Consider the following 121,896-nt stretch of genomic DNA (forward strand, 5'->3'; position numbering starts at 1 on the left):
ATAACGATCGGAGCATTGGAACAGAAGCTGTAGCTATTTATAGCGCACTATCTGCATATAAAACTTGAACAAACTTGAAACTTTAAACGCGATTATCTCAGAATCTTTTTTTTGGGAAATTGCTTTTGCGGTGGACACGATTACTAAAAAACTACTAATCCGATCAACACCAAATTTTGACCACTTATTTATTATGATATTAGCTAGTCCGTGAACGAGGGATTTTCAATTTTTTTGAAAACTCCTTTTTTAAAGCACAAAAAACGAAAATCTTATACGTTGAAAAAGTACATTTTTTGTTAAAAACGTCGCCATTTTTTTTTTTAATCAAAATTTTTAAAAATCCCTCGTTCATGGACTAGACAATACAATATACTAACTAAACTTTTTTGAATTTTGGATTTCGGATGAACCGTTTTCGAGAAATCATGTCCACCGCAAGACACCATCGAAAACAGATGATTCGGGAATTCGGCTATAACATTTTTGTTATGTAATATTTTATTATGAAAAAATTTAATTAAGTACCCAGAAACATGTACTAAACAACGTGGGTAAAACATTTTTCATAAATATTTTCTATGGTGTCAAAAAAAAATCGATAAAAATCCATATTTTTGCGCGGTACAACTGTATATAACCCCTTAATGAAATAGTACTGAAAATAATAATTTTCATGTGTGCAAATTTTTACACTAAAAAATGTTTGAACACTTGAGTTTCCGCGCTAGAAAAAGCACAATAATGCAACAGCTTTTTCAAGAGTTGTTTTTTCGCCTAACAAACTTTGAAAGTTTTTTCTTTCGGCTTCTTGTTTTTAACCAACAGATGGCGCTACATAAAATATAAAATGTTGGAAATTTGTCTGTATTGAAAATCAAATACATACCAAACCACAGGATATAAAAAAATTTGTTGTGTGTGAAATCTTTTTTTTATTTTTTTTAAATACTTTACTGGAATACTATAATAAACTATCAAATCAATCAAAACAATCAAACTATGCATCACACATTTTGAAAATATGTAACTTTTGGGAATGGGTTGCCATAGAAAGTGAGAATCCTGATATAATAAAAAATAAGCGCAAACTCTTAGCTCAGATAAAATAAAAACTCGCGCAGAGACGAGAAGCAGGGGCTACACGTAGACTACTCTCAGTCCGGGGATTGGCTTGACTTCTGAAACTTAGCTCCGCCCAGCTACTATTTCTGCCTTACTTACTCGTGCGTTTTTCTTGCGGCACACGATTTTTTTATTACTCTGCCTCAGCTTCTTAACGGCTTCCTTTTTTGTTATCTTTTCTGCCTTTCTAAGGCTTTTTTCTCTCAAAGGGAAAGGTACAGTCGCCGAAATGAATGCATTAAAAATGTAACAGAACCTGAAATCCAATAGTCTACTTTTGGGATGAAAAATATTTTCTTGGTCTGCCCCATCTTTGAAGCCCAATTATTTACTATTATTACTCTTTTCGTTGCCTCATGGTGGGAATTTTTTGTTTACGTCTAACGTGCTTACTCGGTCTGTATATAACAACTTTACGATTATCGCTTCTATTTCATGTTTTCTTGAAAATTCGGTCTGACGATACATTTATCTATTTTCACAGTGATGCGCCATCTCGTGATTAAATTTTCTTAAAGCGATCAAGCTAACTAAAAACTATGTAGATGGCGCTCACTCTCTTTGAGAAAACAATGTCTAATATGTTTTTGGATATGTAATAATAATCACTGTGCGGCAGTGCACAAGGTGGCGAACCGCATACCTTAGCGTACGCGTGAAAGCACTATATATAGCTGCAGACTTCAACATTTTCTGTGTGCGTTTTAATAATATATGTATATAATAATTCACTAAAAGTTAATTGATAAAAAGATAATTGATAAAATAATATAAAAGAAAGATTTTTTTAGTTCTTATTAAAATTATTAGGGCATTACCAAGTTTTTATTTTAGAATTATGGAAAATTCCAAAAACATTTTATTGAATTTGTTATAATTACATATTTAAGCTTTTTTGTTTAATTAATTAGGAGCTTTGAATATAAATTTGGAAAAAGTCATGGCCGTCTACAGTAATTTGAATGAATTATTGAACCAAGATTTCAAAGAGATTTTTTTTTTAACATTGAAATTGTCCAAATTTGAAATCCGGAGAATCATTGTCTTAAAGCTGATTTTGTGATTTTTAGAATAAAACTCATAATGATTTCGGTATTTTTTTGTTGTTATTTAGTCTCGTACTGAGTTGCACCCTTTCTTCTGTTTTCAACACATTTTGATAGGGTATGCTGCCGCTGTAGAAACAACCGCATTTTCTCATTCTTCCATTTATCAACCACCTTCTTTCCTCGTCATCCAGGCATTGAAGCCCTTTTCCACCATTAGATATTTTGCTCGCTTTCCTTTCGGTATTCTGGAACTTAAGCCGCAACTCGAGTGGGTTGAGTTTCATTAAAAAACAGAGCGCACACGTACTTGTTCTTATTATTGTAGTCGTACTTATTGGTGTTAGGGTACAGAAAGTGTATACATATACACACATACATACATATATGTTTATGTATACTACCTAGAATAAAAAGATGGCACAGACGAAAATCATCGTTGGTGGAGAAAATGAAGAAGTTGGTTAAAAAACGTTTGAGAAAAAATGTAATGATTAAATATTCCAAAAAACGAAGAAGCCATTTCATGTATGTATGTATGAATGTATTTATTTCTGTACATACGAATGTGTTTTTATGAATATGCGCAGATGCCTGTAAGTAAAACTTCATGCAAGATTATCTTACTGCTTTTTTCTACGTAACTGCGGTTGATGTAATTTTATACATAGGTATAAAACAGTCTTAGTAAATAATGAAAAACATTGTACAAATAGTTAAAATTAACTTTGTAGAAAAGTCTGTATATTCATTCATTATTGTAACAACTATCATCATTGCAAGACCATAGGTTAAACAATTATATAATATGTCAAATACTAATTGAACCATTCCATTTACATGATTGGTTCAATTAGTATTTGACATATAATTGTTGACATGTTGTGATTATAGAAATAGCAGTGCATCAGCATAGAAAACATATGATGGTTTGTGTAAATTATTTAAAATTTCACCAGATTCTTCTTCTAGAAAAATGAAAACTGATTCGATTCATTGAAATAGCAGTTCCCTTTCTTAAAAAAAAAAAATCCAACATTTTTTTCATAATTTTCCAAAAGTGAGTTTAATTAAGTTAGTTTTTGTAATTTATATGAAAATATAATATGAAATTGAATTGAACAAATTAAATATTTTATTTAATTAGACATGGGTGAAAGGGAAAATATCGTTTAGCTTAGAAAGCTGGACTAAATATACAAAAGAGTTTAAATTCTCTTCAATTCAAATGGTTTCGAATGTCATTCATTCGATAAATTGCACCCCCGGAAAACGAGGTGCAAATTATATATTTCATAAACTCATTTTTTGAGGTCGGAGTCATAGTGCGCTTAGGCAAAGCTTTATCCTTTTGAATTCTCTAGGCATATAAAAGTGGAGCTGAGACAGGGGATAAGTTCTGGTTTTATTCTCCGGAGACAAATAGATTAAAATTTGAATGCACAAAGTCCATTAATTGGCAAAAGGCATATCAAAACTCACTACCCAAATGGCGTAATGTTCTTTGACATATGAGCCCAAACTGGAGTTATTGGGTGTAACAGGTTCAAAACAATATGTCAGTTGACCCCCAAACATCGAGACCATCCAAACTACAAGCTCAAGACAGTTAAGTTAGTTTCTTACACAACGGTTCTATAAATAAACAAGAAAGGAAAGCTAACTTCAGGCGGAGCCGAAGTTGATATACCCTTGCAGTTAAAAACGGATATATATCGCAAACATCGGATATAGTTGGCCGATCCTTATGAGAATATGATAATATAACCCAATTTAATATAATACAAAATTTAAAAAAAGTCCCAAGCTTCTATCTTCAAAAATACGAAAGTTGCTATTTCTACCAAAAACCATTTCCGATCGTTCAGTTATATGGCAGCTATAGGATATAGTCGGCCGATTCCGGCTGTTCCGACCTATATACTGCGTGCAAAGGAAAGAAGGGTGTGTGCAAAGTTTCAAGTCGATAGCTTTAAAACTGAGAGACTAGTTCGCGTAGAAACAGACAGACAGGCATGCTCATATCAACTCAGGAGGTGATCCTGATCAAGAATATATATACTTTATAGGGTCGGAGATGTCTCCTTCACTGCGCTGCACACTTTCGAAAAAAATTATAATACCCTCTGCAAGGGTATAAAAAACTTAATTGGATGGGGTTTCTTTTGTATTTTCAATCTATATATTCTATTTTACCAGACCAACATTAAACAACAAGTTTTCAAAAATTAACAAAAAAACGGTAATTTTTTTTCGATTCTGTTTCACTGCAATTTTTATAAACACAGCTGTGAATATATGGGTAAATCTCCAGAAAGGTCAACCAACCCCAACCAGAAAATGTAAAATTAATAAGTTTAGTTTCATTTAAATGTTTTTGTTTTTTAAAAAATCATCAAATAATATCAAATACTAATGAAATCACACATTTTGAAATATTTCGATGCAAAGTAGAAAAAGGGCGAAACTTCTGTCCTTAACTTTTTCAATGCTTAGTTTTTTACAAATTTTTCGTAAAGAGAGTCACTATGATATAAGATATTTCAAATAAATATTTTATATAGGTAAATAAAAGGAATGGAGATTAAAAGTTTCCAAAACCCGGCAAACTTATAATAAGAATTTTCCACTCTATCGCTATCGCGGGCGACATTGAAAAAAAAGAAAGGAAAGCTAACTTCGGGCGGAGCCGAAGTTGATATACCCTTGCAGTTAAAACCGGATATACAGTGGCGAGCAAAATTGAGTGTATATTCACGACTCAGACTTTCGTCACCCATAAATTCATAATCACACAACCAAATACAAAAATTTTTTTGTTTTCTTTTAATTATTTAATTCTTAATATTCTATTTAATTGTTAGCAAAAACAATGATGATACAGATGAATTCGAGGAGACATAAGTTAAAAACGAAAAAACCCACAAAAACTCAATTTTGCACATTTCAAAGAGTTTTAATTTCCAAAATAATATTAATATTTTGTCCAAAGAAATTTATTAGAGATGACTTCCTGTACGCGGCCAGGCATGTTCTCTACCAATATTTCTATTATATCTTTAGGAAAACGTATCCATTCAGCTACAACACGCTCCCAAAGGTTGCCCCTGTTTGATGGACCTATTTCGTACTGCCCGAGCCGTCTTTTCATGATTGACCAAAGATTTTCAATCGGATTGAGGTCGGAACTTTTGCTGGGCATTCCATTAATTTCTAAGGTTGCCTTCCAAACCATACCTTAACAGTTTTCGAAGTGTGCTTCGGATCCCCATCTTGTTGAAAAACCATTTCTTTTTCGGAATGAGCACGGTTTATGGAGTTTGCTCTGCGAATTTCCTATAGAATTGAATCAAAGAAATGGCACGTCAGAGGCCTTAATGTAGGTACACCAAAACAAAATGGAAGCGGTAACAGCAATGACGGAAATACCGCAAGACGCGCATTCTCAAATAGTAATATATATTCGGCCATCTTGGATTTGGATTATAATCTCATCTATAGAATATTATTGAGAATATATCTGAGAATATTATTGACTCCGAAAAATTCAAATCTTTGTGTAACAAAACTTTTAATTTATATATGAAACTGTATTCTTGGTACCCAATGTCCCCAACTGTACAAAAAAAATTTTGGTACATGGATACCAAATTATGAACCAGTTTGTGGTGTGTCCTTGGTGTCCTTGGAGACAATTGGTGTCCTTGGAGAAAACGCATCTGAAGCGAGAAACAAATTGTATAAGAACGATCGAAAATCTCATGCCAGAAAATGCAGCCGATTAGCAAATATTGAAGACGTCTTTCATCGAGCACTGGACTCTTCCGACCCATTTCTTTCTACAATTTCTTTAAAAGAAAGGGAGAAAAAAAGTCCTGATCCAGAACTATATACGATCAGAAAGCCGGATGGAGAAACAGACGAAGAGGATTGTTTTTTGCTTAGATAATATTATTTTCGATACAGAAATTGAAAATGAAAATTAGTTTATTATTATAATGATAAAAATATATTTTAAAAAAGTATAATGTTTTTTATTTGTTTTGATTTATAAGACGACTTTGTTAAACTTGTTTGTTAAACTTTGTCCTCATAAAAAAGGAAAATTACACTTAAAAAAAAGGGTTGCGCCGAGAAGCCAGAAATCAAGCTTCAGGAAATCTAAAATTTGTTTATAATAATAACATTTTGAGTAAATATTTAAAAATACATATGATTAATTTTGTTGGCAATTGTATGGGGGCGGGGGGAAGGCGTCGTCAAATTAACACCCAATTTTTTTCTAAATTCTATTTTATCCTCCCTGATATTTGTGCAAATTTTCAGAATCTTAGGTTCATTTTTAGAGTTTATCCCAAAAATTTGGTCTTTTGGACCATAGTGCAACCTACCAAATTTCATAAGGATCGGCCGACTATATCCTATAATTGCCATGTAACTGAACGATCGGAACGGTAGAAATACCAACTTTGGTATTTTTGAAGATAGAAGCTTGGGACTTTTTATACCCTTGCAGAGGGTATTATAATTTTGTCCAAAAGTGTGCAACGCAGTGAAGGAGACATCTCCGACCCTATAAAGTATATATATTCTTGATCAGGATCACCTCCTGAGTTGATATGAGCATGTCCGTCTGTCCGTCTGTCCGTCTGTCTGTCCGTTTCTACGCGAACTAGTCTCTCAGTTTTGATGCTATCGTCTTGAAACGTTGCACACACCCTTCTTTCCTTTGCACGCAGTATATAAGTCGGAACGGCCAGGATCGGCCGACTATATCCTATAGCTGCCATATAACTGATTGATCGGAAATGGTATAACTTTGGTGTTTTTAGAGTTAAAGAGTTTAAATTTGACACTAGAGCTATTTTTGGCAAATTATTACGACATGCCAAATTTCATAAGGATCGGCCGACTATATCTTATAGGTGCCATATAACTGAACGATCGGAAATGACCTAACTTTCGTGTTTTTGAAGATAGAAAGCTGAAACTTAATACAGATTCTATTATTGGCCAGTTGATCCGACCTACCAAAGTTCATTAGGATCGGTCGACTATATCCTATAGCTGCCATATAACTGAACGATCGGAAATGGTACTTGGTAGAAATATCAACTTTCGTATTTTTGAAGATAGAAGCTTGGAACTTTTTTTTAGATTTTTTATTGTAATTAATTGGTTTTATTATGATGTAATCATAATGATCGGCCAACTATATCCGATGTTTGCGATATATATCCGGTTTTAACTGCAAGGGTATATAAACTTCGGCTCCGCCCGAAGTTAGCTTTCCTTTCTTGTTTTTAGATATTTTATTGTAATTAATTGGTTTTATTATGATATTCTCATAAGGACCGGCCAACTATATCCGATGTTTGCGATATATATCCGGTTTTAACTGCAAGGGTATATCAACTTCGGCTCCACCCGAAGTAAGCTTTCCTTTCTTGTTTTGCTTATTCGTAGAGTACAAGGGAATATTGTAGTCGTCGTAATAGAAAAGGAACATCTCCGTCATCATAAAGTATATACATATATATGTATATTTTTAATCAGCATCGACAGCTGAGTCGAAATAGCCATGTCCGTCTGTCCGTATGAACGCGTAAATCTAAGAGATTTAGAGATTTCTAAGAGATATCTAAGAGGTTTAAGAGATAAGAGATTTTTAAAACTATTTTTATACCCTTGCAGAGGGTATTATAATTTTGTCCAAAAGTGTGCAACGCAGTGAAGGAGACATCTCCTACCCTATAAAGTATATATATTCTTGATCAGGATCACCTCCTGAGTTGATATGAGCATGTCCGTCTGTCCGTCTGTCCGTCTGTCTGTCAGTTTCTACGCGAACTAATCTCTCAGTTTTGAAGCTATCGTCTTGAAACTTTGCACACACCCTTCTTTCCTTTGCACGCAGTATATAAGTCGGAACGGCCCAGATCGGCCGACTATATCCTATAGCTGTCATATAACTGATTGATCGGAATAGGTATAACTTTGGTGTTTTTAGAGTTAGAGAGTTCAAGTTTAACACGAGAGCTATTTTTGGCAACCATTACGACATGCCAAATTTTATAAGGATCGGCCGACTATATCTTACAGCTGCCATATAACTGAACGATCGGAAATGACCCAACTTTCGTGTTTTTGAAGATAGAAAGCTGAAACTTAATATAGATTCTATTTTTGGCCAGTTGATCCAACCTACCAAATTTCATTAGGATCGGTCGACTATATCCTATAGCTGCCATATAACTGAACGATCGGAAATGGTACTTGGTAGAAGTATATTTTTGAAGATAGAAGTTTGGGACTTTTTTTAGATTTTTTATTTTAGTTTATTAGTTTTATTATGATGTAATCATAAGGATCGGCCAACTACATCCGATGTTTGCGATATATATTTTTTAGAGATATATTGTTAGAGATATACCCACACTGTATGTATACCATATCGTTTATTGTAATCTTTAAAAAAAAAATCTTTTGGATTTGGCAAATCTAATTCAGCCGAATTGGACAATTTTTAGAGGAGTTATTGACTATTTATTCTGCTTCGCTAAAAAAACCGGTAGTATGGATGTGCAAAAGTATAAGTTTCAATGAAAGTTTAAGTGTGGATGGGATAGAGTAACGGGTATAACATAAAATATAACATAGTATAACTCGACTACTATAGTCGTCTTTTTTGTTTTATTTGTTTTAATACAAATACTTCTATTTAATAACTATGTTTTTTATACCCGGGTATATTGTAGTCTTGTGAATGTATGTATTATAGGGAACGTATAATCTATGGCAGTATAATATATACATATATATATAAATGTATATATATTCTTGATTAGTATCAACAGCCAAGTCGAAATATCCATGGATTTGTCACTCCTACAATGCACACACAGTTGAAGTATGTTTTAAATTTTTTCCACGCCCCCTTCAACCCCTATAAATCGCAAATTTATCTGTAGCGCCAGAACAGGAAAGTTTTTCGAAAAACTTTTGATGCCAAACTTTTTCCTAATTAATTTATATATGTATAACAAATTTCATCCGAATCGGACGATTTTTAAATAAAATTTACACATATTTACATATACCACTTCACATACAAAAGCGTTAAAATTTTGAATGCATGGATCTCGAAGACTATGATAACGGTTCCCAATCACGCCCCAAAACGGCGCCAGTTTATTTATGTTTTAGGTAATGTTTTAATGCCAAACTTTTCAATGGCTACACCTAGAAATCAAAATTCAAGAGTGTTAGAGGAGTTATAAGAGACTTCTTATTTTGCTTCCCTTTTGAATCGGTTTTTGTGACGTTGGATGTTTTTTTTTCAACAAAGATTTTTTGCTGAGAATCGCATGGATTTAGTTAAAGTTTAAATGTTAGTTAAAATGTGGTTGGAAGAGATGAGTACAGGGTATAATATTTTCGGGAAACTCATCTATAGCCTTCTCCTTTCGTTTTTATACCTACCTGTCTGAAGATTTATCAAGCTAGATGAAAAAGCTCTAGAGCACTGTTCGGCACAATATCACAATTAGCATTATTAACGAATATCAGTAAGTAGGTTGCGAACATGGCAGAGAAATTTCCTATGTCCTGGAATAGGGCCCTGCCGCGACCACTGATTAAAGCGGATTAGATAGACACAGATTAGACAGTTACTTTAGAATATTTAATCATGCTGCAAATGCCGCCATTTTAATTTTTTTTTTATCTTTTAGAAATACATACACAGACATATTAATATACATCGCTACATCGATACATGTAGCTAAAAAACGATAAGATGGATTTTTACTGGATTATAAAGATATTACCAAGCATTCTGTAAAAACTCTATAGTACACTAAAGTAAATAAAATATTAGAGTGGTCTGCCCTATTGTCAAAAGCCACAAGAACGGGGGTGGTTTCTGTAGTCTGTTGAAAAAATGGCGTTCTGTACGACGTACGAATGTGTGTACGTACAAAATGTACAATATATATATTATATAAGAGAGGACAACTATTCTCGAATTCCCGTTACGCAAAAAGTCCATAACTACTCTAAAACTCTACTTTTTTTTTAAAACTTTTTTGAGCTGCCGCTACATTAAGACTTCAGTTTTGGAGGTGGGAGTGGGATAGTTTTATTTCTTATAGTCTTCAAAATCCACGCGTCCTCTAAAAATCTGTCGATTTGGCAGAATTTTGTTTTCTAGATATGTATTAAATGAGGAATAGAAAGGACTTGTACCGACATAGGAAATATGCCATTTGTGAAAGCGGGAGTGGACAAGGCAAAAATTTAAACCAATCTTTTAACACCTGCGCTCTTATTATAGGAGTCCCATACCAAACTCTTCGTTTAATATTAATGCACATTACAAAGAACAACTGACAAAATTGTCCATGCACATTTTTTCCTCCTCCCCCAATGAATTGAAAAAAAGGGCGGCTATAGTCGAGTTTCCCGACTATATTATACCAGGTACTAATCTCTTCCACCTACAATATAACTAACCTTTAAAGTTGAATCTTTAGCGTTATGGATTCTCAGCAAAAAATTTTCTGATACAACAAACCTACGGCCAAACCACCGATTCAGTAGGAAAGCAGAATAAAAGTCAATAAAACCCTCTAAAAACTATCCGATTTGGATGCTTTATGATTTGTTTGACATTTTCAAATGTTGGCATCTAATCAATGGCGCTAAAGTCAGATTTCGTTTAATTGCGAAATTGTATAAATATGGTTATATCTCCTTTAAATATCGGCCGATTTGGATGCTATCAAAATCAGTACTTGCGCTACAATTTGTTTGGGAAATTTCGCAAGTTGTGCGGGCTAAAAGGGGTCGTGGCAAAACTAAAAAAAAAAAAATTAAACTCCTCAAAAATCTTAAAAAATACCAAAGTTGGGTAATTTTCCGAATTGAGAGATTAGTTAGTGTAGAAACTTAGAGACAGACTGACACACGGTAATGCTTATAGTGACTTAGGAGCTAATCCTGATCAAAATTATATGGAGGGTCGGAGATGGGGAATACTTTATGGGGTCAGAGATGATTCCTTTACTGCGTTGCACACTTTTGATCAAAATTATAAGCCCTCTGCAAGTGTATATCAAAATCACTTTCGGTGAAATTAAAAAATTAGTTACATATGTTTTTGCTATTGTCTATTTAGTACATCATGTTTTTGACGGACTATATTTATCAGTTTATATAATTTATCCGTTCTAAAGAAATACGAAAGGATCGGATTACTATATTTTATAGCTGACATTTATAGCTCAGTATAGTTCAATATAGTTTTATAGCTATTATAGTTCAATCGGAAAAGTCAATTTTTTGATTTTTTCCAAGATAGAAGTTGCAATTTTTTTTTATCGGTTTTATCATTAAATTGTGATATAAAATTAAGGGCATTGTTCAGCTAACATTATCCGAAAATGAAAAAAAAAATCAATTAATCATTCAATCCGAAATTCAAAAATATCCCAAATTAATCTAAAGTATTTTATAGTTATTGGATTGTTATAGCGATTATATATATGCATGTATCTTTCATCTTTTAGCTACAGTTATGTTTTTTTAGTGTTAATCTATTTAAGGTAGGATGGGATTTAATTTTGAGGGTAAACAGATGTTGTCCAGATATACGTATGTATGAATGGGTCAAGTTTCGTCCAGTTTCGTGATACGCTTTTTCAAAAAATTATGCAAATAAGTTATTTGTGTAAAATGGGGCGAAAACATACAAAACTTTAACTTAAAATTAAAAGGGTTGAAATTTAAAAAAAAGGGAAAAATGTTGTTTGACCGCGAGTAAAGCCGGCTGTGATTTTAATGCTGCCCTGAAAGAATAGAGGTTTTATTCAGTATTTCGAAGAGTCCAGCTGTCAGTGTCCAAAAACGGGTTTCTTTTCCCAGGAGCAAGTAAAAACCAGTTAGAAGTGCCCAAGGTACAAATTCTTAATGGTTTTAATTTTTCTTGTTACTTTAATAAGCCCTACTTAAATAGTCATCTTATCCATATTAGCTATTCATATTAAACTAACTATTAATTATTAACAGAATTATTTTGTTAATTAGGCGGAAGTGACCCAACTTTTTTGTTTTTGAAGATAGAAAGCTGGAACTTGGTACAGATTCTATTTTTGGTCAGTTGATCCAACCTTCCAAATTTCAATATTCTGTCAGAGATGCCAGCCGTATAAAATTATTTATCTTAGTCTGGTCAGACTTTCACAAAAAGTAAACAAACCAAGCAACGCGATGGATAAACTTCATTAACAATCGGCAAGTAAGAACTTGAAAATTAATTTTCAAAGTCGCTGAATGGAGGCAGCTTGTTTTTTGTTTACAGAAAATAGGCGTTTGTTTCACAAATTACCTGTTCATTTGACTGAAATTTCTCACCCCCAAGCCATTTTTTTCAGTTTGGAAATAAATAATAGTCACAGGGTGCTAAATCTGGAGAATAGGGTGGATGAGGTAGATTTTCGTAGTGCAATTCATACAATTTTGACATGGCGACAACACTCTTGGTAGCGGAAGAATTGTCCTGGTGAAACAAAACTTTTTTCTTGTGCGGCCTTTTTTTCTTCAGCTACGAATCAAATCGTAGCTGAATAGTGAATTTGATAGCTGACGAATCAAATAAAAAAAAAAAAACAAAAGAGAAACCATAGTATTAAACTTTAAGGAACAGAAAACTCTGATATTGCTATCCTTTATTTTATATTGATTAAATTGTTTCGCCAGCAGTACGTTATACGATTATTGCGGGTCAGATAAATTTTCTTTTATTCCTTCAGTTGAGTTAAAAAAAAATCTGTGCTTTCGCTCGGTAAAAACGAATAGGGGATACACGTGTTAAAAAAGGCAATGCCTAAAAGTAATGTGTAAAAAATTTATCCCACCGGTCTTCTGCCGGAATATAAAAAAAAACGGGAACAACTTGTTGAATTTAACAGGCTGAAAGATTATTTAAAACCGTAGACATAATATGTTTACATACATACATATAAAATAAGCATGTCACATTCTTTTTTTAGCTTGAACATTTGAGGTGCCTAATTTGTATACCCTTGCAGAGTGTATTATAATTTTGGTCAAAAGTGTGCAACGCAGTGAAGGAGACATCTCCGACCCTATAAATTATATACATATATTCTTGATCCGGATCACCTCCTGAGTTGATATAAGCATGTCCGTCTGTCTTTTTCTACGTAAACTAGTCTCTCAGTTTTAAAGCTATTGACTCTCAACTTTGCACACGCCCTTCTTTCCTTTGCACGCAGTATATAGGTCGGAACGGCCGAGATCGGCCGACTATACTCTATATATAACTGAACAATCGGAAGTGACGCAACTTTCGTGTTTTTGAAGATAAAAAGTTGGGACTTTGTACAGATTCTATTTTTGGTTAGTTGATCCGACCCACAATCGGCCGACTATATCTTATAGCTGCCATATAACTAAACGATTGGAAGTGGTTATTGGTATTTTGTAAATATACCAACTTTTCTTTTTTTTTTTTCAAGATAGAAGTTTGGGCCTTTTTTTATACCCTTGCAGAGGGTATTATAATTTTGTCCAAAAGTGTGCAACGCAGTGAAGGAGACATCTCCTACCCTATAAAGTATATATATTCTTGATCAGGATCACCTCCTGAGTTGATATGAGCATGTCCGTCTGTCTGTCTGTTTCTACGCGAACTAGTCTCTCAGTTTTAAAGCTATCGTCTTGAAACTTTGCACACACCCTTCTTTCCTTTGCACGCAGTATATAAGTCGGAAGGGCCGGGATCGGCCGACCATATCCTATAGCTGCCATATAACTGATTGATCGGAAATGGTATAACTTTAGTGTTTTTAAAGTTAGAGAGTTCAAATTTGACATGAGAGCTACTTTTGGCAAAATAATACGACATCCCATTTCATAAGGATCGGCCGACTATATCCCATAGCTGCCATATAACTGAACGATCGGAAATAACCCAACTTTCGTGTTTTTCGTGTCAGATAATCAGACCTACCAAATTTCATAAGGATCGGCCGACTATATCCTATAGCTGCCATACAACTGACCGATCGGAATTGACCCAACTTTTTTTGAATATAGAAAGCTGGAACTTGGTACAGATTATATTTTTGGTCAGTTAATCCGACCTACCAAGTTTTATAACGACCGGCTGATCGTATAGCTGCCATATAACTGAACGATCGGAAATGGTTTTTGGTAGAAATACCAACTCTGGTATTTTTGAAGATAGAAATTTGGGATTTTTTTTAGATTCTGTATAATAATAACTTGAGTTATATTATCATATTCGCATAAGGATCGGCCAACTATATACGATGTTTGCGATATATATCCGGTTTTAACTGCAAGGGTATATCAACTTCGGTTCCGCCCGAAGTTAGCTTTCCTTTTTTGTTTAGATTTTTTATTGTAATAAATTGGTTTTATTATGATATTGTCATAATGATCCGACCTACAATCGGCAGACTATATCTTATAGCTGCCATATAACTAAACGATTGGAAGTGGTTATTGGTATTTTGTAAATATAGCAACTTTTATTTTTTTTCAAGATAAAAGTTTGGGATTTTTTTTAGATTTTTTATTGTAATAAATTGGTTTTATTATGATATAATGATCGGCCAACTATATCCGATGTTTGCGATATATATACGGTTTTACCTGCAAGGGTATATTAACTTCCTTTCTTGTTAACATTAACATCAGAAACAAGAAAGGAAAGCTAACTTCGGGCGGAGCCGAAGTTTATATACCCTTGCAGCTAAAACCGGATATAGTCTGGACAGGATATAGGAAAAGTCTCTCAGTTTTAAAGCTATCGACTTAAAACTTTGCGCACACGCTTCTTTCCTTTGCACCCAGCATATAAGTCGGAATGACCGGGATCGGCCGACTACATATGTATATCCTATAGCTGCCATATAACTGATTGATCGGAAATGGTAAAACTTTGACATTTTTTGAGTTAGAGAGTGCGGATTTGGCATGTGTGCTATTTTTAACAAAATAATACAACCAACCAAATTAAAGATCGGTCGTCTATATCCTATACCTTCCATATAACTGAACGATCGGAAATGGTATTTGGTGTTTAGTAAAATAACCAACTATAATTTTTTTGAAGATAGAAGTTTGGGCCTTTTTTTAATTTTTGTATTGTAATAATTTGATTATTTTATGGTATTCTCATAATGATCGACCAACTATATCCGATTTTTGCGATATATATCCGGATTTTTACTGCAAGGGTATATCAACATCGGCTTCATTAGCGGCCCGAAATTAGCTTCTTGTTAATATATAAAAGTTAAATTGAAACCTAAAAATAATTATATTTTGGAATGAGGAATATATAGACTTAATAGAGTCAGAGGTGTCTCCTTAACTGCGTTACACACTTTTGACCAAAAATTATAATATCCTCTTCAAGAGTATAACTATACTTAAAAAAAAGTACATGTGTATATGTACTGTAATGTTCCAATTCCGCCAATTGCCGTATAAAAAATGCTTTAGTCGTAAAAAAATGTATGTTTTTTCGCACTTTACTGTAATGTTCCAATTCCCCCAATTGTCGTATAAAAAATGCTTTAGCCATAAAAAAATGTATGTTTTTCGCACTTTTTTACACTTGCTTTAGAATGATTGCTGAAGCAACAGGAGACACCTATACACTTCGGTATTGTGCGTTTTTTCCTTTTTTTTGGTGATGCCCGGGTAAGGCCCATGACCCATCCCGATACATTTTTTTATTACCCCTGGTTTTTGCATTGGCCTAATGTTAATTAACAAGAGTCTTTTGCCACTGGACAAGCCTGCGGTCGTGGGCAGTGGTCCGGACAACATTTGTCCAACATAATGTGCTTGTTTAAATACCGAGTGAATGGTTTATTCGGTTAGTCCCATGTAATGGACTGACCAATTGGTGAGTAAAAAAATGTAAGAAACAATATTTAAAAGCAAAAAAATCGCGGCAATTATGTTTTTTGATACCTATCAAATTTGTATGCAAATTTTAAGCTTCGCTTGTACTTGGTTGCTTTCTTACTTCATACATCATTTTATATTTTCTAAATTTTCTTTATTATTTCTTTATTTATTATCTTTATTTTCTTATATTTTCTTTTATGCTAAAAGCATAAAAAAGTACATTGTTTCATTATGGAATAACCTTTTCAAGATTGTTTAATCATATTTTAATATTTGATATTTTTGCATTGTTCCATAGAAAAGAGTCAAGTTTTCATTAGTGTAAACTATTTTTAAAATTTTGGCATTAATTTCTTTATTTATAAATATTTTATTTTTTTAATTTCTGAATTTTATAAACACCGACAATCTTGCTAATATTTTTTGTGAAATCAGTAATGAATCTTCACTTTTATGTGCAAAGCTCAATTAATTTATAAGGAAGATTTCGTAAAAACACTAGTCTTTTCTAGCAAATAGGCCAAATAATTTAAGTTTTGAAGGTGATTTTGATGAGTTATATATAAAAATAAAAACTTTCATATTAAAAATAAAAAATCGTAACAAAAGTTTTTACATAAATACTCTTTAAGAATTAAAAAAATAAAAGACGTGATCATATTTAAGAACATATACATATATGTATATGTACATATACTTTATAGGGTCGGAGATGTCTCCTTCAGAAAGGTTATGTGTATACTTTTTATTAATTTGATCAAAGCCATCTTTGGTCCTTCTTTCTCTATGTTCTTAAAGGTAGCTGGATCTGTCCGATGTGGCACTCAGACACCTCGAATTTTGCCAAGACCCCTCCCGTCCCCACAAACAAAATTGTGTAACGCCAGTTCAAAGAAGTTTTTTAAAATAGTTTTAATGCCAACCTGTTCCAATGCCAGACTCAGAGACTAAGAAAGATAGAGCTGGATTTGGCATGGAGATTTCTATTATGGTCACCAAGTCTCTCAAACCCGCCTCTCATAAAACTTAAATTTTTGAAGCGCCAGTACAGGATTTGTGAAAAACTTTTGATGCCAAACTAATTCTATAGTTAATTTTAACTGAAAAACAATTTTTCGGATATAGGATATATAAATATATATATGCCAATTCCAATACAAACGTGTTAAAATTTTGAACGCGTCGAAGACTATAAGAGACGGAACTATCCGATTTGGTACTTGGACTCTATTATACAAGTTAATAAACATTAAATATGGGAGAAGTATGGAATATTTTTAAGGTAGACTCTTTTCAGCCTTTTGGGTACCCTGATGCCTTAAATTCTGCGCTCTCTTAGTACGTGCACTAGTATGTACATACATGACAAGTACATTTGAGTGGTTTTAGCCTGATCTTTTAAAACATCCCTTACTTTGTGGTATCAGGTCACCATCAGGTCCAAACTCGGGCAACTCGACTTTAGCCGACCTGGTTTTATTTTCATATAATATTTTAAATAAAAAATCATATAATATTTAATAAAGTCATATTTAATAATAAAGTTTCATAAATAAATTTAAAAACATTTTAATTTTTTGGTTTTGTTTTTAGTTGATTGCGATGGTTTTTCCAAAAAATCTAAATTACGCTTTGAGATTTTATGCTGTTAGATGTGATATTTTTAAAGTCGAATGAGCGTGTAGGAACTTGTTGTTAATACCAAGGATATTAAATTTTTTGTTGTTGTTAAATGTTTAAGTTTTGAAAAATTTTCAACAGAACAAAAAAAAACAACATAAAAAAAGCTTTAAAATATTTTAATTAAAATAGAAGCATGAAAGTATGCAACAAAAGTATGCTCCATTCGCTTTCAACCTACCATCCGTTAGGTGGCTCCCGACTATTTGAAGTAAGAGAGTCTAAATTGGACAGAGAAACAATTTTTTTTTTTTAAATACATTTTGGTTCTCTTTCACTGTTAACTTTCAAGTGAATACTGTTGTTAAACAGTGAATACTGTTAATAAACAGTAATACTGTTAATGCTGTTAATATATTTTTGTAATGAAAAATTTAAGCGTGCTTTATCGCTTTCCTTAAATAAGACTAAAATACCTTGAAATATTATTATTTTTCATAATTAGTAAAACCAATTTTAAAAAAAGTAAAAAAAAAATTTTCTTTGAAAAAGACACAATTATGTATATAATAAATTTAAAAACAAGAAAGGAAAGCTAACTTCGGGCGGAGCCGAAGTTGATATACCCTTGCAGTTAAAACCGGAATAGAGAATAGAATCTGTACCAAGTTCCAGCTTTCTATCTTCTAAAACACGAAAGTCCGATCGTTCAGATATATGGCAGCTATAGGATATAGTCGGCCGATCCTTATGAAATTTGGTAGGTTGGATCAACTGACCAAAAATAGAATCTGTATTTAATTCCAGCTTTCTATCTTCAAAAACACGAAAGTTGGGTCATTTCCAATCGTTCAGTTATATGGCAGCTATAGGATATAGTCAGCCGATCCTTATAAAATTTAGCATGTCGTAATGTTTTGCCAAAAATAGCACTCATGTCAAATTTGAACTCTCTAACTCTTAAAACACCAAAGTTATACGATTTCCGATCAATCAGTTATATGGCAGCTATAGGATATAGTCGGCCGATACCGGTCGTTCCGACTTATATACTGCGTGCAAAGGAAAGAAGGGTGTGTGCAAAGTTTCAAGTCGATAGCTTTAAAACTGAGAGACTAGTTCGCGTAGAAACAGACAGACAGACGGACAGACGGACATGCTCATATCAACTCAGGAGGTGATCCTGATCAAGAATATATATACTTTATAGGGGCGGAGATGTCTCCTTCACTGCGTTGCACACTTTTGGACAAAATTATAATACCCTCTGCAAGGGTATAAAAATATATAGAGGGAAAAATATTAAAATAGCCTTAAAATGTTAAGTCATTTCTGTACTATATATTACAAAAGTTTATTGTTTTCAACAAAGAAATTTTGAACAAAGAAATTGTTTTGACAAAGGAATAAATATTTCTTTGCTTTGGCCCTCATGCTTATATCAACTGAGAAAATAATCCTAAATATGATCACATACATACAATATATACTATATATTTAAATTTGTTTTTTTTTTAGTATTTTATAAAACCATAGTCTTCTTTTGGTAAAGTAGGTGTGGTATTTTTATACCCTTGCAGAGGGTATTATAATTTTGGTCAAAAGTGTGCAACGCAGTGAAGGAGACATCTCCGACCCTATAAAGTATATATATTCTTGATCAGGATCACCTCCTGAGTTGATATGAGCATGTCCGTCTGTCCGTCTGTCCGTCTGTCCGTCTGTCTGTCTGTCTGTTTCTACGCGAACTAGTCTCTCAGTTTTAAAGCTATCGACTTGAAACTTTGCACACACCCTTCTTTCCTTTGCACGCAGTATATAAGTCGGAAGGGCCGGGATCGGCCGACTATATCCTATAGCTGCCATATAACTGATTGATCGGAAATGGTATAACTTCGGTGTTTTTAGAGTTAGAGAGTTCAAATTTTACACGAGCGCTATTTTTGGCAAAATAATACGACATGCCAAATTTCGTAAGGATCGGCCGACTATATCCTATAGCTGTCATATAACTGAACGATCGGAAATGACCCAACTTTCGTGTTTTTAAAGATAGAAAGCTGGAACTTGGTACAGATTATATTCTTGGTCAGTTAATCCGATCTACCAAATTTCATAACGATCGGCCGACTATATCTTATAGCTGCCATATAACTGAACGATCGGAAATGGTTTTTGGTAGAAATACCAACTTTGGTATTTTTGAAGATAGAGACTTTTTTTAGATTTTGTATTGTAATAAATTGGATTATATATTCATATTCCCATAAGGATCGGCCAACTATATCCGATGTTTGCGATATATATCCGGTTTAAACTGCAAGGGTATATAAACTTCGGCTCCGCCCGAAGTTAGCTTTCCTTTCTTGTTTTTTTTTTAATTAAAAAAATATTTTAATGTTTTCAATTTAAATTTTGCCCTAGTCTCACAGCTCACAGATTAAAGGTTTTGAGGGTGCCTCCTTAAAATATGATTTCTTCAAAAGCGCACTTTCTTATTTCACTCATATAAAAGAAATTAAACAACGTACAACATAGAATAAGTTTCATTGATGGACTCGGCTGGACTTAGTTCAAATTTTTTTTTTAAATCAGATTTAATTATAAAAACACGTTTGCAAGACTACCTACATTTTCTCTCTATAGTTATATATATAGGCAACACATGTTTTTTGGACATTTCACATACACAAACACAATAAAAACCACACTGAAATTTACTCATTTTAAAAAGTTTGATTTTATTAATTAATTTTTTACTTTTTGCGTTTTTGAGTGCTATTTTAAAAACGGATATCAATTTACCAAAAGAAGACTATGGCTTATTAAAACACTAAAAAAAAACAAAATTAAAATACATATATGGCATTGTTTTTGAGTTAGCATGTAATTTTTAAATAGAGCGCGGTGCCACTCCCACAGTTTGTTCAAATCTGAGTTCTTTTGACCATATAAACTAAAATCAAAAATCGGAATCTAAATATATTGCTTAAGGTGGTTCCACGCCCATAATTTTTTTTATACCCTTGCAGAGGGTATTATAATTTTGGTCAAAAGTGTGCAACGCAGTGAAGGAGACATCTCCGACCCTATAAAGTATATATATTCTTGATCAGGATCACCTCCTGAGTTGATATGAGCATGTCCGTCTGTCCGTCTGTCCGTCTGTCCGTCTGTCTGTCCGTCTGTCTGTCTGTTTCTACGCGAACTAGTCTCTCAGTTTTAAAGCTATCGTCTTGAAACTTTGCACACACCCTTCTTTCCTTTGCACGCAGTATATAAGTCGGAACGGCCCGGATCGGCCGACTATATCCTATAGCTGCCATATAACTGATTGATCGGAAATGGTATAACTTTGGTGTTTTTAGAGTTAGAGAGTTCAAATTTGACAAGAGAGCTACTTTTGGCAAAACATTACGTCATGCCAAATTTCATAAGGATCGGCCGACTATATCCTATAGCTGCCATATAACTGAACGATCGGAAATGACCCAACTTTCGTGTTTTTGAAGATAGAAAGCTGGAATTTAATACAGATTCTATTTTTGGTCAGTTGATCCAACCTATAAAATTTCATTAGGATCGGCCGACTATATCCCATAGCTGCCATATAACTGAACGATCGGAAATGGTTGTTGGTAGAAATATCAACTTTCGTATTTTTGAAGATAGAAGTTTGGGACTTTTTTTAGATTTTGTATTGTAATAAATTCGATTATATATTCCTATTCCCATAAGGATCGGCCAACTATATCCGATGTTTGCGATATATATCCGGTTTTAACTGCAAGGGTATATAAACTTCGGCTCCGCCCGAAGTTAGCTTTCCTTTCTTGTTTAAATCTTAAATCGATTGGCCATGTGAACTCCAAACAAAAATCTGAACTAAAATATATTTTTTCGATCTTGAGATATTATTTTGGCCAGAAAAAGTGGTTAAATTTCCCATAGTAAAAAAGTAGTAAAAAAAAGTAATAACTTTAAAAGTTAGTAAAAGTGTGAGTGGAAGAGTGAGTACCGGGAATCTCGACTATAGCCGTCCTTTCTTGTTACATTTGGAAAATGCTGTAAAAATCGTATTTATTGAATAACTTTTGAACGAAATATCGGATTGGTATAGTTGAGGTGTTAATCGACAAAATCGACATACTGAAAATTATAATTTAAAAAATCATATATTAAACGAAATTATTTTGTCTGTTGACCCCAATGTCCACAATTTATCGAGTGTCCACAATTTTTCCCAAACTTTTGGCAATTTTCGGCAAACGTTTTAAAACGATAAAAATAATTTAATTAAAACAATAACTATTCCTCATGCCTCATACGGATAGGACTCACAAAAAAAAATCGGCTATTCTAAAATCCACATCGTGGTCTGCCATCCACATTGATTATCAATAATAAATGTCATTGCACTGGCGCTACTAGGAGATTTCCGATTGAGGGGGGGGAGTGGGCGAGGCAAAATTTTGACACAAACTTGATCTGCGCGAATACCATCGAGTCCAATTTCCGACTCCGATAATTCTATCTCTTATAGCCTTTGAGCTCCACGAGTTAAACACTTTAGCCCGTTTGTATAAGATAAGGTATACGATATGGGATGGTATGGGATTAGGATAAGGTATAGGCGATATGGGTATGTCGCCTCTAAAAATAGCAGATTTGGAGGAAATTGGTATTTCAGATATAAATTTACTATCGAAAATCCTTTTTTCCGTGTTAAAATTTTTAATCGATCTCAAAGATATGTAGAGATAAAACTATTAATGAGAGCGTGAGCTAGAACTATTAATGCCCATTAATGAGCACTAGAATATCTGTCTATGTGTGCGTGAGCATGTGCGTATAAACGCATGAATTTCAAATACTATACGAGGTAAAGCTAAAAGAAACGCATTAATACAGATAACGGATGGATAGCCGGCAACGGCGCGGCTTTTAATGTAGAGATATATAGATAGAAAATAGATTTTTAGCTGTTGACCTGTAACTTTTGATAAACAATAGGAATAAATAGGAATCATTTTTCTGTTTTCTTAGATTTTCACAATGTTTACATTTTTAATAGCTTGTTATTGATGAGGTGGTTTATATACAATAAACCTTTTCTCTGTGTCCTTTTTTCACAACTTAAAGTTAAGAAACTGTCATAAAAGGCAACCAACCACGATCACGACTTGCGGTGACTGGCAGATGGTCCCCAAGTAATCCACGGAGAAGTAAAGTTGAAGGTTTACAGTGAAATATAATTTTGCCAGAGCGCAGATGGGTAGAGACACATGCGACTTGTATATTACTATAGGTGTATCTTTAATTGCACATTTGCTTTCGCTAAGTCGTTTTAATACAAAATTTTAAAAATTAAAAAAAAGGACACCAGATTTAAAAAAAATAAAAATATAAAGCTTGAGGAAACTACAGTTCTTTGTAGATATTTTTTTTATTATTTTATTTTTTTTTTATTAGTACTCTCCGCAATTCGGGTGTTTAGAAGACAAATTCATTTGTGTCCTGCACTTGCCCTAGCCAAAAAAACGGCAGATGCATGCCAACGGCCACTGCCGATAATAGCCTAGCGATACGATTTCGCTTGTGGCACATGGCACGCTCACTAAAAACTGGCTCAATTGTAGAGGGTCACAGTCACAAACGCAGGCAACTGGCTGCAGCAGCAACCCTAAATCGAAGGGTTAAGTCAGCCCCAATCCGGCCCAGTCCCCTCCGATCCATTATTGCGTACAAAGGATGAACGGCCGGTTTAAATTTCACGAGGGACCAGATGGCACCTGGACCGATACGAATGCAGGTCCAGTGGGTAACGGTAAGAGTACCACCGATCAGCGTTCTAGGGTCGCGGCCTTTCTGTAATTTATTCAAAAAGCGGACGGCTAGTGAAAAAAGACACCATAAGATCTGACGAGGACAAACAAAAAGTAATCACTTCGACAAATGTAGGTAGTTGGGTCAGACATGCCAAATAACTGAATGTGTTAAAGGGTGGATATTCGGACACTGATTTGCTCAACCATTTGCATCCCCTGGACTTTGCTCATTTACATATTTATACAATTGCTAAAACAAAATTTTCTTTTGCAGCTGAAAATATATTTGAACAAATCATTTGGTAATCTTAATACAAAGTTAATTTAAAAATACAAACAAAATTTTTTAGCTTATAGCTTATATTCATAAAATAAATTTTTAGACGTATTTAAATGAGTAAACTAGTTTTTTTACTTTCCAAATATTGAATGTATAATACATTTTGTTGGCATAGCATTGGTTGAAAGTAGTTTAATAATAATAGTTTAATTAAGATCAAGGTCAAATTTGTTTCAATTTTTTCACACACCTCTCCCGCACCCGAAAACTACACATTTCCGAACACCCATTTACACCAATGCCAAATTATTGAAAAATCGATTTAGATTTAGTCATGTCGGGCAATTTTTTAGGACATATATAAGTGATTGTTGTGCTTCCCTTTTGCCTTGTTTCATTAGCATATTTTTGAACTCCCAAAACTATGCAACAAAATCGCATTTTTAGAATCTAGAAAACTGGATCTTTCAGTGTGAGGCTATTGTACTATTTTCGATAAAATCGGATATCTAATTTAAACAAAATAATAAACAGAAAAAAGATATATTTAAAAATTTCCATTTTGAATATGTATTGTTACGGAAGTATGAAGTAGGTCCATTTTCCCCACCCATTAAGCCCTCGAACAATCTTTATACACACCACCTTCCAGCAGTCAAGAACTACGTTGCCACCCTCTTACCAAACTCTCAGGAATGGACCAAAGTCTTTTTTGGTTGTAGTTGCTCTTTTTCTGTTATTTTTTTTTTTTTACTTTTGAATAGATGCTGGAATGGTGCTTCCTTCCGTAAAAGCAAGGACACAAGGCAAGCGCTGCCTAGGCGTCCTTGATGGATGAATATGGCAATGCCATGGAAACGAAATAGTAATGCTCCCAGTAGCGTCATAAGAGAGGGGAAAAGCGAAAGGGTAGGTAAGTTCTCGCAAATAAAATGTAATTGTGGGGAGAACCAAGCCAAAGACGATGGTGGAACTGACAAAACATGGAATGGCCGTTGTGGCTACTGGGTTGGCGTTCTTTTTTTTTTTTAATGTGGGTGTAGCAGCGCTGCGATTGCATGATACCGAACGCCTCGAAGTTCTTGACCAGGTAAAAATAACTTGAAATTTAATTTTTTAAAATAACAGAAAAATCAACAAAAATGTTGAAACGGAATAAATGAAACTTTAGGGAGCGGATACTCAAAATGCCCACTTTTTAAATATACATTCACTTTCTGACTACCAATGACGAAATCCATTTCTGTTTTTTTCTTGTTTCTTATATTTACAATGGAATTTTGAGCGGTGTACTAGAACGAGAATTTAATTATGTCACCGCAAATATCTAATGAAAATAAATAAATATTCCTAGCATGCGTTTCCTTATTTAAGTTCCTTATTTTAGGAAGTTAACAATTTATTTTGTACATATTGCACGAACTTGTATGCAACTGCTTACGCACTTTCCACACGGAAATTAACGAGTTCCATAACGATTTTTTCTTTTAAGCAGATTAATTAATGTAGCGTGAAAACAATGAACAAATTTTCAATGTGCAGCGTATCGCCTTTTATAAGTAGTAGAAGTTTAGGTAATTTAAAGATTAAATTTTAAGCTCACTGTTCTTTGGATCATAACTGAGGTTTTAATATCATGGCAGCTTTACTGCCCTAAAAAGAGCAGAAAATACTGCAGGACGATAAATTCTTAATTATTTCCATTTTATTTCTGTGTCTGTAAAATTAAGCGTTTAGGAATAAGGAATTTTTAAGCGGAAAAAAGTTCCGAAAACGGTTTTTTGTAAATAAATAAAGATTGGGAGGGTATTCCAAATATTTCAAACACCGTTTTGTGCTATATGGCGGTTTTAACCTGATTAACAATTTCTATTATGTCACTTCAAAACTTCCTCCACTTTTCTTAGTCGCACTTTGAAATTTTTGTTTTGTGGTCGGGGAACACAAGTGAAGCAATTCAGTAGGGAAACAGAATAAAAAGTCTATAACTACTCTAAAAATGGTCCGATTGAGCTTAATTATACCCTTGCAGAGGGTATTATAATTTTGTCCAAAAGTGTGCAACGCAGTGTAGGAGACATCTCCGACCCAACAAAGTATATATATTCATGATCAGGATCACCTCCTGAGTTGATATGAGCATGTCCGTCTGTCCGTCTGTCCGTCGGTCCGTCTGTCTGTCTGTCTGTCTGTCTGTCTGTCCGTTTCTACGCGAACTAGTCTCTCAGTTTTAAAGCTATCGTCTTGAAACTTTGCACACACCCTTCTTTCTATGCACGCAGTATATAAGTCGGAACGGCCCGGATCGGCCGACTATATCCTATAGCTGCCGTATAACTGATTGATCGGAAATGGAATAACTTCGGTGTTTTTAGAGTTAGAGAGTTTGACATGAGAGCTATTTTTGGCAAAACATTATGACATGCCAAATTTCATAAGGATCGGCCGACTACATCCTATAGCTGCCATATAACTGAACGATCGGAAATTACCCAACTTTCGTGTTTTTGAAGATAGAAAGCTCTAACTTAGTACTGATTATATTTTTGGTCAGATAATCCGACCTACTTAATTTCATAAGGATCGGCCAACTATAGCTGCCATATAACTGAACGATCGAAAATGTTTTTTCGTAGAAATACCAACTTTGGTATTTTTGAAGATAGAAGTTTGGGACTTTTTTTTAGATTTTATATTATAATAAATTGGGTTATATTATTTTATTCTCATAAGGATCGGCCAACTATATCCGATGTTTGCGATATATATCCGGTTTTAACTGCAAGGGTATATCAACTTCGGCTCCGCCCGAAGTTAGCTTTCCTTTCTTGTTTTGATTTACACGTCAAAACGAGATTTTTACCTACAATGATTTCGGGAAATATTTTGACATAAACTTGATCTGACTGAACACCAAAGAAGTCCTAATGTTATAGTTTCAAATCAGATAGTTTTACCTCTTATAGTCTCCGAGATCCACGCGTAAAAAATTGTAACAATATAGTACAGTGCACTGTGGTCCAGACGACCTCTTTTGTTGGCGAAACTAATAACTCACGAATGAAACAAGATTTTTCGATTTAATTGTTTTTATTGGACTAATAAGGACCATAAACAGTGAAAATTAAACAAAAAAAAATGGGTGTGGCACCGTTCTTTTTTTTTCTATTGTAAAAAAAAACGAGTAGGCAAAAACAATTGTAAATTTATTAAATAAATGAAGTGTTCGGCATAAAGAAATCCACTTTATTGAAGGAATCTGAAGCAAATTAGGTTTAGGTTTGTTTTTTGCTTATTATGTTTGGGGTTTTGTTATTAACCGATGTGGTCGGTTCACTGTGGTCAAACCACTTCAAACCAAACCACATTAAGATAAAAAGAACTATTCGATTTTTACTTTTTAACATCACAAGCTTTTGAGTATGACCAACTGAGTTTAGGTTTGAATTTCGCGAATGTAGCCAAATCAATAAAAGTTTTTGATATGCAACATTAATGGTCAGTCTTTTCTTATTAGTGCGATCAAAATCACTTCGATATCTTAACTTTGAAAAATTGAATTTTGGCCTACAAAAGGGGTTGTCCATAGTTCACCATTGCGCCATAGTGCAATGCATTAGAACCAAATAGGCTACAAGCATGGAATAGCATAGAATGCCCTGCCCACCATTGATTTAGACTATTATGATAGAAGCGCAGATCAACTTTGTTTCAAATTTCTCCCCCTACCACTTCAAAAGTCGCATATTTCTGGAGCGCATGTAAAGTTATGATGCCAAACTATTTCTGAGGCTAATTTATACCTGGGAAACAAAGTTTAGCTGATTCTCATACAGGTTTGTTACAATCTTAAGCGCGTGGATTTCGGAGCCTATAAAAGATATGGCATCCACGCAGATCAAGTTTATGTCAAATTATTTCCACGCCCACTTTCGCCCCAAAAACAAAAATCTAGTGTAGTCCTTGGGTTGTCCTTTTAATAGAGTGAAAATGTAAGTAGTCTTGCAAACGAATTTTTTAAGTTTCATGTCAAATTATTTCCACGCCCACTTTCGCCCCAAAAACAAAAATCTAGTGTAGTCCTTGGGTTGTCCTTTTAATAGAGTGAAAATGTAAGTAGTCTTGCATACGCATTTTTAGAATTAAATCTCATTTTTAAAAAGAGATTTAAACTTAGTCCAGCCGATTTTTTTTTAAATATCTTCATTTCGTTGTTATTAACATAATTTAAAAATCGAATTTAAAAATATTGGTTTGTTTATAAGTTATTAATTATTGCCACAAAAACAGGCAAATTTTCAGTGTGCACTAATCTAAATCAGTAAACTGATTTAAATTCCCATTTAAAAAAACTCATAATAAATCTTGCTCTGCTGGGGAAGGAAACTACGTCTTTAGGATTATTGGCAGATATCTTGACCAAAGAGCCATCACTATAAAATAATTTATAGAAAACATCGTATATTAAAATTCAGCAGCAAAAGATAACTTGCACACTACTTTTGTTATTTTTATACCCTTGCAGAGGGTATTATAATTTTGTCCAAAAGTGTGCAACGCAGTGAAGGAGACATCTCCGACCCTATAAAGTATATATATTCTTGATCAGGATCACCTCCTGAGTTGATATGAGCATGTCCGTCTGTCCGTCTGTCCGTCTGTCTGTCCGTCTGTCTGTCCGTCTGTCTGTCCGTCTGTCTGTCTGTTTCTACGCGAACTAGTCTCTCAGTTTTAAAGCTATCGTCTTGAAACTTTGCACACACCCTTCTTTCCTTTGCACGCAGTATATAAGTCGGAACGGCCCGGATCGGCCGACTATATCCTATAGCTGCCATATAACTGATTGATCGGAAATGGTATAACTTTGGTGTTTTTAGAGTTAGATAGTTCAAATTTGACATGTGAGCTATTTTTGGCAAAAAATTACGTCATGCCAAATTTCATAAGGATCGGCCGACTATATCCTATAGCTGCCATATAACTGAACGATCGGAAATGACCCAACTTTCGTGTTTTTGAAGATAGAAAGCTAAAACTAAATACAGATTATATTTTTGGCCAGTTGATCCAACCTACCAAATTTCATTAGGATCGGCCGACTATATCCCATAGCTGCCATATAACTGAACGATCGGAAATGGTATTTGGTAGAAATATCAACTTTCGTATTTTTGAAGATAGAAGTTTGGGTCTTTTTTTAGATTTTGTATTGAAATAAATAGGATTATATATTCCTATTCCCATAAGGATCGGCCAACTATATCCGATGTTTGCGATATATATCCGGTTTTAACTGCAAGGGTATATAAACTTCGGCTCCGCCCGAAGTTAGCTTTCCTTTCTTGTTTTGGATTAATTTAGATTTCATATTTTAGGTATACAAATTACCCCCCTTTTGACAGCCTATGTATTAACACAGTTAACAAGGCAGCAAATCAGCAAAACATCCTTAATAAATAAATATATAAATAATAATAAATACATAATACATTTCTATTTGTTAAAGTAAAAAAATTAAACAATTTTTTCCGTGTGGTGTATTTGTATTTCTGTCTTAAAGTGTTTCAAAGTAAAGTGTCTTAAACATTGTAGAACAAAAGATGTTTGAGGAGGAAACAAACAGTCAAACCCCCAAATGGATGGAAAAACTAGCCAAAAATGTTTCAGCTGAGAAAAAGAAGAAAAAAAATTCTTAAATAGCTTTTGAACGGATGTCGGATCGGGCTGGTTGAAAGTTATTCGACGCGTATTAAAAATTAGAATTTTGTTGAAGAAAAATATTTTGTCTGCGTTTTTTGTCCCATTACGTTTACGCAAATTTCTTTTAAGCTGATAGACTTTTGGCAAATGTTATAGCAAAATTAATTATTTATTTAAAGCAGTATCTTTTGCTTTGGTATATCATTAATTACAATTAAACGAAAATATAAAATTTTTAGTTTTTGGGCTAAATATAGTTAGGGCAAGCTAAGGCGTTCCTTCTTCGTCTCCCGTGGACTGGCGTCCACAGTGTTATATAAAGAGACATGTGCATAAATACATAATTCAACATACTGAAAAATTAATAAATAGCCCATAATCTTGCAATGGGTTTTAATAGTAATGTGTTTTTGTTTTTAATTTTTTTTTAACAAAATATTTTTATTTACGATCAAAATAATAGATAAATATATAAAAATGAAAATCAATACATAAGAAATATTTTTATATTTTTTAAATAAAGCGCTAATATGATGGCGGTCCCTGGTATATAGACATATTTGCGTACTGTTTCCACTTGGTTGTAAGCCCGGACAATTTAATACTTATAAATTAATATACGCATTGTGCACGTACCTAGCCTTTGGTTATGTACTTGGACCTATGTGTCTGCTAGCATTTATGTGCATTTGATTATTGCACATAGAACATGCATATGTATGCCTTCATTTGTGAAGTGCTCATTATGCCGACGCAGCATATACAGCAGACCAGAATTATTGAGTTACCCCGACTATGACACATTCTCTACCTAGTGCTTAGTACCCTTTGAACCTTAATAACAGAAAGCAATATTATGTTGGCATAAAATGGTATGATATTTACCCTTTTGCTGTAGATACATATGCAAGTGCAACGGAGATGTATAAGTATGTATGTAAATAAATACATGTACGGGAAACTGGCGATTGTTCGCGAGCATAAACGTGGAAAAGCATTTAAAATTGTACCAAAATACAATAAGTAATTCTTTTATTCAACAAATATAAGTAAATATATTTATATTCATACATATTATATACACATATTTATTGTGCGTAAGCATAATATATAACAATAATATGTACATAATATATACATATGTATCATATAAGTATGAAAATATAATGAGAGGGATACGCCAATATTCTGATAATTTTTTTAATCTTTTTTGTATAGAAATTCAGATAGATATTTCATAATATAATTAAATTAAGAAAAAAAACATAAATAGAAAAAGATTGATAAAAGATTTCTTTGTTCAATTATTAAAATTACAGAGTTAGTCGATACAGAGTTAGAGCTTAGCAACCCCTGAACTACATAATTGGTTTCATTTGAGAAGAGAAAGAAAACAATTTTTTTTATTAATTTCTGTAGAAATTACTTTTTCCCTAGCTTCTGTTTACGCGTTTTGGTGCATTTATAAGATAAGTTATTCTTCAGCATTTTTTTTAATCTTTTTTGTATAGAAATTCAGATAGATATTTCATAATATAATTAAATTAAGAAAAAAAACATAAATAGAAAAAGATTGATAAAAGATTTCTTTGTTCAATTATTAAAATTACAGAGTTAGTCGATACAGAGTTAGAGCTTAGCAACCCCTGAACTACATAATTGGTTTCATTTGAGAAGAGAAAGAAAACAATTTTTTTTATTAATTTCTGTAGAAATTACTTTTTCCCTAGCTTCTGTTTACGCGTTTTGGTGCATTTATAAGATAAGTTATTCTTCAGCAGCCAATCCGAGAACACGCAGCTTGTATACAGTCCACAAAAATAAACTATTTTGGAAAGAAACAAAGTCGCGTTTCATTTCTCAACATAGAATCGTTTGGTCCTTCGAGCCGGATTGACTAAAAGGATAATTCAACAGGTATTGGCTCAAATGGAGGAATACAAACTTCTGGTTTCGGACAGCCGAAGACTGAAGGGTACGATCACGAGGATCGTATCCTTAACTGAGCGTTTACCTGCAACCCATTCAAAGGATGGAATCAAAGTTTTGCTAGAATACAGCAAGTATACGCAGAATACAAATAAAGGTACCTGTGGGCAACGGACTTACTTGTCTTAGCAAAGCGCTTCCTGCAGCCACAAACATCATCAACAACTGAATGCAATGAATCAATGGGCCATGTAGACGTACTTCTCCAGTTACTACAACAACAGATTCTGCAACGTATAGCTGTTTCCGACGCAGCTAGTAACCTATTTCATTTGATGGCGTAATGGTCGTAAAACCAATGCACAACGATCGAGTCCTCCTCGACAATGCACGTTTTGCTGGAGTCTACAAGGAGTTCCAAGCATTTCGACACATATATGACAGTACCATTCATAAGAAGCGAAGTCTATTAAATACGCAGAAGTTTCACTATTTAAAGTCACTGTTGACCGATGAGGCGGCAAACCTTATTGCGTATTTACCAATCACAGAAGGCGCATCTAAAACAGCAGTTTTGCGTTTAAATGAGAGATACGGCAGACCACGACACATTGTTTATTTCCTATTACAGAAATTCACGAAGCTACCGGAGAACGCAACGATTGATCTATCAGTGCTACGTAAAGTAACTAATGGAGCAAACAAGATAGTTCGAGCGTTGGACGCGATCTGGGAAAATACACGAGATTTCTGAATTATCTTTTTGATTTTGCAAAAAAAGAATGCCGAAACACACCGTAAATGGACCGCGATCTGAAGTCATAAACAACCAACGTTTTGCTCAAGTTTCTGGATACTCGCTGAGGAAATTGAACTCCGTCTACGGCAAAGAAGTTGGGATGGAAAACATAAGCAGCAGGGAAAAGCAAACAGATCTATGCATGCAATGTTGCCTGTTGCGGGCAGTATGAACGAGCACCACTTAGCAGGTTTCCGGATTTCCTGGCGCTGAGTGGCGAGCAACGGCGTTCAATGCCAAATGATAATTCAGTATGTTTCAACTGTTTGAGACTGGGACATTGTACAAGGCAGTGTAGAATATGCCACGGACGATACCATATACTACTGAATGTACAACCACCTGCATCCGAGCAAGGATTTGCAGCAGTTACGAGCACTTCGCAGGGTACGGTACAGGACGTACCATCTGGGCGGGAGGATCAGCGTCTAATGAGGACGCTCTTCAAACTGCATCAGTGACAGTGAGTCACAAGGCACAATCGGCTGCATACGCACAAGGCCTTGAAGAAGTTACACAAAATCATTTTCCGAACGCAAATGAAACATATACAAGCTGCCGGCTACTATTGGACTGTGGCTCTGAGTTGTCATACATTTTGGAACGTTGCATACTGAATACTGACGGATACTCACGGATACTGCTATCGGGAATTTCTTTCTTCAAGGCGTAGGCAACCTCAGCTGCATCAGCTGCATCTCAAATCACGACTCACTATCACAGACAGCTCGCTGAAGGTTACTGGATACATTCTCAGTAAAATCACATTGTCTTTGCAGAGAAATAACATCAATCCATCATCGCTCAAGGTGTTCGATGGACTTCTGATGGCGCATACCGACTTAAAATCAGAGGTATTATGAATGATATCGGCAATAGACATTCTATTTGGGAGCGACTACTTTTGGATCTCGCTAACGGACAAAAAGATGCATGACATTATTGCCATATCCTGGAAATTTGGTTGGGTCATCATATCAGTTGGAGTACATCAGTCTCCAACAAATCCAAAATGCAATATGGACAGTAAATTACAACGATTTTGGGAGATAGAAGAAGTCAGCAGTTACGCTCAAAAGAATACACAAAAAACAACGGTCGAGAAACATTTTCTCGAGTCGCACAAAAGGGACGACGATGGAAAGTATATCGTCGAGCTACCATTCAATAACCAAAGCTTGCAGACACACTCCAGGGATCACAATCTCGATTCATTACTGTAGAAAGACGAATACAGCGCAATCCGGATCTACGAGAGAAGTACATCAAATGCATGCAGGAATACATCAGTCTTGTGCATTTGAACAAAGTCAAGATATTAAGCAACGATTCAAGTAACCGCTTTTATTTGCTGGATGAAAACTTGAGGTCGTATTCGACGGGTCATTCATGGATGCCAATGGAGTGGCTTTGAATGAAACACTGCACGTTGGGCCTAGAACTCAGGGAAATCTTTTTTGCCGTTTGCTACCGCTTCAGAACGAATAGATACGAATTCTTCACAGACATTATCAAGATGTTTCGCCTTGGGTGGCGAAAGTTGGGATGAGCACCGATCACCAAAACTACCAAAGAATCATATGCAAAACAGGCTTGATATCAAATCCGAACTGCACTAAAAGGAAAATCCTTTCAGATGTTGCACGTATCTTTGGCTCACTTGGCCTACTATCGTCAGTTGTGATACAATAAAAAATCATGATTTTTATGACTATTGGAGATGGATTGGGACTCGGAGCTTTCACAAAACATTGCCGAATCCTGGCTCAAAAGCAAAGCAGACTTCGACTCGCTACGAATGTTATAAATACCACGATTTGTCCTCAGCAAGGAGGACTCGATTGAACTACACGCCTTCTCCGATGCATCGACCAAGGCATATATGGAGCTTTCACAAAACATTGCCGAATCCTGGCTCAAAAGCAAAGCAGACCTCGACTCGCTACGAATGTTATAAATACCACGATTTGTCCTCAGCAAGGAGGACTCGATTGAACTACACGCCTTCTCCGATGCATCGACCAAGGCATATGCTGCTTCTGTTTACTGCAGGTTTGAAAAAAAAACGGAACATATTTGGTTTTATTAATGACTGCAGAAAATAGGGCAGCACCACTGAAACAACAATCATTACCTCGACTGTGGAGCGCTGCTTCTAAGTTGCCAGGTACGATCACTCAAAAAAGAACTACGACACAAGGAAATTCAGGTTCGATGCACAGGTTCGATTAAAAAAATTTTTTTTTTTTCATTAGAAGGCAGAAAGAGATGAGTATATGTACAGGATTCATAAAACTAATTTTAATTGCATTCAATAAACATTCAATGTATAAAATTGCAAAAGTGCCAGCACTTTTGTGCGGGACTGTCACTTCAGAACAGTACGATGCACGGTAGAGCAGTGTACGGTGGCTATTTATTCTTCGAGTCCATATCAAGTCTTATATTGTATTTGTGCACATATATACATGTTAAATATATTGAATTAATATACCTGATTCCAATTTAGGGTTTTTAGAAAATTAGACAAAGGTTCACAAAATCCACGATTTATCTCGGAACCGTTTCTTTATTGCATCGATCGGAATTATCGTAATATTATAGCTACAGAATATTTTCGAAGACATTTCGACTTTGCCAAACTTGATTTGTTTGCTGTTGTTTTTTAATGTACTTAAGCTTAAATTTCAAGATCATAAAATAAATCAATTTGATTTGATGGAAAGCTAACATAAAATCAATAAATCGCTATATCTTCAATTGAGTTCTCATTAGGCAAGTATTATATACATCTCGATATACATAAAAATATGTATATACCCATAAGTTTGTCGGATCCACTAGTACCAGTGCAAATACAAGTACTAATTTATTTCCACACACATTTGAAATTTTATATAAGTATTTAAATGCACATACCGTGACAACGACCGGAAATGCATCCACAGCGAACAACATGAGCTAGACAGAAAGAGTCTGCCAATGTATAATTTCGTTTAAAAGCCAAACGAGGAAGAAAGACGGAAAACTGCCCGGCAGTAGGGACAGGAGATTTCAGTGAGGCCTTGAAGTAGACATTAAATCATGCACAAATTTCTATACCACCGGACAAGATCTGGAATGAGTTTATTGGGGTGGTTGCAATGGTCAATGCCGACGCTGTCATATAAGGGTTGTTACTGCGGAAAGTGCATCCGCACCCGACGTCCAGCGTCGAATGCAACGAAAGTTGCATTGCACTGTTTAAGTGTCTATGTAAGAGTAATTCCTAATGGTAGGAGGTGCAAGGGATGGTGCAGCGGAAACGCATCAGATTCGTGGCACGAGCCAGACAAATTTTGTACACACAACTTCGTCCATATATGTACATACATGCATACATATATACAATGCATGAATCGTGTTTGGGCATTAATGGCGACAACGACTACAACTGCAATTACACGGGGAAATAATTATAAAACTCATGTTAGAGCTATACCTTTTTTTTTCCAAGTCCAATTTAATTGAAAACCAATCTCAATTTTTTTTGGATCGTCTTTCGACCATATTATTGGCTCAACATGGATCCACATTAGCAACTGTGATTTAAGTAAAAATCGTTGAAATTTTAACGGTACGAAAGATTTTGTTCAGCTTTTTCGTGAAAAAAAACGTTTTAATCTTGAAATGTTTTGAAATGATTTAGTGATTTTTTTTCAGTGTACTGACATAAATGCATTGCCAACAGAAACTGCAGTAGCAAAGAGCGCCGGCGCTAGACGCCAGTGCGAGTGCAAGAACCTGAGTCCTCACTGCCACATTTTGTTTAACGCACACAATTTTTATCTTATAGTAGGCACACCGTTGACCCATACCCCATGCTATCAACACCCTACAACTTTCCAAACTGGACGGGGATTTTTATTCTCAATTATTTTGGATGCGGCTTTTACAAACGAAATATTCCATGAAGTAGAACAGCCGATTGCGGATCGTTCAGACATCGCGGAGGATTTTTATTTACCAAATGTGCTTATAGAATTTTATGTTATGGTGAAATGTGTTATAAAAGATATAGAAATTAAAAATAAATTAAAACAAAATCAACTTAGTTTGAGAATGATAAGTGATATGATATATATATGTTCCACCAAGTGTAAAACTAATGTTTTTCTTTATTTCAGATCATCATTATTTAAAAAAACAATAGACCATAAAGTTTTAAAAAGCAATCATTTTTAACAAAAATAACAAAATAAACTATGCCATCATTTATTTTAAAAATCAATAGAACGGATACAACTTAATCTCTCATTTCTAAAACAATTCTAAAATTTTAATAACACCAACTGTAAACCTCAAAAAACATCTACGATAATTAATTTTATTAAAATATCTAAATGACCAACGATAAAACACCATTGGATTTATAAAAATTACTTTGAAAAATAATATGATAAACAACTATATACATATATTAAAATTGAAATCAAAAGTACAAAACAATATTTAAAATTGCGTCATCACGAGAAAAACAATCACCTTTATTTTAAAACAACATAAATCTAATTGCTGACATTAAAAATATAATTACTTTAAATTTATTGTATGATTAGGAGGATTTTATTTACAAAAAGTCTATTTAAATAGACTACTTCTAAAAAATATAGTATATTGTAAAAAGGTACATTTAGATACAAAATTTAGAAGTAGAAAAAAATACATAAATTACCCTATAGGACATTTTTACATAGCAACAAAATAAATTCTTTGAATACTTACATAAAAGACACTGACACCGGAACAAACAGTTTTGAATACCACATACCTTACAGCTAGCATCCATCAATATATTTGTTTGACCTTTTATTGTCGGTTTATCATTATCTACCCTTCATAAACTTAAAAAAAAATTTTTTTATATGTAGAAACAACCTATAAAACTTTTAAATGACTTTAGAAAAATACTCTTTTTGGAATAAAATAAATATATCAAATATAATAAATAGATTTTGTACCGAGAATTATTTAAGAAATATACATAATAATAAGGGGTCCCCAGTGAAAAGAAATTTATTTCTGTACATGTAACAAACAATTTAGAATACTGGAAGTAAACTAAAAACATGTGAATATTCAATAAAAATTATACTTTTTATAAATTGTAAATTTTACAAACAAAATTGAAAGCCAAGGCTGTATATATAAAATCAGCCAAAATAAAAAGGCAATAGTAGGGTGATACATTTTTTCGAAAACATAAATATTTATTTCGGGTAACTAAATGTGATCTAAAATGTACGATTGACTAAAAAAATGTAAAGAATAAAATCAAAATCTAAATTATCATTCAAATTGACAAGTCTGACACTTTGCAAGTAAAAAAAATAGGCTAAAAATGAAAATATGTCGCGAGACCGAAACGTGTGCCTTATTCTGGCCTTATGTTTAGATGACTCTCAAAACCATTTGAACTATATTGTGTAATTATAAGATATTGTGTAAATTCAAAGAAACCCCTTACTATATATTCAAAAGGCTGCCAATTTTCATACTGAAGCCTCCAAACGAACCGCATTCTATTTATTTGCTTAACTGGTAAGTTATTTTACCTTTTTGTGTACTATAAAATATATTTAGCTTGCTTAAGGAGTGTTACAAACAGTTGTAATAAATAAATTCTTATAGGAACCCTACTAAATGATCATGTGTTTCTTAATGGTCAGCTGATTTTGCTGATAGTCCATATGAGCCATGTTATCTAAGAGTAAGTTTATGTTGAAAGAGCAAAAACAGAAGCATAGATGTAGCTGTTGGTGGCACGAAGACCTGACGAAGACCTTTTGCCGAAGTTCTTAGCGGTGAGGTCAGAAACGAAGACGTTTGGCTTACTTTGCGTCGTCAACGAGGACGATGTCTCGAGCTCACGCCGACTTCACTTTTGTATACAAGTTCTATTTCTAAGCGAGACGTGCCTGAACTCTGTTCATATTTATACTTGGGAGAAGCGTTAGCACAATTAGTTTTTCAATGACTCGCGTTCCGCTAGGTTATCTGTAATAGTAGACTGCGTGCCACTAAAATTTTTAACCGGTCTCGTATCTATTTTTGTGGCCTTAGGCAGAATCCGCGGCCGCATAGAAAATTATTGACATCCACCTTAATCTGCTTCAAGAGTCTTTGAATGTTAAAAATTGATGGTCATGACAACAGGAAAATTTTTGTTCAAATCTTTTTATTTAGTATGTGAAGAGTCCTATAAAATAAGAGTAATGTAACAAATAATAAATGATCAAATATAACTATTCAAATACTTATAAATTCCTTTATAAAAGTGGATCTAAATAATTAAAAAAAGGAAAAACAGGATTAATTAACAAATAAATTCCATATCTAAATTCTAAGATTGGATATGTATGTACATATGTGCATATGTTTCTAGGTAGAATAAAATAACAAAATAAAATAAAACATATAATAAAATTAATGGACGAAAAATCATTAAGAATATTAAAGTTTCATTTTGGCGGATACGAAGTCCTACATAACATAGAACAATAAATAAATGACATTATTTTGCACGTAATAATTATACCCTTGCAGAGGGTATTATAATTTTGTCCAAAAGTGTGCAACGCAGTGAAGGAGAAAGTATATATAGTATAAAGTATATATATTATTGATCAGGATCACCTCCTGAGTTGATATGAGCATGCCAGTCTGTCCGTCTGTCTGTTTCTACGCAAACTAGTCTCTCAGTTTTAAAGCTATCGACTTGAAGCTTTGCACACACCCTTCTTTTATTTTCCACCCAGTATATAAGTCGGAACAGACGAGATCGGCCGACTATATCCTATAGCTTCCATATAACTGAACGATCGGAAATGGTATTTGGTGTTTAGTGAAAATACCAACTTTGGTTTTTTTGAACATAGAAGTTTGGGACTTTTTAATTTTTGTAGTGTTATAAGTTGGTTATTTTATGATATTCTCATAATGATCGGCCAACTATATCCGATTTTTGCGATATATAACCGGTTTTTGTACTGCATGATATCTATCAATTCTTCCGCTCCCGAGTAAAAGTGTGTAAAAGAAAGGAATGAGCGAAATGGAAGGGCACACTATTACTCCGGAACGCTAGTAAAATTGCTCTGACTTGTTTTGGGAAAAGCGTTATAACTTCAACAATTTTTATAATTTCTTTATGAAATTGGTCTCGTTTTATTCAAAATTACCGAGACAACATTGATATGTGTACAACATTGAATACCATTTCTTGGAAGTTGTACCAAAAAAATGGAGTCAAAGTCCGAAAAACACGACTAAAATTCAAAAACGTCAGTTTCTTGCGTAAAAATGTTATCCTTTTTGTGGTAATAAATTAATGATCTATTTTTTTCAAAAGCTACAACATTCAACTATTAAAAAACGTTAACAATTTTAAAATCGGTTTAAAATTACGCGCTTAGGAATTTTTAAGAGCAAAAAAGTCCCGAAAAACGGTTTTTTCTAAATAAATCAAGATTTTGAGGGTGTTAGAAAAATTTCAAATACTGGTTTATACTATATTCGACCTAATAAACAATTTCTACTAGGTCTCTTCAAAAGTTCCTCCAAAAATTTTTTTTTTGTCGCACTGTGTTATTTGTGTCACATAAGTTCTATATATGAGTGTTCTAATATAAGAATAACCAAGTTATAAAAATATATATTCAACGAAAAACTTCCTTATAATTTTAATAAATTTTATCTTAATATTGAGTGGGATTACCTTTCTGCTTAAGAACAGCGGAGCAACGCTTTGACACTGAACCCACAAGACGTGCGAACTGTTGAGGTGTGATTTTCTTCCACTCTTCTTGCAAAATTTGCTACAAATCGTTTTTATTTGCTGGTTTTTTTGGCCAACGACTTGTTTAAGGATTCCCCACAAGTTCTCTATAGGGTTCAAGTCGGGGCTCTGCGGTAGCCATTGCAAAACATTGATTGTCTCTTGGCTAAGCCACGACTTGACTATCTTGCTGGTGTGTTTCGGGTCGTTGTCCTGTTAAAATATCCAGGCAAGTGGCAAATTATCGTCATATTCTTCAGATAAATTGTTAATCTCTGTCCCTGTTTTTTTTTAGCCATAGCGATCAAATTGTTTTGGGAAACGTATTTAGTATTCAATATTTTAGTTTAGAAAATAACTAGCACAACTTTCCCGGAAAAATCACAAGTTTGACGATTAAAGCTTAAGGTGGCTTAAGTACATGAGCAGATCGCAATGCTCCTTTTTGAAATTTTGTCAATTTTTTTGGATCCCCCGAATTCCTACTTGTAATTTTTTACTGTGATCCGCAAAATGTAAAAAATTTCACGTCGAAATAAATATTTTCAAAAAATTTGTTAAGAAAACAGTCTGGCTTAAGCACCACTGTACACATTACGTATACAACAACAAAAAACATGTTTATATCGTCAATTTTAAATTCTAAAAAGTTAAAAAAAAATATTCATTTTGTAAACATTGTATAAATATTATTTTAGAAATTAGGTAACATTTCAAAAATTAATTTTTTTTTTTTCTGAAAAAAATATCTGTTCGTTAACAAAGGGGTTTTCTTTTAATAATGTTATTTTTGATAGTGAAAATTCTTCTCTGCGATACAAAATCATGCACGTTTGACGAACATATTGAAAGTTTGTTTCTTGACCTTGAAAAAATCAGTAAAAACATTTCTGCTCCTAGGTGTTTTTACTTTAAGACCTTTTTGGAATTTTATTAATTTTTATTAATTATTAATAATTATGAAAAAATCCGTAGCTTCCTTCTACTAAAACACAAAAGTTGAGTCATTTCCATATTAAAATATAATCCCCTGTTACGGTCGGAAATCCCTCTGCAGGTTAAATAATATATGTTGTAAAAATGAAAGATATTTCTTCTTAGCTGAGATTATGTGCCTTATACACATACATACATGTACATTATGTGTTAAGACTTTTGACTTAGAGTCTATATAAGCTCCGCCACTTGCTAGACCTTATGCTTCTATAAAAATAAATTCAATAAAAGTAACAAAAATATTTTTTTATTTTAACGACAAAATCTTTTTTTACAGGCAGTGTTACATGATGAAACAGATGCTTTTTTCATACAATAAATTACTTCAAAGGGAAACTCAAAACTGGGTGAAAGACTAAAATCATAAGGTTTTATGAAAAATCTGTGGAAAGGCATATCAGTTTAAAGATAGATATATAAGGTTTCCCAATCAGACTAGCTAAGATTAATAAAATGGATGCAGCGGACTTCTGGCAACAAGCTCGCGCACCATTCGGAATTCAAACTGCGCTTCAACAATATAATATACCATCGAATCAGCCGCACATCCTTCAAAAACTATCGGATGTACATGTAGGAGACAAGGAAGTGCCGAGTGCATCTTCTGTTGGCAGTACCATCGCAACCAATCCGCCACCACTTCCAGTATCGGCTGGGAATCAGGAATCTAACTGCAGTTCAGGGCTGCAAGTGGGTTCACAGATATTGAACAATGAATCTTTAAGAGGATCGCAACAACCGACCCAACATCCATCGGCGCAGCTAAGCAATCATCAACTACTGCTTAATGCTGCGGCAGCTGCTGCTGCTGCGGCACACCTTAAATCTACAACCTTTCAAAAAAACATTACCACACTTGGAGACCAAACGATACCTATACTACCCAGCACAACAAGAAACACCTTAGGAGTGATCAAGTCTAAGCAGGATTTGGATTTTAAACCTTCTATCCATCATTCACTTGACAGTAGTCACCAGCAAAATACTCAGAGTCAGCTGCAGCAGGCATATGGGGCAGAATTTTTTAACGTTGGTTGTGAAGCAGCCTCCGATGCAACGGAAGATGTTCCCATTACCATGGGTTCCGCCACCACCAAGTCACAATCACATCCTCGAGCTCAGTTAGAATCTATTGGAGGCATGCAGCCGCCACATGGGCAGCCTTTAAGTCCGGTACATGGAAGAGTCTTGGAACTGGGAACACATTCCGGGACAGGAGTTGGGGGGCTTAACAAAACACTGTCACAAGGCCACCAATCGCCCCAGCATTCAGTTTCGACGTCTGGCGGCAGCTCAACGCCCGAGATTAAGTACAATAACGAAAAAATGGCCAACGAAATTCAGGTATTAAAGTTTATTTTTGATAAATATATTTTTTAAACAAACATTTTTTTTTTTTGTTTTTTAAATGTAGCAGATTTTTAAGAAAATAAAGCTTAATAATAAATGATTTTTTTTTTTTAATCAAAATATACCTTATCTGTCTCTAATAGGTCCCTTATAAGTATACTTAAATAAAAGGAATACAAAGCATAAGGATTGTATATAAATACATACCCAACTATGAAATATATTTCTTTCTTTCTTGGGATGTAATAATAATATTCTATGTAGGAAAAATATAAGTATTTATATACCCTAATTTTGTTTAAAAGTGACAGTAGAACAGAACAGCAAAGTGAATAATAGAATGCCTTTGTATCTATTTCCAATTTTGATTTAATATGCATATAATACATCTCTTATGTCCTTGAAAATTTTCACCTCACCATTTCTAAACGATACTTTTAAAGCGATATGTATGGATATCGGGTTTTTTGTCAGTACACTGTTCCTATTTTATTGCTATAACTCACTGAAAGAGAGTCAACTTCTGTTGTGTTGTTCTAAAACTTCGTCTTTGTTTTTTTTTAAGAGTATTTCAACCCCTCCCAATTAGGGAAATTTCCAACCCCTGCCAATAAAGGAAATTATCAACCCCAGGCATATAAGGGAAATTTGCCAGATGCTTGTGAGCGAGCGGGCGCTAATCACCTAAAAGTTGGTCTCAATATCGCACGACTATTCTCTCCTTAGTACTTCTTTTGAACTATACCAAAAATGAACAACAGTGCTAAAACAAGCCAGGGGAAATCTGTGTGATACTTGGAGAGAGTGAAAGAAACATCTAATAAGATAGACAGAGAAAAAATATCCAGATAATGTGATAGATAATAAATGAGAGATAAAAGAAAGGGATAGCAATAAAGCAAGGAGTTGAATCTTCTGCTTAGCTTTTTTACTATGGTTTTTCTTTAAGTATCCCTTATATTTTCTTCTTATTAATATTTTTGAACTCTTCTTTTAAACATGTTTGTGTGTTGAATTTCTGGCTCATATACAAAAGGCAATGGAATGGGATGGAGCGGGGTTTGTGGGTTCCATTTAGAACTTACACAGACATAAGACGCAAGACAGACCGAGGATTTTACTCTAGACATTTCTCTACCAGCGGCTGCCGTTGCTTCAGCTTGCCTTGAAAGGCCTCCCTCATTTTCATGCATTCGAAAAGGAGAGACAAGAGCGAAAGATACCATTATTTGGGAGCTTTTTCTTTCTATCTATCTTTTTATAACTCCATTCGGGCTTATTTTCTTTAAGAAAACAATAATAGCATATAGAAACACGTAAAGCTCAACTGCGAAAGAGGCAGTGGAAGAAGCAACGATGACGAAATAACCGGATAGTGTAAGAAGGAACCCCCAGCCCGGACGCAGTGTCCCGTTTGTGGACGATAGCGCACAAGTCCAACGACGACAGAAGTTCAAAGGACAGCAGCCCGTAAGGTTGTGCGCTCCGATTTCCTCCGCGTTTTTAAAGACTTCAATAAATTTAAATGAAACTAAAATAAAAAAAAGCTAACATATATGTTTAAATATAGTTGTGTGCATATATTTTTATGTAACCCTGACCGCAAAATTCGCGATAGCATGATTCATTTTAAATGTTGACATTTTCCTCAGTCGGCCTATTTACATTTGTTAAAAGGTGTCATCTATTTCCGTTTCAGTTTGAACTCCTTGGATAAAGCAAGAAAACGATACATTAAATTTACAATTTTTATGTTGGCCGCAAATGTTCGCGAAACTATGATTCGGATACGTGTAAAAATAAACTTTAAAAACAAGTTGACCGCCAGTTAAAAGAATTAAATAAATAACTGAATTGTGTTGTATTCGTCCAGTTCCAATTTGTTGTTTTGATATCGGCTATATCGTTTTTCTTTACAATGACACTAGACTGTGAAGAGGAGCACGATGTAATTTGTTAATTGTATTTTCTAAAATTTGAGTAATTTTAGTGCTTACAAAATTTTTGCACATTAATGTTAAGAACTTATAATAGCTTTACGCTTTTTTGAATTACTTTGAAATATATTTAATTATGTATATTTACATTGATATCAGATGTAAAAATTTTTTGTTATTAATATATTTATTTCTTAAATGCTTATTTATAATATAAATATAATTTTAATAAGAATTTTTTCATGATCATAACAGTCTGTCTGTTTAGAAGAACTCTATGTTCTATAATCTATAATAAACAACCTTTATTTTTTTGTTCCACACTCTGCTTAAAATTTAGCTGCAGTCCGCGATCGCATTATGTCCTTTAGTCAGTAGAAACGTTTTTTTTCAATTAATTCGATCAAGAAAATTGAAGAATGATAGGGTAATATACTAGCTTTTTTAAAACTAAGAGCCAATATACATATATAAGTATCGGCTCCGCCGAACAAAAGCGTTCTTTTTTTGTTTACAATGTAACATTTTTTTCAGCTTCAACTATCACGGTCAAGCAGCGCAGCCGCGATCAGCGAACGCACCCTTGAAGAATGTTGGTCAACCCTGCAACGAGTGAGTTGGCATCTGTTCCGTTGTGTATAGTACTCTTCCTCGTCAAAGACTCATACATATATACAGCAACACTACACCGAACACTGCACTCCACATGTAATACGTATATATTATTTGTATATATGATATATTTTATATATACATAAATAAAATACAAACATATGATTGTATGCATATATTACTACCGTTACGAAAAGCTTAACAATATATTTTTAGTTATATAGTATTACTTATATTTTAGTTTTTTTTTACATATAAGTTCGCATATTTTTTCCCTTCAATATATTTAGTTTTTGTTTCTAATATTGTAAAATATTAATCAATTAAATATATTTTTTGCTTTTATATATATATTCATTTGTTTGTTTTATTAAAGAACTTGTTAATTTTAAATCTAATAATAGAAGATATGCAATAATAGATTGAGAAAATATTTATTAAAATCTGTACGGTATAAAAAAAAACAATCAGTAAATATTTCGCTTACGGTTAAATGGTACAAAAACCAAAATGTTGAATATTTTTGCTCTTAACATGTACCATTGTAAGTACAATAAGACTTTTTAGTCTTAAAACAAACTCGAAGTTATTTTTGTCAGTTTTGGTTTGAACTATTAACAATTATTTAAACTATTTAACTTTTATTCAGTTTCACTTAAACTTTTTTTGTATAAATATACTTTTATATATTTTTATAAAAACTTTTTTTAGAACTTAAAAAATTTGTGCCTTTAAAAATATATATATATTTATATATATATCTGTTTTAAGTTTTCATGTAAAAAGATAACTGGTGGAAATTATCATGTAAAAACGAAAATTTATTTCGTTTTATTGTATTGGTAAACTGAAACTAAAGCACGTTTTTTTCTGCCATTTTTTTTCTCTTCCACACGTTGGTTGCCGCCTCCAGTTACCCCTAACTTGTATACATGTATGACCCTGAACCCAAGTCCATCCCTCTTTTTATATTGGTTATGTTCGTCCCAGAAGAAAAAAAATTTATTCACGGACAAATACATGTTGAAACCTATTGAATCATATAAATCATAAAAAAGGGGGAGAAAATCAAAAGAAAAAATATTAACAATTCTTAAGGAGACCTTAATTTTTCTTATTTTTTCCACCGTAGTAGAGCCAAACCTCAGTCGCTATCTCATTCCTAATATATTTTAAGCCTTCCCTTAAAAACCCGTCTAATTTTTTCTCTAAGAATGACATAGTCCAAGCGTCCAGATAAATTTTATAATTTTTAAAAAAGACGTAAAATGGGAAACAAATTTTTAATCACTAAATTCGTTAAGAATTTTCTTGTAGTATTCTTCACGGAACTTGTATTGTATTTGTGTGAATATAGAGAAGGAATAATCTCCCACCCTATATAGTTAATATAGTCGTGATCAGCATTAACGGCATAGTCGATATAGACGTGTCCGTAATAGTCTATAAAAGATGGAGCTATAGGATTTGGCATGGAGACTCCTATAATACCCTTGCAGTTCGAGTTAGTTTTAAATTTTGCCCAAGCCCATGCCCTCACAAATTGCATTTTTTTGTAGCGCCAGTACAAAAATTTATTTTGAAAAACTCTTGATGCCAAAAAAGTATGCCTCAGATGCCACAGTTAATTTATATCTGAAAATTTAGTCAAATCGGCTGCCAACAAGAAGGGAAAGCGGAATTCGGGTGGAGCGGAAGTTGATATACCCTTTCATTTGGGATCGGATATATATCGCAAATAGCGGACAAACTTGGTTGATCCTTAAGATCATTTCATGAGAAACACCATTTTTTAAAATACACAATTAAAAAAAGTCCCAAGCTTCTTTCTTCCAAAATATTAAACTTGGCACATTTTGGATCGTTATATTACATATGGCACAGTTATATGACAGCTATGGGATATAGTGTTGTTATAGAGTTGGAGATGTCTCCTTTACTTCGATGCACACTTTTGAGCCAAATTATATAGTATAACTGGAGTCTGAAAAAATTGATTACACAGGACAACAGCTAAAAGCCTTTGGACGGATTTACTTGTTTTCGCACGGCTGTTGATTCCAATCCAAGATTGTAAAACAGGTCAAAACGAAATTTTATCTTCTAGAAGTTTTATACTATATGCATGTTAAAAAGGCATTGTTGTATTTATTTCGTCAAAAACATGACGAGGTTACAATAAAAAAAACATAACGAAGCCACGCCTTTAACTTCCTGTATACCAAATCAAAAATCCATTATAAATATTGTGTAATATACATAATATTGTAATTATTATAATATTTTTGTGCTTTGCAAATAACAACTGCAAAAATATAGCAGAAAGAAATGCAGAATAAAAACACAATTACACCACTAAAAGTGTTGATTTGGCTAAATTTTGATTTGTAGGTATAGATTACGTATTAGAATAGTTTGGAATTTTTTTTTTCACAATTTTTCAAAAACTTAATTAATTTATATATGCGTGAATGGACGTGGAAAATTTTTGACACAAATTAAATTTGAGTGGATACCATAGGTATCAAGTTTCAAAAATGATACATATATAACGCAATAAGGCACCTTGGTATCTGCTGATAGCTTTTAATACGTACATAACTTAACATAACTTTGTAAATATATATTTCTTTAAACATTTTTTCCATACTTTTCCTGTTATTAAAGTAAACAAAAAAATCCCACTTGCTGTTTAAGACTTCCTTATTATTGTTGATATTTCTATTGATTTTGATTCGCAAGTGCTGTTGGCCATTTCTGGGCACAGCTGCCAGTAATGCTTGTGCGCCTTTGTACTTTACAAGGATTGAAAGGGGAAAATACGTAAACAGTGGTAGATATCGCCCCTACAGCCCATATACTAACAAAAATGGGCTTTGTGGACTAAAAGCTACAAGTGAATAAAAAGTGCACTCTACCTCGGCCAGAAACCGAGTGTCAGTCGCAAAACGATTTGAGGCATTGCTTTGGTGGAAGTCGAATATTTCTGACTGACCAACCAACGTAAGGGTAATAATATGCGGCAACTGTTTTCCTATCGTAGACTATGTACATACATACATGCGTATGTAAGTACATACACAGCTCTACGCCAAACAGAAAAGTTTAAGTTTATAGGGTTCTAAAATACCTTTAAGAATAATTCGGATGTTCACATAGTAATAGAAGATAATAAATAAATTAAAAATAAATAAATACAATCATAAATACAACAATCCATTGATTGATTCATTGAAATCAGGGCAGGTTTGCACCAAAACAACTCAAGCCGTTTGTTAAAATCAACAATTTTTATACCCTTGCATAGGGATTATAATTTTGGTCAAAAGTGTACAACGCAGTGAAGGAGACACCTCCGACCCTATAAAGTATATTTACATATATATTCTTGATCAGGATCACCTCCTGAGTTGATATGAGTCTACGCAAACTGGTCTCTCAGGTTTAAAGCTATCGCCTTGAAACTTTGCACACACCCTTCTTTCTTTGCACGCAGTATATATGTCGGAACGGCCGGTATCGGCCGACTATATCCTATAGCTTCCATATAACTAATTGATCGAAAATGCTTTAACTTTATGAAATTCGGTAGGCCGAATCAATTGTATAAAAATAGAATTCTTTGGAATTCCAACCTTCTATTCTCAAAAACATAGTTGGGTCATTGGTAATTTCTGATCGTTGGGTAATTTTTGGTAATTTCTGATCGTTTGCACGATATACTTATACACTTACACTTACACTTATATACTTATATTTTTGAAGAAATTCATATATTACGAGGCAATCTCGATTAAAAGCTAATGTGAATCTGTTACCTGTAAGACTGTTGGAAATCTTTGTCCTATATCGATTCTTTATGGCTTTTAAAGTAAACTAACCCATTTTAAAGACAACTCGTATTTTTCTGCTTAATTGAACAAAAAAAATTTTTAATTTTCACTGTTATATGGACTTTGTAAGAATTCGATAAAAATAATAATATACAAGACACAAATAAGATCGTTTTTTTAAATTTTGGCTAATATAAAATAACTAAAGTATATATGCACATAATTTTAAACTCTTCATTTATATGTAAAATTTTTTTAATTTTTTTTTATTTTTTTGGTTGTTTTTAAGAGTTGTTTAGCTAAGACAAAATAGCTTGGGGTATAAGTTTTATTAAAACTAATGGATTAATCACTCTGATATTATTAAGCCTACAGTATAAAAGACAAGTCATTTCCTTAGTGCTTTAAAAAAATCTCAATTTTACCAATTAAGAAAGTATTTTATTTTTAAATGCAGTTTAGTAAGAAATTCAACACTTCTTATGGATCAATCGAACTTTTCACAGAAAAGTGAAGTTTCATTACTTCACTTGGAACACACTGGCAAGATTGTTGGCATTTTTAGGTCACCCAAAACAAGCGTGTGTGGTGAAAGTGAAAATAAAAAAGTAAAATAAAAGCGACATTTAATTAGAATAAGGCTGTAAGGCTTTAAAAAAAATTATAACAAAAACCGAACTGAAATATTTTGCTTTGTTTCTAAAAGTTTGAATTTGGCCAGAAAAAGTGGTCTTATTTTCTATAGTATAAATATAAATACATATTTATATTATAGTTTAGTGTACTACAGTTTTCTATAGTTCATAAAATATTTGTGTGCTTTACAATTACCTAAGGAAGAATAGTCTTGTCGATATATCCTGCGCTATATATAAAAGCCTTGCCTATTATCTGTCAAGTCAGTCTATTATTGTATAAGCTATTGATATAATTTTTTTATTTAATTCTATAAACATTGAATTATTTATGTATGATTATCATTATTTTTAAGTATATTTCTGACGCTGCCTATTTTTTGCCCTTAATAAAACTTATTAATAATCAGCAAAAAAAAGTATTACCTCGAAATTTATCATTAAAAAAACATTGAAAGCATTTAAAATGCCTCAAAGAATTTTTTTTAATAAAAATATTTGATTCTTTATTTTTTTATTTTTATAAAAAGTTTTAATTTTGCTGACATGTTTTGCGCTTGTAGAACATGCAAAGGTACACACTTTTCAATTAAACTTAAAAAAGCTTTACAAAAACTATACTGGGAAAGTAACAGGTAAAGATCTAAAAATCTATAAATACATCCAGCAAATATACCAGCTACGCCAGTGTGTCATTAAAAAATAAATGGGTTTTTGAGACTGGAAAGTAAAAAGGAAACAGCAAAAATAAAATCGCATATATTTTTAACGTATTTTTTAAAATTACAGCTTTTTATGCACAAAAGCGCCATGCAGCAAATTCAGCAGCAGATTCCCCGGGTTGGCCTAGGGACCCAAAGCGTTACTGTAGCGTCTAACTTAGTTGGTGGTAATGTCACGCCATGCACAGACACTAAGCCACACCAGTGTCAGCAATGCATGAAGAGTTTTTCAAGTAATCACCAGCTCGTCCAACACATTCGGGTACATACTGGCGAGAAACCATATAAATGCTCCTATTGTGATCGTAGATTTAAGCAACTGTCACATGTTCAACAGCACACGCGCTTGCACACGGGTAAGTAAATTTGATATTCGATATTCAGTTCAAATTCACAATTTAGTTATTGGTAAATAGTGGTTATCGAAGAGATTTAAATCAAATGAAATAAATCCCACCTGAGAAAATAAAATAGGTTCAAAATGTTTTGAAACAATCTAAGTTAACAAAATGTAACTCTAAACCAGATACTTCTGCTGCCAATCGAATCCATGACCTTTTAATAAAGAGGTAGACAACTTAATTATTGACCCATACGGTGAAAGTTTTGGGCACAACAACGATAAAAAATTATTTTAATGAAATTTTCTAATCGGATATAGGATTGAGGTTTATAGGTTTATATATAAACTTCTGCTCTTGTTTTTTATACAATTTTACTTTTTTATACGTTTCCAAGTTGTTGCCACAAAGAGTTTCAAGACCACACCTAGCTTAATATCTTCAAAAAGGGTTCCAAGCCTTTGAAATATCACACATTGCTCTTGATTTTTATATTACAACGTTTTTATATTTGGTCCTCGTAGAGTGCAAAAGTCTTCAAAATAATCTTCACCGCGAAAAATATACATATGTGGTTAGTTATCTTCTTGTAGCGAATAATTATATTTCTGGTTACCCTTAGATCTGGATCTGGGAAAAATTCGGCGTTTGAATAGGTCACTAAAAATCAATAACTTTTTATGATTCCTGTGTGGTTTCACTTTAAGTGATACCTCGAAACCAACTAAACGAAACACCCAAAAAAGTTACCTAAGAGTTTCCTAAGTTACCTAAGTTACCATAAGGTAACCAAACGTCTCGGGTGCGTCAAGTTTGATTTATTCTTTGTATAGGTTCTCATTGTATTGGGGTCATAGAGTTTCTCACGGAAACATAGTAATTCGGTAATAGACACCGAAAGATTTGAACCCAATATAGGCAAAAAATTAAAATTTTGAAATTAAAATATAAGACTCATTTTAAATTTCAGATTTGCGCATATTTTTCGAATTTCTTGTATCACTGTGGACAACAGTCCATTGTCACCCGTGTCACCGCAAGTCTTAGCATACGCTAAAACACACTATGCATACCGCAGAATAAGCAATTTTCAGTGCGCGTCTGATTTGAATGAGTCATGTGTCAAATCACGCGTGTATAGGGTCGGAAATTCTGCCGCAGCGCTTTCGGTCCACGGTAAACTTTTTTTAGAAACTCCCAGTTTGCCTCATTTGCCGGCCAAAACTTAAAAAAAAGTGTTTCCTGTAAGAAAATTTTTTTTTCAAGAAATTGGGTTGGAACGAGTTTTTTCTATAGGCAAATATATTTGTTTAAGAACTGTTGATAGAAAATTTTTCTTTAAAATAAAATACACTATTTTCGCAACGAATGGGCATTATACCTACTTTTGAATAAACGAAAAATTAAATAAACACTACGTTTTTTCGCTCAGTGAATGCTCTGCTCTCATTGTTTTTTGGAGCTAAACTCAAGTTTTAAACATGTGTGCGTTTTGCCCCCACTGCTCTAAATATATAATTTTTATCAAAACATTTTCCAAAAGTCTATCAGTTTTGGACAATTTTTGGTAAATGTGAAATGATTTAATTCACTTAATTTGAGCTACTAATCACTAATTCACTAATCACTACACTGGAGTCTCCAAAATATTTTTATACACTTGATATAATCATGTCGGTCCGTCCGTCCGTCTGTCTGTCCGTATGTCTCTTTCTATGCGAACTAGGCTCTCAGTTTTAAAGCTATCGACTTTAAAGCTACCACACCCTTCTTTCCTTTGCACGCAGTATTTAAGTCGGAATGGCCGAGATCCGCGGACTATATCCATATATAGCTATCCGTATAGCTGCCATATGTATATCTGATTGATCGAAAATGCCATAACGTTTATGTTTTTAGAGTTGAACGGGTTATATGCACTAGTATTATATTTTTGTCAAGATAATGCGACGTACCAAATTTCATAAGGATCGGCCAATAAAAGCATTCATAAGCAAGAGAGGAAAGCTAACTTCGGGCGGAGTCGAAGTTGATATTCCCTTGCAGCTAAAACCGGATATGACAAAAATCTGATGTAGTTGGCCGAAGATTATAAGAATATCATAATATAACCAATCTATTACGATACAAAATCTAAAAAAAAGACCAAGCTTCTATCTTCGAAAATACAAAAGTTGGTATTTTTACCAAATAACATTTCCGATCGTTAAGTTATATGGCAGCTATAGGATATAGTCGGCCGATCCTTACGAAATTTAGTATGTCGTATTATTTTGCCAAAATTAGCTCTCATGTTTGAGAGCTGAGTTAGAGAGTTCATATTTTGCACTATAGGAAATATGATCACTTTTTCTGGCCAAAAATAATATCTCAAGAACGAAACAAGATATTTAAGTTATAATTTTTGATTTGAGTTCACATGGTCAAAAGATTTAAGATTTAAAAAAAATGTGGGCGTGTCACCGCCAACTTTTTAAGAAACACATTCTAACTCAAAAACTAAGCAAGATATTTAGTTTTTGATTTTTGATTTAAGTTTATATGGTCAAAAGAACTCAGATTTGAAAAAATTGTGGGTGCCCTATTTAAAAATAACATGCTAACTGTAGAACTAAGCAAGATATTTCAATTTGGTTCTTTTTTAGTGTTTTATAAAGCCACTTTTCTTTTGGAAAAGTAGGTGTAGTTTTTTTAATTCAATATCTTTTATTTTTGTAATTTTAAATCGGTTTTCCACTAGTCTCACAGCTAACAGATTCACATTCATGGTTTTGAGGTTGCCTCCTTAAATTATGTATTTCTTCGAAAGCGCATAGAAGCGCATGTTCATATTTCACTCGTATGAAGAAAATTAAACAATCTACAACATGGACTAAATTACAATGTTTGACACGATTTGACTTAGTTTAAATCTCTTTTTAAAAATGTGATTTATTTCTAAAAATTTCTTTTGCTAGGCTACTTACATTTTCACTTTATTAAAAAAACAACACCAGTTTTTTGGACACTTTACATACACAAAAACATAATACAAACCACATTAAAAAGTATTCATTTCAAACCTTTTGATTTTGTCCATAACATTTTCAGTATTCGCGTTTTTAAAATCACACCAAAAAATCGCAAATTCTTAGCTCATTTAAATTTTAACATCAACAGCTGTTTTTTACAGCTGATTTCTTCGCAGTGGCGCCATCTATGAAAATTTCTGGTATGCAACATCAAAAATGTATCTATTGTGAATGATATGCAATTAAAATTATTTAAATCCTTTAACTTTCAAAAAATGGTTTTTGGCCAGAAAAAGTGGTCAAATTTCCTATAGTGAAGTGGGGGGCAAAACGCACACATTTTTAAAATTTTAGTGTATACGTAGCAGAGAAAAATAATGAGAGCAGAGAATTCACTGAGCGAAAAAAACGAAGATTTTTATTTCATTTTTCGTTAATTCAGAAGTTGGAATGGGCACTTCTTTTAAAGAAAGATTTTCTAGAAACAGTTCTTAAACAAATGAAAAACTACGCTTCTCCATCTATATTTTCTATGGAGAAAACTATGTTCAACCCAATTTCTGAGAAAATTTTTTTCAGTGGAAACATTTTGATTATTAAGTTTTACCTGTCAAATGAGTCAAATGAGAGCAAATGAGAGAGCTTTTAAAAAATTTTGAGAGTTCACCGGCAGCGCTGCGGCAGAATTTTACACCCTATACACGCGTGCTATGTAAAATGAGAGTTTTCCCGCCACTGCACTATGGGGAATTTGCCCGATTTCATGCTGCAAATTCGGAACCTAAGAGTTATATTCATTTTCTTGTCTTGTCAACTGCCGATTGATTTGGAGAAATTTGAACAATTTTGTTTTAAAACTGGGGAACAAACTGTGGATTTTTATCCATGGTTGCCAATGACGGCATTTTATCAAAGTTTAAATATTTGTTTTTTTTTTTATGTAAACATATTAAAAACATATGGCTCCATATGACTCCATACCAAAAATATTAATAAACAGTGCGCTTTTAAAGCTTTGCACTGTTAAAGTCAGCTGTTGCAGCCCAAAGGCACGTGTTTGAGAAGGGGCAGTTTTTGGTTAGCTACTTTGAAAGTGCGATACTTAAAATTTAAACAAGTTATTAATTCAATTTATGATGGAAAACAATCATACTGGCTTGTATTAAATGTTGTGTGTACTAATATTTTGCTATGTGCCTTAATAATATTTAGTCAATTTTAAAACAGGTCTAAAAGGTAATTTTTTGAAAAAAAAAAATTAATTAGACTTACAAAAAGAACATATCGTTGCAACAGTGTAAGTTTAATGTCGTAGAAATTTGTCTCAATGTGCAAAATTGCGCACAATCTGCGTAATTTCGTTTTTTGTCAGGTGTCTTCGAGTTTTCGAACGCGGAGCTTTTTGAAGTATGGCGTACGAAGACGGAGAACTCAAACCAAGAAAGATCAATTCTTGATTTTATTTCGAGCAAAATAAGTAGAAATATTGATGTTGTAAAACACAAAAACTATTTGAAAAAGAATAGCAGTTTATTTTGCCTAAATATAAATGGTAAATGGAAGATATGCAAGAGAAAAAAAAAATATTTTGAGAAGAAGTTTGCAAATTGGCTGCAAATTCGGAACCTAAGAGTTATATTCATTTTCTTGTCTTGTCAACTGCCGATTGATTTGGAGAAATTTGAACAATTTTGTTTTAAAACTGGGGAACAAACTGTGGATTTTTATCCATGGTTGCCAATGACGGCAACTGCTCACAAAATTATTGTCCACTCAAGGCAAATTATGGAAAATACAATACTTCCCGTTGGCTGTTTCGGAGAAGAAGAGTTGGAAGCACGCAAAAAAATGTATAAAGCAGATAGACTGCATAACGCACGGAAGCATAGTCGTGTTAATAATTTCATGGATGTTTTCAACAGAGCCTTAGATACTTCTGATCCTGTTATTTCTTCAACAAACCCTATGAAGCGTATTCGGAAGCATAAAAGTATGGAACTTCCTTCAGATGTTTTAAGCCTTTTATTGTGCAATTTTAACGGCCAGGATCAAATGGAGAAAATTGGAGATTAAATTGACGATTTTTATTTTATGTCTGACGAAGACCTTGAGAATGAAAATATTTTATAAACTTATTAGTGTATTATTTGGTTTTCACTTTATCAATTTTTCTATATGAAATAAAAAAAATTGTTTCTATAAAAAAATAAAAAAAAACCGTTTTAAAAAATCTTATTTGTTTAAAAAGTTATTGATTAATTGATCCAAATGGGAGGGCGGAACCACGCCCATTTTACAAAAAAATATTTCCAACGATCTTCATAAGCCTAATAAAAAAAAACCGTTTCGAAAAATCTTTTTTAGTTTAATAGTTAATAAATAATATTTCGTCAGGGAAGGGGCGGAGCCACGCCCATTTTTCTAAAAACATTCCTATCGGTGTCTATAACAATAATAAAAAAACCGTTTCGAAAAATCTTACTTAGTTTAAAAGTTACTAATTAATACCATGAAATCGGCCAAATTCCCCATAGTGCACTGCTCTAAAAACACCGAAGTTATACCATTTCCGATCAATCCGTTATATGACAGCTATAGGATATAGTCGGCCGATCCCGGTCGTTCCAACTTATAAATTGCGTGCAAAGGTAAGAAGGGTGTGTGCAAAGTTTCAAGTCGATAGCTTTAAAACTGAGAGACTAGTTCGCGTAGAAACAGACAGTCGGACAGACGGACATTCACATATCAACTCAGGAGGTGATCCTGCTCAATAACACAGTGCGACAAAAAAAGAAAAATTGGAGGAACTTTTGAAGAGACCTAGTAGGAATTGTTCATTAGGTCAAGTATAGTATAAAACCATGTTTGAAATTTTTCAAACACCATCAAAATCTTGATTTATTTGTAAAAAACGGTTTTTCGGGACTTTTTTGCTCTTAAAAATTCCTAAACGCGTAATTTTAAACTGATTTTAAAATTTTTTTCGCTTTTCAATAGTTAAATGTTGGAGCTTTTGAAAAAAAAAATAGATCTTTAATTTATTTCAACAAAAAAGATACAATTTTTACGCAGGAAACTGACATTTTTGAATATTTGTCGTGTTTTTCGGACTTTGACGCCATTTTTTCGGTACAAATTCCAAGAAATGGTATCATTTTCGACACATATCAATATTGTCTTGTTAATTCTGAATAAAACGAGGCCAACTTCATTAGGAAATTATTGGTGAAATTATAACGATTTTCCCAAAATCGGTTTAAAATTACGCGTTTAGGAATTTTTAAGAGCAAAAAAGTCCCGAAAAAACGTTTTTTCGAAATAAATCAAGATTTTGAGGGTGTTTGAAAAATTTTAAACATGGTTTTATACTATACTCGACCTAATGAACAATTCCTACTAGGTCTCTTCAAAAGTTCCTCCAATTTTTCTTTTTTTGTCGCACTTGAGCAGGATCACCTCCTGAGTTGATATGTGAAAGTTCCAAATCACTGTCGCACTGTGTAATATACTTACTTTATAGGGTCGTAGATGTCTCCCTCACTGCGTTGCACACTTTTGGACAAAATTATAATACCTTCGCAAGGGTATAACAAGAAAGGACTGTTATAGTCGAGTTTCCCGACTTATTTTATCCGGTACTAATGTCTTCCACCTACATTTTAACTAATCTTTAAAGTTTAAACTTTAAGGGTATGGATTCTCAGAAAAAAAATTTCTTTTGCATACTTTTGCGCTTTGGCAATATAACAGCAACAAGTCTATGGCGATCGTACCGATTCAGTAGGGAAGTAGTTTAAATAGTCTACGACTCCTCTTAAAATGATCCGATTTGGCTGCTTGTTGTTCAAAAGTGTAGAAAAGCCATTGAAACAGTTTGGTATCAAAAAAGTTTTCAAAAACAATAACGAACTGGCGCTAACACTAGATTTTTTAGTTTGGGGGCTGAAGTGGCTGTGGCAAAAATTTAAAACAAACTTAAACTGCGTGGGTATTGTGGGTATCCATATCCATTCCAAATCCATAGCCCTTATTTCTTAGTCTCTGAGATCCACGCGTTCGCGTATATTACCTTGGACGAATAAAATTGGCCGATTTCAATTTGATTTTTAATTTAAGTATGTTAACTATAGAAATAGTTTGGCATAAAATGTTTTCAAAAAACCGTCAAATCCTATACTATCAAGAATATATATACTTTATGGAGTTGGAGAAGATTCCTTCTCTATGTTACATACATTTACACTACTACAATATACCTTTCTACTCCAAGAGTACCGGATATAAAAAAAATTAACATATATGTCCTTAATAGGGTCGGAAATGTCTTCACTGCTTTGTACACTTCTGACTAAAATTATAATAATTTTGCAAGGGTTGCAAGGGTACAAAAAAGTTGAACATTGTAAAAAAAAGTATGGGGGAAATTAATTTCAACGTCATTAGCTGCATTCATTGACATTTAATATCTGGTTTTAGATGTGTTCCCGATCTCATCTTGTTTATTATTAACACCTGATCGAAACTCAACAATAGATTTTTTCGTTTCTTTGCTCCATTTTTTTTTTCCTTTTTTTCCAGTGGGAACTTCGTGTAAATTTTTTAAATACGTTTTAATTGAAAACCAGTTTACTAATGACAAGGTAATGGCGGAAGGATATCCAAGTAAAAAACACATTTAAATTACATTTAAAGCGGCTTGCTTTCCTGAAATGCTGAGTTGGGTAATTAGACAATGAAGCCCCCAAGCCTGACTTATATCTCAAACCAAAGCTTAAAATAACTAAAAACGACTTCAACTCGTTGGTTAATAGATAGCTACGCCATTAAGAGCACCGAAATAGCTGGTAAATTTATTACTCAGCAATCATGGCTGAAAACTTCAAGCCAGTGAAAATTATATTGAAATAAATGATCATATAGTAAATAGGAAGCAAAAACGGAAATGCTTGTAACAATACATTTATTAAAAACATAAATATTTTGCAAGCAAAATTTAAATTTAGAAACCTAAAAATTGAATTAGATAAGTTCCAGTAGTCATTTTGAGATTCACATTAATGAAACATGCATTTTCATTTTGTATTTCATTAGACTTTTTTATATCCTGTACTCGTAGAGTCCTGTGAATGTATGTAACATAGAGAAAGTATGAAAGTACCTATAAAGTATGTACATATGTACTTGATAAGCATCAACAGCCGAGTCGATATAGCCATGTCCGTCTGTCCGTATGAACGCGCGGATCTGAGACTACAAGAGATAGAGCTACAAGCTTCTACACCCCACAAACTTCTCCCCCACGAAATTCTGTAGGGCCAGCACAGGAAGGTTTTTTGAAAAACTTTTGATGCCAAAATATTTCTATAGTTAATATTTATCTAAAAAACAAATATCATCCCAATCCACAGTGGGCGATTTGGTCTCGCTAGCGGCATTTAATTAACATCTAAACTAAAATAGATTTCTTTATGCGGGTTTTTTTTCACTGATCAATAAAATTATAGAATTTTTTAGGTTTAACAAATTTGTTTTAAAATTTTTTTTTTGCTTTTTTTTGTTAAAAAAAATTTTTTTTTATATATAAAATTTTGTTTTACTTTTTTTTTTTAACATCAATTAACATATTTCATAAATTAACTTTATCTACAAAAGATTCGGATTCATCGGTGTCAGAAAGAGGGATATCTAGTTGCATTATTTGAAGCAAACTGGTAACATCATCGTCCATTATATTTGTTTTTGTAGAAGAAATTTCAGACCCATTTGACAAAGAAGTTATCAAAGAGTCGAAAGAAACTAATAAGGAATTTAACACATCTTCCATGTTATGTTTCCTGCAATTTTTTATTGTATTTCTCTCGTGAAACTGGAGATCAATCCTAAAGCCACTAACTAATGTTGGTAAAATATTTGAAATTTGGCTTTTAATATTTTCACTTTCTCTGCGAGTTAAGTCGGCCGGTTCTTTCTCGCAAAGTAGCTTAATGGGTCGACAATATCGAGTAGAAGAAGGTTGTTTGGTCATTGATATTTTGTGGGGAAGACATAGGCGTTTACCATTGAAACCAACTGTGAAAAACTGCGTTTTTCAGCTTTATTCAACCTTCAACTTGCAGCTACTAACAATGCATCTGAAGGGTCATCCACAGTTAGGTCTGACATTTTTTTTACTTTCGATTTTTTGCAACCATTTTAGCCATTCCTGGTTTTTTGTTTCGAAAAAATCCTTATTTCTTCCACAGTCTTTCCACTTTACTATAAACGTACTAGTAAAATTTCGAAACTTTTTGCCAATCTCCCACTGCTCTTCGAGAGTATATTTAAGATTTTTCAAAACAGTACCAAATAAAAAGTTTTCCATGACAACAAACTTCTTGGTTGGGATCACTTTTGAGTCCCATACTAAAAATAGATCCCTTTTTGCTACTGACATTGTGCCTAAAAAGTACCATAGCTTAAAGGCTAGTAGGCATAGCTTGCAAATAACTGTTAACCGTTTTTTTCCTTACGCTCTGTTCGCGAGAACAACCAAAAAAAGTATGCCCTTTCGGTTTCTCTCTGAGCAGCAGACTTTGTTTCTTTTTGTTTCGATTTTCTGTTGAACGCATTACGATGAGCCGATCATGAAACTCTCGTTTACCGAACATCGCTCAATGAGAGATTCGAGTGACCCTCGCGCAGAGAGACTCATTAAAAGACCGATTGACTGAAAAAGTCAGCGAAAAAAGTCTTTTCAATAATTTTTCTTCGTTTCGTTGCACAGTGGTACGTTGTGTCCTATTTTAACATGCCATTTTCACGAATAAACTTCTTAAAATTTTAAACGTGCCTTTTTCAAATTTTAAACTAATATAGTATTGATTATTTTAATTAAAAAATAAATAGTTTTCTTTTTAATTCATTTATTTTGAGTTAAGCTTAACAACTAATAAAGAATTTACGTTTTTTGAACCTAGTGAACTACGTCGTTCGCTTAAAATAAAATGTAATATAAAATGTAATATAAAAAATTGATGCACTTTTTTATTAATTTTTCTTCCCATTTTTAATAAATTTGAAAGGTCAATGTTTATACGCGAGATTCACAAAGCCAATTGACGCGTTGAACCCACGAAACTTCACATACACATATACATACACAAAAGACTTTTTGAATCGTCGATCGCAAGCAAACGGTCCGAGAATGAGCAGAGCAAACGAAAACAGAAAAAACTGTTCTTCGGCTGATCCCGAGCAAAACTTGTATACGAGCAATTCAATCGGTTGCTCTCAGACTTTTTGCTCAAAGTCCCAGTAACGAACACTTATTTTGAGACCGCACGAATCGGTTAACAATTATTTGCAAGCTATGCTAGCAGGTAATAGTTCATATTACACATTTTGGACGCCACTGATTTACACTTTCGGCTAAGAAAAGAGTTAGACTGAATCCACTTGAATCTGGTAAGTTCGACTCCACGAAAGACAGGTGTACGCTAATCCGGGCTCTTTGTTAATATACTGAATTAACACTACGTTTTATGAGCTATACATTCATAGACCGGTCACAAACATTGATTTTTTTTGTAATACATACATACCTTGACGATAATAAAACGCCAAACTTTTAATAAATCAAAAAAAGAATTGTAATATTCCGAGGAACTCGAAATCAAAGCGCGAAAAACGAAAGAATTTTGTAAAGCTCGTTGCAAAATCATATTGTGCGTTTTCCGTTCACAGCTGATGATTAGCTGATCGTAGATCGTAGAGCTTTTTTAGCTTTTAAAAAGCTTTGATAAATCTAATCAAAGCAGGCTTGTGTCAAAATTTTCCAGCCCCCAAAACAAAAATCTGGTTGTAGCGCCACAAGGTTAGTTAAATTGTGGGTGGAGGAGATGAGTACAGGGTATAATATAGTCGGGAAACTCGTCGTTTCTTGTTTTTTTGTTTTTTTAATTTTGTGTTTTAAGAATTTGGTTTCATACTGAAATTCTTATAAGGATCGCCCAACCTTAATCCGATGTTTGCGATAGTATATCCGATCTTAAGTGATCTTAATTTTGGTTTTCTTTCTTGTTAACTATTTTATAGAGGTTTGGTCATTATTAAGTGGAATAGATTCTTACTGTCCAAAATGACTGTCCAACGAAGTTAAGCATGTTTAGATACCTTTACTGGTTATAAAGCAATCATTTTTATAATACAATTTTTTTTACCATTTTTTTGCGTAAACTTGAAGTAATTTAAAAATTTGCGGTACAAAAGTTTCTTACTCTTTAGTAAAAAACATTCACAGTTTTTTTTTTTTTTTTTTTTTTTGATTGAAGGAAACAAGAAATAATGAAATCAAAAAACCGATTGACAAACTCGCCAAACTATTGATCCGATTATGAACGTGCCAAAATGTTGCCACTATTCTAATGGCTAATCTACACCCACAATTGAGCTGAATCGGACATTTTTTAGAGGAGTTATAAACATTCAGTAAAAACATTTTTGCTTCCCTACTGAATTGATTTAGTTTTCCCAAAAACTAGAGCTTGAAAACTTCAAATTGGTAATAAATATTTATAAAAGAAACTGTTTTATGCGGGCCCAAAGTTAATAGTTGTAAGCATGTACTCAGACTTGCACGCCACTGCACGGCATTAATTAATAACTTAGAAACAATCCCACATTTAAGGATTCGGTTTTCTAAATTAAGAGAAAAACAAAAAAATTAAAATATTTGCAAAATGGGCGTGGTTCCGCTTTTTTAATCGAATTTTTATATTTTTTTATGGTAAAAATTAAAAAATAAAAAATGTTTTTTTCTTTTTATGACAATAATGGTAGCTTCAATGAGCGTGGTCGTACTTTTTATTTTCGGGAAATCGTAGGAAATTTTCTCTGTTTTTGTGGCACTAACTAATAACTAGCAAACGAGGCAAGATATTTGTACGGATTTTTATACCCTTGCAGAGGGTATTATAATTTTGTCCAAAAGTGTGCAACGCAGTGAAGGAGACATCTCCGACCCTATAAAGTATATATATTCTTGATCAGGATCACCTCCTGAGTTGATATGAGCATGTCCGTCTGTCCGTCTGTCCGTCTGTCTGTTTCTACGCAAACTAGTCTCTCAGTTTTAAAGCTATCGTCTTGAAACTTTGCACACACCCTTCTTTCCTTTGCACGCAGTATATAAGTCGGAACGGCCCGGATCGGCCGACTATATCCTATAGCTGCCATATAACTGATTGATCGGAAATGGTATAACTTTGGTGTTTTTAGAGTTAGAGAGTTCAAATTTGACATGAGAGCTATTTTTGGCAAAATAATACGACATGCCAAATTTCATAAGGATCGGCCGACTATATCCTATAGCTGCCATATAACTCAACGATCGGAAATGACCCAACTTTCGTGTTTTTGAATATAGAAAGCTGGAATTTAGTACAGACTCTATTTTTGGTTAGTTGATCCAACCTACCAAATTTCATTAGGATCGGCCGACTATATCCTATAGCTGCCATATAACTGAACGATCGGAAATGACCCAACTTTTGTGTTTTTGAAGATAGAAAGCTGGAACTTGGTACAGATTATATTTTGATCCATCCTACCAAATTTCATAAGGATCGGCCAACTATATCCGATGTTTGCGATATATATCCGGTTTTAGCTGCAAGGGTATATAAACTTCGGCTCCGCCCGAAGTTAGCTTTCCTTTCTTGTTTTTTTCTAGTGTTAAACATGCAAAGTAGGCGTGTCCCACCCCCAGCAAAAATTTTGTTTGGCCCCTAACTTTGAGCAGCACCGCATTGCTGATTGTTGGAATGGAATTTTTAAAAAAAAATGGAAAAAAAAAAAAATGGAATTTTGCAAAAAGGCGCAATTAAGCCTAGATGTTCTGGATTAAGAATTTAAGGGTCTACAACATGGATATTGCCCTTGTCGGGTCGTGCAGCAGCACAGCGGTTAAATGCCGCTCAACTCTTTCGGTCGCTGAACTCAACGGGCTTGTCGTTAGAGAGTTTTAGCAATGACTAGTCGGGCCGCCCTCTCTGTACATAACATTGAGTCTCTGCATGCACCATAAGCTGGTCTATCTGTTGATCATCCGGCTTAATCTGCATGCAGAAATAAACATTTATAACGTTTCAAATTTACATAAATTCATCTTTGTATTTTGGTGCGGATTACGGCATTGAAAACCCTCAATAACCAAACAACCCTCATTGAACAAATCTAAGCACTTTTTTAAAACTCTTCCCAAAGTTAGCTTTTATTACCAAAGCTTTGTAAGCTTAACTTTATTATTTTTAACTTAACTTTTGACGTGGAGATTTTAATGAAAGTTTTTGTTCTGTATGTGAAAGTTGCACCTATCTACAATTGCCATACACACATTAAAAATGACCAGTTGCAATTTTTATGCTTTGTCTTTCTCAATGCCTAAATCTGTGGTCGGTAGGACCCTATTCCAGGGGCATAGGAAAATTCTCTGCAAGAGCTCTGCCGCTATCACACAGAGAATAAAAGTATGAATCATCATGCTCTCAGCTTAGTTATTGCTATTCGTTAAAAATCCAATGCATTAAAATGATCCAATTTTTATACCCTTGCAGAGGGTATTATAATTTTGTCCAAAAGTGTGCAACACAGTGAAGGAGACATCTCCGACCCTATAAAGTATATATATTCTTGATCAGGATCACCTCCTGAGTTGATATGAGCATGTCCGTCTGTCTGTTTCTACGCGAACTAGTCTCTCAGTTTTAAAGCTATCGTCTTGAAACTTTGGACACATCCTTCTTTCCTTTGCACGCAGTATATCAGTCGGAACGACCGGGATCGGCCGACTATATCCTATAGCTGCCATATAACTGATGGATCGGAAATGGTATAACTTTGGTGTTTTTAGAGTTAGAGAGTTCAAATTTGACATGAGTGCTATTTTTGGCAACATTACGACATGCCAAATTTCATAAGGATCGGCCGACTATATCCTATAGCTGCCATATAACTGAACGATCGGAAATGACCCAACTTTCGTGTTTTTGAAGATAGAAAGCTGAAACTTGGTACAGATTCTATTCTATATTCCGGTTTTAACTGCAAGGGTATATCAACTTCGGCTCCGCCCGAAGTTAGCTTTCCTTTCTTGTTTATTTATTGTTATTATTATTATTTATTGGAATCTACTGAATCTTAAAGTACGATATTTTAAGAATTTTGTGTAATTTATTGTAATAAGAAATATGGACAAAAACCGAACGGCTGAATTTTTTTGCGACGGCGACGGATCATCAGAAATGAAACAAGAAAAGATAGCTTTCTTTAGGCGGAGCTGAAATTGACATATCCTGGAAGTTTCGATCGGATATAATTCACAAATATCGGATAAAATTGTCCGATCGTTATATATAATTGTAAAATAAAACAATTGTAATATAATACAAAATTTTAGGGACCCAACCCAAGCTTCTTTCTTTTAAAAATAACAAAGTTGGTATTTTTATCAATTACCAATTCCGTCGTTCAGCTATGTGGCAGGTACAGGATATAGTCGAATTCATTATGGAATTTGGTAGGTCGGATCAATTGACAAAAAATATAATCTGTAGAAAGTATCAATTTACTATCTTCAAAAACACAAAAGTTTGGTCATTACCGATCTTTCAGTTATATGGAAGCTATAGGATATAGTCGGCCGACCCTATCAAATTTATTTTCGCGTTCTTTCAGAATTTTGGAAATGGCTTGTGCGTAAATTAGTGCATCGGCTAGCATTTCTGTATTCATCATAAAGCTTAGAGTCCCAATAGTCCCCAATAGTAGATTTTAAATTTGAAGGGCAGGAAAAAGATGTTATAGAGTAGAGACCATTTTTTTATTTTTTAAACGTTGCTTTTATTTCTTAAATCTTCTCTTTGCAAGACTAACAAGAGGTGTATCAAATCTTATATTTTTAACTTAACTAACAGTTGATTGATTGCTGGGTTGGGAGGTCGCTGTGTCGCAAGCGGGATCCGCTAGAAAACCCAGTCAATCCCCGAGCGAGGAAATTTGGGTGCGAAGGCAGTTTTTCGAGGACTCTTTTTGCTTTTGGATTTCGTCTTTCACTGCGAGGATACCCAGATCCCGGTGGATGTTTTCGTTGCGAACATACCAAGGTGCCCCTGTGATAGTTCTCAAGATTTTTGATTGTGCGTGCTGTATGATGTCTATGTTACTGGTGCTCGTTTATTTTGTTTTTTGTTCGTTTATTTTAATGCCCCAGTCGGACAGCTACTATTAGACTATTATTTCCACTACTATTAGATGATTGTTGGTTTGTTGCTTGCGTTGGCCATCTGGAGCGACTAAGGATAAAGGTATGATCGGCGAACGTTGACGTTTTTAGTTGTGCGTTCGAAGAAATATCTTCAGTAAACAAAACATATAGACAAGGGCTGAGTGCGCTTGCTTTTGGAACACCAGCTATGATGATGTAAGTAGTCGCTCGAAGTAGCTGCGTTGCATCTCACTGAGAACACACTACTGTAATGGTATGATTACAGTAGCGTGTGGGTGTATGTTGGCAAATATGTTTTAATTTTGTGCATGAGTCCATTAAGCCAAAGTCGGTCAAAAACTTGAGATACGTCAAGAAAAATAGCGCTACAGTATTCTCGCTGTTCGAAGGCTGAGCGTATTTCGGATGTAAATATATTTTCACTTTCTCGATGGTTCCGTGATTTCTTCGGAAGCCAATATTGCAAGCTTCCAGATGTGGTATTATGAAAATTAACAAGCATTTTTTAAACAATTTAGACAAACAAGATAGAAGGCTTATTGGTCTGTACGATGACGGTATTTTTTGTTTTCCAGGCTTCAGGATCATTATAATGAATACGGTATGTTCCTTAAGGCGTTGCTTTGATCTGCTGATGAACTGCACTTTTGAACAGTAAACAGTGATCTGCTGTTTTGGCTATCACGACGCATGCGCCTATTTTCTCGCACGATTGGCTGATTGGATTTGTAGTATTTGTTTCGGTCTACTTCCTTCACTTGAGGAGTAGAGGGCCAGGGCGCTCGTAGTGTAGTCGATATCCGATTCCATGTTAAGCTCCGGCGCGAGTTCTAAGCGGGCACAGTTCTATGCGCGAGTTCTATCGTTTTTGGCGACGTTAGGCTAGAGGGGTGTTCGGTTATTTCTGGGCTTTGAAGAAGTGTTTAAGGCGAGTGGTTTGATGATAAGTCCAAGATCTTTTTGGCATATATTAGATTGCGAGGTATGATTTTTGTCACCGCAAAAACTGGGGTCTGGGTTGTATTGCCTCTTATTTGAAAGTTGTATTTGCTTGTAAGATGCGTTTCCACCAGTAGCATAACGTCAATATGGTTTTCGGTCAAGAATTGTGACAATTTTAGTTTATGCCGTGAGACACCATTGGCGTTCCACATTGATATTCGTAGAGCCTGCATAGATTAATTAGACTGTTGTGCTACGAGCAGCTTTATTACCCTGTTCTGGTTGTTTGGTCATTGAGCGTTTTCAATGCAGTAAATAAAAAGACGAATTTGTCAATTTTGAACGTTATAAAAAATGTTTATTCCTGCATGCAGATGAAGCCGGATGTTCCGCAGATAGACCAGCTTATGGTGCATGCAGGGACTCAAGTAATATACGCAGAGAGGGCGGCCCGACAATTCACCTCGAGCTAAAGCTCTCGAAAGTGGAGAGGGCGGCCCGACCTAGACATTGCCGAACTAAAACTCTCTAAAGAAAGTTCGTTGAGCGGCCGAGACAGATTTAAGCATTAAAATTACACCGGTGGGCTGCTGCCTGATCCGACACTGGTTTTGAACAAGTGTTTGCATGGTCGTTTTCATGAATGACATAAGCTCCATCATACTTTTTAGGAGAGAAGCCGTTGGTGGTGTTTAGGGGACGAATGAGCACCTTGCAGCTTTGGCGTCATCGTCTGGCGTAGCTTTGACGAAATGTACGTATTCTGTGGATTTTGGTTGAGCGTTGCGGTTGAGCGTTGCTTGACGCATGCGACTCTTCAACTCCTTGTACACCATACATCCTCTATAGTTTGCCGTATGGTTGCCTCCGCAGTTTCCACATGTCCTCACGGTACTGTCCTTGTTTGAAGTGCAGTGAGCGGAGTTGTGGGCATCCCCGCCAGACAGACAGCTCGAAGTGTGCAGTATGACCTAGTGTGTCCATACTCATGGCAATTAGTGCATTACACTGGACCGTTGCGTTTATGAGGCTCTTCAACTGCGATTCTCCGATGCAAAAAATTTGCAGCTTGTAGATTGGGTGGACTTCGTTCTTCTTCAGCGACCTGCTTTCTGGCTCGAGCTCGACCTTGAAGAGGGGTTGTGGCTTTTTATCTTTATTTAGAATGTTAATAATATTATTGGCGGCGAAGCCCTTTTCTTTGAGGGCTGTTTTTATTTCCGCGGCGGTAACATCGGGTTCGATTTTCTTTACTACCACTTGTAGGCCCTTGCCGCTTTGCAGCTGGTACGTGTAATAGTTTTTCTAAGCATTTTCCAGATATTTGGACACGATTCAGAAGTGCTCTTCAGTCTTGGTTTGCACCTTTGTTTTATCGATTTTCCTTTTGATAAGCGGGAGGAAAGTTGTCACCGTTCCCGATCAACTCCTCAATTCGGTTGACCAGGGCACTCGAGCTTTTCTCCCTGATATAGATTGGAGGGGGCTTTGGTTTTTTTTGCGGTGTCTTGCGCTGGTTGGTTTTCCTAGGGCAAATCTGTTACTACTGGATTGGCCTGGTTCTTCGTCGATCTTCAGGTCGCGGTTAATTTTTGTTTTATTGCCTGTCGGATAATTCTGCGGGTTAAGCTTGCGCTTAATTTGGATGTAGCGATCCATTCCAGTCTGTGTGGCAGGGGCTTCTTTGGCACTTTCCGAGGTTGTTGTTTTTTTTACTCGCTGTAGTCATTGACGTCGCGGCATTTTGAATTGCAGTTGTTGTCGCTGTGGTTGCAGAACTTGTAACACTGCTTGTTGTTGGTGCAAAATTTGTTTCTGCCATTGGGGGGGGGGGGGGGAATTTTCACACTGCAAACTCCATGACGCGGGAGTCGGAATGAATAGAACGGGTGAGCCGTTTAGTTTTCAGTGGTCAGTAGAGCCGGGTTGCTCTTAATCGCCAATTTTTCCATTACGGTATTGCAAGTTGAAAAGTTACAGAAGAAGCCTTTTTTTTGGTTCACTGAGAATCTACGATTTTTGATCGTTGCTCAATAAGCTCATTGCGTGGCACTTATTTATTTAAAACAATTTAAAAGTTTTTGTTTTAGTACATCACAACTGTTATAAAAAGCTTATCTATTGCTTTTAATAAATTGTAGTTCAGACGCCCTTGTATTGGGTTACCCCAGATTTTTTGTTTGGTTAACTGTTTTATTATTTTACTAAAAAACTATTAGTTGCAGTTTCCCCGAAGCTCGTGGAAAGCAAGTCCACTCAGTTTGGTAGTTCGATTGGCTATTTTAGTTTGAATATAAGACCATAAAACCTTAAGACCATAAGACCTTATGACGGATCGTGACCAACTCGTAGCGGTGGGCGACTTTAATATCCCAGAATTAAAGTGGTCCAACGTCGATAACTCACCATCTTTGTCACTTATAACTTACCATGACTTCACCGCGGGCATGTTTGACATGTCCCTAGGTCAGATCAATCATGTTAGAAATTCGCTAGGTCGGCTCTTAGACTTATGTTTTGTATCTGATCCGGATGGTACCGCTCTCTCCAGAGCTTTTCCCCTTTCAGCCCCAGAGGATCCATATCACCCCACGCTGGAGGTCTCAACCGAAACCACTCCTGGTATCGATCAGATGTCTCCGAGCGTGGTAAATAAGATTCGCTGTTTCCGTAAAGCTGATTTTCAGAAACTTAATAGCCTTATCGATACATTTGACTGGTCTGATATTCTGGCGTGCACTGATCTTAATGTCACTTTAGAAAAATTTTATTTTACTTTAAATACATTTTTTGACTCATGTGTGCCTTGGAAATATCCGTCCGCTTCAACAAATCCTCCTTGGTATACAAGGTGCCTCACTAACCTAAAAAATAAAAAAAATAAGCTTTTACTTAAATATAAAAAACCTGCAGTAGTGTTGATTTCTCAAGATACCTACTAGCTCGGTCGAATTTTACCGTGCATAACGCTGAATGTTATAGGAATTATATTGACCGCTGCCGGATTCAATTTACTCAGGATCCAAAGCAGTTTTATAATTTTGTAAACACTAAGCGTAAACACGTATCTTTTTCACCTCTGCTTACGTTTGAAAATTCCTCTGCGACTTCGGATCAGGCCATTGCCGATCTATTCGCAGAATTTTTTCAAACAACTTATTCTCCTCCTAAATTGACTAATCAGCCTTATGCATATAACATTCAAGCAGCAAATCTTATTTTCTGTCCGTCTTTTTCTGAGAATAACTTATTATCTGGTCTTTTAAGGGTAAAACCCATTTATTCGCCAGGCCCCGACGGAGTACCAGGCTGTGTGCTAAAATACTGCGCCAGGGCTCTGTGCAAACCTCTTCTAAGACTTTTCAACTTATCTTTGGAAACCTCGATTTTTCCCCTTAAGTGGAAGGAATCATTTATAATTCCCCTACATAAAAAAAGTAAAAAGTCCGATGCTGCCAACTACAGAGGCATCTCTAAGTTGTCGGCAATTCCAAAGTTATTTGAAAAATTAATTACCCCTCATTTGCAACACCTTTGCTCTTCGATCATCACTCCTTGTCAGCATGGCTTTATTGAGCGTCGCTCCACCACCACAAACTTATTGGAGTTGACATCCTTTGTCATAGACGGCTTTTGTAAGGGATATCAAACCGATGTAATTTACACAGACTTCAGCAAAGCATTTGATTCAGTTAATCACTCACTTTTGTTGAGTAAACTGAATATGCTGGGTTTTCCTAAAGACCTCTTAACGTGGATCTCCAGCTACCTAGATGGAAGGACACAACAGTCTTATTTAAAAACATACAGTCCCGTCTGGTCCGTGCTACATCCGGCGTCCCTCAAGGAAGTCATCTTGGCCCGTTATTATTTACGCTTTTTATAAACGACTTGCCCCCTGCTTTAACGAACTCTCTAGTTCTTATGTATGCAGATGATGTAAAGCTTTGTCTTCAGTATAAATCCATCTCTGCCCAATGCAGTCTTCAGTCTGACCTTGATAACTTTCAAAAATGGTGTTTAGCTAATGATCTAATACTTAATGGATCAAAATGCAAGCATATGTCTTTTTATCGTTCTTGCCCTCTGCAAGCTACGTATTCCATTAATGGGATTGCCTTAGAAAAATTAACCCAGGTTAATGATCTCGGCATCCTATTAGACATAAAACTTAAATTTGCCGACCATATTTCCTTAATGGTTAATAAGGCTAAAGGAGTCCTTGGTTTTATTAAAAGGTGGTCAAAAGAATTTAATGACCCCTATATAACCAAAACTTTATTCATTTCTTTGGTCCGTCCGATACTAGAGTACGGTTCATGTGTCTGGAGTCCCCAATATGGAGTACATAAGGACCGCATAGAATCCGTACAAAAGAACTTTTTAATATTTGCACTTAGAGGTCTATACTGGGATGCAAATCTTCAGCTTCCATCCTACAGTAGCAGACTTTTACTTATTAACTTACCTAGCTTAACAAATCGTAGGACAATGCTCGGTGTAGTTTTTCTGCATAACCTTATTAACGGGGATGTAGATAGCCAGCATTTACTAACACGCTTAAATTTCAACATTCCTAATAGAAGGACTCGAAACTTTAGTCCTCTGTTCCTTAGCCGTTGTAGTTCGACATATGCACTGCATGACCCTTTTAGGGTATTATGTTCGAACTACAATGGTCTCTACTCTATTACATCTCATTCCTGTCCCTCTAATTTAAAATATAGAATTTTAAATTTCCTTACTAACTCCTCTTAGCTTAATAATTAACAAATAACTTAATATACTCTAACAAATCGTTTCTTGAGCGCCCCTCGGTCGTCTGGGCCTCTAAGCTTTATGATGAATACAGGAATGCTAGCTGATGCTCTTATTGATGCACAAGCCATTTCCAAATTCTGAAAGACCGCGAAAAAAAAAAAAAAAAAAAAAAAGGTTCGTGCTGTGTATATGTCCAACTACAATGGCTAAGGAATAGAGCACTAAAGTTTCTTGTCCTTCTATTGGGAATGTTAAAATTGAAGCGTGTAAGTAAATGCTGGCTATCTACATCCCCATTGATTAGGTTATGTAGAAAAACTACAGCCATCATTGTCCTACTATTAGTAAAGCTTGGTAAGTTTATTAGTAGAAGTCTGCTACTATAGTATGGAAGATGAAGATTTGCATCCCAGTTAAGACCTCTAAGTGAAAATGTTAAGTAATTCTTGAAACGAACTGTTTTTTCTGCTTCCGCTCGCCACAATTTAACGTTGGCAGGAGCGTGGGGGAGACTAACTCTCCTCACATTCTTTTATACGGATTATATGCGGTCTTGAAGTACTCCATTTTGGGCACTCCAGACTCATGAACTGTACACCAGTATCAGACGGAACGAAGAAATGAATAAGGTCTTAGTTATGTAGCGGTCGCTTAATTCTTTCGACAATCTGTTAATGAAACCAAGGGCTCCTTTAGCCTTATTAACCATTGTGGAAATTTGGTCGGAAAATTTAAGTTTGGTGTCTTATAGGACGCCGAGATCATTAACCTGAGTTAAATTCTCTAAGGCGATCCCATAGAGAGTATACGTACCCTGCAGAGAACGATAAAAAGGCATAGGCTTGCCTTTTAATCCATTATGTATTAAATAATTTGTAAAACACAATTTTTGAAAGATTTCAAGATCGGACTGAGGATTGCATTTGGGCAGAGATGGATTTGTACTGAAGGCAAAGCTTAACATTATCTGCATACATAAGAACTAGGGAGTTCGTTAAAGCAGGGGGAAAGTCATTACTAAAAATAGTAAATAATATGAATTCTTTGAGGGACGCCAAACGGACCAAACGGGAATGTATATTCTTAAATAAGACTCTCTTTGTTCTTCCATCTAAGAAGCTGTCAATTACCATCGAACTACCGAACTGAGCGGACGTGCTTTGTCCGGGCTCCGGGAAAACTGCACCATAATACAGCTAATCAAAAAACCGGGTAACCCAATATAAGCGAAAAGACGCTGAACTACAATTTATTAAAAGCAATAGACAAGCTTTTTGTAACAGTCGTGATGTGCTAAGCCAAAACCAGTGCATTGCTCACCCGCTCTGCTCACTCCGACTCCCGCGATGGAGTTTGAAAAACCCCCCCTCCAATATCGGAAACAAATTTCGCAACAACAATTAGCAGTGCCACAATTTCTGAAATAACAGCGACAACCGCTGCAACTCAAAGTACCGCGACGTCAACGACTACAGCGAGTACAAAAACAAAAACTTCGGATAGTGCCAAAGCGGCCACGGCCACACAGACTGGAATGGATCTCTACATCCAAATTAAGCGCAAGCTTAGCCCGCAGAATTATCCGACAGGCAATAAACCAAAAATTAACCGTGTCCTGAAGATCGATAAAGAACCAGACAGATCCACTACTAACAGATTTGCCCTTCTGGCGGAGGTTGAGGAAAACCAACCAGCCCAAGACACCGCAAAAAAACCCAAGCCCCCTCCAATCTATATTAGGGAGAAAAGCTCGAGTGCCCTGGTCAACAAAATTGAGTCGTTGATCGGGAACGGTGACAACTTTCATGTTGTTCCGCTTATCAAAGGGAACATCCATGAAACAAAGGTGCAAACCAAGACTGAAAAGCACTTCCGTATCGTGTCCAAATATCTGGACACTGTACAGAAAAAGTATTACACGTACCAGCTAAAAAGCAGTAAGGGCCTACAAGTAGTAGTAAAGGGAATAGAACCTGATGTTACCGCCGCGGAAATAAAAACCGTCCTGAAAGAAAAGGGCTTCGCCGCCAAGAATGTTATTAAAATTCTAAATAAAGATAAAAAGCCATAACACCTCTTCAAGGTCGAGCTCGAGCCAGAAAGCAGGTCGCTGAAGAAGAACGAAGTCCACCCAATCTACAACCTGCAATATCTTTTGCACCTGCAAAGCCACATAAACGCAACGATCCTGTGCAATGCACTAATTGTTAAGAGTATGGTCACAAAAGGTCTTACTGCGTGTCTGCGTGGACGCCCACAAGTCCGCTTACTGCACTACAAACAAGGACAGTACCGTGAAAAAATGTGGAAACTGCGGAGGCAACCATACGGCAAACTATAGAGGATGTATGGTTTATAAGGAGTTAAAGAGTCGCATGCGTCAAGCGACCGCAACGCTCAACCAAAATCCACAGAATGCGTACATTGCGTCAAAAGCTACGCCAGACGTCTTCTTCGCCAAAGCTGCGAGATCCTCATTCGGTCGACTAAACACCACCAACTGCTTCTCCTATGCCGATGCTTTACGATCTGGAAGGGAAATTCCAATTCAGCCTAACTCCCAAAGCGCTCAACAGGCCCCAGAACAGCCACACAGCAAAACGGAAACTATGATGCTTACCCTCCAACAAAGTATGATGGAGCTTATGTCATTCATGAAAACGACCATGCAAACGCTTGTTCAAAACCAGAACATGGTGATACAGCTGCTCGTAGCACAACAGTCTAAATAATCTATGCAGGCGCTACGAATATCAATGTGGAACGCCAATGGTGTCTCACGGCAGAAACTAGAATTTTCACAATTCTTAACCGAAAACCATATTGACGTTACGCTACTGGTGGAAACGCATCTTACACACAAATACAACTTTCATATAAAAAGCTACACAATCTACCGCACAGATCATTCAGATGGGAAAGCCCGCGGCGGAACTGGAGTTCTAATCAGAGAACGCATTAAACACCATTTTCACAAAAGGTTTGCAACAAACTTTTTGCGGGCTACATCGATACAAATTCAGTCAAGCAACGGAATCCTTTCAATCGCTGCCGTTTACTGCCCTCCTCGGTTCTCAATCTCGGAAGGCCAATTTATGGACTTCTACAATTCACTTGGGGATCGATTTATAGCCGCAGGAGACTACAACGCCAAACATACGCACTGGGGATCACGTCTAGTGACTCCCAAAGGAAGACAATTGTACAATGCAATTATAAATGTGAAAAATAAACTGGACAACGTTTCTCCTGGAAGTCCCACATACTGGCCAACAGACTCACGAAAGCTCCCAAACCTTATTGCTTTTGCAGTGACAAAAAACATACCTCGCAATCTAATAAGCGCCAAAGCAGTCTCGGACTTATCATCAGACCACTCGCCTGTGCTTCTAACGCTTCTTCAAAGCCCAGAAATAAAAGCCCAGAAACGTCAAAAACGAACTGGCTAAAATACAAAAAGTACGTGAGTGCCCACATAGAAATCGCCCCGGAATTTAACATGGAATCGGACATCGACTACACTACGAGCGCCCTGGAACAAGTACTCGTTGCGGCAGCTATAATCTCTACTCCTCATGGGAAAGAAGTAGACCGAAACAAATACTTCGAATCTAATCAGTAAATCGAACAGCTCGTGCGAGAAAAGAGACGCACGCGTCGTGATGGGCAAAACAGCAGATCACCAGCTTCAAAACAACGCCTTAAGGAAGCAACCCGATCACCCGATCACTCACTGGCTCTTCACCAACAGGAAGAAAATGCACAGCTGAGGTACATCCAGAATCTCTCACCAACAAGCACAAAGTACCCCCTGCGGAGGGCCCACCCAAATCTTAGCGCCCCAATTGAAACGGCCACCCCGATAAGGAATTCTTCGGGATGCTGGGCTCGCAGCGACGAAGACCGAGCTGAAACATTCGCCACACATCTCGAAAGTGTCTTCCAGCCAACCCAGCCTCAAATTCATTCCTCCTGCCAGTAATTCAGCCAGAGTCCTCCCTTCAGCCAGCCGCACCTTCATTCCGGCCGAACGAAATCGAAAAAGTCATAAGAGAGCTAAAACCAAAAAAGGCTCCCGGTGGTGACCTATTGACCCGAAAGATGCTGATTGAACTTCCAAAATACGGTATAGAGGTCGTCTGCAAACTATTTAATGTAATCATTAATCTTGGCTATTTCCCAAAAAAGTGAAAGATATCCATCATTATAATGATACCGAAGTCATCATACAGAAAAATAAGCCTTCTATCTTGTTTGTCTAAATTGTTTGAAAAATGCTTGTTAACTTGCATAAAACCACATCTGGAAGTTTGCAATATTATCCCGACACACCAATTTGGCTTTCGAAGAAACCACGGAACCATCGAACAAGTGAACAGATTAACATCCGAAATACGCTCAGCCTTCGAACAGCGAGAATAGTGCAGCGCTATTTTCCTCGACGTATCCTAAGCTTTAGACCGAGTTTCGCTCATCGGACTCATGCACAAAATTAAAACGTATTTGTCAACATACACCCACAAGCTACTGGAATCATACTTCTACAATAGGGTATTCTCATTTAGATGCAACGCAGCTACTTCGGCGACTACACCATCGAAGCTGGAGTTCCACAAGGAAGCGCACTCGGCCGGTGTCTATATGTTATGTATACTGCAGATATTTCTATGAGCGCATAACTAACACAATCAAAAATGTTGAGAACTATCACAGGGGCACCTTGGTATGTTCGCAACGAAAACATCCACCGGGATCTGGGCATCCTCGCAATGAAAGACGAAATCCAGAAGCAAAAAGAGTCATACAAAGAAAAACTGTCTTCGCACCCAAATTTTCTCGCTCGGGGATTGACTCGGGTTTCTAGCGTATTCCGCCTAAGACGCAACGACCACCCAACCCAGCAATCGATTTTTAGGGCCGTCTTACTTCGTATCAGTCAATATGACTGTTAGTTAAGTTAAAAAAATATAAGATTTGATACACCTCTGGTTAGTCTCGCAAAGAGAAGATTCAAGAAATAAAAGCAACGTTAAAAAAAAAAAAGTATCTGTCGATTCATGTCAAGGCTTTAGAAAATCCCAGCATACAGTTTACTCAACAGGAGTAAGTGATTGACAAAATCAAATTCTTTTTCAAATCACATTCTAAAGTCTGTGTAAATACACGAAAACTGCAGCATTATTCGGTAGCGGTGGTCCGAGCTGTGGAATACCCTGTTGGGTGACTCTAACGGGGGTTTCGTTTACTAGGACCTATGGTGTCACTCGAAGGGAGGACATATCGGACTATTGCTCATATGCACTGAGAAGTTCAGACGGCCAATCGCTCTCAGTTCTAGCCCTAGTTGGGGTCAGAGATATGAGCGGCTACGTTGATGTCGGCTGAGCAGGCTGAGGCGGATCATAAACAGTGGATTTCTTACGCTTAGGGGACTCATTTAGCAGCTGAACTGAGTGTGAAGCGCACAGAGCTGGTCATCGATTTTACGAAAACCAGCGATTAGCTCTTTAAATCCATTCTTAGTCTGTCTCATCAAAGACCTAATTTCGTCTTGGACAGCACGACAATTATCACAACAATAGTGTTAACCAGACCTACGGGAAATATTATCCGAAACTGAGGCAGTGAATCCGGCACACTTGGCGTATACGACTTTTTTACATAGCCCGCAATAGATGGTAGGCTGGGATGAGGGGATTAAGAATATAAAAAAAAAATATGTAAAAAGTTAAAAAACCAGGAGACCTTAAACCACTGTGCCAAATAGGAGCCGAAGCTGGAGCTTTGACCGAGAGTGCGAAAGAAAGTTACTTAAATAGAGATAAGACTTCTATTGCACACGAAAGAAAACAAAATTCAAAAGAAGAGAATGAAGCAGAGCTGAGCTATGTTGAGCGAATTTAACAAATTATTAATTCGCCTCCAAATATACCCCAGCACACGGGAAGTAATGAGGCTTAAGATGAAAAATTCTTAAAATTCTATTCTCAAGTAAGAAAACACTGGTTTACGACAATATTTCTCATAAACGCAAGGCGCACAAAAAAAACACGACCGTTCGCTTAAGAGTAAGTGAGAGAGTTTCTATTTGATATAGAAAATCCCAACGCTATAGCTCTTAAAACACTGAAGTTATGGCCTTTCCGATCAATCAGTTTTATGACAGCTATAAGTTATGAACAAAAGATTATAAATTACATAGATGGGACATCAGGGTCCTAAACGGTCAACTTTTTTCGTCGAGCTTGTTGGTGAGGGGGGAACGCACATGCATACGATTCTATTTTTAAAACTCTTGACATGTATGTATGCGTCAAAAAAAATGTGCGCGTTCGTATGTATGTATCACTTCTCGCACGACGGCGTTAAAAATGTTTGGCTTCTAAATTTCAATTTCTTGTTTCTGTTTTAAATGCGCCGATGTGGTAGTGGACAAATAGTATTTTTGATTTTTTGAGCGTAATTTATAGAGTTGTTACGTTAGGTTAGGTTAAGGCGGGGAGTCACTGACACCCCCATCCACTTGAGCCTACAATGGGGACCTCCCCCCCCTATCTACTAATGTGCCCAAGATTATGCTGTCTTTCCTGCGGCAACTCGCGGTCCTATTCAGATTTACGGATGAAGGCTACGAGTCTGCGTGGAGCGATCTCCTCAAGGTCTGTTAGGTCCGTGACTGCTGCTGCACCCAAGAATTTGAGCCGGCTGCGCCCCAGCGCAGGGCAATGACACAGGAGGTGTGCGACTGTCTCTTCCTCTTCTACATCTCCACAGCTCCTGCAGTAACCATAGTGTGGCACCGCTAATCTAGCCGCGTGTGCTCCTATTAACCAATGTCCCGTGATGGCCTTGACGGCCAGACTGCAGTCCTGCCTATTGAGGGCGATAAGCATCGGTCAATGTGATCCCTGCATTTTAGCCTACACGTAGCTAAGGGAATGCCTACTGGTTCTTTCTCTGGGATGAGAGGATTGGTAGTACCTGCCTTTGTTAGTTCGACAGCGGCGCGATTTCCCTCGTGGTCCCTATGTCCGGGCGCCCATATGAGGTGGATGGCATACATTTCTGCCATCTCGTTAAGAGATCTGCGACAGTCATTCACTGTCCTGGAGTTGGATGAAAATCCGTCAAGGGCTTTGAGTGCCGATTGACCGTCTGAAAAGATACAGATTTTGTCTTGATTGGCAGTAAGTGCTGGGGATCTAAGCACAATTAATCAAAGCCGGACTCAATCTTAGGTCATGGGTCAGGAAAGCTTTCTCAGCATTTTTCAGAATAGGCATGGTACCCGCAATGTGGTTGCGGACGGAGTGTGGTCGTATTCATACCCAAAGCGGGAAAACCATAGCACTGAACCCCTAAGGACTTCAGACCTTTAAGCCTGTCGTCCTTCCTCCTCGATAGCTATTACTTCTGCTTGGAACACACTACAGTTGTCGGGGAGTCTGAAGGACTCATTTAGACACAGCCGCTCGCAGTGTTAACCGCCTCACATCTGGCTATTCAATTTTGAACCGTCTTTGTAAAATGGAGGGAACCGGCTGGTGTGAGGAACCGGCGGGTTTTATGGTGGGATGATTAACAGGTATACAGTAGTCTGTAGACCCCGTTGGCGTGCACCTACATCACGGTCCAACTTGGTATACCCATAGTCGGTCCATTTCCATAGACCCGTCTCGCGTAGCCTAATTGCCAACAGCGTGGCTATCTTGGCCCCCACTATCTATCTCTCTATCGAATACCTATTGAGTGATACGTATCTCAGCTGGGCGATAAACAGCTTCAAGCCTTTCAAACCCCCAGGCCCAGATGGCATTGTCCCGGCACAATTAATCAAAGCCGGACTCAATCTTAGGTCATGGGTCAGGAAAGCTTTCTCAGCATTTTTCAGAATAGGCATGGTACCCGCAATGTGGTTGCGGACGAAGTGTGGTCGTATTCATACCCAAAGCGGGAAAACCATAGCACTGAACCCCTAAGGACTTCAGACCTTTAAGCCTGTCGTCCTTCCTCCTCAAGACAATGGAGACCATAATCAGACTCCACATTAAGCTTACCATCAAACCGATGATATCTCGGGATCACAGCATGCGTATAGGAAGGGCCGATCTACGGAGACGGCACTCCACGAGATCACTACGTTCGTCGAAAAAGCACTTAGGAACAGACGATCAATCCGTACGCCTTATAAAGCAGATCTTGGTAAACAGGACTGTTGAGACGTCATTAGGAGGAGAATATATTCAAAGATACGTCAGAAGAGGTTCTCCGCAAGGATGTGTACTCTCACCCCTACTGTAGGACGTGGCAATTAATAGCCTAATACGATCCCTAAAAGGGTGTGGTTGCAAGGTTATTGCTATGCAGATGATGTCGCAATTGCCTCCTCTGGAAATTTTCTCCAGACTCTAAGCGACCGCATGACGAAAAAAATTAGGGTTCTCTCAACATGGGCAGTAAGGAATGGACTAGGTGTAAACCCATCCAAAACCGAGCTTGTCCACCTCACTAAGAAGTACAAAATACCAAATTTAGGGCTTCCAAAACTATCAGGAGAAACACTCTCCCTCAGTGGTAGCCCCAAGTACCTAGGGATTACGCTAGGCAGGAAACTGGACTGGAAGTCAAACACTATGGATAGAGCTAACAAGGCAACAATCGGGCTCTATATATGGCGAAAAGCCATTGGCCTCAAATGGGGAATGTCCCCAAAGATAGTCAGATGGCTTTACACAGCGGTCATAAGACCCATCCTTTTCTACGGGGTGGTGGTCTGGTGGTCCACATGTAGAGAGAGATTTAGGAAAACGCAAAGGATGGCGTAGGTCTGCATTACAGGCAGCCTACGTACCACACCGACAGACGCCCTAGACTTCATACTCGACCTTTTACCTGTAGAGATAGTGGGGGCCAAGATAGCCACGCTGTTGGCAATTAGGCTACGCGAGACGGGTCTATGGATACCAAATACCATTTCCGATCGTTCAATTATATGGCAGCTATAGTATATAGTCTGCCGATCCTTATGAAATTTAATAGGTCGGGTTAACTGAGCAAAAATAGAATCTGTACTAAGTTCCAGCTTTCTATCTTCAAAATCAAAAAAGTTGGGTCACTTCCGATCGTTCAGTTATATGGCAGTTATAAGATATAGACGGTCGATCCGTATAAAATTTGATAAGTCGTATTATTTTAAAATTAGCACTCATGCAAAATCCGAACTCTCTAATTTTAAAAACACAAAAGTTATACCATTTCCGATCAATCAGTTATATGGCAGCTATAGGATATAGTCGGCCGATCGTTATGAAATTTGGTAGGTTGGATCAAATGACACTGTACTAAGTTCCAGCTTTCTATTTTCAAAAACACGAAAGTTGGGTCGTTTTCGATCGTTCATTTATATGGAAGCTGTAGGATATAGTCGACCGATCCTGATGAAATTTGGCAGATAGAAGACAATAGCTTTAAAACTGAGAGACTAGTTTGCGTAGAAACAGACAGACGGTCAGAAGGACAGACGGACATGCTTATATCAACTCAGGAGGTGATCCTGGTCAAGAATATATATAACTGCGTTGCACACTTTTGGACAAAATTATAATACCCTCTGCAAGGGTAGAAAAAGTGTATGTCTCGAGGTTGATTTGAACTCGTTTCACTCTGCACATCAGCTAAGCACTCTACCACTTATTCGTTATCGCACGAAAATTTTCTAAAACTTAACTTGTCACGCTGTGGAACACACTTGTACTAGCGGGTTCCAGCGCTGGAACCCGCCAAAGAATATTTTTGTTTTTATGAGATGTCATATTTATTTACTTTATAATCCTTGATAGTACTAATGATAGTACTAGGAAATGCATAGAAAATATAGGATAGGAAATACACATCAGATTTTCAATATCTTCTTGAAGGGCTATGTAACACCGGTGTGCCAGGGCCCAAGTGGATTTTTTCTTCGCAGAGCAGCTCATAAAATAAGCTCGCGCTGATCAACTGATCTATTCTTTGAGGAAGATAGAACCTATGATCTACAAGCTTCAAAACACCTTGAACGTTCCAACAGGTGACATCAACGCTGGGATGATGGTCTGTGAGCTTTGGGGTGACGATCGCTGTTTCGATCGCTGAATTTCTCAGATCTTCGAGGTTCAGCTCCGCCAGCTCCCTATGCCTGACCTAAACTCCGATACAAGTCCTTCCAAATCTTTCAGGCGGACAATAAGCGGTCCGTTTTGAAGCTTGCAGATCATTGGTTCTATAAAGCCTGGCTCATCCTCTGCAAATCCTCAAGCATACAAGACTACAAGGTTTTTACACAAAAACGCCAACTAATTAAAATTCCGGATACAATTTTTTGTCGCGTCCCTCAAGTCGGTCGCTGGGAGGGTAAGTCATTGCCTCGATGACGTGATTGGTTGCTCAACCTTGTTGCACATCTCGCCAGGTGGTTAGGATGCAACAAAAGCTTGGCAAATTACTTTTCCTTCTCTTCTGCGGTCACATCTTTGACTGGTAGGATGATTATGTATGTATCGCGATGTATGTATTCGTTGCGAACGTACCACGGTGCCCGCTTTATTATGCTCGACTTTATTATGGACTATATCAATATTGCTATTGCTGGCATTTTCCCATAACTGTGAGCCATACATCCACATAGGTTTTAGTACCGAGCTATGCAGCAAGACTTAATATCTAAGGCTAAGGAAAGACTGAGCGTTGATAAGCCAATGACGGCTGCTGGCTATTTGCTTTAGGTGTGTTCTTTTGGCTGCAATGTGCCGGCCCCATGTGAGTCTTCTGTCGAGGTGTACTTCTAGATATGTATGTCACTTCGTTTGCTTGCGGGAGTAGAGTGTTATTTAATGTTTATTGGGCAGTTTTACTGTGGTTTTTTTTTTCCTCATAGAACATTTTTTATCGTAAAGGTAAGACTCTAAGAGCTTGTGGGTGGTTTAGGGATATCATTGTCTTGATATTGTATATTAGACCATCCAGCCAGACTCTATCGAATGCTTGATAGACATCTAAAAATATTGCAGTACTGTACTCTCGTTTTTCGTACGCGTTCCTAATTTCTTATGTTATCCGGTTAACCTGCTCAATATATCTGTGCTTTTCACGAAACCCAAATTGATGTGGGAAGATTCCTTCCTGGATTCTTAGATATGTGTTTATCCGAGTCAATACACATTTTTCACAAAGAGTTTAAATAAGCATGAAAATAGTTTTAGAGGTCTATACGACTTGATTGTGTGGACTTATCCCGGCTTTGCTATCATTATTAAAATTGACTTTTTCCATCTCAGTTAAAAGTGCCCAAATGGCATTGAAAAGCTGGGAAATAGTGCAAACGGCACAATATTTATCGGATTTTTTTGGATTTAGTTGATTTTTGATGATGTTAACGAAGCTAACGATTTTTTTTGGGCAAAACTCAATTGGCTCATATTGAAGCTGAGGCTCATATGGTAAAGTGGGCAAAGTAAACGCACTAGTGGCGTGATTTGGTTTGAAGACTTTTTTAATGTGGTTGGCACACGTGCTGGCTCTGTTTTTAGCAAATTCGTTATGATACTGGTGCTTAATACGGCTTCTGATTTCAGTAGGATTCCAGTCCCATCGTCTGGATAATTTGTTCCGTAGAATAAAGCAGCAGTAGGGCAGAAGTTCTGATTTTAAAGCGCTTGCGTATGTCACATTTTTGTCAGTGCTTATGGATCGTAGTGAGGATCTGGCTGCTGCCGAAAAGAAGACTTCAGGGTTTGATCCCGAGGCTATCAACTGTTTATTTTGGGTGCGGGCAGTAATTCCTCTCTGATGGATGTGACTTTTCAGCTCCCTGTAGATTGGGCAGTCTCTATAGTTAATTTCCACCGCAGTAGCCAAACTTGTTCGATTTGCAGCCATTTTGGCTAACTCCGCAGTGTGCAGAGTCATGAAGCTCTCCATAAACTACCCACACCGGGCGCTGTTTACTTTATGACCGTGTATGGCCATATTCTTGGCAGTTCGCGTATTGTACCGGGCCACTGCGTTTGTTCGGTTCATACGTGTAAATACGTGTAAAAGTTATTTTTATTCTCGGTAAGATTTCGATACAACTATCGTAATCTTATGACTTTATCTATGCGGAAGTTATCCTTGCCAAAAAGATCAACTATTTTGTTGAGAAGAACAATGGAACTTTTTTCTCCTTTATAAATAGGTGAAGACTTTGGCTTCCTTTTCTTCCGACTTCAGTAAATTCAGCCGTCTCAGCCTCATAGGCGTCTGCCAACATTTTAAATCGGTTTGAGCTCATGGCCGTTTCTATTGCAGCTAGGCTAGCATTGCCACGGGCTATTTTGATTTGAGAATTTAGGAGGCTCAGCTTCCTTTTGATTTGGATGTAGCGATCCACACCCATCTGCATTGTTTTTATTCTGTTTTTGGGGCAGCCCAGCGTCCGACGTGTTGATATTTGCGCATCTAAGTGATGATGTCGTTAAACGCGCTATATGTCGTTATTGTTGTTACGGTTGAAGTTGTTAAAGAAATTGCGTTGCTAGTTACTGTGCTTTTTGGCTGCAGAGGAATTGATGGTAGCGAGGGGAGCAAGAACGCGCTCTCTTGCTCTCTATGTTTAAGATTTCGGTCAAGTTGGAAATAATTGACCGCGCTTGATCAGAGCTTGCATTATTTTCGGTTGCTTTAAAAGAGAAGTATGCGTTGTTTCTTTGTACTGAGAGCCGTCTTTCGTTTTTCCTACGTTGAAGTTGTGTGCGAACGTCGTTTAGGTTCATTGCAATCGAGGTTGAGTTAATTAGAGTTTTAGATTCTTCGCATGAAATTTTTTGTTGCATACTTTTGATCTTGGGCCATACTACCGATTCAGTAGGGAAGCAGATATATTATATTATATATAATATAATATATTATCCGGCTTGGCACATTTTTTATTTGTGTGTCTAGATTAGCCATTAGCACCAAAACATTCTCCAAAAACATGAACGAACTGGCGCTACTATGAGATTTCTGTTTTGGGGGCAACATTTTGACACAAACTTTATCTGCGCGGATACCATACGAGTTTCAGTTCCAAATCGGTTAGGTACACTTATATGGGAATAATTCCTCTAAAAATGTACAGATTTTGATTAAATTTCTTGTACTTGCGCTAGAAAAATTCGCAATTTGTGGCGAAAGTTTGATACTAACTTGATCTGCGCGAAAATCAAAAAATCCCAAGTTCTAAATATGATCTCTATTTCTATCTATTATAGTCTTCAAGATCCACGTGTTCAAAATTTTAGCCCGATGGTATTTTATATTTTATAAAAATCGGATCCGATTTAGATGAAATTTGTATTTCAGATATATATTAACTATAGAAATAGTTTGGCATCAAAAGCTTTTCAAAAAACCTTCCTGTACTGGCGCTATAGAAATTTTCGATTTATGGGGGCGAAAGGAGCTGTGACCAAAATTTAAATCAAACTTGAGCTGCGTGGACATTATGCCAAATACTTATTATTATTTTTCTTATAATCTCTGAGATCCACACGTTCATAGGGTCAGACGGACATGGCTATATCGACTCAACTGTACTTTAGGTGTACCGGGTATAGTATTGGTACAAAAAAGGCAACAAAAAATATATACTTAAGTATAATGAATATACCTTACCTTAAATTTTTGTATTTAATAAAATACTAAAATATTATTTATGAAATACTTATTATTGAAATAAAATTATTAATTTTAAGGAGAACGCCCTTATAAGTGCCACTTGCCAGACTGCGGTCGAGCCTTTATACAGCTCTCAAATTTGCAACAGCACCTACGAAACCACGATGCTCAGGTCGAACGGGCTAAAAATCGACCTTTTCACTGCAACATTTGCGGAAAAGGTTTTGCCACCGAATCTAGTCTACGCACACATACATCTAAAGTAATTATACAGTTTATTTAATTTTTGTATAACTTTAAAGTGGTTACTCATTGTTCAAAATCACTCCTAATCCCATCAATTGAACTTCATTCATTAAGCACCGAAATTTTTTGACAGGAGCTACAGTTGCATCTTGGTGTCTTGCAGCAGCACGCAGCTCTTATTGGTGGTCCGAACGCCACATCTTGTCCTGTGTGTCACAAGCTCTTCCTTGGTACTGAGGCCCTTGTGGACCACATGAAACTGGTTCATAAGGAAAAAAGTTCTGCACATGGTGTATCAGGTAAGAAATAAAATCAAATAAAGTAAAATATTTCAATTATGTTTAATAATAAAAATCAAGAAAGAAAAGCTGTCTTCGGCCGGATCCGAGTAATTCGGGTAATTCTATCTCTGATAGTCTTTAATATCCACGTATTTAAACATTTTAGTATGGGGATCGACAAAGAATATATCTGGTTTTTCAGATATAAATTAACTGTAAAAATAGTTTGACACCAAAAGTTTTTCAAAATACATTCCTGTTCTTGCGCTACAGAAATAAGCGATTTGTTGAGGAGGGAGAACATGGAAAACATTTGAAACAAATTTGAATAGGGTTTGTAGGAATCAATTCGCTAAATATATCTACTTTTGTTGCTTAAGAAATGAAAAGGAATTTATGGACTTCTTCAACATACTGCGTAACCACTTTATATTAGCTGGTGACTGTGATCCAAAGCTATGATCGAGAATATGGCTATTGTGGGAGCCGGCAATGAGCGGCGATGTCATGCAGGAGAGCGGTGAGAATGGCAAGGAGAGCGCAAGCGGAGTGACAGAGCAGGGGGAGAGTTAGTTGTAAATGACCGAGTGTGCGGAGCAGACGCGACACGATTATTACTTAAATAAATCAATTGTCCTATAATCTAAATTGGAAATAACCTGTCCTTATTGAGGGGGAACTTACGGGTTACTACATTAGCGACGAGGTAAAACTGTTTTCAAAAATATATACAAGAAATAGCAATAATTAATCTCATTTAAACGTACATACGTATGTAAACTAGAGGTCTGCATGAATAGCTAAAAAACGACATTCAAATGCACAACCTTGAAATTGAATTCAGTGAGATAGAATGCTGAGACGAAAAAAAATGAATGAGTGAGTGCGACTGTGTAGGTCTCACTTGCACAACATTTGGGGGATGAAAACCGAATTGAATGAGTTAGAGTTGCAGTTCGCATTCGAATTGTTTCGAATGCATTCTAGAATGTCCGATACAACTATGCATATTTGCCTGTATTTTTAAACGCTGAAAAAAAATAATTGAAAAGTGGAGGCAAGTCCTTGTAAATTGTTTTGGTTAAATTCATTATTATTTCGCTTAATTTACATATATGTATTATTAAATTTAATTTCTATAATTCTATAATTTCTTAATTACTATACCCTAACTAATTTAAATTGGAATGTAAAAACATTATTTTATTTACATTGTCTGAATTATTTGCTAATATGCAACGTTTTTCGGTTATTAAATTTCTTGCATCCGAAAATATTCTTTCGGAGGATGCGCTACTTGCTGGTATGCAAAATATTTTGGAGCTCGGTTTTATGCAATAGTGGAAAGAAATTTTTATGCATATTCCACCAACCTAGGCAATCAAAATTGGTTGCATAAGGGACATTAATATTGCTATATCCTGTAATCTCCCTTTCAACATCGTCGACACCTTGGCTTATTGAAGCTTCTTCAACGAATTCTGAAAATTCGTCGTCTTCCTCTTTCCACTCGGCTTCTGCGATGTTGGTGTAATCTTTAAAACTTTCCATAATCAGTTTACACTCAGTAATTATTTTTATACCCTTGCAGAGGGTATTATAATTTTGGTCAAAAGTGTGCAACGCAGTGAAGGAGACATCTCCGACCCTATAAAGTATATATATTTTTGATCAGGATCACCTCCTGAGTTGATATGAGCATGTCCGTCTGTCCGTCTGTCTGTCTGTTTCTACGCGAACTAGTCTCTCAGTTTTAAAGCTAGCGACTTGAAACTTTGCACACACCCTTCTTTCCTTTGCACGCAGTATATAAGTCGGAACGGCCCGGATCGGCCGACTATATCCTATAGCTGCCATATAACTGATTGATCGGAAATGGTATAACTTCGGTGTTTTTAGAGTTAGAGAGTTAAAATTTTACACGAGCGCAATTATTTTTGGCAAAATAATACGACATGCCAAATTTCGTAAGGATCGGCCGACTATATCCTATAGCTGTCATATAACTGAACGATCGGAAATGACCCAACTTTCGTGTTTTTGAAGATAGAAAGCTGGAACTTGGTACAGATTATATTCTTGGTCAGTTAATCCGACCTACCAAATTTTATAACGATCGGCCGACTATATCTTATAGCTGCCATATAACTGAACGATCGGAAATGGTTTTTGGTAGAAATACCAACTTTGGTACTTTTGAAGATAGAAGCTTGAGACTTTTTTTAGATTTTGTATTGTAATAAATTAGATTATATATTCATATTCCCAAAGGATCGGCCAACTATATCCGATGTTTGCGACATATATCCGGTTTAAACTGCAAGGGTATATAAACTTCGGCTCCGCCCGAAGTTAGCTTTCCTTTCTTGTTAATTTTTCACTTTCTTCGAAGTTTTTTAATTTGTTTGTTGGCGGAAACAAAAATAGAGCGATCTTGTGCCACATTTCAATATTCGGCTCTATCACAGCCAAAGTATTTGTGAAGAGGGCAATCTTTAGGGACTCTCCTATTTTTGAGTCGTTTGTGCCGCTCAAACATGTTTTTTTTAGTTTGGTGATATTGGGTATTACCAAATGTATAGTAGGGTATTTGCTAGCCTCAAGTTTTTTTGATACGTTTTTAAACACCTTTAATATTTTTGCTACAGATGAAAGTTCACCTATGTGAAGGCCTTCTAGTCTTCCAATTTGATTTTTCTTAATTAAAATATTGCTTATGTCCAACCAATTGGCTTCTATTGATTTAATCAAATAGAACACAGTGTTCCATCTAGTTGGACAGAAGCTTTTTAGAGTGAAGCCTAACAGCGAATTGTTCCCAGATTTTTTAAAAAATTTAACAAGTTTGCTGCAGGTTGTCACCATTTCGCCCATCTCAGGAACTTCTTTAATGGCTTTTTCCACTGTATTATTTAGCATATGATTAATACAGTGGATTTTATTATGGTCCCGGAAGGCAGCAATCATGTTTGACCCGCGATCAGTAACGATTACTGGCTTATCATTTCCCAAATTGCAATCGAACTCGCTTAAAATTTCATCTATTTTTAACAAAATATTTGCACCTATGAAATAAGGGGAAAATAAGAATCTTGGATTTAAGAGTTACTTGAATAGCAAACCTGTGCACGAATTATCCTTCATCGACTTTATGGCCATCAAACGCTCAATCAAAACTCCATCCTTTATGTAATGGACTGTGCATGAAATATATGCGGCTTTTAAAAAATTGTCCGTCCATATGTCACTCGTTATGGCATAACCATTACATTTATTTGTGACTATTTCTTGTTTAATTGGGCCGAAATGTGTCTCATACATGGATGAAATTTTTCTCGAAATGGTCGTTGGATGTGGAAGTAGCTTTTCTACATCAACGTTCGGCCCAAACGTTGCTCCAACCTTTAAAATGTACGACACAAATTTTTTTAAACCGCTATCCTCCACGATTTTGAAGGATCGGCAGTTTTTTATTGCCCATTCCGTCAAAATTTCAACACCCTCCTGTTTCACTTCAGGATTCACTTCCATGAGTGCTGCGTTTTGGGCTTTGTGTGAATTGATTGTGTAGCATTTGTGCTTCACTATATTTGATGTGCTGCCGGAAAATTTCATTACGGTGTAGCACATTTTGCATGCCACAAACCCGTCAATTTCCTCTCCATTTTCGTCCTTGATTTTGGCGAAAAACTCCCACACATTACTACGCCCTCTTTTTTCTACCAGTTGGTAGTCTTCATTTAGTATTTTTTCTTTTATTTCAGATGAAGCAATCACAACCTATGTAATATCTTATAACTTTAGTCTATATATATAAAAATCTCGCTAAAACTCGTTAGTCTCGCTAAAACTCGAGAATGGCTGAACGGATTTATTTTATCTTGGTCTTGAATTATTCGTGGAGGTCTAGGGAAGGTTTAAGGGGAGGGTAAGGTCAAATCATGCGAAAAAAGCCATTTTTTTGTGATTTTTTTCCTGACGACACAGTTAAAATTTATTTATTCAACCAACGGTATATTAAAGTATGACATTAGAAGAATGTTTTATCAAATTTTTACAAAAAAATATTTCAAAATATGGCAATGGTAGCAATTGTCCGGACGTGTCGCCAAAAAAAGTTGAATTTTTTGAATTTTTTGAATTTTTTTGAAGACTTTGAAGTGAAAAACTCAATTTTTTTGGGAAAAAATCGGTTAATTTGTCATTGCGAAATCAAAATTATGAACAAAAAAAAAAAAAACTCGACAGCGTTACCTTGTAAAATATGTACAGAAATGGTGTTTAAAATTTCAAAAGGATCGGTGCAGTAGTTTTGAAGTTATGAGGGGCACCGACTTTGAAAACGTGAGTTGTGGGAAAAACGCTTTAAAGTTTTAAACTCGAAAAAATCCAGTGTAAAACGTTTGCAAGCAACTTCGTCTATAACTAATAACTTCGTCAATTTTGCTTTAATTGAATTGAAATTTTGACACAATATTCTTCAGATATTATGCATTCAATTTAAAAAATAAAATAAAAATGAAAAAAAAAAAATTTAATACCTTACCCTCCCCTTAAAAGGTGAGAAAAATTCGAATATTTGCCGGGAAAATCCTCAAAACAGTATTTTTCTATTTCCCATACAAACGTTTTCTAAATAAAATGGAGAGTCAATTTGTAATTTATTACCGCTGTATAAAGTTCAAATTCGCATGCGCGTTGGAGGATCTAATATCGCGTTCCGAAACTCAACAAAAGTGAAAGTGAATCGCGAACGCGACAAAATTGCATAGTCTCACAGCTTCATATAGCTTCGAGAAAATTAATTTTAGCTAACTTCAGTTGTTAATCTGTCCGATTATTTTTTTAATAAGACTATATAGAAATCGAAAGATAAATCTTAAGTTTTGTCACAAACGTTAAATTATAAATCTTAAGTTAAATTTCTGAACGCAATCATAATATTTGACATTAGATTTGACAACCACATTGTGAAATTCGTTTAAGCTGATCGCGATTAAGCGTTGATTGGGCTTCGGAGGGAAGCTGATGTTTACTTTTGATTTTGATTTGTTTATGGGGAACCGAGGTCGGACCTCAGAGGCAAAGAGAAAGCCGTAGGCAAATGCAGAGTTTGAAAAGCCATAAGTGGCCTGGATTTATGGGTTGGATAACTTACATATATTAATCTATCTATCTTCTTCTTCTTCTACACCACTTATAAATCAAGAACGGAAGAACAGATTTGAGTGAAAATTGGTAGGGAGGTAGCTTAGAGAGTTCGACAGCGCGAATTATACTCCACCGAACTATACTCCACTTATAGTAATGAATAAAAGTAAGTAGGCTGTGAGCGTGACGTATCATATTTTTATGTACGATATTATGTATTTATACATTTATCTAGATGTATAAAGGTAATGAAAAGGCGCGTGTAAGCATGGCGCAGTTACGTGAATCACAATCGAAAGATGCACAAGAAAATGTCAAATGAAAATGTCAAATGTCAAAATGTCAGCAGCTAGGCTTGAGCGAACACGATTGAGAGTTAGGCAGTCGCGTTCTGCAGCAATCGATTTGATTCGGATGTTTAATTTATAATGCCGCGACCAAGACGATCGAATCTTTCCCGACAAAGCCATAATGCAAGAAGAATACAAAATACTGCAAACGAAAGCGGTGATATGCAATTGGCCCAATTTTAGTCATCAAACAGTCAATTCTAGAGCTGCGCGAGATAGAAGAATACGAGATCAGGAGAACAAATTTATAAAGGTAATGAAAAGGCGCGTGTAAGCATGGCGCAGTTACGTGAATCACAAAGATGCACGAGATGAACATAATCAACAAAGGCCACTTTTCACAGAAGAGAAGCGCACAGATTAATAGTTAGAAGAAGAATTAACTAACAACGGCAACAAGTTTATCGAGGATTCACATCTGGGCAATTTCTTCGACTAGCATTCCAGTAAGAGCCTGATGTTGAAAATTCTGCTTATTCCAAAGTGATTATTGTGAACATTCAAAGTGAAAGTTCCAAAGTGAACATTCCTTATTACGCTTCTTCCTGTCGAGTTACGATTAAAAAAAAATGGCAACGCATTGGCCATTGCATCTTCTGGCGTTGCAGCAACCTTATTAGATGGAGGCATAACAGCTCATTCAGCACTTAAGCTGTCATTGAACATTCAAAATAATCCAGATGCAGTGTGCAACATTAAAACAATCGTCTATGGGCATAGCGCCCATATTTTGGATGAATGCACTATAGGACGTAAAAATTCGCTTGGGGAATTGGATTGGTCAATTAGGGATATAAGGAACAATGATAAACTATTTTACGGCCCTTTGTTACTCCTTTCAGGTGTTCACGGTTAACGTACGCTGATGAATTCAATGCTTGCTTAAAATCATCGCAACTGTGGCGTAATGTTGAAAAAGAACTGACCAAGAATATGCGCGATCAAATGCTTCAGGATTCATCCTTTCTCTAAACAACTGTTAGATATTGGCGAGGGGAATTTTGCTGTACGTGAAATTACTGGATGTACTTGAAATACTGAAAAACATTTATTAACCAAAATAAATGAAGAAAAAACAGCTAGCCCTTATAGAAAACAAAAAAGGGCAAAACAACGTGTGCCGGGGTCGCTAGTCATAAATAAAAAAAATAATTCAAAAATTACATAAATACGTACGCACACATACATACATGTAACGAAGAAGGTATATATGACGGTAGCAAGCTAACTAAATCACAACACATCAGTTCCTAATTGGTGCAGTTAACGCCAGGGACAAAAATCAATATAAATTTTATATTATTAAATCTTCAAATAATTTTTTTTTTTCTTTAATTAATATTATTATAAAAATTTATTATATTAAAATTATTATTGTTTTATGACTTATTTTAATAAGCAGTACGAAGTTTTTGCAATAATGCAAAAAAAATAAGTCGATAAAATATTTTGCTGAAAATTCTATAAGAATTGACGCCACTGGGAATTGAACCTTCGTGCTTAGGTTTTGGGAGTCCACATCTAAGCCTTTAAGCTACCAACACAATTTGAAAATATACGTATATTTCTCAATGATGTAGGTTGGTAGCAACAGCGGGTGCATTGCAGAAATCGTATTTTAAATAAAATACTAACTTAATGTTTTGTTTTATTATATTTTATTATAATTTATTTATTTTGTAATCAGAATGGCAGCGTTGTGCCCATATAGTTAATTTTATAATTTTAGTATTTTCCCAACAAAATGTTGCCGCCAAAAAAGTCTGAAAAACTAATATAAAAAAGACAAGAGAAACACAAGAAAATGCAAAAAGAAAGAAAGAAAGAAAAACACTTAACATAAACATAAAACATATAATATGTGGAATATTCCTACATTCGCGAATAAACACACCTAACACGGGTATTTACCTTTGGGTCAACAACTTGTTCCTCACTCATAATTATGAAATAGAGATTACACGTTTTGCTCAACTGAAGAATATAAAAGAATGCATAGAATGTGTTAAAAACCATTCGAGACATTCGGTTGCATTCGGCATTCCGAAAGCACTCTATTTGCTTCCCACCCCCACTCACTCGGTTTCAAAGCAAGAGAATGCTTATGAGTGAGAATGCTCTCTCACTCTCACACTCCCTCTCACTCAATTCGTTGTGTCCCTTCCACTCATTCATTCTATTCCATTCGGATGTATTCTATGGCTGAGGCAATAAGAATGTATCCATGCAGACCTCTAATGTAAACGTACATACGTATGTATGTATGTATGTATGTATGTAAAACGAAAAACTGCGTATGGCAGTGCCATCCCAAAAAAAAAGGAGGAACGGAAAGAAGAACCATAATGTATAACATAAATGAGATTAGTAATTGTTATACTTGTAAAGTTCAGCGCAAAACAAAATTACGAAACATAAGTAAAAAGAAAAAAAAAAAAACAATAAAGAGAGGCTGAGTTTTAAACAAGTCAGATAACTTAAAAGAAATTTACTCTGAAAAAAAGGGCTGAGTGAAAGATTTACATTTTTGTAAGCCGCATGTGTATGCATGTGTAACTATGTATGTAAGCAGGTGAAAACGTGCATAGGAAAGGCTGTGCGGAAGAGTTTTGTTTTCCGTAAGCTGTTTAATAAATCGACTGCGTGAAATACAAGTCGAAAGAGGCAGCGTGTAAACAAGCCCAAAAGAACAATTTTTAGTAAAGGGTGTGCGGAAGAGTTTGGTCTTGCGTAAGCTAGATAACTATAAAAAAAAGAGAGGCTGGGTAAAAACAAGCCCAGAATTTCAAGTCTAAAATGAAATTTTGTTTCGTTGTCTAAAATCTAGCAAACACAAACGCACGACCTCAGGATGGCGGAAAATTATTTAAAACCTTTCCTATGTGAAGCAATTGAGAAATCGGTCCTTCGAAATGAATGGGAGAAATGGTTTATAGCGTTCACTATCTCGATGGAGGCTGAACAGATCGTGTCACCCAAAATGAAGAGAACTAAACTCCTTCACGTAGGTGGGGTACAATTGCAAGCTGTCGCGTTCTCGTTACCAGGTGCACTGGTATAGGATGACAAGGACGGGGAGATCGACGTCTTCACTGTTTTGGTGGAGAAATTAAATGCCTACTTTTCGCCGAAACAAAATTCAACGTTTGAAAGGCATCTATTTTGAAGTATATCACCACATGAGTCAGAGAATTTCTCAAAGTTTATTTTACGACTAAGACAACAAATCTATAAATGTTCTTTCGGCCAATCTAAAGTGGAGATTGAGGAAATCTGCCTAAAAGACAAAATAATTGATAAATAATTGAAGAAACTCTTGGGTAGGGAATACTCCTTGGACGATGTTATTGAAGCGTGCCAGGTCGAGGAACAAATAAGCAAACAATCTGAAGCCATGCTGACGAAACCTATCACTAGCGATTCAATCAATAAAATTACTGCTCGGAAAATAAGGCCAAATCTGGAGTGTTCGTGATGTAGTCGAATGGGGCATGCAAATAGCGATTACTCCTGTCCGGCCCGAGCAGCTAAATGTAACAAATGTTCCAAGATAGGTCATTTTGCACGACAATGCAGAACAACACAATATGCTCAGCCGAAACACGAAAATAGGAAGCGCCGCCGAAATGATATTCGTTGTGTGGAAGATGAGAGCGCTGATCCTAAACGGAAGAAGGAATGTGCGAATTGTTTTAAGATCTACAGGGACGAAGAAGAAGAACTCATAAACTGCCAAATAGGGGGTCACAACATTGCTCTCATTATTGACTCTGGATCGAAATTTAACCTTATTAGTCAATCAGATTGTGCAAGGATTAACAAAGAACCTACAGCAATCTTCAACATTAGATCGCATTCTCAGAAACAATTTCGAGGATATGCTTCTGAACAATTACTTGAAGTAATTTACGTTTTTGAAGCGCCGATATCAGCTGTGCCGAATGTCGAGGTGATTGCAACATTCTTCGTAATGAAAAATGGACGGCAGTCGCTACTGGGCCGAGAGAACGCCAATAAGCTGAACGTTCTTCGGCTAGGTCTAGATGTCAATCGAGTGGAAATGACCACACCATTCCCTAAATTGAAAGGGGTTAAAATAAAACTATGGATTGACCCCCAAGCCATTCCAGTTCAGCAGCCAGTTCGAAGAATCCCGGTGGCACTCGAGGAAAAAGTTGCCGCTAAGCTGGAAGAGAGTTTAAGTCGGGACATCATCGAATCAGTTACAGGTCCGAGCTCGTGCATATCCCCCATTGTCCTGGCTTTTAAGGAAAACGGCGATATTCGGCTGTGCATTGATATGCGTCGTGCGAATAAGGCCATTCGTCGAGAAAATTATCCACTACCGACCTTTGAGTCTTTTATGCCCAAACTAAAGGACGCAAAATACTTTTCGCGCTTAGACCTGAAAGACGCTTATCACCAGCTGGAACTGGACGAGGCCAGCAGAGAAATTATGACGTTCATAACACCAAAAGGACTCTTTCGGTACAAGCGGCTGATGTTCGGAATTAACTCTGCTCCAGAAATTTTCCAACGTCACCTCGAGCAGCTATTAGCACCGTTTACTAATGTCATGAATTATATTGACGATGTAATAATCTTTGGAGCTAGCGAAGAAGAACATGACAAGACTGTAAGAGAGGTTTGTAACACATTTAAAGAAAGCGGCGTTTTACGAAACGATCAGAAGTGCATCTGGAAAACAAACAAACTCAAGTTCCTTGGTCATATTATTTCTGACGAGGGAATCGAAGTGGACCCGGATAAAATTAATGTGATTAGAATGTTTCGAGAACCACTTAACAAGGAAGAGACTCGGAGTTTCCTAGGTTTGGTGACATACGTGGGAAAATTTATCCCAGACCTGGCAGATTACACGGATCCGCTGAGAAAATTAGTGAGGAAGGATTCGAAATTCAGCTGGGGCGAAACGGAAAGAGATGCTTTTCGGAACTTAAAGGATCGACTGGAAAAAGTACCAAACCTTGCATACTTCAACCCGCTAAATCGAACTCGCCTAATAGCAGATGCCAGTCCTGTAGCACTGGGAGCGGTGCTGTTGCAGTTCTCTGTAAATGCGGACACCTTAATTATTTCATTCGCTAGTAAAGCTTTGTCGGACGTTGAGAGACGTTATTCTCAAACGGAGAAAGAAAGTCTGGCTCTAGTCTGGGCTGTTGAGAAATTTTACTTTTACTTAGCAGGACTTCATTTCGAGCTAGTGACAGATCACAAACCGTTGGAGGCTATTTTTAAACCGACATCGAGAGCTCCTGCGCGCATAGAAAGATGGTTGCTACGGCTACAGTCCTTTGATTTTAAAGTAGTCTACAAAGCGGGAAAAGAGAACATCTCCGACGCTCTATCCCGACTTTGTCCGTTATCAGCATCCGACTCTGGTGAAAAAGAAATGGATTGTAGCATATTACAAGTGATCGAGAACAGCATTCCCCAATCAATGACTATCTCGGAAATTGCAAAGCATTCGGTAAAGGACGAAGAAATGATCGATGCAAAGGCCTGTCTGGAGTGCGACTCATGGAAACCAGGATCCCTAAAACTGCTGTACGATTTGAGTTATCAGCAATAGGACCCCTTCTTTTGCGAGGTAACCGAATTGTTATTCCTCAATCACTTCGGAACCAAGCGCTTGAGCTGGCTCCCGGGAGAGTCAGCTATGAAAAGGCGTCTGCGATCCAAGGTATGGTGGCCTCTAATTGATCGTGATGCAGAGAACTATGTCAAACGCTGCAGAGATTGTCTGCTGGTCTCCCAATGCCCTAAGCCAGCACCAAAGGATAGGAACCCGTTTCCAACAGGCCCATGGATTTGGGAAGCATCAGACATATTGGGGCCCCTACCAAACAACGAGTTTGTTGTAGTGTTTATTGACTACTATTCCCGCTATATGGAGTTCAAATTTTTACGCTCAATTTCCACAAAAAGCTTAATTGAAGTAATGAAGGAAATATTCTGTAGATTAGGTTACCCAAAATACTTAAAAACTGACAATGGACGGCAGTATATAAGTCAAGAATTCGAGGAATACTGCAAAACTTGCGGTATAGAACAGGTGAAGACTCCACCCTATAAGCCCCAGGCTAATGGGGAAGTGGAAAACATGAATCGGTCTTTGGTCAAACGGTTGAAGATAGCACACTCTAATTCAAAGAATTACAAGGAAGAAATCCAGAAATTTGTACTCATGCACAACGTTACTCCACATGGCACAACAGGAGTAGCCCCCCCCAACTGATGTTTAATAGGGTTATCCGCGACAAGGTTCCATGTATAGGTGATATTGATGAAGAGGTTTCAGACTCGGCCGAAAGGGACAGGGATTGTATGTTAAAAGAAAAAGGAAAGGAAGAGGCAGATAAGAAGAGGGGAGCACGGGAAGCCGTGATAAACGTAGGGGATAAAGTACTCTTGAAAAATGTAGTTTTTCCTAGTAAGTTGACTCCGAATTTTAAGGATACCGAATTCGAGGTTGTTGAAAAAGACAGAAACATAGTTAAAATTAGGGCAGGGGGTAGGACTCTTACGAGAAATGTATCGCACCTCAAGAAAATACCAATCAACGCAAGCCACCTGGATACATCTGGAGACTCATCGTTAAGCAGCCCTCAACCGAAGATGACATCTACTCAGGATTACCAAGACGTCGAAGAAGGAATAGGTCATCGGCTTAGACAGTCCCCAGAAGATTTGGCTCCTTTGGCTGCCCCATCCTTGAAGCTAAAACTTATCAATAAAGGAGGGATGTGGGAGCCGGCAATGAGCGGCGATGTCATGCAGGAGAGCGGCGAGAATGGCAAGGAGAGCGCGAGCGGAGTGACAGAGCAGGGGGAGAGTTAGTTGTAATTGACCGAGCGTGCGGAGCAGACGCGACACAATTATTTCTTAAATAAATCAATTGTTCTATAATCTAAATTGGAAATAACCTGTCCTTATTGAGGGGGAACTTACGGGTTACTACAGCTATGATCAAGAACAGATATACTTTATGGTTTCGGTCATTTTTCTTCCTCCCTATTATATACATTATCCCGATACAAATCATTCGATACAATACAATACAATACAATACGATACAATACTCCCTTATATACTCGGACCGGAAAGGTACTCGGACCTGGTATAAGCAAATATTCTCGTATATATAAACATAGTTTAGGACAGTTTTCGGTACTAAATAATTTAATATCATTTTAACGCATTAGTATTAGTAACGAACACCAGAAAGTAAGCTGTGTGCATGACGTCTCACAAATTTATGCTGTGTGTGTGTTGCAGAGCTCGGGCATAGAAATTTCCTATGCCCTTGGAATAGGGCCCTGCCGACCACTGGTCTAGGGTATTATGTAAATATTTCAAAAACGTAGTTTGATTTCGTTACTTAACAAGAAAGGAAAGCTAACTTCGGGCGGAGCCGATGTTGATATACCCTTGCAGTTAAAACCGGCTATACATTGCAAATATCGGATATATGTAGTTGTCCCAAACTTCTATCTTCAAAAATACCAAAGTTGGTATTTCTACCAAAAACCATTTCCGATCGTTCAGTTATATGGCAGCTATAAGATATAGTTGGCCGATCCTTATGAAATTGAAAAGATCGGGTTAACTGACCAAAAATAGAATCTGTACTAAGTTCCAGCTTTCTATATTAAAAAAAACGAAAAAAACCGATTCCGGTTATTCAAAAACCGATCCCGGTCGTTCCGACTTATATACTGCGTGCAAAGAAAAGGGTGCGTGCAAAGTTTCAAGTCGATAGTTTTAAATATGAGAGACTAGCTTGCGTAGAAACAGACAGACGGACAAACGGACATGCTTATATCAGCTCAGGAGGTGATCCTGATCAAGAATATCTATACTTTATAGGTTCGGAGATGTCTTCCAAAATTATAATACCCTCTGTAAGGGTATAAAAATAAAATCAGCCTCTATAAATCTTAAGTGAAATATATTATATTTGTAATTTTTTTAGCTTTAGCGCAAGTGAGTGAAGTAAATCAGGGAGAAACGGAAAAAGGAAATGTACATACAGGAACTGAACCGATTTCCATGGGCGCACCCGATTTAAACTGTACCCAAGTAAGCCATCCTACTACTGCCAGTGTCCCCAATTTGATTGACAGCTATATTGGAAAACGAAGAACAGCCAACCATCCCTGTCCAGTGTGTGGAAAACATTATGTTAATGAGGGCTCTTTAAGAAAACATCTAGCCTGCCATGCTGAGACCTCACAGCTTACAAACAGCTTGCGCATGTGGCCCTGTAGCGTTTGTCAAGCTGTCTTCACTCATGAAAACGGTAATCCTTTATACAGCAGTTTGACGGGATGATCTATACATTTCAGAATTTTCCTTAATAGGTTTGCTCTCTCACATGGAGTCAATGCGGATGGATCCCAAACATCAATTTGCAGCCCAGTACGTCTTGGTAAGTTGGAAAGCATGTATAAACAGCATGTATAAACATAACGTCAATATACTTGTATAGTTGACCGATCTTTATGAGAATTTCATTATAAAATAAAAATTTCTTATAGAAAAAAGTAGAAAAAACCTTTTTTTTATTTTTGATAGTTTGGTTATATGAAAGTTATGAAACATAGTCTGCTGATATTAGATGTATGATCTGTTGATGATATACCTATAGATATATGATCTGCTGATGAAATTTAGCTGACAGGATCAGTTTGCCTAAAATATAATCTTTATCAAGTTCCTTCCACTTCTACTTAAAGATATCAAAAACACAAAAATTGGGTCATTCCTCCCCGTTTTATAGCAGATGCGCAACATTAAGTTTTTAAAGATTGGTGCCCTTGCGAATTAAATGTTTAACTTCGGTTCTGCTTGCGTGATTTAGCGTAAGAAATAAATCGCTTACTAGAATTGGCAGGCAATAACTATGGTGTGGCTTTGGTGCTTTTAAATAAGAGGTTTAGAAACCACCGTATAATTTTTCAAGCGCAAGAACAGCAAATATTTAATTTGCGATCAGGGAAAGGTTTGCCATCGAGAGGACTCCGTGAGCTGTTCGATAATTTCAACGCATATGCGGGCCCCTTCTATCATGGGTGAGTGTCTATCAGCCCAGGTGTTGCTACAGAAGCTGGACCCGCCCACGCAGGGGAAATGGATTGAGATGCAGACGATAGACAACATTTCTTAGACCAAGCTTGGCAAACGTAGGTTAGGTTAGATTAGTTTAGGACGGCTGACGGTTTTCCTAAAAAAACAGACACACTTAGATCGGGTTCGGTCCCTTGTGATACCGTTATGGGGTGAATTCATTCGCCTAGCCAGTGTTCCCACTAAGCAGTGCCCGGTGGTGGCTCCAGTTGCATTACTGTTTCTGGTCCTATACATCCTTAATAATTGGGATATTCTTTTCCTTGAAATATTGGGCCAGATTTGGAGGGCCAACCAGCCTTTTGGCACAGATTCCCAGTCAAGTTGAATTTTTTTTAAATTCGGTACATGCGAGGTTGAACGAATTTAGATGCTTTAGTGTTTCCCTCAAGCCTGAGTGTCCTCTAAAAGAGGCTGCAGTAATTGGGTACTCTAAAGGAGGCTCTGATGCTAGTTGTTCGGAGTGTATGATACACCTTCTATTTTTTTTTTTTTAAGGTGCTACCAACTTCTTTAAGGTAGTTTTTGTTTTGAGGGCTGGCCACCATACCAGGACCCAATACAGAAGTAGGGGTCTGACTATGGCAGAGTAGATCCAGCTCACAATGTAAGTGGACTTGCCATTTTAGACCTATTGCTTTTTTGGAGGTAAAGAGATCTATAGCGGCTTTCTTCGACCTTTCTTCTATGTTAAGATTCCAGTTTAGCTTCCTATCTAGTACCACCTTTAGGGACTTTGCGCTGTCGCTGAAGGTGATATTGTCTGATAAGAGGACTAGCTCTACTGAAGAGGACTAGCTTTTTTTATTTTTCGCTCGTTACTCCCAGGCCATTTCTGAGTGTCCAGTTTCACAAGAAAGGTCCCAGGTCGCAAAGAGACTGAGGGTATTTTCCCATGAAAATAATGGTAACTCTCTTCCATCCCTCTTCCATATTACACGGAATCGAGTTGATGGCTATGTTCCATTATAGGGGGGGAGACTCCTCCTTGCGGGGTTCGTCTGCTGACGGCCTTTGAGAAGGTTAATGTGCCTAGTCCATCAATGTCCTGGAAATTAGTAATTGATCAATGAGTCTCGCCAAGTTGCCATCTACTCCCAGAGACGTCAGGGCGTTAGTTATGGTGCTTAAGAGAACCTTGTTGAAAGCCCCCTCAATGTCTAGGAAGGCCACGAGAGCATACACGTTTTGGTATATTGCTCTTTCTATCCTAGAGATGAGCGCGTGGAGAGAAGTTTTTTGGGATCTTCCCTATTTGTATTCATGTTATGCTTTTGATATGAAGGTTTGGCTTTGAGTGAATCTCACTAGGATCCTTTCTAGGGTTTTAAAAGGGAAGGAGGATAGGCTGATTGTCTGCGATGGCTTGCCTGCTTTCGGTATAAACATAATCCGTGACCTGAGCCACGGTTGTGGAAATTTACTTAAGGTAATGGATCTTTTAAAGATATCTTAGAGCCAGTTCATGGCAATCTTTTCCGCATGTTGGATTTGTGCGAGAGTTATCCCATCAGAACCCACCGATGTGAAAGGCTTAAAGCTATGTATTGCCCATTGTAGGGGTTTCTAGTCGAAGTCTAACTTAAAGCTCTATGGATCTCGGGGTCTGCGGGGGACCGCACGACAGCTTAGTGCAACGAACTTGGCGCCCTTAAAGACCTCTCCGAGCTCTTGTCTCAAAGATCTTCGCTGCAACGCTACCCTTAGGTAAGGCCTTTAGTGGCACTGATGGCCACTTTAATCTCTTGCTTTATGTCGTCAATTGGCCTTGCGTAATTGGCGTAACACTTATCCTTGACGGCACCCCACAAAAACTAATTCTACGGGTCAAATCGCAGCTGCGGCCAGATGACATCGCCGACTTTGGCCAAAATTCGTGGCAGGGAAGTGCGCGAAATGTCCAATGCTTGAACACGGTGCCGAGTTGACCTCCACGGATTGTCATTGACACTTTTGGCACCTCATCGATAGTTTGTTTTTTATCCATCAATGATCCAGTCTCACGCACACGGTTCACAAAACTATCCAAAAACAGCCTGGAAGGCGTTTCATTTTTTCCAAATTTTGACCGCAATTTTTTTGCAGTTATGGTTGAAGTTTCAATATTTCCCAATTTTCTTCAAGCGTAAACTTAACCATTTTGGTAAACCACAAAACTTCTGCTAAATATCTGACACATTGACAATGACATTTGAATGTCAAAGTCAAAATTATCGATAGTTCAAAAAGCAATCGCTATATGGGCCACCCTTTACTTACATATATTCATATATCCACATTAATAATACATATACATATTTTATATATATCCGATCTCAACTGTAAGGTATGCCAAAACGAACGGTATGACAAAACGATTTTTATTTTATTTCTTGATTCTTTTCATTGCGAGACTTACAAGAGGTGTATAAAATCGTATATTCTTAACTTGACTAACAGTCATAATGACTGATACAGAGTTAGACGGCCCCAAAAATTCTATTGCTGGGTTGAGAGGTCGTTGCGTCGCAATCGGGATACGCTAGAAACCCGAGTCAATTCCCGAGCGAGAAAATTTGGGTGCGAAGACAACTTTTCCTTGTATGACTCATTTTGCTTCTGGATTTCATCTTTCACAGCGAGGATGCCCAGATCTCCAAGGTGCCCCAGTGATAGCTCTCCAGATTTTTGATTGTGCTGCATGATGTCTATGTTGCTGCTCCTGGCGTTTCCCCCAGCTGGGAGCCATACGTCCAGATTGGCTTTAGGACTGAATTGTAGAGTAGTAAATTGTAGTAACTAGGCACAGTTGCGATCGTGAGTTTATGGTCCAGTGGAGGCTGCTGAAAGAGTAATGAAAGAGAAATGAAAGAGTGATAATTTGCCTGAACCATAGTGCTCTGAAATAAAATCCTTAACTTTTGGCCATTAGCCATTCAAAATTTTACGACTTAAACCTGAAAGGCTTTTATCTGGGCTAATTAACTCAAAATGTTTTGCCAGGGAAATTTTCAGCACATCTGGTATTTTTTAATTATTAATTTTGTTTTTGGCTCTAATGTTTAATGTAATCTTATAATTTCAGTCTCGTGCGGCAGCTGAACAGCGAGAGCGAGAATCCATCCTAGCAGTAACATTAGCAGCAAGTAGCGGCGGGAATTGTGGAAGAATAGGTGTGGGAGATACCGCAAATATTTTATCCATGGGTCGCAACTCAGAAGGATCCAACTCAAAGTGCCCTTCTCCATTGGCTAATTCCGAATGTTCATCTAATGGACGCCTATCCTCATCCACCGCTTCCGATCAAGATATTGAACATGGACTTAGTGAAACTGAAAACAGTAACCAGAACAACATTAGTAGCACAAACAATAACAATAGTTGCACCAACAATAACAATTGTAATTCTGGAAAACCGACCGAGTTTCGTCTACCCGGTTGCAGCCAATACAATATAGAAACAGATCTACACGTAGCAAACCAAATGTCTCTAATGGCAGCAGCTGCTGCAGCAGTTGCAGCATCGCGACCGCAGGACGTAGCTGACGGAACGGCAGTTCCCAATGCGGCAGTCCAAGCAGCTGTAGTAAATCTCGCTGCTGCTATGCGTATGAACAATTCCAGCAGCGGCTCCACCGGTTACCAGCAACAAGTAAGATAAATTAAACGTTTAAAAAAAAAAAAAAAATTTTATCAACTCAGTTAGGAACATAACATAGATTATTTTAATAAAAAGATTATGCATATTCGTTAAACACAAATTCAAATTCATAAGTTAAAAAAAAAGAAAGCTAACTTCGGGCGGAGCCGAAGTTGATATACCCTTACAGTTAAAACCGGATACATATCGCAAAAATCGGATTTAGTGGGCCGATCATTCTGAGAGTATAATAATATAACCTGAGAATATATAATATACATATAATCTTCAAAAATACAAATGTTGGTATTTTCACCAAATACCATTTCCGATCGTTCAATTATGTGGCAGCTTGTTATGTAGTAGGCCGATTGTTATGAAATTTGGTAGGCGGGATCAACTGACTGAAAAATATAATCTGTACAAAGTTCCAACTTTCTATTTGCAAAAAAACGAAAGTTGCGTCATTTCCGATTGATCAGTTATTTGGCAGCTATAAGATATAGTCGGCCGATTCTTATGAAATGATGGGTCGTACTATTTTGGCAAAAGTAGCATTCGTACAAAATTCGAACCCTTTAACTCTAAAAACACCAGAGTTTTAGCATTTCCGATCAATCAGTTATATGGCAGCTATAGGATATAGTCGGCCGATCAGCCGATGCAAAAGAAAGAAAGGTGTGTGCGAAGTTTCAAGACAATAGCTTTAAAACTGAGACACTAGTTCGCGTAGAAACGGACAGACAGACAGACAGACAGACGGACATGCTTATATCAACTCAGAAGGTGATCCTGATCAAGAATATATATACTTTATAGGGTCGGAGATGTCTCCTTCACTGCGTTGCACACTTTCGACCAAAATTATAATACCCTCAAAATCTCGGGTATAAAAAATCAAGATATTATACGTATATCTTGCATATCTTGAATTGTATATTACAAGCAAATGAGTAAAAATAATTTTTTAGGAATGAACATTCCAAAGAAGTAAATATGTTAAGGTAGTTGTAAAGGTAGATTATGTGGCGTTTCTTATAATTTTCACATCTAAAACATCAAATTTTTTGAATAAAAATCTAAAATATTGGAATACCGTTTACTTTACAGCAAAATGATCAAACGCATTCACATACGCATCTGCACCCGCAACATCAGCAGCAACCGCAAGGCAACCAAAATCAACAGTCGCAATTGTCACATTTTTTAGGAAATTCACATCCACCCAACTCCAATTGTCTCCCTCAACGTTCACCGCCAATAAGCGTGCCAAGCTTGCACATGCATAGTGAACCAACATCTGCTGCGACAGTCGCTATGAACATGAATGTTCACATGATGCGCGCCTCCGTCGACTCAGACCCCTCACTGGTTGGGATGCATTCTATAGATGCTCTTCATCAGCACCACCAACATCAACATCACCAAGCATCTAATTATTCACAGCATTCAGTGATTCCCACATCCCAGCTCTCACACCCTCATTTGCATCCTAGTTCTCACCAACAAGATCCGGAAGCCGCCCTTCGGCTTCACCATGCAGAAGCAATTTTGCGTTCCCAAACGGAAGTAGCTTTTAGGTTAGCTTCTGGACCGGGAGTAAAGAGCGAGTCCGAACTACAGAATGTGAATGGTAATGAACTCGTAAATGCCAGTATTAACAGAAACGAACCGCAGCATCGCTTCTCAACACATCAGCAGGAACACCAAGTTCCTTCGAACTCCTGAGCCACATATATAAAATCCGCTAAGGCGGAGGTGGGTACGAATTGAAAAAAATTAAGTACAACGACGTCATAATTACGTTAACTGCAGTTAAAAAAATAGGATTAATTTAATACCTTTGAATTTGTAAGAAAAAACTTTGTTTATTTACGAAAAACGATTGATATAAATGAGATTATGTTTGTATGTAAGTTTATACCCCAAAACCGAAATCAGTAAACTATAATCTATTCAATGTGCAATATAAAAGCTCACCTTTTTACTGGCAACCATTATTAAAGAATCTACACGTTTAAGTTCAAAATATGGAAAAGGTAAATGCAAGTAAATTATAAATACACGCATTGAAATGCTACTGGGTCTGGAAAAATCTGTTTAAGACCTTAAAACATTGGTTCTCTGGTTTTATTGGCCTTGATTATCATACCGGGAAGCTTCAGTAGATCTTAATTAGACAGTCCAGCCCGCACCTCCGCTAAGCAACCCAAATTTAAAAAGTAATATAACATTAAAAAAGGAAAACTCCTTTTTCTTGAGGTATTTTGGTTTAATTTAAATGTATAAATTTATAATTTATATATTTCTTTATTGTATATTTTGAAGGGAAAGCTATATATTGCTTTCTTAGTTTTTTTTTCATAAAGTATAATATTTCATTTTTTTGAAGAAAACCCATATTATGTTATATTGGCAATTTTATTTTATGGTAATGGTTTTCTTAGAGATGTCTTAACTATCACTAGATCTCATCTACAATATTCTATATTTATTATAGAGCTCATTGTATATCAGAGAACGGAAACAAGTATAATTAAATATGAGCGAAGACTCATGCCCAAATGGCAATGAAATCAATTCAAACCATTTGACACAACGAGTTCGATTCAACTCAAGTAACTTCAACGTCAGGGGATTTGATTTTACATGAACCTATTTTCTCTCGGCAATCACAATCAAGTTCAAGCTATGGGCGAAGTAGGCTTCGATCAAATCGTTTGATGCGATTGCTGCCAACGCGTTGCGTTTAATTGTTGCTAACTTAGAATTCAAGGACTTTTTTTCTCGAGTATAATAGTTTTGATTTTAATCATCTACTGTTTACTCGAGTGATTCGGTTATGACACGTGTGATAGAAATGTTCGTTGTGTTCAATGCAGTTCAAAATTATGTGCTCTGTCTACCTGTATACGTTTTTCGGTTTTTTAGCATTTACCAGAAAAAAAACCGTGCAATGTGTATTATTTAAAACATTATCCATCATTAGTCACAACATTTTCCCATCGTTGTGTCAGCATACGGAATCCGTGTCGAAACAAATCCGTTTCTTTTAAGGCGATCCACGAATCGTGAGATGTAAAATGCTGCTCAGCCAAACCGTCCGTAATAGATCTGAATAGGTGATAATCAGAAAGGGCTATGTCTGGGCTATACGTCGGATGGGGTACGACTTCCCATTTTAGCGTTTCTAAGCAAGTTCTCAACCGCTTCGCAATATGTGGAGTTTATTTTTGATTTCGGATAGAGTGTGCCACAGAGAACTGCGTCCTTCAGAAAGACTATATTCACCGCGATCGATTTTTTTCATAACAATTTTATTGTTTTCTACTATTATCCTCGAATGGAAACTGTGAAACTTGGCAGAAAACAGTAAAACTTTCTGGAAATACATATGTATGTGTGCACAATTTCTAGAAATACACGAAATAAAAAATGTGTGCACAAATACATGAACACAATGTGTAATTTGACTAAGATTGAACTTCAGTTGTTGGTTTCGTCATGAAACTTGTTCGTCGTCATTGAGTTGGAAACGAAAAGTTTAATACTTATACCCGAAGCAAAACTCAAACAGAGCACTGAATGAAAACCGTGCAACTTGGCAGAAAACAGTACAACTTTCTGGAAATACATATGTATGTGTGCACAATTTTTGGAAATACACAATTACAACTCACGTCGTCAGTGAGTTGGAAACGAAAAGTTAAATACTTATACGCAAGCATATATTAAATTTATTTAAGTAATTCAGTTATGAGAATAGGAGTAGCAATTAGTACAGGGGGTTATTATAATGACGAGGAATTGATGGATTGCCGTGACTGCAGCTCGAGATCAGCAGGGGCTCACGATTGAGTAAAGACTGTCGAACGAAATCGCCGCACGAGAGAATGCAGTTGCATACATAACATTCCTTAACACCCAGACAGATCGTAGAACTGGGGGCGGCGACGGTCACAGGCCGATCTGCTCAGGCTCAGGCGAACGCTGTGGCCCAGCTGGAGTTGTGGATCCGCCAGCTACCGCGTCAGCTGGGGTTGGAGTGGAACAGCAAGTTTTGGCTGGACTGCGCAATCGCAGCTGATCCAGATGTCGCCTGACTGTTCGGTCGTCCTCGAGTCACACCGAATAGGAAATCGGTCCCGTTCGCTTCGAGACGTGGCCCTCAAGCCACTTGGGACCGCTTGTATAGTTTCGGACCCAAACAGGGCTGCCTGTAACAAAAGTCTTTTTAGTTTGGGCATCGCAGATCTTACCATATGATCTTTCGCCTGGACTTAATTTGTCAAAGAATGTCTTAAGCTCCCTATTGAACAGTAACTCCGCTGGCGAATGCTTTGTGTCGGAATGGGGCGTAGTTTGGGATCTAGTTTCTTCAAGTAACTCTTCGTTCGTTGGTTGCAGGGTGGAACGGTGCGGATCGGATGTGACGGATCCGATTGTTTTTCGTAAACAACTTAAACTCCTCGGAGGTAAAAGCAGTTCCGTTGTCGAGTACGATTTCATCCGGAAAGCCATGGGTTGCGAACAGTTGCCTAAGTAAGGTGATTGCAGCTGACGCGGATGTCGATTTTACGAGGCAAACTTCAAGCCACTTCGTAAAAGATTCGACGACTAACACAAATGTGTTCCCTCGAAACGGTCCGGCAATATGAGTGTGCAGGCGGGACCATGGTTTCTTGGCAGACTCCCAGTGATGTACGTCCGATTGTGGGGGAGAATTTCTCGTTTGTTGGCACGCTAAACATTGACTCACCGCCTTTTCGATATCTGCATCCAGACAGGGCCTAACGATTCTAACGATTCCCGGATGGTGCGCGTGTAACGATCCCTGCCTGTGGGATCAGTTGCCCATTCGATCATGAAAACTTCTTCTGTTCGAGGCTCATGGTGTATTTCTGACGTTGGGCAGCGGCTTAGGAAATCTGCTTCTCTATCGCAAAGATTCCCAGCAGTGGGCGATGATCTGTAATAAGCGTGAACTTCCTTCCATATAAATAGTTATAACATTTTTTGACACCTGTGACTAATGCTACCGCTTCTCTGTCGAGCTGCGAGAAGTTCCTCTCTGCCTTTGACAGCGTGCGAGAGTAAAACGCAATCGGTTCCTGTGTCCCATCTTCCATTTCGTGGCTAAGTACTGCTCCTAACCCGTATGGTGACGCATCGCAAGTTAAGATCAGTGGGCGGTCCGGAGAGTAATGACCGCATCCGATTAGGACCGCATCCGATGCGATAAGTTTCTTTAGTTCTGCGGATGCTTTTTGGTGCTCTGGACGCCATGTCCATTATACGTTCTTGTCTAGAAGTCAAGATGAAGTCTAGAAGTCACCAGTGGCTCCGCAATGATGGCCTCCTGGGGTAAGAATGAGTGATAAAAATTAGTCAATCCCAGAAACGCTTGCAACTGTTTTATCTCTTTTAGCGGTGGCGCCTCATGGATGGCTCTAACTTTGTCGGCTGATGGCCTAATGCCCAGAGCGTCAACTTTGAATCCAAGAAATTCGATGGAAGATACCCCAAACTGACATTTGTCCTTGACGTAATCATGCCTGGTCTATACGGGCTAGAAATTCGAAATCTACTCGCAAGTTCTTCTTCTAATTTACCCATTATTACAATATCGTCAAAATACGGAAAGACGCCCGGTATGTTTTGCAGTCTGGTATTCTTTCAATGTAGCTTTGGAATATTCCTGGGGCTGCTAATTCCGAATTGTAGTCTTGTTACCTTAAATGCTCCTTTGTGAGTAGCAATTGTTTGTATCAAAGCTGACTTTTCGTCTTTTACCAAATGTTGATAAGCCTGGGCCAAATCTATTTTTGCGAAAATTTAGCCTCCTTCTATCGAAGCTAATAGCGGGTTGATTGCAGGAATTTGATGGCAATGCGGCTGTACCGCTCTGTTAAGCGTAGATTTATAATCTCCACAAATGCGAATGGAACCATCTTTCTTGACTATGGGAACCGTCGGAGTGGCCCACTCATAGTACTCCACAGGCTCAAGTATTCCTTGGGCACAGAGACGGACCAACTCTTCTTCATATGGCTTAAGGAGTGGGTAAGGAATTCAACGCGGCGGTAGTCTGACCGGCGGAAATTCCTGGTCCACTTTGAGGGCCACTAGCGGCCCCGTATACCAACTAAGATCTGATGAAAACAAATGATCGAATTTCCTAAGAGTTTTCGCGAATCCATTGCCGCACTGCACGCCATAAATGCCTTCTATGCGGATTTCGAGAGGTTCAAACCAGTTGCATCCTCGAAGATTTGACCAGGTGCCGGACGTGACGACCAATGGAAGATTACTGATACGGCGATTATTGTAGTGGATTGACGTGTCGGTGATTCCCTTGACCGGAATGGGGTTACGTTGGTAGTCGTTTAGCTTTATTTGACTTTTGACGAGATCGGGATTACCGTTTGGCCAGATGTACCGATACGAAGGTTCCTTCATGATGGTGACGGGCGACCCGGAATCAACTTCGAACTGGCATGAGCGACCGTTGATTACCACGGCCACGGATTTCTTGGGGCTGACCACCGGAACTATTTGATGAACGAGTCCGTGCGATGGCCTGTTGCTACGCATGTTACTGGACGTAGGAGATGAAGATTTTGTTGACCCAGCTTGACTGTACTGCGGAATACGCGATGTATGTGGCCAGTTCGACCACAGGAATGACAAGTGGCGTTACGGAACGGACACTTCTTGCGGACGTGCCGACCCCCACAACCCGCGCAACTTGAACTTATTCCGTGAATGCACTCGTTGCTCGACAACGCACTCGCAGCGGCTGCTTCACTAGTGACGGCTCGTTCCATGGCCCGCTGCACCGTCAATTCGGGTTCGGCTAGAAGGCTTCGCCGGAGACCTTGCAAGACCAGACCATGCCACACACAAATCGGTCCCGCAAAATGCCATCTAACATCTGTTCAAAATTTTTTTTTTTATTTTGTTTTTTTTTTTTGTGTTAGCAGGATAACGTTTATTTAAAACTGTCCTTTGGGACAAACTGGGACAACCATTTAATGTTATTACATGAACTTCACTTATAGATACTTTTACATATTAATATTGGAGAACTAAATTAGAGTAGTAAGTTAGCTTAGCTTATGGTATTTAAAGATTTGGTTAGGATATCCAGGGGAAGTCCAGCGGCCGCGTCCTTTTTAGTCTTCTAGGCTGCTCGCTGTTGTCCAGCAGGGAGATGGCCAACAGGTTCGGATGATTATGAAGCCTCTGCATGTAACGTGCGCTGCTTCTTTGGATCTCGTCCTTGACCCAAGAAAAATTGAGAACCTCTGAATTGTCATTGAAAATTGAATTGTCATGATAGACGTGGGCCCCAGTGGCGATTCGAAGGGCTCTATTTTCGAACGTTTGTATAGTTCGGACATTCGTCTTGCTCGCAGTGCCCCAGAGCTGTATGCCGTACGTCCAGATTGGGCGTACTATGGCCTTGTAAATGAGAAGTTTCGTGAACGTTCTCAGCTTCGATCTCCTACCCATGAGACAGTAGAAGGATGGAAGTCTTTGATCAGCCTGTTTCCTCTTCTTAATCAGATGGGGCCTCCAGGTGAGCCTCCTTTCTAGGGTAAATCCCTGGTACTTGGGATTGTCTTCCTGTGGGATTGAGGAGCCGTTAAGGTTAACTGGAGGGCAGTTGCCTTTGCAGAGAGAAAATGTGGTGGCAGTGGACTTCTCATTATTGACGGCAATGTTCCATCGCTGCAATTGCATGGCTGCCCCCATGGCGCTATCGGCGGTGGTAAGGAACGAGGTGTCGTCTGCATAGGTTGCTGCGAGCAGGTCAGGTCTCTGGAGAACAGGGAGGTCGGCCGTGTAAGCGTTGTACATCAACGGTCGAAGAACGCTGCCTTGGAAGACACCAGAGTGAGTTTCTCTTACACTGGAGATGGCCTCGCCGCATCTTACCGCAAATTTACGGTCTTCCAAGAACGACTTTAGGAACTGGAAGTATGGTCGGGGTAGGCCAGTCTTTAATTTGTATAGTAGACCGGGATGCCAGACTGGGTCGAACGCCTGCTTCACGTCCAGCATGACGGCCATGCAGTACTTTTTGGTTTCAAATACGTCCAGGATATGCTGCACGACCCGATGGCACTGCTCTGGGGTACCGTGTCGCCGCCTGAAGACAAACTGGTGGTCAGGGATCAGTCCAGCCTTTTGGAGCGCATTGGTATCAAGCTTATTGCTCTAATGCAGCCATGTAGTTACCGACAGACTTGTCGGGGTGCTGATCACGCTTGTGGAAATAGTAGAATGCAGCAATCTGCGATTGGCGGGGCGCCAAGTGACTGATTAATATATCATACACTTCTGTTTATTTCAAATCTTGCCTGGGTGATGCTAACGACACTAGTAACTCATAAAGGGGTGCGCCCGCTAGTGTAAGAAACGCAGCCTTCTTCCGGTCCTTGTCCACGACGCTATTTGCTAAAAGGAACAGCTCGAAGCGATCTCGGTACGCCTTCCATTTGCCAGGGGTTACCAAGTCAAAAGGTTCCAGAATTTCAACTTCCACCACGGTGACTCCGCAAAGCAAAAATTTGAAACTCTGTTGTTTACATACTGTTGTAAACGTTTTATTTTTCAGTATCTGTTATTTCACTAAAGCAATATAGCAGGGGTGCCCAAGCTCAGCATACGGCAAGCAAACTCCAATACCAGTGCACAGTCTGCATCTAGCTTTCTTTGAGTTCGGACATTTACTTTTTCGCTCATGTCGCCTCTCGTTTGCACCGAGTGCAGTTCAGAAGTTACTGCTTCGTGGGTGTGAGGTCTTTCGGTGCGCATCGATTTGCCGGCGTGCCTATCACACCGCTTGTATTGATTTGCCCTCGGAGGCTATAAAACTACTTATTAACATTCCGAACTTAATGTGGCAATGTGATAGCTGCGTCATTGGAAATGATTCGTATTCCAAAATTGATGAGCTATATCATAAAGTTCTAGATCTGGAGTCCCGCCTTAATGCCAAAGTTGACCTTGCCCTGGTAAATGGAGCGGCTGTTCCCGCTGGATGCGCCTCTTCGGCTGGGGTGCATGTTGTTGCTCCCCCTTCTATGCCTACCAGCACTGGGAGCAAAAGGGCTACACTGGGCCAGGCCCCAACGGCATCTAAGGGGGCTGTCCCGAGGAAGAAGCGGACCAACCCTAACAGGCGCATTGTGGGACAAGCACCCAGTTGCGCTCAACTTCAAGTGCTCCCCACCTTGAAATACCTTCAAATTGGTAAATTCGCTACGTCTACCCAACCAGATGCACTGTGCCAGTTTGTGGCAGATAAGCTGAACGTGGAGCATAGTGATTTAGCCTGTGGCCTATATCCCTGTCCCTTGGCCTATATCGGTAAAAGTCAGCCGGTTTGTTCATAGAGAGCCTGCTAAGATTATTGACCTCCCGGCGATTCTACCTTTACCGCAATCGCAATCTTCAAAAAACTCCCAGTAAGCGGCGCCGCTGGCGCCGTTACCTCTTATTCTTCTCAAGCTGCAGTTCGTCACCCCGATTGCTCTCTGCTGCGCTACCAACAACAAACGACGCTGTTTTCAATTCCTCCAATAATTGGCTTTGTTTGCTGATCGATATTCTTCAACAACAACCACTTTTTTCAAGGCGGGTTGTTTGTTTCTTATCTGCCCAGCAACAACAAGACGATGGTAATCGAGACGTTGGTAGCGCATCGCTCATCTTATCTCTTTTTGCTGGACCACTCGCTGGTGCTTTATTTTCGCCGATGGAAGATGTTTGTTTACGTTTTGGACGTGTGGGTGGATCTTTGCTGCGTTTGGATGTGCCTGACTATGAACGCTCACTGTTTTCACCTGGCACTGGATTTGCCTTGCAACTGGACTCTCGCAGGTCTACTGATGAGTCTAATGGAAATTTCTATGTGTCCTCGTCGGCTATCTTGCAAGCTATGCGTATTGGATATGCCTCCACATGCACCAGTACCAGGAATGCACTTTCGTCATTGCCGCCTTGCCGTAAAGCCTTAAAGTTCTATTCCAAAATATATCGGGAATGAAAACCAAGACCCGGATGGTATTCCTCAATTCTTCTGCCTGCGATTTTGATGTAATCATCCTTGAGGAAACTTGGCTCAATGACAAATTCAGCTCCTCTGAGTTCTTCGAGCCTAACTTGTACCATGTATTTCGAAAAGACCGAGATGCATTCAGTACCCAGTGTGGGCGCGGTGGTGGTGTGATCATCGCTATCCGTCGATCTCTTCAGGCCACACCACTGCGCCTTGGCGATTTTAACCTGAGCTCCATTGTCTGGTCTTGGGACCCGGAATCTCCCTGCATGCTACCTAGTAACGTTCATCAGAGTCATTAAATTGTAGTTTTAAATGATATTTTTAGTCTGGGCCTCTCCCAAGTAAATTCTATTTTTAATGATTTATCTAAAATTCTTGATTATATTTTTAAATAATTTGGTTAATAGTAAAGTAGAATTATGCAATGTACCATTAAGTCCTTGTGATATGCACCACAAGCCGTTAGTAATTCATATTGAGTTTTATAGTTTTTTGCCTTCTGCTTCACCCATTCCATATCTGAATGATACTAACTTGTCACTTATTAATGCCTCTTTTTAAGCCTTTGATTGTGTTTCCCTTTTTTCGGATGGGTCCATCGATGATTATTAAACTAAGTTCTTGGTTGTCCTTTTTAATATTATTGATACTTATGTCCCTGTAAAGGTACGAAGATCCTATAGGCTTCCCTGGTATACAAAAGGTTTAAAAAACTTAAACAATAGAAGGGATAAGCATTACAAACGATTTATAATGACAGGGGAGTCTCGAGCAGGAGAGCTGTACTGGCAATTTAAGCGGGAATTGATTTCCTTAATAAGTTCCTCTACAATCAGTATATATCCGATGTCGAAGCTAGCCTTCGATCCAATGCTAAAGCTTTTTGGCGTTTTGTTAACAGCAAAAAGTCAAAATCGGACATATCTTTATCCATATGTTATGGTAATTTAGCAGCCGACTCGGGTCAGGGCGTTTCTGATCTTTTTGCAAAATACTTTGTCTCTAACTTGGAGCCGCAGGTTCCTTGGAGTGATCATGAAACTCTTCTTAGCATTGAGCCGTTTCTCAATGTGAGTAACATGGACGTTTTGGACGGTGACTTAGTTAAAGCCACTGGACATTTGACCGAATCGCTCACACCTGACGTGGACGGTATCTCCCCATTCTTTCTTAAGAGGAGTATCGCTTCTCTTTCTACTCCCCTTCAACTGCTGTACTCCTTGTCGCTCTCATCTGGTAGATTCCCCCACCGGTGGAAGATTACTTCTATAACGCCTATTCACAAAGTTGGCAGTAGGTGTGATGTTACGAACTATCGACCTATAGCCAAAATTTGCAACGTCGGTAAGATACTGGAGCGGATAGTAACTAAAAAATTGAGTTTTCTGGCTCGCAATTTCATATCCCCCAATCATCATGGTTTTTTGCCTGGGAGGTCCACTACAAATAATCTAGCGGTCTTCTCTAAGCACTGCTTTGAAGCTTTTGAAAACCGATTTCAGGTTCTTCTGACTTCTCCAAAGCCTTCGACAAAGTGTGCTATGCTGCCCTTCTGGCCAAATTATATAAATTAGGTATTCATTCCTGCCTGTTAAGTTGGTTCGAGTTTCTATTGGAGACGCTATCTCAAGTCCATTTGTCACCTCCTCTGGTCTTCCACAAGGCAGCTCTCTTGGACCTCTTCTATTTATCATTTTCATTAATGACATCTCGTCATGCTTTCGTCATTCCTACTTTTTAATGTATGCGGATGACCTTAAAATCTATAAAGCCATTAGCTGCATTAGTGAAAGTAACTTGTTACAGGAGGATATATCCAGAGTTTACTCATGGTGCTCCCGTAATCTTCTTCCATTAAACTTATCTAAGTGTATGTTTACCCAGTAGGCGTTACAGTAGGCGGTCTCTTGAAATCTGTACGGGTTATTCCATCAGTAATTATAATTTGGCAGCTAAAGAAGAGGTGTTAGACCTTGTCTTATTCGACAGCAAATTTAAATTTTCTGGTCACTTAGACTATATTCTGCCTAAAGCGTATGCTATGCTGGGCTTTGTTAAGAGGCACGTGAACCAATTCAAAAGTCCATACTCAGCGTCTATGGTGCATTTCTTCGGTCGAGGCTGGAATATGCCTCAATCATTTGGAATCCGGATTGTAAAGTTCGTTCCAACAGAATTGAGCGACTCCAGAAAACCCTATCGACTCACAGATTTGTAATACTCCTGTTGACTTGGAGTTTTGTGGCCTTCCCTCCCATCCTTAGCGGAACACTGGCCTTTTCTTGCGTCCGCCTCTAATTCAAACACCCAATCTCCCCTCTACTTTCCCATTATCCCTTCCTCATGCCCCCTGCCGTATAGCATCACTCAATATTAATTTTCTTCAATTAATTTTTATTTTAACCTAATATTTAAACAATTCGGACTCCGTTCCGAAGCTTTTGCATTGCTTTCAGGCGCTTTCCTTTTTTTAATTTTTTTACACCACGCGGGGAATTAGGTTTAAAATTTTCCCCACCTGGGAGAGCTTTCTTGGGATTTGGGACAACCATACAGTGGAGGGAAATTAGATCTTCCCGCGTCCACATCCGCTACCGGAACTCACAAATTTGATATGAATAAATAGAAATTAAACAGGACTTATTATTACGTATTTATAAATATAAAAAAATGTAACAAAAAAATAATTAACAAACAAATGCACAATAAAATAAATACTACTATATAAAAACAAAAAAAATTAATCGAGGAGTCGATGGCGGTCGTAGATATATTGAGATGCGAGGTATTTTCCCAAAGGGTCGTCCTCGTTCAGGGTTTCTGGCCTCCTTAGTTTAATCTTTGGTTTTTAGATTTTTGATTTTCAGGCGGGCCGCGCATTCGCAGTTGATGGCCCTCAGAAAAAAACCCGCATGGAAGAATAAAAAGCAAAATGCCGGCTTGCCTGGCCTAAGGTTCATACACCCCGGAATTAACGGTGCAAAGACATAAAATTCGCCAGGCCCAATTTTTCTCTTGTCAGGCCTGGCTTCCTTAACAGGATAAATGGGTATGGTCGCTCTGGAAAGAAGCAATCCATTAGCCATGGATCTTCTTCCTGGACTGACCTCTTACCTATATTGTTCGCCGATCCTGCCTCCCGTCTCCGTCTCTTCCTTCGATATTTTTCGTCAGAATTATCCTTTTTAATTGTTTTATCTTTTCTTCTTTTTTCCTTTTTTTGCTTGCTCAGGCTTTCAGTTTTTTTCACATTTTGATATACCTGTATACTCAGGTGACTCTTGCCTTCTGTCTAATCTTTCCCAGTTCTCCTGGGCCCCGGAACGGTCATTCAGATAGGCCCGTTGCTCCATACTTGAACCGTGCCGGGTCAACAACCCCTCTAAAAATAAATATCCCAAATTTCCCTATGTATTACTATGTGGCATCACTAGGCAGACCATGTCCGACTAGGTGGCATCACTAGGGCCTACCATGTCCGACTCAGTGGCATCGCCTAGTCCGACTTATTTATCGGCCACAACAGCCACACTAGCATTTTAAGCGTTTTTTAACGTTAAATGCTAATGGAAAAAAAGGACGATTGAATCCCCTTTTCGGAGCAGACCCATTATCAGGAGGCCCCTCCGGACCCTATCTTCAGCGCCAAACGTGGGAAGATAGGGACTCCCCTAGAACTCAACCTCTGCTTCCCAATCTCGACGTTTGGTGCCACTGCGCTTGGGGTTGTAGGCTTGACAGCGTCCTTCGATCTCGCAAGTATCTACTTTACCGGTCAGGTGCCTGATTCGTTATTTCCTGTCTCTTCCAGGAACCTCCTCGTTGGTATATCTTTTCCTCCTTCTCTCTCCTTGTCACTGTCTCAGATCTTTCAGGGGAAGCACTCCCACCGTCTTCCCGTCCAGATTCTCCACCTCGTACAAGTGGTCCCCGATAGGCTTTCGGATTCGACACCTTACGAACTTTCGTGCAAATTTCGCATTGAAATTCTTCCCAAAGTTCCGGAGGAATTTGGTTCTCAGCGTCTTCTTGGCCAGATCGAAACCGCACCATGCGCGTTCTTCTATTGAAAACTCTTTCACTGGTTTCATGTTCCCCAGGCAAGTTCCTTCTTACAGCATCCCTGATCAATGCCATTCTTTCCCATGAGGGCAGACAAAGGAGCTCGTTGTCCTCTAGAGCTTTCAGCCTCCTCGCTAACTGATAGTCCGTTCCATCAAGTGGATGGGGGTGTCAGTGGCTGGTTCCGCATCACCGCCTCAGCCTAAAATTATAAGATTTGAAACACCTCTTGTTCGTCTCGCAAAGAGAAGATTCAAAAAATAAAAGCAATGTAAAAAACAAAAAAAATAATAACATATGTAAATTAAGCGAAATAATTATAAATATTTCCCAAACAAATAACTATGACTTGCCTCCACCAGGTTTGGGGTGTTGAATTTAGTGATGGCTTTAAATCCCTCCAACAATTAAGCGAAGCCGTTGGCTGCATTGAAGGTTTTAATTTCAGATGAACTTTGTTGAATGTGGATGCCACAGCATGTCAAGCGTGTTTTGACATCAACTAGCTTAGCTTACTAGCTTCCTAGATGTTGACGAGGAGTTTGAAGTGATGTAGGAAGTCCGATCTAATGATTGGAGTATTGATATCAGCAATGACAAAATTCCAAGTGTAGGGACGACGTAGTCCTAGGTCCAGTGTCAAGCAGATGGTGCCTTATGTTTTTATCTCTGTGCCGTTCGCTACAAAAAGTGTATGCCGTTGGCGTTTTTATACTTTTGTAAATAGTGCTAAAATGATCGATACTGTTTGGTTTTTTTTTTTCGTTTCATTATTTACAAAAAACTGTTTGCTGACAGAAGAAGCAAGGTTGCCTGCACCTTGCGGTAAGCCGTCATTAGTTGCGTCGGCACGATAATGATTTAGAGGTTGTTTATTATTTCTGCCACGTGTATGGTTGATGCTTAGTAATCTACCCCATTTGGTGTTGATCTGCTGGAGCGCCTTCTCGCCTTCTCTTTGCTTTTTGCAAAGGCATACACGTGGTCGGTGGCGTCTTCATTCGGTGAGCCCCCTACTGCGTCGGCGGCTGCTGTCAGTTGCGAAAATTTGGTGTCTGGTGAGCTGCCTAAAATGCTGACAATCACCGCGCGAGACATCTAGTCGATGTTCTTATTATCTTTCTCTCTCTCTTCGACTACATTTAACAACATTAGATATTAAAAGCTTCATCTAGGCATAAAACTCACTACTTTCCAACTTAATACTACATATATAAGATGTGAACAAGACAAGAACTTCAAGTGAAATAAATACTTTTATACAAATTAAAATGACAAAGAACATTGTGTATATTAAATTTTAACATATCTATACTAAAAAAACGGGCACAGTCGACGGAGTAACCAAAAATATTAACATACTTACTTAAGTGCAGTATAAAGCGAATTTGTGCTTGTATGTAATCTCATAGATACCTACCCTGTGCAAAAGATACATAACCTGACACGTTTTGACACAAAACGTAACCAAGGCACGTTTTGGCAGAACATACCGGCATTGAAAAAAAGATTCGCAAAAGTGTTTACAGAAAAATAAAAACCAAATAAGTGGTTTTGTGCATCGAATATTTGCTGCATCCCGTACAACTTTGTATTTAACCTAGAAACATCTTGGGCATTTTCTATGCTGCGTGCCGGCATTTGAAACTGTTTTGTTTTTTTTTTTTTGTTTCTTTATTTACAAAAAATTAAAACTACTGGGCGTAGAAATCTCCGCCTGGGTACTAAAAAGCGTGGGCAGCCCGAGACCACATGCCCTGCCGTTTCGTCCGCACCTCAGGCCACCTTGAGTCATCATCATGGCCAAATTTGCACGGGTTACTCCTGAAGCAACCGTGGTCACTAATAATTTGCGTGAGCCAGAAGTTTACCTGTGTCTCCTTTGGAGCCATTTCTCGAGGCGGAAACCAATTGGTTTCCTCCAACAAACCTGCGTTTAGCATCTTTGCGCTGCAGATGGTCTGGAGCAGTATTCTGTGTCCTGGCTTTGCCCCCCTACAGTTTAGAATGATCGTCTCTAGTGCTCTGGCGACGTTCGCTTCCTTTCTATTCACTTCTGCAAAGTGCTCCCAAATTGTAGCATTGCAATGCAAATTGTAGCATTGCAGGAATCCTCAACTTCCTGGATTGTCTTGGCGACAACCACTACTGCAATGTCGTCCGCAAATCCTACTAGATGTGTTCGGTCTGGGAGCTCGAGTCTGAGGACCCCGAGCTGCAGGTAACCGCATGCTCTTGGCTGCATGTGGTCTTATCGTACCTGATAGTACGATCGCTCAGGTACGGCCTTGTAACCTCCACCATGATGGCACTTGGACGGCGGCAGCGCCGTCCCTGATGACGTCCTACCTGTCTGTATTAAAGGCGTTCCTAATGTCCAGTGTGGCGATCAGGCAGCGCCTCTGCCCGCCAATCTGGTTTCCTTGATTGCCTTGGCTGCGATCCTTCTTACCAGGGAAATTGAATCGACCGTTTTCACTGAACCCGTATTGCATCGGAGAGCGATCTCCTGCGCCCCCATATTACAGCCTCCTGGAGTCTCCAACATATGCAGCGATCTAGCGCTTTGCGGGCATGGTCTATGAAGCAGATCGGCCTGAGCGATGACGGGGCCTCCGTCGGCTTGCTTGCTTTTAGAAGCAAGACCAAGCTTTGGATTTTCCACCTTCTTGGGGAAATGGCTTCTCGTAAACATCCGTTGAATGCCCTGGCGAACCGATCCGGACACGTAGTCATAGCCAGTTTTATCGCGCTGTCTGAGATCCTATCTGAACCGGGAGCTTTTCCGACCTGGATAGCCTTAGCGACTTCCACAATTTCCTGGGCGCACCTCTGCGTCTGGCTTTCATTGTGGCGGTTTCTTTTGGAGCGATAGGTATTGCTTGCTTTGTTTTATTTACTAGGGTCTGGGATGCGGATACCCCCGGATCTTGCACGGCAGGAAAGTCCATCTTCTACAGGAAAGTCCTCTCTCTTCTGTTCGAAGTCCGGTCTTCCTCTAGCTCTTTGATGCAGCCTTCTGGTTCGGAGACACTCTCTACGCGCATGGGCTATCTCCGGGGACCACCAGGACGTCTGTTCATGGTGCCTTGAATGACCGCGGTTAGACCTCATGCTGGCTCGGCAGGCCTGTTGAACCACAGTCATGGTGTCCTGGACATCGCTTTCAGCGTCGCCCAAAGGATTTGGTCTCCTCAATTCCAGCGTGAATATTTGGGGTTGCATTATCGCCTTGTTAAACCTTGTCGCTGTCGCTCTTGTGGAGGGTTGTGCTCTATCCTCAATGTCGCAGACTATATATTATAGTCTGACTATAGTCTATAGACTATCTTGTCTATATATTATATTATAAACTAAATATTATATAACTAATCCTTGAGCGACCACTTTTTCCTCCAAAACAGCCCGCTGCAGAAGGTAAGGTACATGATTAAGCCGAACCCCGTCCTGCTAAACGTGTTTTGGGAGCCGGTATCCAGCAGCGTTACGTCGAGAGTCGCAAAGGTCTCTTCTCGTCCAGGGTGTGAATGAACTGCTGCAGTGTGAGGCGCTAGGCGATCTGGCCGCTACTCCCTTTAGACCTGCTCGCGTAGGCTATGAGACACTTCGCAGTGGTTGAGGTTCATCTGTATGAACCTCATTCTCTTCTTTTTTTTTTGCTTCTCGTTTGCCGAGTGGGCATCTCTTATTGCAAGCTACGAGGGCAAGCTCAGCCTTGTTTGCAGCTCCACAGAGGAAGCACTCTGTCACATCGTGAAGAAAGCCACTTTGT

At 37.2% G+C, this 121,896-nt stretch overlaps 1 protein-coding gene and 3 long non-coding RNA genes across 8 annotated transcripts; 2 read left to right on the forward strand and 2 right to left on the reverse strand.

Moving 5' to 3' along the window:
• The first annotated feature begins 39,993 nt into the window (after positions 1–39,993).
• dati (zinc finger protein datilografo) lies at positions 39,994–105,760 on the forward strand. Of its 4 annotated transcripts, XM_043213332.2 has the most exons (10): positions 39,994–40,347; positions 41,392–42,454; positions 44,932–45,009; positions 50,267–50,555; positions 85,271–85,455; positions 85,573–85,738; positions 99,218–99,544; positions 99,606–99,673; positions 103,436–104,002; positions 105,101–105,760. In XM_043213332.2, exons 2-10 carry the CDS (start codon positions 41,564–41,566, stop codon positions 105,716–105,718), a joined length of 3,189 nt encoding a protein of 1,062 aa, XP_043069267.1. In that variant the 5' UTR covers positions 39,994–40,347; positions 41,392–41,563; the 3' UTR covers positions 105,719–105,760. The 4 variants fall into 4 exon arrangements, with proteins under 4 accessions (XP_043069267.1, XP_043069271.1, XP_043069269.1 ...); XM_043213336.2 differs by lacking the exons at positions 39,994–40,347; positions 41,392–42,454 and adding an exon at positions 43,828–43,935; XM_043213334.2 differs by lacking the exons at positions 39,994–40,347; positions 41,392–42,454 and adding an exon at positions 43,829–44,408.
• Positions 60,841–85,180, forward strand: LOC138926817 (uncharacterized). The gene is made up of 3 exons (XR_011443495.1): positions 60,841–60,994; positions 84,788–84,824; positions 84,879–85,180. It is a non-coding gene; the product is annotated as an uncharacterized lncRNA (long non-coding RNA).
• On the reverse strand, positions 105,467–106,121 carry LOC138926818 (uncharacterized). Its single transcript, XR_011443496.1, has 3 exons — positions 105,971–106,121; positions 105,663–105,799; positions 105,467–105,607 (listed from the first exon to the last, which is right to left on the reverse strand). It is a non-coding gene; the product is annotated as an uncharacterized lncRNA (long non-coding RNA).
• Positions 106,122–116,701: 10,580 nt separating this feature from the next.
• Positions 116,702–118,916, reverse strand: LOC138926832 (uncharacterized). Of its 2 annotated transcripts, none has more exons than XR_011443506.1 (3): positions 118,641–118,916; positions 117,177–118,326; positions 116,702–117,122 (listed from the first exon to the last, which is right to left on the reverse strand). It is a non-coding gene; the product is annotated as an uncharacterized lncRNA (long non-coding RNA). The 2 variants fall into 2 exon arrangements; XR_011443505.1 differs by having other exon boundaries at positions 118,478–118,914.
• Between the last annotated feature and the right edge of the window lie 2,980 nt (positions 118,917–121,896).

This window comes from Drosophila bipectinata, chromosome 4, assembly GCF_030179905.1.
Source record: "Drosophila bipectinata strain 14024-0381.07 chromosome 4, DbipHiC1v2, whole genome shotgun sequence".
Classification (NCBI taxonomy): domain Eukaryota; kingdom Metazoa; phylum Arthropoda; class Insecta; order Diptera; family Drosophilidae; genus Drosophila; species Drosophila bipectinata.

What these genes read in the sequence shown, in the direction of transcription:
- dati (XM_043213332.2), top strand. Translation starts at nt 41,564, where the DNA reads ATGGATGCAGCGGACTTCTGGCAACAAGCTCGCGCACCATTCGGAATT. An exon ending in AAATGGCCAACGAAATTCAG is followed by an intron (nt 42,455 to 44,931) that starts GTATTAAAGTTT and finishes CATTTTTTTCAG; the next exon opens with CTTCAACTATCACGGTCAAG. An exon ending in TTCTGCACATGGTGTATCAG is followed by an intron (nt 85,739 to 99,217) that starts GTAAGAAATAAA and finishes TAATTTTTTTAG; the next exon opens with CTTTAGCGCAAGTGAGTGAA.